Genomic DNA, 144,179 nt, shown 5'->3' with positions numbered 1-144,179 from the left:
TTAAGAGTCTTGAACTCATCTGTTCTAAAGGGGGAAGAGTAGATGGAAAACCCAACCTTGAGAAGGCTGCCATATAGTACATGAAAAGGGAATTAGCATTGAAATAGCATCTATCTCATCCAGCTCTCCTGGGAAACATTTAAGACTATATGTCAAGAGAAGTAAAGAATTAGAAGCAGTTTTATGGATAATTCAAAGATCTTTTGGGGGGTAGGGGGGAGAACCCACCCAATTCTATTATGCATGTACCCTGGAGAAGTTATTGAAAAGGACAAAGGCCCCATATAGACCATAATATTTATAACAATACCTTTTGTGGCAGTGAAGAACTAGAATCAGAGGTGACATCTTTCCATTAGGAAATGGCTAATAAAATTGTGGTTCATGAATATGCTATAAGAAATTGTGAAAGTGACAAATTCAGAGAAGCATGGGATGAATTTCATGAACTAATGAAAAGTAGAGAAAACCATATACACAATGGCTATAACAATTGGAAATGAATATTGCAAAATTTGCAAAAAAAAAACAAGCACAGCCCTAAAAAAAAAGATGTGAGGACAGCTAGATGGTGCCACTGTAGATAGACCACCAGCCCTGAAGTCAGGAGGACATGAGTTCAAATCTCACCTCAGACACTTAACACTTCCTAGCTGTGTGACCCTGGGCAAGTCACTTAACCCCAATTGCCTCAACAACAACAACAACAACAACAACAACAAAAAGATATGAGAAGGTACTTCTTTGCAGAGATGCGGAAACTGACAAGTGTGCAAACTGCATTTGCTGTCAATTTTTGACTGGTTTTGATTTTCCCCCCTCTTTTTCTTTAAGGGAAATTCTGTTATATAAGATGGCTCTCTGGGAGGAGCTGAAAGGTATAGACAAATTGAGATAAATTTAGGTAATATAAAAATAAAAGTCAGCAATAAATATTTATTTTTAAAACATTTCTGCTTGAAATATCCACAAAGCTAAGGGATGGTACTTTCAGTCTTGAAAAGTATCCAGATAACTGGAAAGCTATCTATCTATCTATCTATCTATCTGGATAATTGTATCCAGGAGCCTGTGAAGATATTCCCTGAATATATTAGAAAAGCACTTTCTTATTGAATGTGCAAGGCAGAGGCAACTTTAAAAACTATATAGTCCAAGGCCTAATTTTAATATGAGCAAACTTGCTTCCCAGAGAGTTAGTAACTTACCTACATCACATGGCTAGCTAGAGGCAGAATCAGAACTCAAATTCAGATTTCTTGGGTCCCTCATCAGCAAACTCTTATCATTTTAAGGTTTTACCATATCCCTTTCTCCCCAAGGTTGGAAGCCTAAATGTTATGATCTTTATTTTACAGATTAAGAAACTTGAGATTTAGGGATTTTGTCACTTGCCTGGGATCCTATGATAAGCAAATATATGAGCTGGAATTGAGCCCTTAATTCAAGGTCAAGAACCTTCTCATTGTTATTCCACACTTCTAATATTATTCCTTTCTTAATAAGCATCAATCAGCTAGTCTCCTGATAGTCAATCCTACTCTCTTAAATGACTGTTGATCAGAGAGGTGGTCTAGGGAATTCTGTGGCTTTAAGAATTAGGAATTAAATTTTGTGGGTTCTCCACCACACAAGCATCTACAAACCAGGTCAGTTGCTGACTGTGAAGATAGGATCGACCGGCTTCCTGAAGCAGCTCTGTTATGTCAGCAGATTCATGAAAACCACGGGACTGGCAAGACCACCACCTTCAACTAGGACAGATGGCCAGTCTGACAAGGTTGTCCCGGCTGCCTGATCTCGTGGAGGTTGTTGCCGAGCCAGCTGGAGCTTGGAGAGGAAATGGAACCAGCAATGGCAGAGTGGGAGAGCTGGGCCCTCCCAGTGGCAGGCAGCTCAGTCTTTTGTGCCACCAAAAGCTCAATCCAAATTTAAATCTGCCACACAGGTGGAGTAGGCGGACACCTGTGATTTGATGGGCTCTGCACAGCTCTGTCTGCCTAAAAATATCTCTTCTGCCAGCCTGCTGGGGCCACCCTCCCCACTTACCTGACCTGAAATTCCCACTATTTTACAGTCACTAAGGATTTAGATAAAAATGATGGGGACACCGATCTCATGAAGGCCACTGTTCAGAAGTATCTTCAAAGTGACAATGACACTTTGCTACCCCTCCTTTTAGCATAGATTAGCAACTTGATGTAGAATCCGTAGAGAAAAGTAGTTTGGGTCCACTTTGCAATTATACCTGTCTCTTAGCCACATTTACCTTTCCACCATCTCTCCTCCACATGCCCAGAATCTGGAGGAAATCCAACAGAGGGTTTTAAAAGAAATTAGACATTTTGTACAAACAAAACTAATGCAGACAAGATTAGAAGGGAAGCAATAAACTGGGAAAATATTTTTACAGTCAAAGGTTCTGATAAAGGCCTCATTTCCAAAATATATAGAGAATTAACTCTAATTTATAAAAAATCAAGCCATTCTCTAATTGAAAAATGGTCAAAGGATATGAACAGACAATTCTCAGATGAAGAAATTGAAACTATTTCTAGTCATATGAAAAGATGCTTCAAGTCATTATTAATCAGAGAAATGCAAATTAAGACAACTCTAAGATACCACTACACACCTGTCAGATTGGCTAAGATGACAGGAAAAATAATGATGATTGTTGGAGGGGATGTGGGAAAACTGGGACATTGATGCATTGTTGGTGGAGTTGTGAACGAATCCAACCATTTTGGAGAGTAGTTTGGAACTATGCTCAAAAAGTTATCAAACTGTGCATACCCTTTGATCCAGCAGTGTTACTACTGGGATTATATCCCAAAGAGATTATAAAGAAGGAAAGGGACCTGTATGTGCACGAATGTTTGTGGCAGCCCTTTTTGTAGTGGCTAGAAACTGGAAACTGAATGGATGTCCATCAGTTGGAGAATGGCTGAATAAATTGTGGTATATGAAAATTATGGAATATTACTGTTCTGTAAGAAATGACCAACAGGATGATTTCAGAAAGGCCTGGAGAGACTTACACGAACTGATGCTGAGTGAAATGAGCAGGACCAGGAGATCATTATATACTTCAACAACAATACTAGATGATGACCAGTTCTGATGGATCAGGCCATCCTCAGCAACGAGATCAACCAAATCATTTCTAATGGAGCAGTAATGAACTGAACTAGCTATACCCAGAAAAAGAACTCTGGGAGATGACTAAAACCATTACATTGAATTCTAATCCCTATATTTATGCACACCTGCATCTTTGATTTCCTTCACAAGCTAATTGTACAATAATTCAGAGTCTGATTCTTTTTGTACAGCAAAATAATGTTTTGGTCATGTATACTTATTGTTTATCTAAGTTATATTTTAATATATTTAACATCTACTGGTCATCCTGCCATTTAGGGGAGGGGGGGGGGGTAAGAGGTGAAAAATTGGAACAAGAGGTTTGGCAATTGTTAATGCTGTAAAGTTACCCATATATATATATATCCTGTAAATAAAAGGCTATTAAATTAAAAAAAAGAAAAAGAAAAAGAAAAAGAAATTAGACAGCCCTTCTGGAAGAAAAAAAAAAATGATCTGCCTCTCAGTTCTATTCCATGCACATCAGTTTTTCTGTATTCCACAAGTAGGTATTAAGCACCTATTATACATTAAATGCCTGGCTTGGCAAAGAAAGGCCAAACAAAAAACAGTTCCTGCTGTTAAGGAGCTCACAGTCTAATGGCAGAGACAACATACAAACAGCTATGTACAAACAAACTACATGCAAGACAAATTGGGATGATCTTGGAAAGAAGGCACTTGCATTTAGGGGGATTGGTAAAATTTTCTTGCAGAAAATGGGATTTTAGTTTAGATTTGAAAGAAGATGGGGGATAGCAATGAAGAGGGAGAGAATTTTAGGCATGGAGAACAGTCTGGAAAAGTAACTAATTAGGATATCAAGACTAAAATGGGATGGAGTGGTTGCATCCCATCCTTGCCTATGTAATTATATATTTTAATTATGCATTTAATTATGTAATTATACATTTGGGGCCAAAGAAACATTAGGGTTATTAGGAGGTGGAGTGGGTGGTGGGTCAAACAGCAAGAAGGCCAGTGTTGTTGGGAGTAGAGTATAAGGAGAATGGCAAGATAGAAGGGGCCAGATTGTGAAGGACTTTAAAAGCCAAACATCAGATCTTGTGTTTTATCCTGGAGGTAATAGAGAACCACTGGAGTTTATTGAATTGGAAGGGTGGAGTATGCCATGGTTAGAACTGCAATTTAAGATCAGTTTGCCAGCTGAGTGGAGAATAGACTGAAATGGGGATAGACTTAAGGGAGATCAGGATGAGGATGAAGGAGTTATTAGGATTATTGTTATGAGGAGGGGTCTACAGGCTTCACCAGTATGACAAAGGTATCGATGATACCAAAAAAAGTTAAGAATTTCTTTAACTTATTTCTGTTCTCTTCCCTGGGCTGGAGGGAATAAAAGACAAGCAGAAAAGGCAAAGCTAAAGACAAAGTGATAAAAAGAAAGGGAAGGATATCAGACAATAACCAGAGAAAAATAACAGTAGTAGTGTGGAAATTTTGCTAAGGAATCTTGAACTAGATTATAAAGATTATAAAGATGGGATCTATTCAAATAGTTAAGCAATATTTTCCTTATGTTTAACGCAGAGTGAGTTCTTTGGGTTTGGATCAAGTTTTTTCTTTCTTTTTGTTTTATTGATGTCTTGAATTTTTGCATCAAATTGACTTCCTAATATACACCCTTCCCACCCCTACTCCATTACCTAGTGTGGCTTCTATGGTAACAAAGATTTTTTTAAAAAGAAGAAAAACCAAGTCACACACAAAATATAGATTAACAGTATGTACAATATTCCACACCTATAGTGCTTGTTTCTGACTGTGATTTTCTTAGGGCTTATGCCTATTATTGAAATCTCTGAGAAATATGGACATTTTCTTTACTTTTTAAAAGTGAAATTCCAATTGCTGATCAGAATAATCAGGCCAATTCATATCTCTAACAGAGAATAAATATGCCTATGTTCCTGAAATCCCTCTGAACACTATTTCTACTTTTGTCATCTTTGCCAATTTGGTGAGGTAAAATCTCCAAGTTGTTCCAACTTGCATTTCTCTTATTAATGATTTGGAGTCATCTTTCATGGTTGTTAATAGTTTTCAGATCTTCTTTTGAAAACTGCTTGAAGATGATTAAATGTCCATCCTATTTGCTCTAGGGATTCTATTCCTAGGCAAACAGTCCAAGGATGTCAATGACAAAAAAAGAAAGGATCCACATGTAACAAAATGTTTATAACTGTATTTTTTTAATGTAGCAAAGAACTGGAAACTAAGTAGATGCTCTTTGATTGGGTAATGGCTAAACAAATCTATGGTATATGAATGAGATGAAAATAATATTATACTATAAGAATAACTATAACAATTACTTAATACAAAGAAATATAACAAAGGTACAGTTCATATAAGGTGAAATAAGTGAAACCAGGAAAACTATACACACAAGAACCATAACAATGCAAACAGAAAGAGCAGCAACCAAACAAATGAAACCAAATGCTATAAAATAACAATGACTACACTTGGCCCCAGAGAAGGCACTTCTTTTTTTGCTAATATAGGGGACTACAGGTATGGAATAATTGAAGATAATGGAAGATAATGTCAGAATTTTTCACTGTGTTGGTTAATTTTGTTGAACTGTACTTCCCCTTTAAAATTCCTTTTTATAAACAGTCAAGATATGACATTTTCTTTTTTGGAATACTTTTTAATTTTTTTTTGGTTTTTTTACACCTGCATTTCCTCTTGAGAAGAAATATATATATATATATATATATATATATGATTTTTTTATATCATGTGAATACAAATGATGTAAAAACAAAAGACATCAATAAAAATGTATTTTTAAAAAGAAAATTGTTCAAATCCTTTGACCACTTATTTACTAAGTAATATATATTTTGATCTTGTATATTTGTGTTAATTCCACATACATTTGAATATCAGAACCTTATTAAAGATATTTGATGCAAAGACATTTTCCGTAATCAACAGCTTTCCTTCTTAATCTATATGATACTCATTCAACAGCTGAAATTCTGCTTTTCATAGTCCATAGAGACTTATAGTTAGATGACACCTTTAAATATGATTTAATTCCTTCATTTTTCAGAGGAGGCAATTGAGGCACAGACAGGGGAATGGCTTAACATCTAGACTTTGAACTAAAACCCTAGTCTCCTAAGTCCCAGTTCAATGTTCTTTTCCATTATACTGGCTACAAAATCCCTCCCAAGTTGTCTGCAAAAAAACAATCATTCTTGAGACGAAAATGACTCAGTCTCTCTGTTTTGGCAGATGCAGTGATAAGTAGCTGGGGATATTCATGTCAATCTTTGCACCAGAAGTAACAGTTTTGGCTGGGTGGTTCAATCTTTGCTTGACACCAGCGGTTTAGTTCTCAGAGAATTACCATCAAACAATGAAGGCCATTTTTTGTGTGTGAGGAGTCAGACTTGAAAGGGTAACTTGTTTAGAGCAGAGGTGTCAACTCAGTCTATAACACTCTTGAGTGGAGCCAAGATTACATTAAAATGTAATTGAGAAAACACACACACACACACACACACACACACACACACGTATATATTCTCATATATATGTATATATACATATAGATAATAAAACATAGATAACATTATATATATATATTTAGTAAAGCTTTTTATTTACAAAACATATGCATGGGTAATTTTTCAACATTGACCCTTACAAAACTTTCTGTTCCAAATTTTTCCCTCTTTCCCCCTCAGCCCCTCCCCTAGATGGCAGGTAGTCCAATACATGTTAAATATGTTAAAATATATTGATAACATTATATTTTAAAACTAATTCAAACTTTAGCCTATAGGGATCTTAAGTCTGGAAAAATGACCCCCTTTCCCCCCTTATATTAATGGTTTAGAGGAACTCCATTACTGGTACATACCACTTTTTTCCTCCTTCAGAAAACCCATGTCAAAATAGCATCTTGCTCATTTTAATGTATTTATCAACAGCTAATTAAAATATTCATATTGAAGCCTTATTTCAGCTTTCTCCTTCCAGTTTACTTGGACCTAAAAGAGAAATCTTGGAGCAGAATAGGATATGTAGTTGGGGCTGAGAGGGGCTTTCTGTCTGAGGCAACAGCTTTTCCTCTCCATCACTTTCCACACAATTCATCCTCTGCTTGACAGTGCTAACGAGGACAAGAACACTCAGTGTTCACAGTTCTTTGGAAGTGTCCATGGCCTGTCAGCTCTCTGTTAAGAATGGCTTACCTTACTCTGTTCTGTACAAATATGCTACTGAGTTTCATTCATTCAAGTATTTGTTAAGAACCTACCAACTATAAGAAGAGCTTAGAAATACATAGAAACATAAAAGGAATGTCTCATGCTCTCAACAGCTAAAATCGAGAGGGAAGATAAGGTACATTTACACTGTTCACTACACTTATGGTGCCAGCAACTATGAAAACACAGCTAAGAATGTCAACAACATCTGTTAATTTCCCAGGTGTAATAAATAATCCTTTAAATACCTGAAAATCATTTTTCTGTCCTGTTCCCTTCTCTTACATGTGCCCTTCCTGTTCCCTTCTTTTCTCCAGGCCAAAGCATACTAGTTCCTTCCCCTTTAATGGATCCCTTATTTCACTGGTATGGGAATTTCCTTCAATGGCACAGAATCCAACATATCAATGTCTTCTCATCCTGGGTGATTCTATGCCCTTCCATCAAATCCTCTAGAAGAGATCTAATCAATATGCTAGATATTTTCCTTTAAGTCTTTGAATATTTCTTGTGTACCAGCAGAGTATTTGGATTGCCTATTTATTATGCCTTTATCTTGTTACACACCCAGCCCATCTCCTTCTTTGGGCATACATTTCCAGGACATACATTTTAGGATACTTCCTGATTACAATTTATCACTGGCAAAACCACATTTCCAGAAAACCAATGATAAAGTATCCTAACCCATCACTTTTTTAAACTTTGTCAGTAACCTGACAAAGAAGTAAAGAACACAAGATACTGAAAGAGGCACATATTATTTAGATTTGTTCAATACAGGATTTTGTGGTAATTGTTGACTGTGTTTTGATGATAAGGATTTTCTTTTTCTTTTTTTCAATGAGGGTGTGTGTGTGAGGACAAGTAAATCAATTTTTGTTCACTGAAAAAATTAATTAAAAAAAGAAAAGAACACTAATATCTTGTAGCAATCCATTAATAAAAAAAAAAGAAATTACAAGGCAAAATGTTCTTTCTTACTGCCAATATGCTGCAATTGACTTAGGCTTATCATACAGCTTTATGTTGCCCTTCAGGACACACAATTTAAATTCTTTGAAAATAGTATTCCATGAATTACAATCATGTAGCATCATTATATGGATAATATTATTTAAAAGATGTGTGTAAATAGTCATTTCCCAAATGAAATAAAGCCTACTCTTTTCCTCCCCTTCAATTGTGAGCACAGTTCACTGCTAATTGTAGTGCTAGGCCAGCATATATGTCCAGATAGACTAATTCAATGAACTGTTCATCCAACAGCATGATGGATACAGCTGTTCATCCTATCTGGACTTTCATCCACTTGGTTTTTACTTTGTAAATTATCAAGCCTGTATCTTGAGTGGACACAGCTGCAATTGGAGATGTTTGGCAGTTGACTGGGATTTGGTACATAAGCATGATTTCATCCACATTCAAGAGTATCAGGCAGACTTTACTCTCTATGTGGAATCCCTTATCATTTGGATTCCCCATTGGATTCATTATGACAGGATTGGATACTTTTAATGAACATATGTCTCTACTAGATATTTATAATCAGAGGGTCACTGAACAAAGTCATCTCTGGGACTGTATTTATGAAAGGATTTTGAACCACCTTAATATGTGCAGATGATACTATATTGAAACAGACATGGTATTTAAAGCTTGGGTTTGATAAGGGAGAAAGTAGCAATGAGGTAAGGCTTTTCTGAGCATCATTGCTGTTATAGAAAGAAACAGAGGAAACACCATTCTGAATCATCATGGAATGCACTGTGGGAGAAGCAACATGATATAGTGGACAGGACACTGGACCTGCTGGAGTCAGAAAGACCAGGCATAAAATTCTGCCTTAGATATTTACTATCTATGTGACCTTGGGCAAAAACCTTCTCTGTGCCTCCACTTCATCTATAAAATGAGAAGATTGCATTCAATGATATCTACAGACTCTCCTATCCTAAATCTACAATCTTATGATCACAGGATCAAGATCAAGGTTAAGAAATTAGTGAAATGACAGCTCTAAATCTTTGTTTTGTCTTTCTAGAGATGAAATTCCCAACCCATATAGATATGGTGTCCAGCCAGGGAGGTTCTATGACAGGTAATTATATAGTTCAATCCTCTTGCCCCTAGAAAGGACTGTCCTCTAAGTCAGATTGAATGGATACAAGTCTCCTCTCTCCCCTCCCATGCTCTTTTTAATCTTATGCTGACTTGGATGAGGAATGGAGCTGGAAGGATCAGTGACCAGATGGTAGGGTTATAAATGACTTGGATTTAACAATTTGCTGCTCTCCTCTTAATTAAAAGACTAAATGACTTCCTGATCAGAAAGCAAAGATCACAAGTTGGGAGAGGACTAGAAAGTGAGGGAAATCTAGGTCTGTGAGGGAGGGTAATGATGCCGGATGGAAATGAAGGAAGACAAAGAAATGCCAGATGAGCTAAGGATGTTTACAGACTTGGAAGGACTCAATCTTTGGGCTTGGGCCTCCCTCACTCCCTCTTCAATTTAAAAGAACCCTGCTGATATTAAGATCTTAAGGCAATGGTTCTGAACCTTCATGAGTGTTTTTAACTTGTACCAATCTTCTCATGATAGTAGTTGTACTATTAGAATCCCTTGATAACATCTGATGACCAAAAACAACTACTCAGAATTCAATAAATCTTTTAAATTAATTTGCATTTTATTAACCATAAGATCATCTCTCTCTCTCTCTCTCTCTCTCTCTCTCTCTATATATATATATATATATATATATCTGAAAAAGAGTGAGACTTAAATGTGAGACATAATCAGTATATGGAACATATATATGCTTATTTATGGATTTATATATGGATTCAGGGTCTTTCTGCAAAAATGTTGCAGTTCCTATGGGAGGAGAGACACTGATACACTGTGGGTGATGCTATGAATTGGTCCTGGGAAACAATTTGCAGTTATTTGTGAAAATGACAAAAAATATTTATAACCTTTGACTCTGTGATCCCATGATCCAACTACTGTGCACACATATAAAACACATGTATATGTATATGCATATATATGTGTATGTGTGTATGTAAACACACATAAGTAGCTCGATGATGTAATAAATCAAGTCAGAAAGATATAAGTTCAAATTTAGCTTTAGCCACTTATTATTTGTATAATCCTGGGGAAGTCACTTCTCCTGGTTGCCTCAGTTTTTCTTATCTCTAAAATAATAATAATAGCTTCTATCTCCCAGGATTGAAGTCAAAAATAGAAGGGAAAAAAAGCCCCATCTATACCAAAATATTTGCAGTGGCACTTTTTTATGGTAGCAAAGAATTGAAATACAAGGAGGTGCCTATCAGTTGGGAACATTTGAACAAGTTGTGAGATATGATTGTGATGGAAAACTATTATACTATAAAAAATGATGAGCAGAATAGGTTTGGAAAAAACATATAAACAAATATAAAGTGATTTCAGGGGTCAATATACACTGTGTGATGTCTTCTGACTTAATTTGCAAGTTGTCAGCCTCATTCTTTCTTTCAGAGTCATTTAAGTTAACTGAAGACCACTTGCAAGAACGACTGGTGATGGCCCAGAATGCAGTGCATGATCTTGGAGTCATTGGTGTCTGACTAAGCTCTAAGAACTCCACAGCATGTGCTTCTGCTACCTTCGTGGCTCGTGAAACTAAATTTTTATTTTGTTGCCTATTCCACAGAAGCCTTGTGTGCATGAATTGATGCAAATTGAAGTTCATAATCAATAACAAAAGCAACAAAAAGCATAATGACTACAAGCATGTAAATGAAGAGCAATAGTAATGACTGATTTGGGTTCTCTAGAAGAGATGATGAAATTTACCTCCTGTCTTCTTAGCAGAAAGGTGAAAGAATATGGTGATGAGGAGCCACCATAGTGCACGGGGTGGTGGGCCTGGAGTCAGGGAGATCTGAGTTAAAGGCAGGCTTCAGCTACTTACCAGCTGTGTGACTCTAAGCAAGGTCTCAATTTCTGTTTGTTTTAGTTTCCTCAACTTAAAAATGGGGCTGATAATAATATCACCTATCTCTCAAGATTTTTGTGGGGATGAAATGAGATATTTGTGAAATGCTTTGCAAAACTTAAAGCTCTATGAAGAACTTTAAGTATTAGAGTATTGTATATACTGCCAGAACTGATCTCTTCATTGATTGTTTTTGCTTAACTTGTACTTCAGGTTCAAGAGAAGTTTTAGTATAGGATATAGAGGTGAGGGAAGGAAGAGGAAGAGATATTTAGAAATGACCATAACTTTTTTTTTTTAAAGGAACAACACTTAAAAGAGGAAAAACTTAATTTTTAAAGAAAATCCATCATGACTGGCTCTTCTCAACAATGAGATAATTCAAGCCAATTCCAATGATCTTATGATGATGAAAGCCATCTACACCCAGAAAAAGGACTATGGGAGCTCAATGTGGATCACAACATAGCATTTTCACTTCTTTTATTGTTGGCTGCTTGAATTTTACTTTCTTTCTCATTTTTTTAATCTGATTTTTCTTGTGCAGCAAGATAACAGGATAAATATGTATGTCTATTGGATTTACATATACTTTTACCATGTTTAACATATAGATTACTTGCCATCTAGGGAAGAGGGTAGGGGATGGGGGGGAATTGGAACACAAGGTTTTGAAAGGATCAATGGTGAAAAATTATCCCTGCATATGTTTTGAAAATAAAAAGCTTTAATAAATTTTAAAAAAAACCATCACTATATGGAGAAAAGATTTGTCTTGCCAAGGAGAGGAGCCACCTCTTTGTGAAAGACATAGACTGTAAGCTTCTCAAAGGTGGAAACTTTTGCACTTTTCACTTTGAATTTCCAGTGCCTGGCACAGTGCCTCCAGATGCTTAATAAATGTTTGCTGATTGATTAATTTTTAAAATCCACTACTTAGGCCATTGCCTTGGTGGGGGGGGAGCTGTTGTGCCTTGAAGGCTATTTTGGCCTTTGGCCTTATTAGCTCCTGGAAACAGGCACATGACATTCCATCTACCAAGGAAGCTTCTATCCAGTTTCCCAAAAGCTATCTTGAAACATAGGGGATCATAAGAATTATTACTCGCTGGTTTTGATTTACAATAATTGATATTAAGAGCCAAAATGTTTCACAAATCTTAAAAACCAAAATAACTGCCAGCTATTACTATTGTCAGTGTTATTTCTACTAATAAAGACAATGTCCCACACATCTCCCCATTTCATATTGTCTTTTAGCCAGGTTCTCGTGGTCCCTACAGCTAGAGCTAAATGATCCTGTTCCACCAGCCATCCGTTTTCCCTGCACAAAGTTCCAGTGACTCAAATTGGCTTCTACAGCAATTATCACATTTAGGCATGTTTCATAGCTCCCCCACGCAATTAGATGATGTTATTGACAAGTCCTTGGCGAAATGCATAGGGCTTAAGCTTATCGTGTTTGTGTTATTCTTGCTACTCTCTAACTGCAGCTGGATCTGAGCTATCTCAGACTCAATGAAAACCTGCGTCACATTTCCACACTGAGGGCTTTCTAGGACTCATTTATTCATTAAGACTTGTCCAAAGAACCCCGAAGAGCATTTCATGCCAGGAAACATGTGTTCCTGTCAAATCTATACTTTTGCACAAAACCAAACCAAAAAAAAATCCCCCAAAACAAGCAGAAATCCCTGCTCTGTTCTTTAACCTTCTTTCATTTAATTAATTAATCAAAATCTCCTTGCATTTCAGGCTCTCGTCTCTTATTATTCTTATTATGACCATTACCATCCAGTTCCTATAGCACTGTACCACATTAATGTGAGTTGCATAGGAAAGGTCCCTGTCTACTAGGATCTTATAGTCTAATGTTCTTAACCCCCACAAAGACATGAAAAGTCAGTGGCACAAGTGAATAAACATCCCCAAAGTATCTGAATTCATTAAAAAGATCGCTAATGTTTAATTATACTTTCAAACAGAGAAAGAAGTCTATGAGATAGTGGTGGAAGGAGGGAGCGACGGGGAGTCGAGGGATCACCACCTTTAGATGGAAGAGACAGCAGGGGTAGAGGGAGCTTGCTACCCAAATTGAAAGACCAGATGTTTGTGCCTTAAGCCTAAAAGACTTAAGTATGTTGATGCTGTGCTGCTTGCTGCACAAATCAAATTGAGATATCGTCTCTGCCCTTTAGAGAGCTCATAACAGAAAAATAAAAAATGCAAATGCAAGTGTGATTCAACCAACTGTTGTAAGGAGGGAACTGACTTCCTGGAGACAAAAGCTGAGGACCAAGACAAAATGTGGCTGGGAGGCCAATTCTCTTTTGCAAAATGATCTGATGGAAAGCTCAACTCACAGTTGTGTATTATTATGCCAATGATTAGGAAGTCCTTACTGTATATTACCTAAAAAGCATCCTCTTAATTGCTCTATTAGGATAATTTACTCTCATGATGAATGAGGCAGTTCCTTCCTCCTGATTTAGCCTGATGGTGACATCTGCCTGGTATTGATGGAGACAATTCAAGTAACTACAGAAAGCCAACCTTACCAACGTAATGATGGCCATTGTCTGCCTCCAACAAAGCAGATGATCTCAAGGTTTCTTTTGCCATAAAAGCCTGACCAAAATGGTAGAGGAGGTCTCTTGAGTTTTCCTATGAATAAAATAAGCTTGCAAAAGAAGGGCCTTGGGATAAGACACACAAAAAAGAATAATCTGAAGATATTAGAAAATGTTATAGGAATTGAATTTTTTTCCCTAGAGCGCTTCAAGATTTTCTGAGGATATGGAGGCGAGGATTGAACCAGACCACCTATTGAGTGTCCTTCTACCCTTAGAATCCCACAATTAAGCTTTTTTGTTTTTCTTTTTAATATTCTAGGACAGAAATGAGACATTGTTCAAAGGGCTTTGACCTATGCAGGGGGAAAAAAAATTAATAGATGGCCACATAAGTGAAAAGCAAATTGGCTTCTTTTTAAAAATAGGAATTTAAAATGTTCTAATTATCCACTTTTAAAATTAATAACAGGATGCTTCAAGCTCTATTCAATGAATACAATACATAGTCAAAACCAAGCTTCTTTTTATCTGGTGGCTGAGTTCTTTAATTGAGAGAGATGAGCATGCAGAATGGTTAGGTCGAGAATGTAAAAACAGACAGAACATAGATTTAGAACTTGAAGGGACCTTAAAGTTCACCAACTTCAATGCTTTCATTTTGCAGCTGAGAAAACAGATTCAGAAATGTTAAGTGATTTCATCAAAGTTATATAGGTGATAAACAGCAGAAGTGAGATTGGAACTTGTGACCCCCGATTCCAAAGCGAGTGCTCCCCTCATTTCGTGTTGCCTATCCAATACAAAATGAGACAGAGAAGGAGACAGAACAAGAAAGACAGAGCTACAATGGGAGAGAGAGATACCCAGAGATACTATCCATGAGAGAGAAAAAAATGACATACACATAGAATAACCCAAAGAGACACAGATATAGGAAGTTCTCAGAATAAGATCATCTAAATTGTGTAATAGAATATTACAAAAAAGACTTTAAAATCTTGAGTTGTGTTTTTATAACTACAGGAAATGGCACCTCTTAGTACTTCACTATAATCTAGATTGAAATGAAAGCAATCTCTGATCAAGGCAATGATCCAAGATAATTCCAAAGGACACATAAAGAAAAAATCTATCCATTTCCAAAGAATGCATAGGCTCTGAGTACAGAATAAAGCATACTTTTAAATTTTTATTTATTTAGTTAGTTGGTTGAGGCAATTGGGATTAAGTGACTTGCCCAGGTCATACAGCCAGGAAATGTTACATGTCTGAGGCCAAATTTGAACTCAGGTCCTCCTGACTTCAGGGCTGGTGCTCTATCCACTATACCAACTAGCTGCCCCATGAAGCATACTTTTTAAACTTACTTTTTTCTTGGGATTTGTTTTTTGTTTTTGTTTTTGTTTTGGTCTCATTTTCTTTTGCAACATGGCTAATATGGAAATGTGTTTTGCATGACTTCACATGCAGGATTGATAATGAAATTGCTTGTCTTTTCAAGAAAGGGGGAAGGATCAGGAGGGAAAGAAAATTTGGAACTCAAAACTTTAAAAGGCAATTGTCTGTAAAATGTACAAAAACATATCTTAGAAAAGAAGGAAGGAAGGGAGGGAGGGAGGGAAGGAGGAAGAAAGGGAAGGAAAGAAGAAAGAAAGAGAGAGAGAGAAAGGAAGGAAGGAAGAGGAAGAAAGAGAGGAAGGAAGGAAGGAAGGAAGGAAGGAAGGAAGGAAGGAAGGAAGGAAGGAAGGAAGGAAGGAAGGAAGAAAAAGAAAGAAAGAAAGAAAGAAAACAAAAACTCATACAAAAAAGTTGTTCTGAGTACCTTAGGTGTGGTAGGAATTGGGAATTAGAAAATCTGAGTCTTACTATTGTGTGACAATGAATCAAACATTTAGACAAATCTTAGACTCCATTAAGATAGATAAAGTATCTAGGAGCAGGGGATCCTATTATATTCTGCCCTGGTTAGATCACACCTGAAGAACTGTGCTACATTCTGTTTGCTATATTTTATGAAGGATATTGCTAAGTAGGGGAATTTCATAGTAGACCAACAATGATAACGATCATAATAACTAACATTTGTATTCTTATTTTGTGCCAGACATGTTGCAAATATTATTTCACTTGAAACTCACAGAAAAGTAACCACATTATTATCCTTATTTTATCCTTATTATTATTATTAATTATTTTATTATTATTTTTTAAATGGCGAAAATGAGGTCAAAGGAGGTTAATTGACTTACCCACAGCTAGTAAGTGTCTGAGGTTGGATTTGAACTCAGGTCTTCCTGACTCTACACCAGGTGCTCTATTCACTACACCACTTAATTCTTATTGATACCATTGATGGTGAAGTGCCTCAGGACCATGCTATATGAAGACTGTTTAAAATAAGGGGTTCTTGAACCTGGAAAAGATGCAGTGAGGACATGATAGCTGTCTTCATATTCTTGAAGGATTAGCATATGGAGGAGGGATTAATCTCATTCTGCTTTGCACCAGAATAATGGGTATTAGATGCACAAAAAGCTGCCTCAGTAAATCATGTGTTCCCCATCACAGGAAGTCTTCAAACAAAAGCTAGATAATCTCTTGGGATATTGTAAAGGGACCCAGGTTGGACTGAGATCCCTTTGAACACTTCAATCATTCCCTCATAACTCCATTTCTTTTTCTTACTGTTTTGACCTCAAATTACTCAGTCCATTCCTGCTACATATCATTATTCTCAACATTCAGAATGTGATCTCCTTAACCTTTTTTTTTTTTTTTGGTTTCAATTTTGCATCCCCAACATCTAGTGGATTAGCTTGCACATTTTGCACATAGCTCAATAAATACATGTTAAATTAGACTGGATGTATGGTATAAAGATTTCAATGAACCCAAGATGATCAATCAGAATGAGAGCTCAACCTACTCTCTGTCTACTTCCTAATTCACTTTTGTTTGGTTCCTATGGTTCTTAGTATCTGGAGGTAGGCCAGGGAGAGGAAGGGAGGAAATGAGGGAATTAGGACTCTGAGTATATTTGTTGGAAACAAACAATTATAATCCCTCTGCCTAGTGAGATGGGTATTAATAGGAGGTCATGCTATTGTGGGGGTAGGGAATAATAAAATCAGACAGTATGAGAATCTAAAAGATTAGTGGGGGTGATTTTTGAAAATAAAGTTATCTGGATAGTGTTAATTTTTTTTTTAATGTTCACCATTCCTTTTCCTCTGCTTTAGGAAAGAAATGACATGACCAAAGGCAAGAGGAGGCAGGGATGTTGAAATGATCACAGAAAGCTCATGCAGAATCAAAGAATGTACAATAGAAAACATACAAGAGAGTCAGTTCTTTTTTGGGTTTCTTTTGGGAGAGGGGATAGACACGGTGGTGAGAAACAGAGTTGTTTGATTCTAGGCAATTAGGGAGATTGTAGCACTATGGAAAGGGGATTTCTTGGCTTATCAACCTCCGTGCCTCAGATATTTAAGTGCCTTTGCAGGCAGCAGAATCAAAGGCTCACAGGCAGAATCACAGGACTGGAGCAGTCGAAGGGACCTTAGCAGCCATCTAACACAATCCACACATGAAAAGAGTCTCCACTATAGCCGACAAGTGTTTGTGCAGTCTGCTTGAAGACCTCCGAGGAAGCAGAACATGGCACCTCTCAAGGCAGCCCTGCCCACAGCTGGAGAGCTCAAACTGTTAGGAATCTTTTTCTGACATCAGAAGCAAAATTGGCCTCTGTTCCTTCCACCTGTTGGTCCTGATTCTGCCCTCTGAAGTCAAACAGAGAAAATTTAATTCTTCCTTTAAAGGACAGCCCTTCAAATACCTGAAGACAGTAATTTTGTCTGAGCCTTCTCTGAGATAAATATCTCTAATTCTGTCCTTCAGTCCTCATGTTGACAATTACTAAAAGTCCTTTGCCATCTTGGATGCTCTTCCCTATTTGGTTTATCAGTCCTTCTGAGATGTTAGCACCCCCAACTGAACACAATCCTCCAGATGAGGTCTGATGACAGCAGAGTACAATACTCCCTATTTTTGGAAGCTTCTCTTCTATTAACATAGCCAAAGACTATATTAGCTTTTTTTTTTTTTTTTTTTTTTTTTTTTTTTTTTTTTTTTTTTTTACCAGCTACATCCTGCTACTGAGCTAGCAGTCCACTAAGAGTCCAAGATCTTTTTCAGCATAATTCCTGTGGAACAGTGGTTCCTGGGCCTGGAGTCAGAAAGACTCATTTTTCTGAATTCAAATATGGCCTTGGACACCTATCAACTGGTTTTGACTGTAGGCAGTTCAGTCAATCCTGTTTGCTCAGTTTCCTCATCTGTAAAATGAACTGGAAGAGGAAACAGCCAACCAGTGTCTTTGCCAAGAAAGCCCCAAATGGGGCCACAAAGAGTCAGAAATTATTGAAAATGCCTAAACACATCCACTACTACCACCATCACTACCACTAGTACCTCCCCTATCTTGTAGGACTGATGTTTTTCTATCCAATCATAAGACTTTACATTTATCTCCATTTAGTTTCATCTCATTGGATTCTGCACAAAACTCTAACTTTATCTAGATCCTTCTGGATCCAAACTGTGATCCAGAGTGTTAGCTGTCCCTTCCAATTTGAGGTCTTCAAAAATGATGAGCATGTCATCTATACCTTTATCTAAACCACTAATAAAAAAAGATAAAAGAGCAAAGGTCAAACCCACACTGCTGGAGTTCTCTGTTAGGGATGACCCAGGACACTGAACCCAAGAGCCTTGGAAATAGCAGTACCTTCCAGACCACTGGTCCTGCTTCAAGCCCAGTTCTCAAAGCCATCATCTGGAGAATCTACTTCTATAGAAGTAGAATAAGCTGGCCTAATCCTAATGTCTTCCATCTCCTCTAAAGAAAAGTGCCTAGAAACTCAAGAGCCCGAGGAGTAAAAATGTTCTCATCCCAGTATCCTCAGATGTCATCCTGGGAAGCAGCCCCTGTGGAGATGACTTCTGGCAACTGCTCCTATATGTGCTGAAGATCCAAAAAAGAAAGTCCTTGTTATCAGTCACTGGTGCACTCAAGAGATTCAACATCAGAAACTGATGTGATTTTATAAGTGGAAATGACATTAAAGAAGAAACCTCATCTTTAATGTCATTTCCACTGATTTCAGCACCCTACTTAGACTGCAGGACCTTTCCATCTATCTCACAACTGAAACCTGTGTGATTTGTCTCTTCCATTAGAATATGAGTTCCTCCAGAGCTTTCTATTTCTATCCCTGGTGCTTAGCACAGTGCTAGTAACATAATAAAAACATTTTCATCCCACCATCCATCCATCCACAACTGCTCTTCAAATGCAACCATCAGCTAATTGTGGTCCTATGGATCTGATTGATCCATATTTCTCCTCCACAATCAGATGAGATGCTTCACCAAAAGGTTATCTGGGTGAGCTATGGCACAACATACCCTCATTTACTAGTTTCAGAATCCTGTCAACCAGACAGAAGCTGGCCTGGTCGAAGCCATGATGACTCTCTGCAATCACTATCTCTCTTCCCAGAAGAGACACTTTATTAACCATCTCATTGACGATGTGTTCTAGCATTTCCCCAGGAGTCCAAGTCAAGCTCACTGATGGAGACTTTGCAATCTGCTCCACTCTCATGGCTCTTCTGACTGATCCTTCTTTGTCTTGATCATCATGGGTATTCCCACCCTGCCTCCTCTGCTCTCTCTAATTTCTCCTGGTGATCTCATTATTAGCTCCCACTGATTCAACCCTCATCTTCATGCAAATGACTCCCAAATCTAGGTTTCCAGCTCTCACTCTTTCCTGACTTCTGACTCCTTTTTCTCCAACTGCCTGCTTGCCATCTCTGCCCCGATGTCCCCAAGGCAACTCAAATTCACTATGTTCCAAATTGAACTGATTGTCTGTCCCTTTACATGATTCACTGTAATCCCTCCCCCTTTTTTTCTTGAGGGTGTAACCGATCTTTCAGTTATCAAGTTCATCACTAAGGAGTCATCCTCTCTTTTCTTCAGGCCCACTTCATTTCTCTCCACAGCTAATCAATTGCCAAATCACATTGATTTTCCCTCCCCAGTGTTTTACATCCATCCCTTTCTCTCCATTCACTTTACAGCCATCCTTGTTCAAACCCTGATCACTTCTAACTCGAGTTATCACACAAGCCTTCTAATTGATCTCCCTGCCTGTGGTCCTTCCAGTTTATCCACACACACCGAGCTACAAAATTGATATTCCTAAAGCACAGGTTTGACTTGTCGCTACCCTTCTTGAACAGCTTCAGTAACTCCCTGTTGTATTGTCTTTAGGATAAACTACAAACTCCTCTGTTTGGCATTTAAAGCCCTTTACAATCTGGCTCCAATGTCTCTTTTTGGGCTGATTACACATTCCCTCCCTTATAGGCCATAAGATCCAACCAAACTGGCTCACTTGTTGCTCCTTGTAGCATCTCCAGCCTCCATATCTTTACAGTTTAAAACTTTCTCATCTAACCTGAGGAATCCCCAGGCTCTTGCAAGGCTCGGCTTAAATGCTATCTCCTTTATGAGTCTCTGCTGATTCTCCAGGTTGCTAGTGCCCCCAGCCCAAATAGCATATTTATTTTGCATGAACATGTTTCATGGCTTACATACAGTAGGATATAAGCTCCTTGAAGGAGATGTTTCATTTTGCTTTATAATCTTAGTGAGGAGTCAACCCAGTTGTGATGGTGTAAATTAATGTAAATTCCTTGAAGGCAGGACATTTAAAAAAATCTTTGTATCCCTCTCATCCCCACCCCCACCCCTGGGATACCACCTAGCATGCTGTATTGTACACAGAGCTTTTTTTTTTTTTTTAATTTTATATATATATATATATATATATATATTATTTAATAGTCTTTTATTTACAGGTTATATGTATGGGTAACTTTACAGCATTAACAATTGCCAAACCTCTTGTTCCAATTTTTCACCTCTTACCCCCCACCCCCTCCCTCCAGATGGCAGGATGACCAGTAGATGTTAAATATATTAAAATATAAATTAGATACACAATAAGTATACATGACCAAACCGTTATTTTGCTGTTGTACAGCTTAATGAATGTTAAGTTGAATTGAATTTGGCGTCAAATCAGAAACAATGAAGTCATGCAACTTTAATTATACATCAAAAAACTTTTCACATTCTTTGTAGTTTCACAGTGAACTCTCAATTCTTAACTGAAAGAAAGAACATTAATCTGAGAGTTAGGTCTGGCTTTCTTTCAGTCCTCACTGTGATACTCAACTGTATGACCTTGAGCTAATGCTTAATTTCTTGACTTCCTCATCCATAAAATGAGAGGATCTCAAAGGCCCCTTTCTCTAAAATTCTTCCCAAATGACTATGAATATATTTTCCATTGTTCAGCTGGAGGCCAAGCTACTGATGGTAGAAGAATTAGGGATTTCCAGATCAGGTACATTGCTGGGGAAATGTAGAAATGTGGTTATCAGATTGATTTGAATTCCAAAGCCCAATATAACTTTTTTTTTTTTTTGGCTGAAGCAATTGGGGTTAAGTGACTTGCCCAAGGTCACTAGGAAGTGCTGTGTCTGAGGTTAGATTCGAATTCAAGTCTTCCTGACTTCAGGGCTGGTGCTCTATCCACTGTGCCACCTAGATGCTCCATCCCAATATAGCTTTTTAAAATTGTATATTTATTTTAGGATATATTATTTGTGCTATTTCCCATTAAAGAGGACAATCAATTAAGAGATGATTGTTGGATGACTTTCTGAATCAAGCAGATTATTAGGAGGGAAAAACTTTTTGAGGTCTAAAATATCCAATTACATTACTCAAAAATTCAATCCATTTTGATCTAAATAGACCTTTCCTGAAAATGTCTCTCCTAAAATTGTTACTTAAAAGTAACAAACTCTAATGTCAGCGTTTTCCATCTCCAAATGCCCCAGTTGGCTTTGGACAGGGAATAACTCTGCATTATGAAGGTCAGTTTAGCCAGTATAAGCCAATCACCCTTATTATAAACACATCTGATCCCATGTTTAAGGTACTCTTTCATTTTTTATATACAAAGGTCAGTATGATAATATGATTCTCATTTTCCGTGTCCTTCAGTTTCTATGAGGTGCCACTGTACCCATTTCAGAGATGGGAAAAATGAATCACATAGCAGTGGAAAAAAAATAAATTAGGCAGATCTGAATTGAGTTATAAGATCCAGATGTCCTAATTCCCAGCGTCTTTATAAGTAGGCTAATTTTGTTTTCCTTTTTATTTCTAGTCTGTGAAGGATAATTACATATGGGGACAAAGAAAAACCAATGAAAAACGATTTCCTACACATACTCATGAAATGTCACTTTAGAAACCCAAGAACATTAACAGCCTTTTTATAGACATTTTTAAAAGTTAAAAATATGATGATGAAAGGGCTTTCTTATTTAAAAAAGCTATTACTGGTTACAGTGGATGGAAATTGTCGATGCTGAAGGGGCAGAGGTAGAGAAGGGATGGAAGTGAGAGGGTTGGTAACTCCAGCAGATCCATAAAGATCTGGGAACATGAGGGACCTAGGAATGGGTGGCCCAAGTCAGCCATGGTGGAAGTTCTCTTTTGAAGATTTTTAATGAAGCAGAGTGGTTTGATGGATCTAGAATGAGAAGATTCTGCTTCCTATCTCTACCCTACTACTTCTACCTTCACCACCTTGGGGAAATCACTTAAATTCTCAGGACTCAGTTTTCCCCATCTGTAAAATAAGGGGGTATGATTGGTAGCTTAACAGTTACGGAATAAGAGGATTCTGCTTCCTATTCTAGCTCCCTCGTCCCTACATGATCTTGGAGAAATCACTTAAATTCTCAGGACTCAGTTTCCCCATCTGTAAAATAAGGGGGTCTGATTGGTGGCTTAACAGTTACAGAATAAGAGGATTCTGCTTCCTATTCTAGCTCCCTCGTCCCTACATGATCTTGGAGAAATCACTTAAATTCTCAGGACTCAGTTTCCCCATCTGTAAAATAAGGGGGTCTGATTGGTGGCTTAACAGTTACAGAATAAGAGGATTCTGCTTCCTATTCTAGCTCCCTCGTCCCTACCTGATCTTGGGGAAATCACTTAATTTCTCAGGACTCAGTTTCCCCATCTGTAAAACAAGGGGGTCTGATTGGTGGCTTAACAGTTACAGAATAAGAGGATTCTGCTTCCTATTCTAGCTCCCTCGTCCCTACCTGATCTTGGGGAAATCACTTAATTTCTCAGGACTCAGTTTTCCCCATCTGTAAAATAAGGGGGTATGATTGGTAGCTTAACAGTTACGGAATAAGAGGATTCTGCTTCCTATTCTAGCTCCCTCGTCCCTACATGATCTTGGAGAAATCACTTAAATTCTCAGGACTCAGTTTCCCCATCTGTAAAATAAGGGGGTCTGATTGGTGGCTTAACAGTTACAGAATAAGAGGATTCTGCTTCCTATTCTAGCTCCCTCGTCCCTACATGATCTTGGAGAAATCACTTAAATTCTCAGGACTCAGTTTCCCCATCTGTAAAATAAGGGGGGTCTGATTGGTGGCTTAACAGTTACAGAATAAGAGGATTCTGCTTCCTATTCTAGCTCCCTCGTCCCTACCTGATCTTGGGGAAATCACTTAATTTCTCAGGACTCAGTTTCCCCATCTGTAAAATAAGGGGGTCTGATTGGTGGCTTAATGGAGCTAGAATAAAAGGATTCCGCTTCCTATCTTAGCTCTACCCTACTACCTGCACCTGCATGACTTTGGGGGAAATCACTCCAATTCTCAGGACTCAGTTTCCCCATCTGTAAAATGGGTGGCTTCTAGGACCCCTTCCAAGTCCAAATTTACGGTCCTGCGAACCCCCAAAGCCCGCCTTACACAGATGACTACCGATGTAGAACCGGAAGGGACTTCGGACGTCAGTGTCCAATCTCTTACTTTACAAATGGGGAAACTGAGGACCGAGAGTTTAAATTAAATTAAATTAAATTTTGCACTACGGTCGGATCTGCCTCCAATCTCAAACTAACGCACTCCTCGACAAACCCGGCTGTGACCGACGGTGGGCGTACTGGCGACAAAGTCAAGGTTTCTACTTTGAAGTAGTTACGAGCTCCCAAGCTGCACGGACTATAACTCCCGACATGCAACACTGCGCCGTCCCCCCCGATCGGGACGCTACGCCTCTCTCCTGCCCAGTCGTGCCAGAACTCCAAATCCCAGAATTCCTTGCCCGTTTTCGCGGCGTCTCGCTCCCACAGTTAGCCTGCGCTCCGGACCGCGCTGGCTCCTGGGAGGTGTAGTTCTTCAGTACTCTGCGCCAGACGGGCAGGCGGATGGGGTTGAGGCTCTGGGCAGGGTCGGGGCAAATAAACCGGGGAAGTTGGGCATCTGCGGTGATGAAGTAACGAAACTGGGCGCCTTGCGGTAATGGAGCGGCGGAGCTGAGCATCAGGTACCGGGCAGCTGAAGGCCGGGCCTAGGGGGTCACGGAGGACTCCAGGCAACGAGCGAGGAGCGGGGTCAGACACCGGATATAATATCATTCTGGACCCACCCAAGAGAGGAGGGGGTGGGAAGTGGAGAGTGGAGCAGACCAACTGCGGGGGGAGGGGGGGAGGTTGCATCCCAAGGAGGGCGGGGCGGGAGGCTGGAAAAGTCCCCAGGGCGTTAGCAGAGTCGGGGCTCCCGGTCTCCTGGCGGCCAGCGAGGCTGCCGCGGGTCTCCGGGCAGGTTTCCCGCGGGGTCGTTAGGGTTAGAGGCTAGAGGTCAAACCCTCGCGATGCGCTGGAATAACTGGGCAAGAAATAACTGGGGCTCGCAGTCTCCTTGTAGGGCCGAGGCGGGGCCTCCCAGTAGGAAGCAGCCCCCAGGTCCGCGCTTGTGCCCCAAGGGTTGGGGCTCCTTTTTCGGAGGGGGCGAATAATGGGCTCCCGCGGAGGGCCGCGCCCCTTTTAGCCCTCCCGCGGGGAACAGACTGGCTCGTAGAATTATCTTGTGCTAACAGAGCTGTCCCGATGCCTACCGTTACTTTGTATGGTTGGCGACTGCAGAGTTTCTCTTGCATAAAAACAGGCCCGTCGGCTCACTTACTGGCGGCCTAGGTAGCAGATTTTATCCTGGGCCCACTCCCCTAAGGGTCCTACCTCTCCCTTTGTTACTTGCGAGCTCCGCTGGGGAATTTAATCGCCCAGGCCTAGAATAAAGCCTCACCTCTTAACCGGAAGAGGATTTGAGCCTGTGAATTCTTTTTTTTATAGTAACTTTTTATTGACAGAACCCATGCCTGGGTAATTTTTTACAACATTATCCCTTGCACTCACTTCTGTTCCAATTTTCCCCTCCCTCCCTCCACCTCCTCCCCTAGATGGCAAGCAGTCCTATACATGTTAAATAAATTACAGTATATCCTAGATACAATGTATGTGTGCAGAACCAAACAGTTCTCTTGTTGCACAGGGAGAATTGGATTCAGAAGGTAAAAATAACCCGGGAGGAAAAACAAAACTGCAAACAGTTTACATTCATTTCCCAGTGCTCTTTCTTTGGGTGTGGCTGCTTCTGTCCATCCTTGAGCAATTGAAACTGACTTAGGTTTCTTTGTCAAAGAAATCCACTTCCATCAAATTACATCCTCATACAGTATCGTTGTTGACATATATAATGATCTCCTGGTCCTGCTCATTTCACTCAGCGTCAGTTCATATAAGTCTCTCCAGGCCTCTCTGTATTCATCCTGCTGGTCATTTCTTACAGAACAATAATATTCCATAATATTCATATACCACAATTTATTCAGCCATTCTCCAACTGATGGGCAGCCACTCAGTTTCCAGTTTCTGGCCACTACAAAGAGGGCAGCCACAAACATTCATGCACATACAGGTCCCTTTCCCTTCTTTAGTATCTCCATGGGGTATAAGCCCAGTAGTAGCAGTGCTGGGTCAAAGAGTATGCACAGTTTGATAACTTTTTGGGCATAATTCCAGATTGCTCTCCAGAATGGTTGGATTTGTTCACAGCTCCACCAACAATGTATCAGTGTCCCAGTTTTCCCGCATCCCCTCCAACAATCATCATTATTTTTTCCTGTCATCTTAGCCAATCTGACAGAACCTATGAATTCTTAATCTGTGACCCCCCCATCCCACCCCCACCTTCATGACTTTTTGTACCTCGTCAGTAGAAAGAGGGGTTGGGACTCCTTCCATTTAGAAATAGATGAGACTGGTCTCCCTTGAGCCTTTCAGGGGCCTAGTCCCTGGTTTCACACCCTCAAACCTCATTCCCACAGGTAGGGGCAGAGACAATAACTCTACCACAGAGTCAATGGATCAACAACATTAGGAGGAAGAGAGAAGAGACTTTCAAGTTATTAGGTTTCTAGATTTAAAGCTGAAAAGGATCTTTGTAGCCAATATCTTGTCCCAGCAACACACACACATGTTATACAGGTGTAGAAACTTGAATTTGAGCCAAGGACCTTTATTCCAATCTGATTCTTTTGTTCCTGTACCATACTAATCCATCTATCTAATACTCTCCCCATGCCAACCCTTTTCCCATTTTACAGATGGAGAAACTAAGGCTCACAGAGAGGAACCTAGTTAATAATAGACAAGTCACGTGACCTTATAGAATTATAAGATTTAGAGTTGTAAGGACCTTAGAGTCACATATTCCAGCCCTCTCATTTTATAAATAAGGAACTGAGGCCCCGAAGTTAAGTGGCTGGCCCAGATAGTGATTATAGAATTTGTCTGAGACATAGTACCTGTCCTTAAAGAATTTACAACGTGGAAAAATGCTTTAGATAATTGTATATCTGGGGGAGGAGGTGGGAGAAAGAGGGGAAAAATTGGAATAAGAGGTTTGGCAATTGTCAGTGCTGTAAAGTTACCCATACATATAACCTGCAAATAAAAGGCTATTAAATAAAATAAAAGAAAAAGAAAAGAAAAGATAATTGTATAAATATGTATACATATATTGGATTTAACATATATTTTAACTATATTGGTTTACCTGCCACCTAGGGGAATGAGTGGGGGGAAAGGAGGGAAAATTTGGAATGAAAGGTTTTGCAAGGGTCAGTGTTGAAAAATTACCCATGCATATGTTTTGTAACTAAAAAGCTTTAATAAAAAAAAAAGAAAGAAAGAAATGCTTCATCCAAGGTGATAGATTATTAAGTCCCCTTCCCTAGATTTGTGAGCATAAGTGGAGGACATGAATCTATGCCTCTTGACTCCAAGACCAAGGCACATTGTATGTATGCTAAGAAGGATGAGGTTTTGTTGTTTTTAAAATTGTTTTCCTGTTTGACATCAGAAAGTGATACCATGATTTGCAAATGAATTGGATTTAACTGAGGGAAGGTTGTACAAGTCACCTGCCTCATTTTCGTCTCCAGAGCCATCTGGGTCCATTAACAAGGTGATGATCAGGACCACTAAAGATGGCCCTGGATGCAGTGGGAGGAGATTAAAGCTAAATAATGAAGTGAGGGATCATGATTAGAGGAAGGGTAGCTAGAACTAGAGTCCAGGAGCTGGAATTGGCTATCCTTTGGAAACTTGTATGAAACAAAAGTACCTTGCTTTGCATATAAGAAGCGTACTTCCTCTTTTTCTCACTCTTCTTTGGCTTCCTAGAGGTAGAAGATGCCAAGTAAGGACTTATAAAACCCATTTCACTTCCCTTTTTTAAATGCAGATGTGTGCCTCTGGCCAAGGGAGCCGTTTTGGACAGAAGGGTTGTGGTCTCTCCCCCCAAGGTAATTTCTTTGACCAGAGATACTGAATGAGGAGAAACCAGGTCCTTAAAGAAGAGGAGAGGCTAAATACAATGGTTTGATTCTTGAAATGCCTTCAGAACTTTGCTGCTGTGGTATCTCTGAGGGCTGCACTGGGCCATTGACGCTGGTACCCACGTCTCAGCAGAACTCTGTGGGTGTGTGTTTTGCTTGCCTGGAATGATGTCCAAGTAGTTTTATATATTGACCAGCCCGGTGCCACATACAGAGATTTGATTTATTTAGCGATGCCTGATGTTGAAAGGATTGAATGAGGATGTGTTAATTTTGTCTGTAATTGATCTAGATGCTCATTTATTTTTGGCTCCTCTAGGTTGGAAACAGGCTTTTTCAGCAGATGTTAGGCCGGGGTGTGTTGTCTTTTCACTACTTCAGTCTAATCTCTTATCCTTTTCAGCTTAAAATGCCTTCTCTCTCCTTATCTGGTGATTCTCCATTATGTAGCCCAACTTCTCCAGTGCCTCTAGTGGATTAAGTGAATGCAGTTCATCCAGCCTTTATTAAGCATCTGCTGTGTGCTAGTCATTGGTTTTGGAAAGCCAAGAGGAAATTGTAGCTGTTTTAGTGGATCCTACTTGCTACTGAAAAGATGTAACATGAATGAGCTGAAAGAGTGCATGAATGAGAAAGAATCTTTTTAGCACTTTGTGTCAGATGTAGTGATAAGTTTGGGAGTCCCAAAACAAAAAGACAGTATTTGTCTTCTGGGATCTTTTATTCCTGGGGAGGTGGGATCTCTAGGGAGTGGTGGCTTGGAGCTGGTGTTTTGGCCTGGGAAGTCACTGGGGAAGGAAAGGGGAGAGGGGAGTTCTTTGAAGTCTTTGTAGTTGAATTGATTTGATTACTGCTATGGGCTGGGTCCACCATGGGAGAGGCTTCCTGTAGGAGTTGGTGCTTGCGCTGATTTTTGAAGGCTTTCACTAGCAAGAGGGGGGTGCATTGCATATGTAGGTGACCATGAATGCAAAGACACAAAGATGGGAAACAGAAAATAGAATGTCATGTTATGCCCCATATGGAGAACAGCTAGCAGGCCGATTTATATGGAATAGAATTGTAAAGATGAATGAGAGCCAGATTACTGACTTTGGAAGAATTTTACTAGCTGACATTTACATAGAGCTTTTAAAGTTTGCAAAGGATTTTACATAAATTATCTCATTGGAGTCTCACAACAACTGAGGGGGTCTTTGGTTCAGCAAACATTAGATGCAGAGCTGGGGAAGTGTAATATTTAGATTAGTTCCTTCCCTGTCTTCATGGAGCTTACAGTCTCCTGAGGAAGCAGTGAAAGACCAACACAGATGACCAGAAAACACCGTGCACTGTGTGGGGATTAAAGTATCCAGCCCACAGTAAGAGATGGAGGCAGAGCTCTGAGCCAGTAGCACTGTAGGGGACTCCGGATCTTCCTTTCTACCTGAGATTCCTCCAGCATCTTATTTTTATAAAGCTTGAAGTTGAACATTCAAAAGAGACTAGAAAATAGAGAATCCCATTGGTGATAAGCAAAAGCTATCACCAATTTATCGGGCCAAGAAGCAGTGCATCTACTAGAAGTGGTATGTCGGCCTCAGGCTGGGCAAAGCATGGAGCGTCTCCACTGATTAAGGGGTCATAAGAGGATCATAAGCTTGTTTTGGATAAGAGAGTGGTCCAGAGGTACAAAAATGAGTTGGAGGATTTTCCATATAATTGAGTCATCTCAGCCACGCTGACCTTGGTCACCGTGACAAGGAAAACAAGGATGCTAGTTCACTTCCAGTGATTAAGCAAGTGAATTTACAATCTGCAGCTCAAGTTCTAGAGCCTGATGCTCAGAACTTATAATCACTACTTCTATGGAATCTTATTAAATTGATTAATACCAATTGGAATAGAGTAGGGTTCCAAATGAATTGCTTCTTGCAACTGAAAAATAATCTAGCATATATACACACATTAGGATCTGTAACCCTGTGTTATATACATACATCATTAGAATTCCAAAAGAAATATATATATCAGTTTACATGTATACTAGATTGCTTGCCATCCTGGGGAGCGGGAAGGGAAAAAAAATACGGAAATCAAAGTCTTATGAAAGTAAATGTTGAAAAACTATCTTTACATGTAATTGGGAAAAAATACTATTAAGTGGGAAATAAAAAAGGAATGTATGTCCATTCCTTCTCATTTTAAGATTCCCTCAGACAAGAGACCATGGGTCTAGCAGATGGACAAGGTTTAATGCTTATTTTTGAACCCTTTTTCCTCCAACAGGTTTTTCATCATTTTCCCATCATCACATCACATTCACACATCACGTTAAGATGTCCCCAGGCCTCACTGAAGAACAGAAGAAAAAGATAGAAGAAAATAGACAGAAAGCTCTTGCTCGAAGAGCTGAGAAATTAGCCCAGCAAAGTAAAAACACAGCCTCAGGCCCCTCTGTCCCTGGGACAGTCCACCAGTCCAATCACAGACATTCGGGTGGCCCAAAGACCTTACCAGGAGAGACTTCTCATTCAGGCCGCCTTGCTATTAGTTCCAGTCCACAGAATCCCTGTGTCTCAGGCACTGAAGTTCACCCAAATGCGCTGGAGCCAAGGATAGTAACACGAGGGAAGCTAGAGGTCAGTTCAGCTGGTCCGGTTCACATTTCAAATCCAAAGAATGTCCATAAGATCTCTCATCCTCTAGCACAGAACTCTCTAAAGAACAAGCAGAATGCTGGTAAACTAGCTCAGGGTCCTTTGTGCGTCTTTCACAAGTCCAAGCCTACATCACCCACTTCTGATCATGGACCTTTGGGTGAACCAGGGCCCTCACAGGACTTTCAGGCTGCTGCTACTTTTGATCAGGTGAATGACCGTGGAAGACAGTTGCTCAGCATCACTGGGAGCCCCTCCACCTCTCATCCTGAATGTCAGGAAATAATTGCACACTCCAGTTCTTTCTCTAACAACTCTTCGGACTCACAGAGATATCTCGAGAAGAAGAATGGAAAACTTCAACAAGCTCTCCAGGCTTCTCCTCGGAAAGCATTCAACTCTCAGAGAGGAAAATGCACAAAGAAGGGAGAAGACCGTTTCCAGGTGGAGATTGGATATAATTCAGAGCTCCTTGCTGTGTTTAAGAGTCTGCCCAGCAGAAAGTATGGTAAATGACATGCTGACCTTTTTTACAGATGGGTTTTCTTCCATTTATCTGCCATTTTGGCTGTTCATTGCATCTCTCAAGGGTCAGTTTTTGTAACTGCTCTGCAATCCACTCTTGACCCCCTACTTTTGCATCCTTGGCATGTGCCTTATAGGCTACTTCCTTAATGAGCTTTTAAATCTGTGAACTACGAAACAGCCTTATGGAGGTGACTTTGCCCTCAGAATTGGAAGGTCTGGGTTCTAGGCCCATTTCTACCACCCTACACAAAGCTTGTCATCTTCCTGGTCCTGTTTCTTCATCCTAAATATGGAATAAAAAATTGTCCCTCTACATATTTGCAATTCACTTCTTAGGAAGTGTGAGTCACCAAGAGAGCTCCTTGGTAAAACATTTTGAACTCTGGCTGAAAGGCTATTTGTAAGTACAAATGATTGTAATGACAGTAATTATCCTCATCATGGTCCTATTAAGTGGTTTCTGCTTCATTTCAGATCCTGCTACTAAAATGTGGGATTTCAGCCTAAAAGACTACAAGCCTCTGAGTAAGTAAACAGGTCACCCTCCTTGGTTATTAGAGAGTCGTTGCCATATTTGCTTGTCATCTTTCATTGTTTCTCCTTCCCTTTCCCCATGGCAGGGTCCTCGGGGGACTGCTGATTTGTATGGAGACCCCATGTGGGGTTATTGTGGGTAGAGATACAGGGCCACTTGGGTCAAACCTGGCTGCTAGGGCAAGGGGTCAGCTGAGTGCAGAATAATGACAGAACAATTAGTGTGGCTGTAATGAAAAACTATGTATTCCAGGTTCTAAACCTGCTCTTGTGGCTTATCAGTTATCAACGTCCTTGAATCTCACTTTCCTTGTCAGAAAGTGATGGGATTCAATCACTTCAAGAGGCAGTCTGGGGAAATGGAGAGTGTGCTTAGATGGAGGCTGCCTAGGGAGCGAAATAGCGCACTCTGACTTTAGTCAGAGGAGCTGGGTTTGGATCTCAGCTCTGACCTTTCCTTCCTGTGTGACTGGGTAAATCACTTATCCTTTCTGAAACATTTCTTCATCTGTAAAAGGGCAGCATGGTGTTCCATGGACATCTCATTGTGGACCACCAATTAACATCAGTGACATTATGTGATTTTATTTATTTATTTGTTAAATGTTTCCCAGTTACATTTTTAATGTGGTTCTGTCCCACTGGGGAGACACTGAGTTTGACACCTCTGGATTACATGTTCTCTGATTATAAAATGCTATATGTCAATCTGGCAGCACCCTGAGTATATTTTGGCTATACAACTAAACTGCAATGTTGGATTACTGGATCCCATAGAGATAAGGTTTGGGTGGTAACTGGAAGGCAATATGTAGAGTAATAATATAAACAAATATATATTATTTACATTTGGAATCAAAAGATCCAGAATACTGGGCCTTTCACTTATTTACCTGGGTGAACTTGGAGAGTCATTCATTTCTCCCTAAATTCTAGGATTCCTATGATAGGAACAGATCCAATGGTGACCAAATAGAATGTCTCAAGATCAGTCCATTTCTGTCCTGGAGCCTTCCTTCTCTTCCCCAGGTGTAGGCTATGCTCAGGCAGCAACACCATTACTTTCCCCCTTCGGAACCCATCTGTTACTGTCTAGTGGCGGGAAGAGCAGCCCCTCCAGGGTCCCTCCTCCCTAAACTACCCCCTTGCTAGGGCTACTACAATTCATGGAGTTAGAATGAGCTTGAAATCAACAACTCCACTCCTGATGAGCTGGAGCACCATCTAGCCTGACCATCAGTCCTAAGTCTTACTCTCTTCTCTGCCTTTCTCCCCAGGTACTCTCATCTTAGCCACTTAAATAATGTGCATAGGGAGGTGAGGGGGATCCCTGAGTCCCCCAAACAAAAGGACTGCCTCATTGTGGAGATGCTAAGTACAGGGCCAGGCTCAGATTCATCTTTTTGGATCTTTTTTTTTTTTTTTTTTTTTTTGCAGCATGACAAATGTGGAAATATGTTTAGAAGAATTGCATAAGTTTAATCTATATCAAATTACTTGCTGTCTAGGGGAAGAAGGAAAGGGGAGGGAGAAACATTTGGAACACAAGGTTTTATAGAGGTGAATGTTGAAAACTATCTTGGCATATATTTTGAAAATAAATGATAGGAATTTATGGCTCATAGAGCCTCTAACATCCTTAGGGTTTCTGGACCTTTCCATCCACCCAAAAGCTGCACATTTAGAATATAAACTTCTTTATAAAGAGTTTTTTTAATAATAGCTTTTTATTTTCAAAATATATGCCAAGATAGTTTTCAACATTCACCTCTATAAAACCTTGTGTTCCAAATGTTTCTCCCTCCCCTTTCCTTCTTCCCCTAGACAGCAAGTAATTTGATATAAATTAAACTTATGCAATTCTTCTAAACATATTTCCACATTTGTCATGCTGCAAAAAAAAAAAAAAAAAAAGATCCAAAAAAGAAAAAATGAGAAAAAAACATGCAAACAAAGAACAATAAAGAAGGTGAAAATACTATGTTGTGATCCACATTCAGTCCCCATAGTTCTCTCTCTGTGTGCAGATGGCTCTTTACATCATAAATCCTTTGGAATTGGCCTGAATCATCTCATTGTGGAAAAGAGTCACGTCCATCAGAATTGATCATTGTATAATCTTTTTGTTGCTGTGTATAATGTTCTCTTGGTTCTACTCACTTCACTTAGCATCAGTTCATGTAAGTTTCTCCAGGCCTTTCTGAAATCATCCTGCTGATCATTTCTTATAGAACAATAATACTCTATTACAAAATGTAAACTTCTTGAAAATTAAGACAGTCTAGCTTTTTCTATTTGTATCTCTAGTTTAGCACTTGGCACATAGCAAATGCCCTTTTTGATCAGTTCCTTTTTTTGCCCGTGTAGTTAAACACATCTGACAGCTGCTTCCTGTTTCATCTTCCCCTCTCCTCCCTTTTTCTTCTAAATACACTTATTTAGTCTATATGTATAAATATATAGACTATATATAAATATATACATATATTATATGTAAATATATACAAATATACATATATTATGTATGTGTATATATATACATATCTATTAATTTATATATATGTGTGTATATATATACACACATATACATATACATATACATATACATATACAGCCTCCTTTTGCTATTCAAGAGTTGGCTACAGCACTGTTTCTTTCCTTGCAGTGAAAGCTGTCCAGGACCTTCATACAATCACCTTGCAACCCCTGGAAGGATCTGATACCACTGCTTCTGCAGGGTCCGGGCTCACCGGTGAAGTGCCTTTACAGCAGCTCCAACCCCCCGGCAAGGTCCCTGCCAGTATGAAAGGCCGATGTGTGCTCGTCTCCCGAACTCGCTTTGAGGCAGACATTGGCTTTGATGAAGATCTGATTGCAGTATTTAAGCGGATGGATTCCAGGAATTATGGCAAGTTTGCAGATTTAACTAGGTGACGTGGAGGCAGCAGAGTGGGCCCCCTCTGTTAAGTTTGACCTTCCCTCTCGTTGAATGTCCTAATGGTACCAGGCTGCTAGAACCTGCTGCCTCTCCTCCTTTTACCTCTGGAAGCCTTGCTCAGATCCCTCCAGACGGACAGGATGTAGGGCAGCTTACAGCAGGCTTTGGAACTCCCATCAAATAAGCCCCAGAACCTCCCTCAGGCCCTGGGCTGCATCTCCCAACTCATTATCGAGCTCTCACCTAAATCCCCCCAGCTTTCCATTCAGTCCGGCCTCCCTGATCGAGGCCCAGTGGGACCAGGGAACAGCTGGTTACAGTCTCCTGTAATCCTTCAGGGACTTGAAGATAATTAATTCTTCCTGCAGCTCATTCCATAGGTTAAATAATATCAGTTGTACTTGATTTTTCACAGCCAGCTTTTAGTCTTGCAGGTGAAAAACAGCACATCAGAATCCTGGGTTTCTAGGCTGACATCTCAGCTCAGACCCATTGGCTTTTAAAAATCACTTAGATCTCCCAGGCCTTTGTTTCCTTCCCTCTTTGAGAAAAAAAGGGTTAGAGTCCCTTATTCAGCAAACAGACAAACCACAAAAGCAAGCAGCATATCTAACCCAGTGCTTTATTATTGCTTTGAGCGAATGAGGGGAGAATTCCATAGAAATTGGAAGATTGGCTGGATTCGTGATCAGCTTTCATACAATATCTCAAATGAGGGTTTGAGGGCATCTCCAATAAGAGCCTTCATTCTTTTCTGAGAGCTCGGATGCATTCATTTTTAATTCAGCAGTTCCAGCTCAGTCGTGGGTTTTGTTTTGGTTTTTGTTTATCTTTGAAAGGCGAATATGAATCATCTTCCCGTGTCATTGTCTTTGTGTTTGAAATGATGCTGCTTACACACTGATTGCTATTTTTTGAAATTGCTGAAAATAGACAGCATGGCACCTCACACCTTGCCTTGAGTGTGATAGGAACTCAGTAAATCTCTGTTGAAATTAATACTCCTTCCTGTATTTCATATTTACAAAGACTGTCTCTGGACTTTGGCACCTAGCAGCCGGCATTCATTAAATATTTGTCACATCACATCAAGTATCTGTGCCATCACTTTCCTTCTTGACATTTATTTGCAGCAGTCCAAAGCTCATCATTTTTTGTTTGTTTGTTTTAAGGAAGCTGTGCTTTTCTTTTGGCACAGATCTTCCAATCATCTTCCTTTGTTTCACCATTATTTGGGTATGTGACCAAGATCAATTAGTTTTAGCTTAGATTTGTGGGCCCAAGATCCTTTGGGTGTCTCTCTCTGGGATGTCAGCCACTAAGGGTTTGGACCGTTGTTGGCTCTCTGAGGAGCATCCTGGTCTGGTGGGGAGAGCTTTGAAGGATATGTTAAAGAGGCTTTGACTTTGGTTTGTTTTTTCTTTTGCAGATATGAAGACCCGGAACTGGAATTTTCATTTGAAAGATCACACAAGACTAAGTGAGATGCCCAAGTGGCTGACTTAATATTGTTAATTCATTTGAAAGTTGTTGGTTTTTTGTTGTTTAATTTATCTCACCTTTGACACCCTTGGTGGAGGACAGGAGGGGCTGCACAAGTGAAATTGGGGCACCTTTCTTTCTCCCAAGTATTTGTCTTAGGTTCATAGATTTAAATCTAGAAGGGACCCCAGGATCCTCTAGTCCCATCCCATTATTTATAGATAAGGAAGCAGACTTAAATGTCAAGGTCACATTGGTTGGAAGTAGCCAAACTGGGGCTTCAATCCTAGCCTCATTTATAGCCGTGACTAGGAAAGAGACATCCCTTTTTTCTCTGTAACCATCAGGAAGCAGTTGTAAGATTTTGGCAATCCAGACTTGGTTGCCAAAGAACTTTCAGCACTTTCACCAAATGCATCAGTGGTTGGACTTGGGGGGTGTTTACCTTGTTGATGACCAAGGACATTATGAGGATGTTACCTTAACTTGCATGTGAACTGGATTTAAGTGAGACCCAGCTGCCTACAGCTGTGGGAGGAAAGGCGTTGCATTTGGAGTTCAAGAGCCTGAGTTAGAATTCTAGCTCTGGTCCTTGCTAGCTGTGTGACCATAGACACATTGCTTTTACTCTCTCTGAGACTCATCCTGAGGATAAAAATCTTTGTACTACCTCATAGGGTGTTTTTGTTTTTTAAAGAAAATGTAAATCTTAGAAACTCAAATAACTATTAGTCACTTTTCTTACATGTGTGAGCTTTGAGTGAGTTTTTTGTTTTTCTTGGGTCTCCATTTCTTCATTTGCAAAATGAAGGGTTTGGACTTTCACTAAAGTCTCTAATAGTTCTAAATCTATGGATTTTCTTACACCCTATTATCAGCTGACTAAGGAAGATTGTGGTTTTTCTTTTTTTGTGAAAGGCTTTCTCAAGCAAACGATTGGAGGCTCTTTCGGAATTTAGATTCTGAGATTGTGCACAATATGCTGAGCCCTGCATCAGATGGAGAATCTGCACCCAGGGACCTTGGCCATCTTGGTAGACAGAAATGGAATCAATCAGGCAAGGGAGGGTACAATGGTGTTGCTTTCATGCAAAGGTCACTAACTTTAAGGAGAACAAGTAATTGACAGTTGATCATTATTTTTATATTTTGCCCCATCTGGCTATAGGAATGAAAGCTAATTTCACCTGTAAGAGGGAAAGTTGGCTAAACTTTATCCTTTCCTTGGGAATCTATTCCAAAGCTTGTTATTTCTTCTCACCAAGAAGAAAAAAGGTGGGACCAGTCCTGGATTCAGAATCAGCAAACTTGGTTCTAGTCTCATCTCTGCCCTTTGTTTAGCTGTGTGACCATGAACAAGTTCTTGACCCCCTCTGACCCTCCTTTTTAAATCTGTAAAATGGGATTATTAATCCGTGTACCAGCTGCCTTCTTCACCTGTCATTACAAGGGATAGTAGAAGTGATAGATGTAAAAGTGTCTTGTAACCCTACAAGACTCTGTGTCATCTTATAATTGTTTCTGTTAGTCATTTTAATCATTTATCTTTATCTCCAAGTCCCAAATAATTAAGATTCTACTGTGGTTTGTTCTACTGACAGCATTGGTTATGCTTGGAGTGAATCCTGTCACTTCCCCAGGCCAATGGGAGGACTCATGTATTAGCAGCAAGTTTGTCCGTGGACATAACTCAGACAAGAGATCTGGAGCTTGAGATGTGGACACCTAGTTTTACCTAGTTTACTTAGGCCATAGCACAAACCTATATTTTCTTGCAGCCATTCTTCTTATGCTACCTAAGCGGCCAAGTAATCAATGGGGGAGTCCTCTGGACCTCCCTTTTCCTCTCTTTAAGTGGAAAGGTCCCTTGTCTCTACCTAATCTCATAGGGATGTCAATAAAGTGTCAGTGAAATACATTTAGCCTCTTCGTAGAAAGGATCCCTCTAAATAGCAAGATCAAATTGTATTATAAAATATTTAGTGTCCATAGGCAGACTGAAACCAAAAGGTGACCTGATGGCCATAGCAGTGTTACTGTCCTCTGACCACAGGCACTTGAGACTTCTGTGGAATCCTGAGCCAAGGACAGATTTAAATGTCAGATGAATGGCTTCTCTTTGATGGGATATAGCCAGCCATTGAGTTCTTCTGTCTAGCTCTTTGGCTATTTTTAAAGAAGTGGAAGCAATTTTTTATAGATGAGCTCAGCTACGTCCTAGGATAAAGATGATTGATTCTTCCTGGGGTTCCAAGAAGGGAAGAGCTTGTTCAAAGCCCTTCAGCAAGTTAAAGGCAGAGCTGAGGGTAGAACCCCTCCCCAACTAGAACTCGGGGTCTTACCTGGCACTTGGTAAAAGAAGGTGTAAGCCAGAGAAGGTTGAAAATTGGTCTTGATGGTGAGGAGAGAAAATGCCGAGCCATCCTTGCTGGCTTCTGACATGCCTGGAATCCTCAAGTCATTAAATTTCTACCTCTGGATCTCACTCACCTTTTCTATAAAATAAGATGATTGCTTTAGGAAATCATTGTGTTCAAGGACTCCTGGGGCAAACTAACGTCTATTAGTCCTTTACATGTAATGATTCATTAGAACATGGGAGTATGTTGAAAACAATTCTGGATTCATTGATGTCAGGAAACTGGGTTCAAATTCCAGCTCTGCCATTTTACAATCTTCATGACTTTGGGGAAATTATTTCACTTCTATAGTCCTCATTTTCAATTAGAGCAATAATGTCAAATTCAAAAAGAAATGGATCTCTGCAGGCTGCACGTTGATTAGAAAACCATAGGTTAACATTAGGTTAATTTATAGATTAATTTTTATTTATTTTGGTAACACTTCCCATATATATTTTAATTTAACTCAGTAGTACTGGGAAGTTTGGGGGTTGCAACCCCTAAACAAGAGGGCCTTTCAGGTCCTTCCTGTAGAACAGACTGGCAAAAGAAGATTGCCCAAAGCTGGTTTTTTGTATGGCTTTTATGATTTAAAAAAAAAAAAAGTTTTATTGTGTTAAACAATGTAAGAAAAACTATTCTTAGCTTGCTGGCCATACAGAAATATGCAACAGACTGTAGTTGGTCCCCCCCAGGCCATAGTTTGCTGTCCTTTGCTCTTACTGATGAGGATATCAATGAACTCTGTGACAGATTGCTTTTAGAGGAAACATTTCTCTTTTATGACTTTTAAGGGACTTGAAATGAGGATTGCACTGTGGATTTTGCTCTAGTATGGAGCAGGACCATCCCTTTCAGGTATTGATTTCCTTTTGTCAGATACTGTTTGGAAACATTTGGCTCAACCAAAAACCTCTTTCACAAAAATGACCATCAAATAGTTCCCATTTATCAGAAAGCTCACTATCATCATTTTCCCAGAGAAAAGACAGTGGAGATAAGTCAACAAGCCAGAAATAGACATTTTCCTCAATGGTACATTAAAGTAGTTGGGAGCTTTTATTATGGAGAGGATGGTTGAAGAGATCTGGGTGCCAAAATATTATGCTTATGAAGCACCATCCTTCTAGCCAGACAGATCATCAATCCTGCCTTGATTTTTCCACCTGCTATTTGAGTCTGAGGATCACCAGGATTAAAATGAAAATTGTTTCCGAAGGCACATAGAGTGCCGAGTCTTTTGAAGTATATAGAAACCAGCATACTTAGATTTAATTTGGAGGTGTAAAGTGCATTTCTGCATCAAGATGGATGTACTCTTACATTAATGCCTTCAGCCTTGCCCAATTTCACATCACAGTGAATTTGGTATGTGAATACTGCTTCCAGGAATAACTGTTGCTTGTGTTTTGTTGAGAACAGAAATGTGTTTTGATTTCTCTATAAAAAAGCTTAAGTAAATTGGAAACACAAACCAATTTAAGGTGGCAATAGATGGGTCAGCCTTCCACATTCACATTAATATTTATAATAGATATCTATTTGCTATTTGATGTGAAGGAATTTTTTCTTCTCTGACTCGTTCTAAGGCCTTGTGGAAAAAGAGCATTGTAAACAATGGTGAGCCAACCTAGAAAATCCAAAACTGCAAAGTCAAGACTGATTCCATTTCCCGGGAACATGGGGAAGGCATCTGTCTTGATTTAACAGTAGTGATGATGATGATGATGATAGCTGACATTTATATAAGATTATAAAGAGAAATACTTTTATCTTATACATTCCTCACAGCAACCTTATGAAATAGGTACTATAAATATTATTCCCATTTTACAGATGAAAAAGCTAAGGTTCAGGGAGATTAAATAAATTGCCCAAGGCCACATATAGGGATGGAGGTGATATTTGAACCAAGTTATCTTTTGCCCCTAAGTCCAGCACTCTTTCCAATACTCTCTATCTCATTTGGGTATTATTGCTCCTACCACTTGAAATCCAAAGGATGAACTTGACCTTTTTCTCTTTCTCACCTTCCCCTTCTTCTTCCAAGCTCACTATTGTCATTATTCTTAGGAAATCCTGAAAGTTTTTAAGGATAAAGAGCAATTCAAGACTTGTGAACAGTAGTTTACCAGCTGATTAGCATTCCCAAATGTAATGATCAGTTGGTGATTCTAGGAATCCCGCAACTGAAGAGCTGAAAGTGGGAATTCAGTAGGAAAAGAAAGAAGTAAGGGAGATCTGAAGAGGCAGAGAGGAAACTTGATTTTTGTCATGGGGCCAAAGAGTAGAAAAATGTCATTGAGCAGCCAAACGACAACAAATTTGGAGTTTTCTGGAGAGGCGAGTGCTGAGGGCTTTAAGCATAATGTAGGTACTCATGCTTCAAGGAGTGATAAAATGACTTGTGAGAAATCATCCAACAAGAGTCAGAGGAAGAAGAAAAAAACTGGATGGTGGGTAACTTGCTGCCAAAGGATCCAGAGCAGCCCCGCTAACTTTGTTAAGAACAGTAGAAATATCTGTTTCTTTCTTGGGGCTGGTATCCTAGACATGACAGAGAACCTTGTTAAAGTCAGTGTCCCCCTTCTCACAATTCATGTGGTCACATATGATCCCCTCAAAAGAAACACGCATAACAGGGAAAAGGTTTGGGAGTCTTTGGCCAGAAGCTGAGCACCTAGAGGCTCCTGCAGTTACTGTTAAAGAGATTCACAAGAAAAGGGCAGATTTGGGGCTTTTAAGAAGTGGCAATAGAAAATAGGATCTGGAATTCTCAGATAAAATTGAGAATAGAGGAATAATAAGGATAGTGATTCTGGTTAGTGATAGGATGCCCTTAACAGCTAAGAATATGTTTGTTCAGAGTCTGCCTATCTCATCAAAAGGACTCTAAGCTGAAAAGTAAGTGGAAGAAAGCTAGTGTTTATGTAGTAACTGCAGTGTGGAAAGAAAAGTGTCCTCTGGAAATTCACACAAATCCAAGAATGTTCCTGTAATAATGCTCCTGACCTCCCATAAAATACAGGATATCTCAGGCAGGAGGCAGTAAGCCTTTCTGTAGCACCTATTATGTGCTGAAGCACTGATTAAAATATATATATCTCCTTTGATGCTCACAGCAACCCTGGGAGGTAGCTTCTATCATTATCCCCAATTTACTGTTAGGGAAACGAGACAGAGTTAAGTGTCTCTTGAGGCCAAATTGGAGCTCTGGGACTTCCTGACTCCAGGCCTATCCCTCTATGGGTTACTGCATGGGACACAAGTACAAGCGTGATGGAGTAGGAAGAAGAGTGATTTTGAAGTTAGAGGATATAAGTTCTTTTGGTGTGCCATGGGAAACTTGAAGCCTGGAGAATCATGTTCTTAAATGCATAAAATGAAATTCCCAGGATTACAAAGAAAACCAATTCCCCTGAAGTATAGCTATCAAAATACTGAAAAAATGGTTTCATATGCCCAAAGGGCTATTAAACTGTTCATACTCTTTGACCCGGCAGTGCCATTAATGAGTCTGTATCCCAAGGAAATCATAAAGGAGGGAAAAGGACTCATGTGCAAAAAAGGTTTGTAGCAGCTCTTTTTGTGGTAGCAAAGAATTGGAGAATTAGTAGATACCCATCAATTGGAAAATGACTGAACAAGCTGTGGTATATGAAGGTAATGGAATATTATATTGTTCTATAAAAAATGATGAACAAGCTGATTTTAGAAAGGCCTGGAACGATTTACATGAACTGATGCTGAATGAAACAAACAGAACCAGGAATACATTGTATACAATAACAGCAAGAATGTACGATAATCAACTATGAAAGATTTAGTTGTTCTCAGCGGTTCAGTGATCCAAGGCAATCCCAACAAACTTTGAATAGAAAACCCCATCTGCACCCAAAGGAAGAACTATGGAGACTGAATGAAAATCGACACTCTTCTCATGGTTTTTCCCTTTTGTTCAGATTTTTCTCTCCCTACATGATTCATAAAGAAATATGTATTTTAAAAAAATTAATGTACATATATCACCAAAAAAAAAAGGAAAACAAAAATAAGTTCAGAGGCAGCAAGATGATACAGTGGGTAAAGGACCAGCCCTGGAGTTAAAAAGACCTGGTTTCAAATATGGCCTCAGATACTTGCTAACTGTATGATCCTAGACAAGTTGCTTAACTCAGATTGCCTTTCCCCCTGCCCTCCAAAATGTAAAGAGTCCAAGGACCTGAGGGTCTATCACAAGGAAGTCTTCCTAGTTATCACCAAGGCTTGGTAGTATGAATCCCATGACTGAAGTTTGTATCTGAACAGTTGGATATGTTTATCTTATTCTATAGAAAGAGTATGCATGTGGCAGGGGTGGAGGGAAGGGGTGAGGATTCAGGGTAGCAAATATTTGGAAAATATGATTATGTGAAAAAATAGAACCAGAGGGAAAAATCTTTGGGGTGATAATCGATGGAGGGTGAAGCAGCAGCAATCTTAACAGAGGTGATTTTCGTCTTAGGAGTGTACCACAGACCACCGGGACAGAAGTAGGAACTAGATGAGGCATTCAGGAAAGAAAATTACAAGCCTAGCTCTGAGGTATGATATAGTAATCATGCAAGCATTCAATTATCTGAACATTTAATGGAGATTTTTCTCTCATGAAAGCAGAGCAGTTGATTATTTCTTGTCTTAATGAAAGTCTCATGTTCCAAAATTGGAGGAACTGACAAAGAGAAATGTTGTTCTATTTTTAAAATATATACTTACTGTTATAGTTTTTAAAATCAACTTTATTTCTTTAACATAAATCTTTCCCTTCCCTTTAATTCTTTATTATGAGCCATTTCATAAGAAAAAAAGAAAGGGAATAAAAAATTGCAATCCCAACTCATCCTTCTCGTTAGAGATAGCAAAAAAGTAATGAACTGCCTTTGGTTTCAGGTTATTTGCTGTACCTTGGATTCTGAACAAATCACTGTAAATGAGCTTTGGAAGATGGTGGGAAAAAGGACTAGAGAAGGGAAGACTTTCAAAGTTGGAAGGGTATAGACTATACGAACTCTAGGCCAGTGAGGTTGATTTAAATTTTTGGTAAACTTCTAGGCTATAATTCTTAAGGAAATGGTTAGTGATTATCTAAGAAAGGAAAAATGGATGCTATAGAGCTGGCATTCATCCAGAATGTGTTATGACACTGTTCATTTTCTTGTTTGAAATTTTATCCAGTTGTTAGATCAGGGAAATGCTATGTTGTTTGGGGTTTTTTTAATCTATATTTTAGTAAAACATTTGCAGAATTTTCTTTTTTTTTTTTTTTTCTTCATTTTTTCAGGAAAAGATAGAACAATGAGAACTAAGTACTTAGATTGAGAATTGGTTGAATGGATAGATCCCAAAGATTCATCAATAATGGTCAATATCATCTTGAATGGAGAATTTCAGTGGAATGGCCAAAAGATTTATGCTTGTCTTTGACCTGTCATTTAAAAAAAAATGTTTTCATGATATCTTATCTTTTTACATTCTTATAGTTTTTCCAGTGTTCCTCTCGTTTTTTCTCTGAGAGATATTCTGTAGAACAAATAGTATTTTTAAGATTAAGAAAAGTAAAAGGAAGAAAATGAGCACAACGGATCAATTAATTGAAAAAGTCTGAAAATATTCCTAATGCGCAATTCCTGTGGACTTCTCACCTTTAATGAAGAAGTGAATTAGGAGTGTCTTTTCATTCTTCATTCAAGTCATGCTTGATATATATAATTTTGCAACATTCACTTTTGTTTTATGTGTGTGTGTGTAGTCATATATATTCTATTTTGGCTCTGCTTACTTCATTCTGCATCAGTTCATATCTTTTTGTGCTTCTCTATGTTTATTACATACATCATTTCTTATTATGATATTCCAATATATTTATGTATTATAGTCTAGCCATTCCCCAATTGATGGATATCAGCTTTGTTTATAATTTTTTGCTATTGCAAAAAATGCTGTTATAAGAATTTTGGTGTACAAAGTGACTGTCTTCTTATTGATGATTTCCTTGTAATATAAACCCAATAATTTATAAAAATATATAAATATATATTTATTATTTATATATCATATATATAATAAATGTCATTATTTATTATAAAAATATAGAAGATATAGAACCAAAATTTCTGATTAAAGGAGCATGACCATTTTAGTCTCACTTTTTGCATAATTCTAAACTGATTTCCAAAATGATTGGACCATTTCATAGCTTCAGCAACAAGGTATTAGTGTATCCATCACTCTCCAACCCCTCTAACATTGACTATTACCGTTTGTTGTCATATTTGACTATTTACAGTGAGCATCTTTCATGTGTTTGTGAATTCTTTGCAGTTCGTCTCTTAAGAACTATTTGTTCCTTTCATTTAACCATATATCTTTTGGGGAATGGCTGTTAACTTTGCACGGTGTTAACATTATTGTCAATGATTTCATGGCTTGCTTCTCAAATTTGCAAATGGCATAAAGCTGGAAAGGACAGCAGGCACCCTAGATGATAGAATCAAGAACTAAAAAGATCTTGATGGGCTAGATACAGGGGTCCTCAAACTATGGCCCACGGGCCAAATGCGGCAGCTGAGGACGTTTATTCCCTTCACCCAGGGCTATGAAGTTTCTTTATTTAAAGGCCTACAAAACAAAGTTTTTGTTTTTACTATAGTCCGGCCCTCCAACAGTCTGAGGGACAGTGAACTGGCCCCTATTTAAAAAGTTTGAGGATCCCTGGTAGAATATGGAGCCAAATCTGATAGGATGAAACTCAGTAGGGAACAATATAATGGCTTATGCATGGGTGAGAGAGTGGATTTCAAAAGCACCAGATGGGGGAAACATGGTTAGCAGTAGTTTGCCTGAAAACAATCTGGGAGCTTTAAGGTTCAGCGTCTTATGGTAACCAGGAAAAACTCATATCTCCTGGGATTATATTAAGAGAAGCTGAGGTTCCAGGTGTAAGAAGGTGGGAGACAGATTTGTGCTCAGGTGAGGGTGTCACAGCAGGGTTGGATTTTAAGAAGGATGTTGGAGGTGTTCTGGAGAGTGTATCAGGTCAAGGAAAGACCTCAAGTTCCTATCATATAAGCATCAGTTAAAAGGAAGTGAGAACAGGGTATGGGATAGCTCTGAAGGCTTGCCTGGATAGTAACAATGTGTTGAAGCCATAAAAGGGCACATTTAGGTAATTTTTTTTTCTGATAGAAGGAAAAACTTCCCAGTTAGAGCTACCTAAAGTGGAATGGGTTGTCTTGTGAGGTCACTGAAGGTCTTCAAGGAAAAGCTGAGTGAGGGTTTGTGAGACATATCATGGAGAGATGGGAATGAACTTCTGATTTCACTGGACTGAATACCTTACTGGGGAGAAAACTCTTTCATATAAACTATTAGGGAGTTGCCTAGAGCTTTGAGAGGCTGGTTCTGAATTCAGAATGCTACACTGCCTCTGTTGTACAAGTAAGTGGGCCCCAAGTGGGCTCCCCTCTGAGATTTTGGGGTGCTAGATACCTTACCAGAAGCCTGTTTTCTGTCCCTGCCCCATCCCCTCTCACTTCTTTACCATTGTGATGATTTGGGGGGGGGGGGTGTAAAAAATCATTCTCACAATTTCTGTTAAAAATAAAACAAAACATTTTAATCAGGTAACATTGAAAGTAAAATAAACATGACATGGAATCAGGGACATGCAGGAAATCTCTGAAATAGTTACAGGACATAGAAAAATGTAGGAGGGAGATCCTGCTCCCTCTGGAACTTTCAATTCATGTCTCTGGCTGCCTGTGCTAATTATCAGCTTGCTGTGGTTTTAATTAGTTGTCACATCATTTCTGACTCGTCTGGTGGATTTAGAGTCAGAGGTCCTCAGGTCAAATCCTGGGTCCAGCAATCAGTAGACTGGACAGGACATTCATTCCCTTTTCTAGGCCTCCATTTTTCTCTTCTGGAAAATGAATAATTTGAATTAGGAGGCCCTTGAGGTCCCTTTTAGTCCTCAAGCTAAGGTCCTGTGATGCTATAATAATGCAGAATGACCATTAAATCAACCACTGACAGTGGATATGAACCGTGTGAAGGCCTTTGGATCTGCCTTCTTGTCTTTCCCTTCCCCTGATGCTCTTATCATCAGTGCCTACTGATGCTATGGAATTAATAGTAGGGAATCCATTGACCATATCTTAACAACAGCATGTCCTTGTTTCCTTGCCATTGCTTAGAAGGGATCTGCCTCAGGTGTAGACATGCCCTAGTGAGGCTGTGCCCCCTAATGCTCCAGGAGGATTCCATTACCACATGGAAACTGTGACTGTTTCTTAGCCTTTTTTTCCTTGTCTTCTCTTTCCCCTTCTATTTCTTTTTCTTCCTTATTTTTCTTCTTTTTCTTTCATAATATGATATTGAAATATGTTTTTAAATGTTTATCATGTTTATTGAACAAAATGTTATATTCCCTCCTATTAAGGGAATCATGGGAGAGTAACCTCTCAACAAACCTCAGAAAATTTTCACTTCCACGTGGGTCTCCATAAGCTTTTTTTTTCCTGCTATAGGTCAGTAACTCTAATTGTTGAGATCAGGAACCAAATGTTGAGGTGTAGACCACATGTTGAGGTCTAGATTTGGGGTACCTAAATGAAATTAGGGTTTAGTTAAGGTCTAGTGGCAGGTTTGGGGTACAGGGAGTCAAATAGAGTTCCCCTGCAACCCCCTTGGATTTGGCGCAAGGATACGGCAGTATATGAGGTCTAGTAGCGGCACAGATTCCCAATAAAAGCATTTATTGGCCCAGAGAGCTAGATTAATAAAAGAGGTTTATTACTGAGTTTAGAAGTAGGAGATAGGTGAAGGTAGAGATAAGGAGGGCACTGGACAGAGGGTCCAGTGGACAGAGGGTCCTCACATGGCGACCATGTTTGGAATCTCTGCAAAGAGGGGTTCCCAGTGTGGTCCTTTTAAGTCGGGAGACTTAGCTCGAGGGGCTTTGGGGTGTAGCCCCAGAGTTGGCTCAGATCCGGGTGGGGCTGGGACAGGTCCTGACCTTCTATTGGAATTCAAAGGGACCAGGATTTGTGAGTCAAAGGGTAATTTACATTAGCTAGGGGGGTTGGGAATCAAAGATTGGAATCTTTCCCCGCATCATTATCATCTTCCCATCCTCAGTCTACAGAGTTAAGACCATATCTCTAAGAGGAAAAGCATAATCAAAAGCCAAAACTCTTGAGTGATTCACTGGTGAAGCAGGAAAGAAAATGATGGTTCTTCTAATAATAGCTTTAGGTGATGAACTAGTCATGCTTTTTCTTCCAGCCTCCAAGTATGTTTATTTTCATGCTTCTTAACCATAGGGATGATGACTGGAAAGGAACAACAGTGACATCTTTTTTTAAGAGAAGATAGGAAGATAGCCTCTATGTCAATCAGGCTTCTTAGTCTTGTATGTTCTCTCTCTCTCTCTCTCTCTCTCTCTCTCTCTCTCTCTCTCTCTCCTACACATAAACATATATATGAACATATATATACATACACATATAGAAAGACATACATATGTGTGTGTGTATATATATATAAAATTATAAAAGTTTAAAATTTTTGAAATAATGTACATTTACTTTTTTAAATTTTAAAAATATTTTTCCTTTTAAAACAATAATTTTTTATTTTTTCAATTACATGTAAAGATAATTTTTAATATTCATTAAAAAAACAATTTGAGTTTCTATTTTTCTCTTTTCCTTCTTCCCCCCTTCTTGAGGCATTAAACAATTTGATATATACATATTATTTTTTTGTCCCAGAACCTTCCTTTCCCCCTTCCTTATGTATATTTTAAACTGACCTTAGTGAGTTCCCTCTTTTCTAGTTTTAATCTTACCAAACCAAATATATTACCTTAACCTGCTTGCTTATCCTACTTATCTGTGACTATAAACTTGTCCACGAACCCGTACATCTCAAAGAAGTCGGCCTTCTCATTCAGATTTTTAAAGACGGACTGTTTAGTTTTTTTCACTCATTCTGGTGTCCTTTTTACTGTAGCTTATATATGTGTACCTCTCCTGTTGTTGTAATCTTTGGGTCTGTAAGTCCTTGAAAACAGGGCTCTATCATATCTGAATTGTATTTTCATTACCTTTATAAGCTTTTTGTCTACATTCTGTAGTTAAGGAAACTGAAGAATAGAGAATTAATGAAAAAGCATTTTCTTAAATACTTGTTACTATGAATGGAAAAGCAGTTTCTTAAGTACTTATTATGAACAAAAAAGCATTTTCTTAAGTGATTAGAAAAGCATTTTCTTAAGTACTTATGAATGAAAGCATTTTCTTAGGTACTTATTACTATGAATAGAAAAGCATTTTCTCAAGTACTTATTACTATGAATGAAAAAACATTTTCTTAAATGCATATTGCTATGTAGCACCCTGCTGGTGTTGAGGATTAAAATACAACAGCAGACATTCCCTACTTAGAGAAGTAAGGTGAGCTTAAATTTTAATGGAGGAGAATGCACCCTCCCTGGAATAGATTGACACACCTCTTCAAGGAACAAAGTAGAGTTGATTTGATCCGATTCCAGAACTGGAGTGAATGGGAAAGGTATCCCACTGGTCCCCACTGTTTAGAAGAGGACCAGGACAGGGGGTGAAGTGGGACATGGTTGAGCCCTGCTTGGACTGTTGGGCTAGGCGAGGGATGGGGGCCATCAGAGCAAAAGTTCTGAGATGAATGGATTAAAACCTCCCTGGCACTGCGTTTTGTCCAGATGTCAAGGCTATTAGGAGCAGCATGATGGTTGGAAGGACAGTTCTCACTTTACGTAAATGGGCATTCCATAGACTTCTGTGTAAAGCAGTTTTTATGTAATGCAAATTTGTCTGTGCCCCAGAAAAGGGAGAAAAGGAGGGAGTAAGAAAGGGGGCCCTGTGCCAGTGGAGGGCGGGGCCTGGCACACAGTCCAAGGCCAGGTGGGGACAGAAAAGGAAGAGCAGGAGGAGGAATATATCTGGGTCTTGGCCAGCTACATGGTAGCTGGGCTGGAACTAAGAGGAAGACAAAGGGGGCAGACACAGATGGGAGAGAACTGGCTGACATGTGGGGGCTGGGGATAGACGAGCAGTACTGAGTGTGGATGGGTAGGAGACAGAGAGGGTGGACATGTGGGCAGAACAGACTAAAGGTCTCCAGAGGCTTCCATCTAAGCCCCTGACCCACCTGTAGTGGCAGAATGGGAGGCTGTGGACACAGAGCTGAGCCAAGGGGCAGGAGCAGAGAGAGAGAGAGCACAGAACTAACTGTCCAGTGTAGTTTACGTAGCTTTTTTTTTTTTTTTTTTGAATGTGGATTTCTTTCAGAATTGTATAAAGTCAGATTTGCATGATAAGAATTTTAATAAAGTATGAAAACTGTCTGTACAGCTTTAGACCCCTCCGAGAACTATCTAACTCTTTTAAGCTAAACTGGAGCAGATAACTCCCCATTAAAAATTATATCTTGATGCCCTTTGGATCGTGCCATGATCCATTCCTTCCCTCCCTTTATCTACACATTCTCTAGCTAACATGCCTTTTTCCTCTCCTCAGTGCAAGAGGTTCGCCAGCTTCCAGGCATCCAGCTGGATCCTTTGCCCAAGGTGGTGCTCCAGGCTTTTGCTGCCCACCTTGAGAAGAAGTCTCTTCACCCAGAGGAAGTACCTGAGGCCGACCTCTCCACTGTGGATTCAAAACTTGTGTCTGGTCTGATGCCCTTTCAGAGAACTGGAGTCAAGTAGGTGCCTCTTTCTTGGGTCACACAGATCACTGTCATGCCTTTAGTCTGTAAGATGGGTGCTGCCCCAGTCACCTATAATAAAAGTTTATCTCCTATTAGCTTCTTTTGAAAACATTTAATTATTGATTAATGTGATTATCTGTGGTCTTAGAGTGAGTCCGTAATTTACAGATAATACTTCGGTATCTTTTTTAGCCATTAATTTTAACCTCCTTTGCATGGCCTTTTTCTCCTACTTGAATGAATTTTTTAAAAAATTAAGTGCCATATATTAGATTATTTGCCATCTAGGAGAGGGGGTGGGAGGAAAGGAGGGAAAAATATTTGCAACACAGAGTTTTGCAAGGGTGAATGTTGAAAATTATCCATGCATATTTTTTGAAAATAAAAAGCTTTAATTTAAAAAAAAAATTAATACCTGGGATAAAGATTAAAAAAAAAATTCAAGATAGTCCTGCTATTAAGGACTCACTTTGACACAATACATATGAGAGAGATGATGGCAAGACTGTTTGTATTATATCTTTTTAAATGTCATATCCATTCAGACACTGAACCATGTGACTGTAACCAGGACTTTGGGGGAGAAATATTCTTTTCTCAATAGCTGAGACTGCTGAGGGGTTTGGGATGAATGATCTATAAAGAGATTGTTAGAACTGGTTGTGATCAGTGAGTTTGGAAGCAGGTGGATGCCCTAGGGATTAATGTTATTCAAGGTTTCTTTCAGGGCCCAAGCTCCTTCACCAGGATCTGATGGGAGCTTCTGGGAGATGTTGGCAGTGCTTTGATCCTCCTGGAATCTTAACAACAACAAAATTCATTGGTTTGAGTTAAATCATCCTTTCTCACCTAAAGGCAGGTGAGAGCTCAGAAAAGGAGAGCCCCAGAACAATAAAGTTGCCTTTAATAGGCAATAACTACATTGCCTATTATTTCTGGAGAGACAACTGATGGTCTCGAGTGCAGATTGAAGCAAATTTATACTTAAAAAAAAATTTTTTTTTTGCAATGTGACTCATAAGGGAATAATTTGCATGACTTCATATATATAATGGATATCATATTGCCTGCCTTCTCAGTGGGTAGGGGAAAAGGTGGTAAGAGGGAAAGAATTTGAAAAAGAAACTTGAAAAGGGGGAAAAAAAGTTTTTCTGTTTAACTGAGAAATGGAAAGAAGTAGCACCTGAATCCTTGACTATTTGGAAATAGTCTATCAACTCCTAACAAGAACCCATATCCATTAAGAAAACATATCATACTTTGGATAGATAGCAGTCAGATATTCTCCTGAATTTGCCCCTTAGAAGGAATCCATCCACATTATATCCCTTTGCTTCCAGCTGTATGTACCATCTATTTCTTTCCCTTTCCTATTTTCTTATCACTACCACAGGATCCACCTCCGCCCCCGCCCAAATAAAACTCCAACAATCCTTATCTCTCCCTGACATTTCTATCCTTTATCTATTTAAGCCCCCCTTTAGGCCTTGTTTTAACCAATTTCTTTCTGTGCTGTTCATTCCTTTAATCTTTTTTCCTATGGTTTTTTCATTAAGCTGATAAAGATTACCCATCCCCTACTGTGCCAAGCTCCCTTCTTCATCAGTTCCATTGGAGCTCCTCAAGCTAGGGCTGTTTATTAACCTCATCTCCATTTGCATTAAACCAATTTCTGAGGGTGCCCGGGGACAAGGTGCATGTCACTCCTGAGTTGGCAAACTGGTAACTTGATCTTTTTGTACTCTTGGAAAGGGCAGGTACTAAAGTCACTGATGATGTTAGTAGCCTTTCTTCCCCACCTTCTGATTCAAATCCTGACTTGAGGGCAGAAATTGGGAGAGGAGTCCGTCCCCCACATTGTTCATTTCTCTGGGCCGCAAGAGATCATGATGGCTATTAGGAGACAGTCATCCAGAATGTTGATGATTCAGGCTTCTTTATTCTCCTTTTCTCTTTCTTTATGACTTTGTCACCTACAAGTGCCTGCATCCTGAGTTAATCAGGGGAAAGGAAAAGAATTAGAACCCATTGTCAGATTTTAAGTGTCCAGAAGGATCTCAGAGATCATCAGGCACAGTAAAGTATTTGTAAAATGGTAGTGAGAGTATTGGCTCTTGGGTCAGAAAACCAAATCTGAGTTAAATCCTGCTTTGGTCATTTAGTAGTGGTGTGGCCCTGAGCAAATAAATCACTATATTGACTTGGGTCTTAGCCTTTATGTGTATGTATGTATGTATTTTTTAGATTAATTTTTTTTAATATTTAAATTCAAATTTTTAATTTTTTTAAATTTTAATTTTATTTTTTAACATACATTGCTTAATGTATGTTAAAGCAAAAGGGAAAACCATGAGAGAGATTTAAAAAAAAAAAAGTGAACATAGCATGGGCTGATTTATATTCAGTCTCCTTAGTTCTCTTTCTGGGTACAGATAGCATTTTCTATCCTAAGTCTATCGGGATTGCTTTGGAGCACTGAATCACTGAGAAGAACCAAGTCTTTCATAGCTGATCATCGCACCATTCTTGCTGTTATTGTGTACAATGTATTCCTGGTTTTGCTTGTTTCACTCAGCATCAGTTGATGTAAATCTTTCCAGACCTTCCTAAAATCAGCTTATTCATCATTTTTTATAGAACAATAATATTCCATTACCTTCATATACCACAACTTGTTCAATCATTTCCCCATGATGGGCATCGACTCATTTTCCAGTTCTTTGCTACCACAAAAAAATGCTGTTACAAACACTAGCCTCTGTATGTAAAAGGAAAGGAGATTGGAACAGATGGCCTCAGAGCATGAGATCTGTTAACCTCTGATCCTTCACTTTACGTATAAAGAAACTGAGGCATCACCAGATGAAGACTGGAAAATGTCAGGAAACAATTCTCATCAGATAGAGCTTTGTGGAATCAGACTGGGCTGCCCCAAGGACAGCTAGAACCAGCTAGAGCCAGAACTAGAATCCACAGTGATCATTATTACGCAGCCAAAACTTAAGAGCAGTGTTATTTGTCAGTGTTGAGATAGAGGAAGCCAGGAGGAAATATTGGTTGAAAGGAAGGAATTTATGAAAGAATTTCACTTTGTGGCCTCTTCTTGCCTTCCTTGGTGACCCTCAGTCTCACTGACTTGTGCATAATACTATTTGATTAATATTGATTGAATTAAATGGAATTAAACTTATCCTTAGATAATTTTTGAAATGTTTTGTTTTGAGGCTATTCAAGAAATAGGATGAAGGAGTTAGACAGAAGTTGGAAGTCCTGAGAGGAGGATCACAGAAGTAGGAGGGTCCTCAGCAACCATTTAGTTCAATTGCTTCCTTTTCCCATCCCACCACGGGCTCGTCCAGCCTTTGGCTTACAGATCTCCAGGGTCTAGGGGAATCCAGCGGTCCTTGGGCCAGTCCATTCTGATTCCACAGAGCTCTGTTTGATGGGAAATATTTCCTGATGTTTTCCAGGTGCTCCCAATTCTGCCAGGAGGAATGAGCCCAATATCCCTTCCCCATGGAAGCTTTGAAGGACTTAGAGTGCCACCATGGTCCTCCTCCCTCCACTCCACTCCTCATCCTGAATCTTCTCCTTTCTACCTTGAAGGTTCCTGTTTCCAGGGAGTCCTCATGGGCTGGTCTCTAGTTTTTTCATCATTCTCGTTGCCCCCTTCTTTATGTTCTCTAGCTCACCATTGTCTTGCCTAAATTATAGTGCCCAGAACCAGACACGGTGTACTCCAGGCGAGGTCTAACTGGAGCAGAGTGCTGAGGGTCTCTCACTTTGTTTCCCCTGGAAGTATGCTTACGTGTACATAAACATATTGTTTTTCTCCATAGAATGTTGGCTCCCTGAGGACAAAAGCTGTTATAAAGGAAACCGATCACAGAAAGTACAGCTCATGCCAGATGAACCTTATTTCTTTTTCTGAAAAGGTTATTGAACTAGGGAGTGGCGAAATGCTGTTAATCTGGTTTATGAAAACCTTTGGTAAAGTCTCTCTTGTAAACTCTTAAGGAAGCTCATGCCTACATGAACACTGTTTAACTGTGATGGGAATACTGTTAAATGATGTTAAACTTGAAGACCACCATGACCCTCAAATCTTTTTCAGACAAATAGCTTTCTACAATGCCTTTTCCATTTTATATTTGTGAAGTCAGTTGTTTGAATCCAGAAGGAAGACTTTATATTTATTCATATTAAACTTCACCTTATTAGATTTAGTTTACTAAAGAATTGCCAAGATTGTTTTAATTCCTGACTACCATGGAGCATCAGCCATCCCTCCTGGCTTTTGTGACATGTGATAAGAATGCCATCATCTGTACCTTCATCCTGCAAGTAACTGGAAAAAAAAATTGTTTAAAGGTATGGGGCCAAGAAAAATCCCTCAGAGCCTCTCCTGGAGGCCTTCCAGAAAACAAGTTAGTAAAGATCCTTTTGGATCCAGCTATTCAACTGGCTTCCATTCCTTCTAATTCATCTGCCATCTAGTCCAAATTCCCCCTTATTTTTTGTAAGAGATTTTACCAATGACTTTATTAAAATGTGGATAAATCATCCATATCAGCTTTCTGTTTAGAATACTTCTTGTTCTCAGGGAGTTTGCATTCTATAGGGAGAAACAATCTGTATATGTACATGTAAATTCATTCAAAATATGTAAAAAGTGAATGTAAAAAAGGTACTGTTCAGTACCAGCAGTTAGAAGTGCAAATGAAGAAAGGCCTTTTCAAAGAATCAGTGATTGATCTGGGTTTATTTGGAAGAAATCAGAGATTCTGAATAGAGGAGGTGAGAAGGTAACACATTCCTAGCCAGCTAGGTGATGCACTGGGTGCCCTGAAGGCCTGGAATTGAGTCAGGGAGGCCCGAGTTCAAATCTGGCTTTGTGCATTTTGTAAGCCCAAACATGTCACATCCATCTGCTTTAGTTTCTTGATATATGAGAAGAATAGAATTACAGAATCTACTTCTCAGGGTTGTTAAGGGAATAAAACCATATTTGCAAAACCCTTTGCAAGGCTTAATGGTCTCTCTAAGGGCCAGCGGTGATGGTTCTACTTATGAGGGACAACCTTTGCCATCCAAGAAATGGCAGATGAGTAAATACTACTTTATCACACACACCAAAGATTGAAAATTACGCAAAAAGGACTTGATTCTGTGCCATTTATAGAACTCATGCTTAGTGTCTTTTCACATTCACAGTGATCACTCTTTTTTAACTCTTCCTGGGCCAAACTTTTGCTGTGCATTGTCAACTTTAAAGCATTGCTTTTGACTATTGGTCATGCTTTTCATGGTCAAGGATCCTAAAGCAAAGGCAAATGGCCTTCATGGATATTAAAACTAGAACTAATGTCACTGACATTATGTCCTAATTTAGCCAGCCTACTCCACTGAATGTTCACTAACTGTGCCTTTAATAATATACGTTCTGGCATGTGGCTAGGGATGGAATCAAAGCCAAGTTTACCAGCCTACTGCTTGCCACTGCCACAGTCTTCCCTCTGTTGGCAGCCAGAACAATATTCGCCCTTCTCTCATCCTGTTTACCACAGTCATTCATTTGTCACTGAGAATAATTAAGCAATCCCATTCACCAGCCCTTTAAGATCAGCTGAACTGAACTTTTAATGCAGCCTTGGTCTTCTCTTTTTTATTCCCTTATTATTTAACTTTGGTGTCATCCCTCTCTTAGCCATTCTTGTTCTTTCCCATCCACCCATTCTTCTTGGCAGGAAAAAAAATAGAAGCAAAATAATGTTTGAGCATCTCTGGCTTCCTTCTATTGTTAGTTACTAACATGATTCCACTTTGATGGGGTAGGGAGTTCCCAGGGAGTGCTAGGAAGAAAGTTGTCTCTTCTTCCTGGGCTGTGATCAGTTGTTATCGTTGCTGAGAATACAAAGGGGAATAGAACAGCATGAAAGACCTGTTCTGTTTGCCTTTGAGAGGTAGTAAAAGTAGTGGCAGGCATTTATCTGTATCCAAAGAACTTAAAAATACTATCTCGCTAAATGTAAATCAACCCATGCTATGTTCCCTTTTTTCTTCTTCCTGTGTTTTTTTTCCTCTGTGGTTTTCCCTTTTGTTCTGTTTTCTCTCCCAACATGATTCATAAGGAAATTGTGTAAAAAAAAAAAAAAATGAATGTACATGTATAACCAGAAAAATAAATGTTTTTATATGTAAGTGAGGAAAATGAAAAAATATCTATCTCATTGGATCCTCACAACAAATCTAGGATGTAGGTGCTATTATTATCCCTATTTTATAAAGGTGGGCAATTAGGGGAGCAGTGCATAGAGTGCCAGGCCTGGAATCAGGAGGGCCTGAGTTCAAATCCAGCTTCAAACACTTTGGTCCTGGGCAAGTCCCTTAGCTCTCTTTGCCTCTCAGTTTCCTCATCTGTAAATTATCTGGAGAAGGAAAGGGCAAGCCCAAGCCATTCCACTATCTTTGCCAAGAAAGCCCCAATGGGGTCATGAAGAGTTGGACATGACTAAATGACTAAACAACTTTACAGATAAGGAAACTGAGTCAGATGCAGATTTAAGTGACCTGCGCAGCATCATACAGCTCATAAGAGTCTGAACTCAAATTTGAACTCAGATTTTCCAGATTCCAAGTCTGGCACTCTATCCATGGTGTTACCTCTTTAGCTGTTGGGCATCTGTCAGCACTTTTTTTAATGGAATATGCTGATAGACATACTTCTCAGCATTCTCCCGTTTTGCTTTGGGTATCATGTCATTTTGGGGAAGGCACACAGGAAGTTAATTGCAGATTGTTGTTATGTTATGTTCTTATGCCGAAACAAGAGGATTGATTTATGTGAGTTAGGGCTGGGATTTCAAGGAACATAAAGTATCCCACTAAACTAATCAGACTATAGGACTTAAGAGATAGTACACAAATCGTTTTAGTGAATAGATTCACTTCTGCAAGAAGGGTGCAGGACCTTGTCCTAGCATCTCACTAGCCTCCTAGTTGCCTGCGTTGGTGTGATTGTAGGAATTAAGGTCTCATAAAATAGAAACTCAGGCATCTACCCTGATTCAGGCCACCATTTGCAGACATTAGTGTATTTTTAAAAATACTTAAATTTTTAAAAAAATATGTATTACTAATAAATATATATTAGCAATAAAATAAATGAAAATAATAAATATGTTTTATTAAATATATTTAATTACATATCGACATTTATCATATTGCACAAGAAAAATCAGATCAAAAAGGGAAAAAATGACAAAGAAAAAAGAAGCAAGCAAACAACAACAAAAAGGTGAAAATGCTATGTTGTGATCCACATCTTCTACTGTGAATTTTTATATTGAGAAGCACAAAGGGAGTTAAATGCTTCAATCTAGGATGAACAAAAAAGCAAATCATACATATGCCAGGCAGGAGTGGCTCTACTAATGTTAAACACACAATTTGGTAGAATTCTTTGGGAGTTGGGCCACGCTCAAAGATGTTCATCAATCTTTCTAGCTGCTTCTAGCCTAGCTGTTAACCTTTATGGGTATCATGGCCTCCTGGCAGACTGGTAAAACCTTTAGATCCCTTCTCAGAAGGATATTTTAAAAAGCATAATAAAATACATGACATAACAAAGGAAACCCATGGGATTAAAATATAGTTATCAAAACATTAAAAAAATAAGATAGACAGTATCACAAAAGAAGGCAGTTTCATTGAAATAGGTGCCAAAATATATTTTTTTAAAAGTTCATGGATTCCAGGTTAAGGACTAATGCCCTAGTTGCATGTCCCTCTCTTTCTGGGGAATAAGTAGTTTGTTCTAATTGACCTGCATCATTAGCCTAAAACCATTTTGCCTAAAGCATTTCATCTCATAGTTTCACTTTAGTATGTTTTGGTTTTGTCCTTTTGTGAGAGTTAAATAGGACTCCCCAAGACTCTCTTCCCTTCTTGAGATGGGGTTATACAAGCAACTTAATTTTAGGTGAATTGATTTAAGCTTGACATTAACTTAAATTAAAAGCTCCTGTAGACCGGATACCATGCATATTTATTTGTAAAGTAGATAGACCTGAGTTTAAATCTAACTTCAAACACTTACTAGTTGTGTAATCCTAGCCAAGTTCCTTAACCTCTGTCTGCCTTATTTTCTTCAGCTGTAAAATGGTAATGATAATAATAGCAGGGTTTGTCGAGAAGATAAAATAAAATGCTATTTGTAAAGCATTTTGAAATCTTAAAATGCTATGTAAATGCTAGTTCTTCTTGGCATTATTATTATTATTATGCAAAATGGCTCTTGTTAAATTATATTTGATGATTAATTACATAATAAAAGTCATTGGAAAGTTGACACTGTTCTAATCCTTTGTCTTTTTGTAGTTTTGCCATATCCCATGGAGGCCGTTTGCTTCTTGCAGATGACATGGGCTTGGGGAAGACGATTCAGGCCATCTGTATTGCTGCCTATTATCGGAAAGAATGGCCTCTATTAGTTGTTACTCCTTCATCAGTGCGGTTCACCTGGGAACAGGTTAATTCTTTGTGTGTGTGTGTGGGTGTGTGTGTGTGTGTGTGTGTGTGTAAGGAAGACATTCTAGCTGGAGGGAGTGGGTGACAGTGACTTGTGTAACAAAATGAGATTGTATAATCCCTTCCCTGAAGGCTTTTAAGGAAAGAATAAAGTCCTCTTCTGACTGGTTTAGGGAATAGTCTTATCTAGATTATAGATTTTAAGTTTATCACTCTTTATTCTGTCTATATCAGTTTAGGAAATTGGGTTCTGAAAATCCACTTTACTTATATTATTCATACCATATTTATAGCATTTATATTAATTTTTTATTATTAAGAAGCTGGGAAAACTTACTTTTTGTCCTTCATGGTTTTCCTTTTTGATTTCTTGATATATAGCTCTGGAAAAACAGATTTTTCAAAAGCCTGTGTTTTAAATGGAACTGCTTGACTCCACCTTAAAACCCAAATCACTCTGGCTTTCCTTGAATGACCTATAACAGATCCAACCAAAGTTTATCTTACTCCTATGATGCCTTATGATGAGTGGAAATAGTAATTGTTTTCTGTTCTGGTTAGAAATTGAGAATCTTCCTCAATTCCAAATTGTTATCTTTATGATGGTAAATTGAGCCATAATTTGTCTCATTGTCGATCATTGAATGGTCATGATCTCAAACAATCTGACCTTAACTTAGAAAGGCCAAGGTTACCCACTGCATCCTGGGCCACAGCCAGTCATCTTGACCTTGGTCTTGCCACTGGGCTGCTATCACTGAAGGAGTGATTGAGGCTGATGACTTAGACTCCAAGTGCAACTCTACCCCACTCATATCTAATTCATGTTCAAGTCAAGACATCACCCTCACAATATCACTGGTCCTCTCCTGAGAACAAAGGAGGAACAAAACAGGAAACTGGTATCGTCAGTTAATCATCAGGGATTTCCCAAGATACAAACTGGAGTAAAACAGCCTTTCAGAGGCTTACATTCAAATGGCTGTGCTCATTTCTTGTCACTGAGACAAAATTAATAATCCATTAAAAAAAAATCTAGACTTTTCCAAGGATTTAAGTCTTCTGCCAGACTTCTCCATGGCCCAGCAAGGAAGAACTGAACTACTTCATTAACACACTTCAGTGTAAGGAAAAAGAAAGTATGGATTCAAACCCTGAGCCTTTGGTCAGCCCTTTGATAATTATTTTGGCTTCCCAACAGTTTGATTCTTTGTCAAGTCCTCTATGATCAATATCTAACCATTGGATCCAGATGGCTCTGGAGGGGAAAGTGAGACAGGTGACCTTGCACACCCTCCCTCACTTAAATCCAATTCACTTGCATGTTATGGATCACCTGCCTGATGTCATGGTCCTTTTCGAGAAGGAAGGAAGAACATCCCTGATCAAGATATCAGTGTTGTCCAGGATAGACTGATGTCTACACAAGCACCCACCTATGTTTTTCTCTGATAGGGAAGCAGAGCTTTCCAGTATATATCCAGATAACCAGTCATTCTGTCTTTCTCTCTGTCAAATGAATCAGTGCTTCTGGTGACTACGCATTTCATATTTGTTTAGTTTGTGTTGCTTGTTAGATTGCCATATGTAGTACCAGTCCTCTGAAAGAGTCAGGGTGCTTTTCAGAGGAAGAGCTGAAAACATTTCAGACCCTCACAAGTTCTTTGGCAAGGGTCCTGAACCACCTTTGTCCCTGGACCCTTTGGGTTCAGCTGACGCTGACTCGGGACTTCTCAGATGTTTTCAAATGTGTAATTTAACTAGGATTATAAAGGAAACCAAGGATACTGAAATAATTATGTCTTATTCAAGTTCAACAGACTCCTCTGAAATCTGTTCATGATACCTGCTGGCAGGAGACTTAGAAAGACTTGGGGAGAGATAGGGAGAGAAAGAGGGGATTCAAAGCAAAGCACAGGGATGTTGGCTAGCACCAGGAAGACACGGGGAGCACACATATCCTGCTCCTTGACCCATGAAGGACCCCCCAGATGACTTTCCTTTGGCTCTACATATTGGTTTGACAGGTGATGCAAACAAGAGAGCATGTCTGCTCTAAGCAGATGGCTTCACGTATGGCCCACTTCATGGCTCACAGTTGTTTTAGAGGCAACAGAGATAAAGCAAATATCAATAATAAAGTCAGGGTGCTGATTTTGAGAAATAGAAAAGAGGTGTGCCAGTTTCAGGGAAATTTTTATGGGCTTTCAGACTTGTTTAAAGGGGAAATTTATAGATAAATGGTGGATGGCAGGGAAGAAGTGATAATATTAGTGAGGGGGTGGGGGAATAGAAAAGGGAGATAAGATGACCAGATTGCACTTGCAGGACATTGCACCTCCTAGAAGAGATTGTCTCAATTGGGTTTACCTCTCCTTTCCTATGTAGGCATTCCACCACTGGCTGCCTTCCCTCAGCCCAGATAGCACCAACGTGGTTGAGACTGGGAAAGACAGTTTGACAGCTGGCTTGATCAATATCGTTAGTTTTGACCTTCTCAGCAGGTTGAAAAAACAACTAAAAACTTCTTTTCAAGTAATTATTATTGTAAGTATTCTTGCATCTTTATGATCCCTTTCTTTTCCTGAACTCAAATCTCCTTGAACCATCCTAATTGTCTATGGGAGAATCCAGAATTATTTTCTCTGTTCTGACTATGGGTGACTCCTCCCTCTACAGTCTGAATGGAGGCTGTTGTTCCCTTCAGGAGAGGCCACCATAGAAGGGATTCTAGAGTGGCCAGAGGCTTCAGCAGCCTGCCCTAGAACTGTTTCGTATGTCTCCTCAGTCCTGGGTGTCAGGATAGTGTCTGCTCAAGCTATCCCTATTTTCTGTTAGATTTGATTTGCTTAATTTCCTTTTTAAAAAAAAATTTATTTCTCCCATTACATGTAAAAATATTTTTAACATTGTTTCTTTTTTTTTTTTTTTTAAGTTTTAAGTTCCAAATTCTATTCTTCCCTCTCACCTTCTATTTCATATCCCTACACAGCAAACAATCTAATATATGTTATACATGTATAGTTATATAAAACATTTCCATATTAGTCATTTTGTGCAAGAAGACTTGAAAAAGAAAGGAAGAGAGAGAAGAAAAAGAAAATATGCTTCAATCTGTGTTCAGACACCATCAGTTCTTTCTCTGGACGCAGATGCCATTTTTCATCATGAATTCTTTGGGATTATCTTGGATTACCGTATTGCTGAGAAAAACCAAATCCTTCATGGTTCTTCATCTTACGATATTTCTACAATATACCTGTTATCATCTACAATGTTCTCCTGATTCTCCACATTTCTCTTTGTATAATTTTATATAATTCTTTCTAGGTTTTTAAAAAAGCATACTGCTAAATCATTTCTTAGAGCATGATAGTATTTCATCACAAACATATACCATAGTTTGGTTCAGCCATTCCCCAATTGATGGACGTTCCCTTGATTTACAATTCTTAGCCTCCACTTAAAAAAAAAACCAAAAAAAAAAAACAATTTTATTTCTACCAATAGATTTTTTTCCTTTTTAAAAAAATATTTTATTTTTTCCAATTACATATAAAAACATTTTAACCTTCATTTTTATAAAATTTTGAGTGTTAAATTTTTCTTCTCTCTAATATAGTAAGCAATTTGATATAGGTTATAATGTACAGTCATGTAAAACATATTTCCATATAAGTCATGTTGTGAAAGAAGAAACAGAAGAAAACAATTATGAAAAAAAACAAAATGAAAACAGACTCCTCTGAGGTGGACAATGTTTTCTAGCATGAGACTTTTGGAATTGACTTGGATCATTGTATTGTTGAGGAAAGCTAAGTCAATCATAATTTATCATCATACAGTTTTTCTATTAATGGGTACACTGTTCTCCTGGTTCTGCTCACTTCACTCAGATCAGTTTATGTAAGTTTTTCTGTGAGCATCCTGTGCATTCTGTGAGCACAATGGTATTCCATTATATCCATATACCACAATTTGTTTAATCATTTGCCAATTAATTGGCATCCTCTCAATTTCTGATTCTTTGCTGCCACAGAAAATAGCTAAAATATTTTCATTCAGATAGGATTATTCCTTCTTTTTGTGATCTGATTTCTTTGGGATACAGATCTAGCATTGATATTGCTAGACTAAAGAGTATGCACTGAACAGTTGGATTGCCCTTTGGTCATAGTTCCAAATTACTCTGTAGAATAGCTGGATCAGTTCACAACTTCACCAACAATTCATTAGGGTTCCACTTTTTCCATATCCCCTCCCATAAAAAGCATAATCTTATGATAAATTTGCATAACCAAGCGGAAACAAAATCCCATGTTGGCCATGTCCAAGACTGTCTCATTCTGTAATTTTAGTTCATCACCTTTCTGGCAGTAGGTGGATGATATGTCCTCTGGATTTATGGTTTATCATTGCATTGATCAGAGTTCTAAAGTCTTTCAAAGTTATTTTCCTTCATAATGATATTTTATAAATTCTTCTCCTGAATTTGCTCAGTTCATTCTGCATCAGTTCATAAATATCTTCCCACTTTCCTCTGGAGCTGTCCTTTTTTGTGACACAATATATTGCAACCCATTCTAATGCCACAATTTGTCTAGCTATTCCTCAGTGGAGTCAGCTCCATCATTTCATGAATGAACATCATGATATGTAGGTTCCTACTGTTCGATAACAAAAGTTGTAAAATTGAACAAAGCCATTTCTTCTTGACTCTGCCGTCTTAATGACATTGGATGCCCATAATTTGCATTCCCAATATCATTTGACAAATCTTTACACAAAACCCAAAATATATTAGTAAGATTTTTTTAACTTTTATTTTGGGGATATTGATAAAAATTTATCCTTCATGTGGTTGCACAAATTGTACATTGATTGCTCTTCCTGTTCACTGAGAATTGTGCTAAACATGTTGGGAAGACTACAGAAGAGAGTACTGAGGTCTCCTTTAGTTTAAAATTTTATTTTGTGCACGAGTATCAGGTCACACATGGAATCTATCTATCTTTGCAAAAGCAAGCATAAGATTCTTATGATTTTCCAAAGCTAGACAAGTAATTCATTAGTGTTTAGCCTTTTGAACAGTTCCCAATTTGATACACATTCATTTTTTATTTTGAATTAAAGAAAATTTTTTTCCATTTAGTTTAAGCAGATAGATGACTTGGTTTAAGAGTCTAAAGCATGGTGGAGATACTTTTGGATAGAAACTGAAAGACTCCTCTCTCTTTTAGTTGCTAGTGGTTCAGCCACTGATCTACATGTGAGATTTCAGGCAGGCCTTTGTCTTTGTTTTTGTCTCATTTTCCAATTAAACAAAACAACTTCTGTCCTCTTTTAATTTCACAGAAATATTATATCCAAGAGTAAGGTGATGTTTATATGGTATGTTGAAGATTTTTTAAGAAAAGATTTTTCATTTTGTGATTGAAGATGTTCTTGATGATTAGATATAAAGAATACTGTAATGTGGATCTCAAACTGCTTAAGTTCTGAGAGATCATTTACTATATCACAGCTCTTTTTGTGGTGGCAAAGAATTGGAAATTTACAGGATGCCCATCAATTGGGAATGACTGAACAAATTGTGGCATATGATTGTGCTAGAATACTATTGTGCTATAAGAAATGACAAGCAAAATGCTTTCAAAAAAGCCTGGAAAGACGTATATGAACTGATATAAAGTGAAATGAAAAGAACCAGTAGAACATTGTACACAATGGAAATATTGTAACATGGTCGACAGTGAATAATTTAACTCTTGTCAGCAATGCAATGATCCAAGACAATTCTGAAGAACTTAGGATGAAAAATACTATCCAGCTCCAGAGGAAAAACTGATGAAGCCTGAATGCAAATTGGAGCATACTTTTTTTTAACTTTGTCTTTGCCTTTTCTCAACATGATTAATATGGAGATATATTTTACAGGACTACACATGTATTCCCTATGACAAATTGCAGGCTTTCTCAGTGATGGGAGATGGAACAGAGGGAGAAAATTTGGAATTCAAAATGTTTAGAAATGAATGTTAAAAATTGTTCTTACAAATAATTGGGGAAAATAAAATACCAAATAAATAATTTTTTAAAGAAATTTTAAATTATAAAATAAAATTAGGGAGCAGAAAGTCAGAGACATAAAGTTAAATAAACAACCCACTCAAAGTCATAGCAGAAATTGGATTTGAATGCTAGTCCTCCTGATTACAGCTACTATGTTCTTCCTACTTCAGTCTACTTTCCCAGCTAATATGGGCATTTTTATCCAAAGGGACTTCTTTGACCATCGGCAGGATCCATCATCATCAGGACAGCTGTCTCCTCCTTAGATTGTCAGGGTTTGGGTTTTTCTTTTCTTCTTTAATCAGCACATTTATGAAAGGAGGTGACAGCTGTGTCTGGTTTTTATTTGCTGTTTGTTTTGGGCCTGGGATCTGCTTGTTTTCCCTCCTTTAAAGGAAAGCCACATTTTCTTGCACTCAAAATATATAGCCATGAGATAAACTGTATTCCATGGATAAAACTGCACCTGGCTATCTTGTCTTTTTAAGGCATTTCTGCTGATATCAGCTCTCTCTCCTGGGCTCTCCAGAAGCAGAAGGAAGGGAAATAGAGCTAACATTAAATAGAATCAGATCTTGCATTAGATAACAGTGAAGCCTAGTAGAAAAGGGAGGAATTAAACCTCAGAACGTTCACTTACGGTCCTCTAAGCCTGGCCCAAGCCTTTCCTTTGTATGAATAAAGTAACTTTTATGCAGGTCCCCATATTTACCCGCCCATTCTCTCTTCTACTTAATAGTAGACACTGAGTCAAATAACTGAAAAGATTTTTTACTAGCTTTAGTTTCTGATTACTAGTTTTTTTCTTTTTCTTTTTTTTTTTTTTTTTAATTAATTTTATTTATTTATTTTTGGTTACATTTTACATTTCTAACCATCTCCCATCCTCCCTCCTTACCGCACACTGGAGAGGTCACCATTTGGTATAGAAGGGTGTGTGTGTGTGTGTGTGTCTGTGTGTGTGTATGTGTGTGCAAAACCATACTGTCTATACTTCTGATTATCAGTCCTTTCTTTGGAAGTGGATGGCATTTTCCTTCATGAGTCCTTTGTAGTTGATTTGGATATGATAAAATAACTTAGTAATTCACAGTTATTCTTTGAACAATATTGCTGTTACCATATACAATACTCTCTTATTTCACTCTATTATTTCATGCAAGTTCCAAAGTCAACTTGCTCATCATTTCAGCTGTATTCCATCATAATCATATACCACAGCTTGTTTATCTGTTCCCTCATTTATGGGTGTCCCCTCAATTTCCAGTTCTTTATCACTACAAAGAGAAGTGCTATAAATATTTTGGAATGTATAGGTTCTTTCCCTTTTTCCCTTATTATCTTGGGGAACAAACCCAATGGTGATATTGCTGGGTAAAAAACATAGTTTTTTAACTCTTGGAGCATAATTCTCGATTGTTCTCCAAAATAGTTGGATCAGTTCACAATTCCTTGAACAGTATATTAATATTCTAGTTTTTCCATCTCTTTTCCAGCATTTGTTATTTTCCCCTTCTATCATCTAAGCCAATCTGATAGATGTGGGATGATATTTCAAAGTTGTTTTAATATGCTTTTCTCTAATCAGTAAGGATTTAGAGCATTTTTTTTCATATTTCTACATAGAGCTTTTATATTTTCATCAAAAAACTGCTTGTTCATATCCCTTGCCCATTTATCAAATGCAGAATGCCTCTTGTGTTTGTAAATTTGACAAAGTTCTCTATATATTTGATGTATGAGACCTTTATCCAAGAAACTGTTGATAAAGCTTTTCCCCAATTTTTAGCTTTCCTTCTAATCTTGGCTACACTGATTTTATTTGTACAAAATCTTTTTACTTTAATGTAATCAAAATGATATTTTACAACTTATAATGCTCTCTATCTCTTGTTTATTCATAAATTATTTTCCTATCCATAAGTCTGATAGGTAATATGTTTCATATTCTTTTAATTTACTTATCTCCCTTTATATCTATCTAGGTTACATCTCCACCTGGATCTTATTTTGGTAAATGGTGAAAGATATTGGTTTATACCCAATTTCTGCCAGACTGTCTCCAAACATTTTTACCAAATAGTACATTTTTATCCTTAAAGCTTAAATCTTTGCTTGCCAAACACAAACTGGCTATAATCATTTACTGCTTATCAGTCTTTTGGAAGTGATGATTTACCAACTTCATCTAATGATTAGTTTCTCAGTTCATTAGGTAAAGAATGGTGAATGTTGTTTACTTCTCTGACCCGGACAATTATTACTTATTTGTCCAAGATGATTTGAGTAAAACTTCCTTTGGGCTACCCAACTTCTAATTAGTCAGTTTTTTCTTGTGTCCAGCACTCTAAGTGATAATTTGAAGAATACTACATCTTTACCCTCAAGGAGACTACTGTCTGCTTTGGGTTAGAAGTCTTTTACTTAAAAAAAAATCACCAATAATATATGATTATGACATTATTACTCTTTAAAAACAAACAAAAAAATGGACTAGCATTTTGAATTTTCAGCTTCAAAGTAGTCAGTGGACTGCTATTTCTCAGACTTTTAGAACTGTGTGAGAAAGCCTTCAGAGTTGGTTGACCAACCCTACAGTTATGGGGTACATTGTACTCTGCTCCCCTTTTAAAATTTGAATTAGCTGATCTCTTCAGCTCTCTTAGTCATTATTCTTGACTTTGAATAGCTTGTAGCTATTGTGACCAACAATTAATTAAATCCACTCCCCCAAAGAGTCACCATCATTGAGGGAAAGACTGTGCTGTGGACTCCGGAAGTCATTCCAGAGAAGAGTTCCAACAGCATAGTCAGTTAGCCAGTAAACCTTTATTTGCTGTTGCTGTTGTGGTAACCGTGAGCTGATCATTAAATATTTATGAAGTGCCTGCTGTGTGCCAGGCCCAGTACTGAGAGCAGCAGTATTATGGAAAGCAGCCTGAACCCTCCAGACTGCTAACTCTGGTCAAATTGTGTCCCTTATTCAAGGGATGAAGAGAATAGCCTTCACTGGCTTTCTAAGTTCAAGTAGTAGGTCTTTTTTTTGAGAGATAATTTTACATATAGATGTGTGTGTGTATAATGTATGTGTAAATATATATTATATGTAATAGAATGTAATATTATATAATACACATAATACATATTTAATGTTACATATGATTTTATACAACATACAAATAATATATGCATAATATATTTCTATATAACATATATAATGTAATATATGCAGCACATATATGTGTATGGCATATATCTAATTTTATAGATATAACATATGCATAATGTAATATGCATGCAATATATAATTATATATAACATACATGATGCAATATGTGTATCATGTTTAATAATTATTAATAAAGAATATTACATTATAGCTGTTATATATAATTACATATATATAATTACATGTATAACATAATAATATGTATACTATATGACACATGATTACATATGTAATGTATATGTATATGTATAATGTATCATAATGTTATATATTTTTATATTATACCTATATACAAATATATAATTATATGTGATATAATTACATAATAATTATGTTACATAATATATAATTAATATATAATTTTATATAGAACATATTATGTATAACACATATATATTTATAGATATAATATGTAAAATTAATACTATGGGAAGGCAGTATAGTATTATGGAAAGAGCACTAGCCTGGTGTCAGAGGACCTGCCACTGGTCTTTATGACCCGTGACCTTGGACTCTGTCTCAGTTTCCTCCTCTGTAAGTTGGGGATAGTCACAGTTCTAATCTCATGGTGCAAGGATCTGATGGAGGAAAGTGTATAAAGGTACTTTGTACCCTTTCAAGCACTCTGGATGCTGCTCCTGTAAACTCTCACCCGGGGGCAGTGCCAGGAAAGCGCCCCTGCTGTGGGAGGGATGTGACCCTGGGCTGAGCCCCGGCTCTTGTGCTGTCTGCAAGGGCGATCCGGAGGGGGGCCCCTGACCTTGCTGAATGAGCCTTGTCTTCCTTGGGCTTGAGCAGAGGGTTCGGGGTGCTAGAGCCCACCCACTCCCCCACCTTCCAGGGTGGTTGTGAGATCAGACAAGGGGATGTTTGTGTGCAAACTGGGGAATTCTGCTTGCTGCTTTCAGGATGAGTCCCATTTCCTGAAGAACGTGAAGACGGCCCGCTGCCAAGCCGCCCTGCCTCTGCTCAAAGTGAGTACGTGCCCCCAGCCCCGCAGTGGGGTGGGTCATCCCTGAGACGCCCAGGAGGGAGCCGGCTCTCAGGCCTGACTTGGCCCCTTGTGTGTGTTTGGCCCCTTGGTTCTCTTGCTGCCTCTCCCCTCACAGGTAAGTGAAGGGAGCGGGCCAGATGCTCCCACCTCCCGGTTACAGCAGGTTCTCCAGACCGGCTCCGTGTGACATGTTGCAGGGCTCGGCCGTTGGGGAAACAGTCCCTCCTTCCTTCCTTACCCAACTAGCAGCACATGGCTGATCGGGCCCCCCATCAATGGCGGGAGATATAGAGTCACAAATTAACAAATAGCTACCCTTGGCATTACAAAGCGGCTCGTTTTCCTTTTCCTCTGAGTCTCACAGTGGCCCTATGAGGGACTTCCTGTAAGTCTTATTCCCATTTTACAAGCGAGGTCATTGAGGCTCGGAGAAAAGAAGGTACTTGCTTGTGGTCATCCAGCCAGGGATTATCAGAGACCGGATTTCACCCTCGGCCTTTCCTAGTCTGAATCTCTGCTTCTCCTAAAGCTCGATAGTAATCATTATGTCTATTATCCCTGTTGTTGTTATGGCTAACAGAAATTACAACAATAATTACAGTGATTATCATTGTCATTGTTATCATGACACAACACAATGATGATAATAGCTGGCGTTAATATAGCACTTAAGCTTTGCAAGGTGCTTTTCTTATGTCTCATTTCTCATGTGGGCAAATTTTACCAAATTAGAATTCAGCTTTGCCTGCTCCTCTCTGGGGGAAGGGATAGAGTTAGTGGGTTATGTCCCCCCAGAAGAGACAGCAGTCTCCAGGCTGGCCCTTAGTGTGACAGAGTATACCTTGCCCCAAGCCTGAGTGTTCCAGGGAAGACCGTCATCTCTGTTTCCATCTATTCTAGTCTAAATTTGTTTCCCGAGCGACTTGTCTGTGGAGCCACGGTCTAGAGAGCTGTCCTCCAAACAAGGAGGATAATCGGTGATGTGCCAGTGCAATGATGCACCCAAGAAATAATATAGGTTTGCCTCCCTTGGAATGGACCGAAGGTCCCAGAGTCTTTTGGGGGTGAATTTTTTTAATTTCACGTTTGTAACAAAATAAACTCAGGTTGTGTGATGAGTTCTTTACTTCCCATCCATAATGTTTCCAAACATGTTTATGTTGTAAATTGTACCCACAACTGAGTTCTATTTTGTTAAGGCAGATTTCATTTTACAACTACTTTTGGGGGGTAAAAATTCAGTTTTTGCTGCTTGAGAGAAGGTTACATTTTGTGTAAAACAAAAATTGGGAAGCCAGATGACACCCTAAATATTGGTTAAACTGATTTAAATTTTTCCCCTTAAAGTGCTTTTTAAAAGCTGTCCTCTGGAATAGAAAGTTACATCATCCATCTTACAAGGCTAGATTATTTTTTGTGCTGTAAATTAAAAAATAAAAATAAAAAAAGTCTTCAATGAAAAAAACGTTGATTCCCACTTCTTATTTCTTATAAATATTTATATGTCCATAACCATTATGGGCATGTTTAAATGAAGCATTTTTCCCAGGGTGATGATCCTTCTTTGGAGAGCACTTAATATGCCTTTTTAGAAAAATCTAGCTGGAACAGGGTACTGTGGTTCTAATATTACAGCTATAACTAAAATTAAATTTGCCTGGTTTGATTGTTTAGACAAAAGAAACGGCATAATAGATAAATTACATCATTAAAGTTATAATATGAAACCTTCTTCGCATTGCCCTTATTAATGGTGACATCTCCTTGTTAGCCTAAACGGTGCTGCATATTGCTTTCTCCAGAATATACAGTTGTGATCCCTACCCTTTAAAGTACCATTTGAATTTTTAATATCTGGTAGTAGTTCAATGTTTTTCAGAGCGACACTGTTACAACTAATCTCTTAACTGCTAATTCATATATATGGTTCTGGTTTGGGTATGGGACACTGATAGATGAGTACTTTTAAATAGGATCCACGAATACGTCCTGTGAATTATGCTGCTGCCAGTTATGAGGGTTTCTCAAAATCAATCTCTCTCGTACCTTCACCTTTGCTTTCAAACACACTTTTCTGGGTTGTAGCTTGGGTTATCTTTCTCCTCTTGGCTAGACTCATCTTTTGTGCTTTTTTCGGTCTTGATGTTCTTGAGAGTCGTCTGGATATTCTTGGATTGAGAAGGCAAGGGAGAAGGACACCCTAATCAAGTATAGCTCTAAGTTCCCCCTAAAAACCCATCCTAATGCTATGTGATTAGCTGTCTGATTTTGTCATGGTACTGGATACTCAAATTCAGGATCAGCTGCTGCATGGTGAAAGGGTGTAAATTTAAGTCACACCCGAGAGAGATTAGGTCAGGGTCATGAGTGATGACCATCTCCATAGAAAATGTCAGAGTCCTAAAGGATAGATTATATTAGCTATATTTCACTAGAACCTGTGAATAATTTCAGTTCCCAAAATCCTTTTCTCTTGAATTAGATAAGTATGGTGATCTTATATACAATGTTGATCAGGCCATAAAATATACTAGTCTATTTTATGTCAAAATTTTGCTCACTTCTTTTTAAAAATTAAATCTTATTTTTTTCATTCAACAAAAATCACTTCCCTCTTTACGGCCCACCCTCACATTGAAAAAGAAGAATAAAATAAAATCCTTGTAACAAAAATGCATATTCAAGTAAAAAATTTTCATATTGGCCACTTAAAAAAAAATCTGCACTTTTGAGTCAATGACTTCTATCTTACTCACCTACCTCTATAAGATCTTTAGAATCATGATCAGTCATTGCATTGATCAGAGTTCCTAAATTTTTCAGAATTGTTTGTCTTTACAATATTGTTGTTGTTATATATTTTTCACCTTTTTATGCTCATGTCATTTAGTGTCAGTTTATACAAATCTTCTCAGGTTCTCCTGAAACTTTCCCCTTCGTTTCCTAAAGCACACAGCAAAATAGAATTTCATTACATTCCTATGTCAACTTGTTAAGCCATTTTCAACTACACAATTTCTTTATTAATTATGTATCACAAAGCCATAGGTTTCTGGGTGCTATGAGTATTTCCATTTCCTCTTCCATAAAATGGAGTAATAGTAGCACCCACTTTGAAGGATGGTTAGGAAGGTGAAATTGGATACTATATGTGAAGTGCTTTCCAGACCTTAATGAGCTATAGAAATGTTACCTATTGGCTATTGTGGAGACTACATTCAATTATATTTCCATCTACTTCAAATCTCTGCCCCAGTGTATTATTCCCCATGTTATTTGGGATATATACATTCAGAATTGGCATGTTTTTCTTTTTGCCTTTCTGAAGCATCTCTTAGTGTTTTTGCTGTGAAATCTACTTTGTCTGATGCTGTGATAACCCCATCCTCTGCTTTTCTTATATTTGCATGGGCATGGTAAACCACAGACCATCCCTTAACATTAGTCTGTTTGTATTTTATAGTCATTTGCTGGGTTTTATTTTTTAATCGTCAATAACTTTTCTTTTTATTAGGGGAAGTCAGAGCTTTTGAAATAAATGTTATTGATACATCTGCGTAGGCCCCCATTGCTCTGTTTCTCTGTCCTTAAGTGTTAATTGTTCTTTGCTTTCTCTCTTCATTTATGTGATTTCTAGTGTGAAGTTGACATTTTATAGTTCTTTTTAGAGTACATTGGAAGGACTTGGAGTGCAGAGATTAAGGCATATATTTTTTGGACACAGCCAATGTGGGAATTTGTCTTGCTTGACTGTGCATATTTGTCATAAAGTTCTATTTTTCCCCAGTTGATGCTAGGAGATGTGGGAGAAAAAAGAATTTTTGTTACTTAAAAAAAATTAATTTTAAAAAAATTAACAAGATTTGGAGGTAGCATAACATGTAAATTTTCTATAACTTTTTAACATCAACTTAACTATTACCATTTTCCTACTATGTTATAATAATAAACAATAATAAAAAAATAACAAACTTTGAATTACCTTTTCAAAGTGACATATCTTGCTTTTTAGGTTGCCTTCTTCTTATCTGCCCACATTTTGGTCAATGCTAGACTTGGATTAAGGGGGAAACTGGGCTTGAGACCTCCTTGACTTAGAGCTTTGTGACCCTAGACAAGTCATTACCCTGTCTGAGCTTCAGTTTTGCCATTTGTAAAATGGGCACCATCCCCCTATAAAGGCTTCTTTCTTGATGATCATAGATTTGGAATTGGAGAGCCCCAATCTCATTTTACAAATAAGGGCAACTGAATCCTAGGAAGATTAAATAACCTGACCCAAAGTCACATAGCTACAAATTTAAAGCCAGACCTTCTGACTCCAAGTCCATCACACTTCACAGGGTACCATCCTGTCTCTGAAATAAGAGATGTGTGTAGAACAATTTGTACCCTTACTGCCCAGTGGAGAGGTCAACTACTTGAGGGAGTGGGATGCTATTTTCAGTATTACATCTCAACAACTGATGTTTGTTGAACTTATAAAATCCCACATATACCTTACAGTTAGTTTGCAGCTATTTTGTCTAATCTACAAATTGATTTTATTCTGTATCATGTGAATTTCTCCAATAACCTCCTTGTTGGGCTCCCTGCTTCCAATTTCTTTTCCACACAGTGACCATATTAATATTCCTAAAACACCAATCTGATGTGGTCTCTTCCTTTAGTAGCTGTCTGCTGTCCCCAGGCTAAAAGATAGAATCTCTAACGTGACCTTTAAGTCTCCATAGTCTGACTCCCACCTATCTCTCAGCGAGTTTCATGGTGTCCCCATTCATGTTTTTGTGTAAGCCAGACTAGCCACATACCTGTGTCCCAAAGTCACTATTGCATCACTTGTCTCACCTCTTTCTCTTCTGGTCCTTACCTTTGCTTGAGGGTCAGCTCAGGTACACCTGAGCTCAGGCTGACCTGAGTCCCCAAGCTTTTTCTGACCCTCTGTATCGACTTACCTGACTACATCTATAATCCTTAGCCCTAGCAGGACAGAAGCTTCTTGCAGGTTTTGACTTCTCTTTGGATTTTGACTTCATTTCCTCACCATCACTGCACCTCACCTTATCAGGCACTTAATAATGTCTTTTGAATTGAATTGACCTTCTGAGTCTCAGTTGCTCTCAGAATGATGTTCATGATTTTTGCTGACCCTTGTAAGGTTTTGAAGATAAATCTAAGTTTAGCCTCATACTTAGTCATAAGCCCATTTCTCTGAGCTTTGGTTAGTTGGCCCTTTCTTGATCAGAATCCCAGGAGCCAGGTTATCCTTAAACTTATCCTTGCATCTTTATTCTCCAGTTTTTTCTAGAAGCATATAAAAGCCTATATTTGTCTTTACAAACTTGACAAGTAGGTATGTGTGAGGATGGGAAGTAGGAACTTTTTAGGACTATACCAGAATAAGATTTTTTTTAATACCTCCTTTATATCCATGATGAGATTTTCCTCCCATTCATACACAGTTTTCCCTCTTCCTCCCCGCCTCGCCCCATTTTTCCCTGATTCCATATTTTAGGATATGACCTTATCCAGTTCTTCCTATAAGGTGAATCTTCTTTGTCTGCTTTCTTGGTTTCTTGAGTTTCTCTTGCATTATTAGCATGCATGTGCTCAGGTTTGCTATGCTTGTTATAGCTTCATTATTAATAGTTCTTTGATCTCCTGCATCAGTTCTTGTCCACCAACCTCCATCACTGTGGTTAGTTCCTGTGAAATATTTACAAACTTAGGGTTGTCTTTCAGGTCTTACATCCTTTCTTTGCAGCCATCATTTTTCTCTGTATCCCCTGTAAAGTAGATAGTATTAATTTATATTTGTCTCAGACTGGGAGAGTTTCTACATTCTAGGCTCTGGGTCTTTAGACTCTTTTCATCTTTCTCTTTCCCATTGAAGAAGCACTTTGGAATGGAACTTGAAATGTTTAACTTTTGAACATTTTAAGAGTTCTCAAAGAATTGATGAATTCTGAATAAAGCTGTTGCTAAATTGCTATCTTGTTTATGTTAGTACAGAGCAATTTGTATTGCACCACACTTTTAATTTTATTTTTTTTATTTTCTTTTGTTTGTGTTTTCCTTGTATCCTAACTAATTTAGAAGTATGTTTGGCATGACCTCACATGTCTAATAGAAGTCAAAATGCTTGTTTTCTCAGGGAGTGGGGAGGAGCAGGAGGGAAGGAGAGAATGTTGAACTCAAAAGTTTAAAAAATGATGGTTACAAATTTTTTACATGTAATTTTAAAATATTTAACAAAATAAAAATAATTTTAAAAACAAAAATAAAGGTTTTCATAAAGATCACTGATAGGATGGGCTAGAAAAATCCATATTTGAATATTAATCAGGAAATTACTGGGGATAATATCTCTGAGATAGCAGAGCAAAGAGAGGTTGAGAAGTTGATTTTTGGGAGAGGTAGGATCTCTTCCATTACATTTTATATCACAGTACTTCACTTGAAATATGTTTTTTATATCATGTAACTACATCTGGCTTTTTGATTATTTGATTGTAGGTTATTCACTCTAGATAGCTCTAGTAAAATTTTAAGTTTCAAGCTGTGTTCTTTTTTATTATGTATGTTACTTCCATCCTACCTTCCCTACATTCCTCTGCCATTTAATTGATATATGTGCCCAAGAAGGGAAATTTGTTTTGGGTTTTGTTTTTTAAATAAAAACTGTCTGTCCCCCTATCTCTACCATGCTAGAAATGTGCAAGAACTACTGGTGGTTCCAATCCTACTACTGATTGACTTGAAACTTAAAATCCATTCTACTTCTCACCCAGGGTTATTTGTTCCTTGGACAATTTGATGCATGTACCCCATTTTCCTCCTCCTAGGAGCTAACCAGATTGATGTTGGAATTGATTTAGATACCTTATCATCTTAGTCCATTGTGACTCAGAACTACTGAGCTTAAGAGATCCACTAGGCCACAGCCTCTCTGGTAGCAGGTATTACAGGCTTTTGCCACATGCCTGGAAGTATACGTTTTAATATTAGCCTAATCTAATAAGAAAGGGAAATCCATGGACTTTTGTTTCATTTATTTGCATCATATATTCCAAAGCAAAATAATTACAAATTATTTTTAGATGGTGAATGTTGATGAATTACTTATACTACTATTTCCCTCCATTAAAATAATGAAGTTGACCCTATTATAATTAATTAAATTATCAATTTAATGTCTGTTGGTGGTATCCACAAAATCCTCTGATGCTACATAATAGTGTTGAGGTGACCCCTGGGTTCTTTAGGCTATGTCATTGGAGTGCTAGCAAGCTCTGATTTTGTAATGAATTTTGTAAAAATTTGAAAAAAAAAATTTAATGTAAAGAATTTTGACTATATGGTCTTAGAAAGACACTGGTAGCTTTTTGAGACCAGATCAAATTAGTGCTCATCAACAACAGGCCAACTAAATTGGTGCTGTATCCTTTGGCAATGGCCATCCTTGAAGCAAAAACAAAGAAATCCAAAATGGTGGCTCTCTTAACTTTGCAGCCCTTTTCCAGTGAGAGTGACAGGGTAGCAGAAAAGGGAACAGAGGAAAATAACAATCACAGTCTTTAGATTTCCTTAGCTGATTAAATGTGAAGTCCTTGTTTAGTGACCATAAGTGGGCCTGTTGGTAGAGGGACCTAGTTGTCTCCAGCTGGAATTTTCTCCATACAAAGGAAGCCAAAAGCCAGAAGGAAATTGCAGCTAAATGTAAGGATGGCCCACATGTTCTTTTTTAGAGAGACAGACAAAGAACTTGGCAGGATTCCATAGATCTGCAATTTCCTCTATAATCCTCTTTTTCTGTCTTACTGTATTTATCTATTTATTTGGGGCTCATTAAATTCAAAACAAAATAAATTAATAAAAATAAATTATAAAAAAAGTCATTGCCAGAGTTGGTTTTATGGGTGTCCAGGTACAACAAGAAATATCATTTTCTGGCACATTTGGTCATCTCATTGCAGGAGAGGTGGGGAATCCCCATCCACAGTGAGACTTCCCACACTGAAAGTTCTTAACACTCATGAAATCCCCTCTCCCTTGTCTTTCTTTGTCATTTAAATATTGGTATTCCCCTAAATTGGAAGCTTTTGGAGGTCAGGGAATATACATAAATTGCTTTGTATAGCACCACACTCAGATGGCAGTTTAGCAACAGCTTTTAGATGATGGTGTCAGGGACGTAAACCACATGCTGAGATCTCTCTGCCTTCAGCCCGCTGGGGGCTCAAGCTTTTCTTCAGAACTATCCATTGCAGGCTTTTTTTTTTTTTCTTTTAAAGTAATGTAGCTTCTGCTCTCTCCCCCTTCCAAATATTTTCTAACCTTTCTAGCAGCTAAGGATCCCATCCCATTCCAGCCTGAGTAGCCAAAGGGAAGACTGGCTCAGTCTTAGCAGGGACCTATAAATATCTGACAGCAAGGCCTGCCATTAATCCCCATCACCTGACGATGCAGGACCCAGAAGCCAGCTGGAACATGAATAGGTCCTGGGTGATAGGCAGATTTTCTCCCACTGATAACAGACTTTTCCAGCTTTCCCCTTTTCATTGAAATAGGTAGAAAGCCAGGCAAGCAGCCACTACAGATGTCATTGAAGAAGCTCATTGTTATGTTAATGAGGCTGCCTTAAACCATGCAGGAAATTACCAGGCCTGGATAATTTAACTATGGGAAATTATAGCTGGAGAAATTCATAGCTCTCCTGTCATAATGGAATTAGGTTTTAGCAGTTCCCAAGAGGACAAAAGTGCATTTTTTCAGATTCAGGTATTTATAAAGGCCCCCTTTTGTCTCCCTTCTCTCTCTGTGTTTCAGGCTTATTTGTTTAGTTTATGGAAGCATCTTTTTCATTTGAAGCCTCCCATTCTTTCCCCTTTCTGGTGATTTGTTGTGTGTGATTTTCTTACTGTACTGATATTTATTCAAGGTCTTAAGTGGTTAATAAACTGTCACCAAAGCTACCAAGATGTACCGTTAGATCTTTTCCCTGGAGCTATTATTCTCTAGACCTCTTTTAGTAGAAAGTTTCTTCTTTTTTTGAGTCCCTGTTGGTAGCAGGTGGAGTATCTGGGTCTGATTTCCTTGAGTGAATTTGATTTCCCAAGTTGTGAGGATTATTTAGCAGCAGCTTTTATTTTTTAATTGTTTTCAATTAACAAGCATTTTGGTTTTTTCCCCCTCCATCTCAACTTCCCATATACTTTTAAAAAAAATTAGGAAAAAACCCCAAAATTCCTATGTTATCCAGGTCTCCCAACATGTGGCTCATTCTACATATAACAGCTTTTAAAAGATGGTGTTGGTAATGTAAGATTAATGCTGAGGTGTACATAAAGATCATAGGGCAATTCTCCTGCCCTATGACTGTACCGAGCATAATACTGTCCTAACTACCGGAGACCCGGACCAAGTAGTAATTAGAATAGATCAGGCTCTGCCAGCTCTAGACCTTTTGTGTCCTGTTTTTGAGGTCATAGTACCTCTTTGCTCTTCTCACAGTTGTTGGATATATAGAAAAGTTACAAAAATTTTGTTTCTCTAGACAGGAGAAATGTCTGTCAGCATCCCTCTTCTGAAAGGGAAAATTGCTTTTTCTCTATCTTTGTGCGATCAATTTGTTGACCCATTCCAAGAGAAACTTGGTGATTCAGTTGATGGAGTTTTTTTTTCCTTCATACCCTGGATCTTTGGAATTGAGTTTACTATAGTATACTGCCAAACAGAACTGCTTTGTTGATGAGTTTTGTGGAACTGGTTTTCTTTGTACAAAGGAGGGTTTGTTGTGGAGAAGGAGTCAATCTGAAAATTACTGTCACATATTTTGAAAGAATCAATAGAAAAAGGAAACACTTGATTGTTAAATTCTCCATTCCCAGTGATTTTGGAATCACTGATTCTCAAAGGATTTTCTTTACCCCCATTCTAAATTTCTGTAACATTTTGTAGTAAAAGATAATTTTATAATTAGTATCTCAATTATCCAAAACTTGTAAAATAGAAGAAACCTTGATCAGTTATTGAACTAAGTCTCTAGGGGGACGGCAGTAGCTAGTGGAGTAATGGATAGAGTACCAAGCCTGGAGTCAGGAAGTTCAGATCGGGCTTCAGACACTTAGGTATGTGATCCTTGGCAAGTTACTTAACTCTGCTTGCCTCAGTTTCCTCATCTGTAAAATGAGCTGGAGAAAGAAATGGCAAACCACTTCAGTATCTTTGCTGAGAAAACCCCAAAAGGGAGTTGTGAAGAGTTGACTGAAAAACAACTAAAAAAGAGGGGCTAGCAAGAGGTAGTGGGTTGGGATAGTTAATATCTTTGTTCCTCCAAGCAAATCACTTGAATCTCCGTTTGCCTCAATTTCATTTGTAAAATAGGTATAATAAAAACACCAGCCTTCCCAGGTGATAGTGAAGCTCAAATGAGATAATATTTGTCAATGCTTTGTAAATTTTAAAATGCTACATAAATGCTAGCTGTCATTATTATTCAAATAATAATTATTATAAGTTATATATATTAATAATAATAATAATAAAAGATTATTTAAGCCATCTCTATAAGCTTCAAAGACTTCAGGCTCAGCAGTCAACCAACCCTGTAATGTATTTTCAAGCCTTTCAGAGGAGATTGTTCATCTTTCCTTATATATCCACTATTGTTCCCAGATTTGGATAATACCTCTATCCCCATTTTATAGAAATCATGCAACTGGTTAATATAAGGACTTATTTGAAATCCCCTAAAACTGTTTCCACTATTGGACACATTTTAGCAAGCTAATGTAAAGAAGCTGTGACAGAGGATTCTACCTTAAAGGGACTGCACTGTCACTCAGAATTTATGTCCCTCAAATTGAGGAGTACGGTAGGACTATCTTGTATGTTCCTTTCTGAGTCTCTTCATTTCTGAGACAAATTTTCATCTCTGAGCTTGCTAGATTTCTTGAACGAGCAGGTTTTCAGCTTGACATCCTTCACCAAAATTCTTCCCTGGCTCTGGTATAAGGATCAGAAGGTTGTGGGTCCATCAGGTGGAAATTCTTGCTTCATCTTAGGCTAATTTTTCCTAATTTGTCCAATTAAAGCCCATCTGTAGTCTCCCAATCATATACTCATCCATCTCTGTGCTATGTTTTCCAGGCCGCCAAGAGAGTGATCTTATTGTCCGGGACCCCAGCCATGTCACGGCCCGCAGAACTCTACACCCAGATTGTTGCTGTCAAGCCACACTTCTTTCCTCAGTTCCATGACTTTGGGTTACGCTACTGTGATGCCAAAAAGGTACTTCTTCCTTCTCCCATTATTCCATGTCGAACACTGCTCTCCTTGCCAGTCTTGTACCTTGCCTTGGCGTTGCCCACAGGGGCCAGCGAGTCCATTCTCTAGCATAAACCAGAAGAATATGGGTGGGGAGGGAGCTGACCAAGGAAGAAAATTAATAGGAAAATTCAGAGAACTTAGGATCTGTCAAGTAAATGAGAACAAGGGTAAAACCCTGTGGAAATGTACTAAAATCAAATTAATGTAAACAAGATGCTTACTTAAAAGAAGGAGGCGGTAAAAATCAATTCATAATAAATAAATGGAGAAAAATGCAAGCTTGGTAATTATTGCATTAATTGTGAATGGATTCAACAGCCAAATAACATGAAAAAGAATGGAAAAATGAGAAAACAAAACTTAATCAGCTATATACCAAAAATACATCTGAAAATAAATACACAAATAGAATGAAAAATGAAAGGTTGGAACAAAATTTACTATGTATTGGGCAATTCCAGAGCAACAGGAATTATAATTATGCTCTCAGAGAAGGCAAAAATGAAAATTCGGAAAGTCAGGAGAGAGACATAGGGAAATTATGCTTGAAAGCACCATAGACAGTAGAACAATTAGCATAATTAATCATATTAAAAACAAAGAAAGCAAAAAATCATGTGATTATAGCAATAGAGCCTTTGAGAAAATATAATACATGCTAAAATCTCTAGTTAAATAAGGGTTGGGTTGTTTTGTTTTTTTTTTCCTTGAGGCAGTTGGGGTTAAGTGACTTGCCCAGGGTCACACAGCTAGGAAGTGTTAAGTGTCTAAGGCCAGATTTGAACTCTGGCCCTCCTGACTTCAGGGCTGGTGCTCTATCCACTGGGCCATGTAATTGCCCCAGGTTTTGGATTTTTTTAATATGATAAAAAATACATATCTAAAAATCAAAAACTAGCATCATTTGTAATGAAAAGATACTAGAAGCTTGTCCTATATGAATAAAAATCAAGAATTACCCTAGTTTCACTATTTGACTTCTAGAAGTGCCAGTAATAGCAATAAAATGAGAAATAAATTAAAGTTATGAACACTAGCAAAGAAGAGACAAGGTTACTTGTAGATATTTGTAGATAACATGATGACTTAGAAAATCATCCAAATAATTTACTGGCATAATTAGTGAGTAACTTCAGCAAAGTTGCAGAATTTTTATATATTCATGTATACACACACATAAAACATATGCATTATGAAGGATAACATTTATATGTAACAATAACAAAAGCCAAGAGAAAAGAACAGAGTGAAATTCCATTCAAAGTAACTAAAAATTTCATTAAGTATTATCATAAAATATATGCTCAAGATTTTTATAATTATGAGGCAAAACACTTGTTACAGAAATAAAGTTGATTTAGGAAGGATTGTCATTACTTATCATTTGTTGTCCTTGCTATGTTGATTCAGCTGTCACTTTGTTTCTTTAGAAAATTAGACAAAATAAAATTCACCTGGAGAATCAAAAGGTCTGGAATCTCAAGGGAAATGTTGGATGGCTGAATACATGAAAAATAGTACTTTTAAACCTCAAAACTATAGAATGGAGTTGTGATAATCAACATTTTTTGGTGCTAGTTAAAAAACAGAACTGTGAAACAGATTAAACATGTGGTTTCCAGAAACAAACTTAATAGTCCAGAATTTGATAAACCCAAATACATCAATAATAATTCTTCCTCCTTGTCTTTCTCTTCCTCCTCATTGTCTTCCTCACAAGGAAACTATCATTTGGAAAAATAGTTTCCTTTAAGTATCTTTAATAAACATCTGATATTCATATTTAAGGAACGAACATAAATATATAGTTTTCCAAAACCATTCTACGGTATTTTAATGATCCAAGTATATGAATGAATTTTTTTTTAAAGAAATAAAGACTATCAATCACCATGTGAAAGTTTGCTCCAAATCTCTAATAAGTTAAATGAAAATTGCCTGAAATCCTAAGGTTTTAGTTCAAGACCAGCAAATTGTCAAAGAAAATAAAGAATGGAATTAGTTTATATTGGAAAGGCTATTGGAAGCTAAGACATTCATATACTAGTGTTGGACTTATGAGGTGGTCCTATTGGACCACCAATTCTGGAAGATGATTTGGAATTCCTTTTTTTTAAAAAAAATGTGACTATAATATAATGCTTTGTTTAACCTCTTGATCCCTGGAAAGAATCCCAAGGGAGGTCAGAAACAGAAATGGAGACCTCAGCTATATCAGCAAAATATATAGCAGCAAAAAATCTGGAAACAAAGGCGATGCCTTTCAGTGTAGCTAAACAAATTGTGTTGTGTGAAAGTAATTGAGTATTATGATCTGATAAAGCTAATTTGGTATGTGTGTGCACAGGAGCATTCATATTTGAAGTTTTTATGTTAAAAATTAAAATGTTTTTTGAAAAATACAGTAAAGAGCAAAAAGTTGAGATTTCTAAAAAGATCTTGGAGGAGGGACTCTCTAGTCCCCTGGAATTGCTTATTTCAAAATTTCATGTTCCTCACAGTCATGTTGCTATATGAAATGGACATCAATATTCTTAATTCTGACCATTTACCTCCTGGAGGGATTGATACATCTCCAAGTACAAAATATCAAGGTGTCTTTGGCAGGTGTAGTCAGAACACACACAAAATAAAGTACTTTCTGGCTGTGGGTCAATTCTTGTCTCTTCAGTATCCAAAACAACCTACGACCTGTGCCCCTATTTTGTGTGTGCTTTTTCCTTGGCTTTTCATTAGGGAGCTGTTTTTCAGGATTATTGACAGAAAGTACTAAAAAGCTCATTGACGAAAAGAAATAATTCATCAGCCAGGATGAACCAAAGAGCCTGGACTTGGGAGATTTTTGTTAACAGCATAAAGTCTTTCCTAGCTCCCCAGGGCCATTAAAACCAATTTAGGCAGGAGGCTCAATCTGCTGTGTTGGGACCTTGGGAGGATGTTAATGGACATCAGGTGTGTTGTCTGGCAGAGAAAGTATCTCTTCACCTTTGCTTCATTTTCAGTAGAAAAAAAAGTAGAATATCTGGTTTTGCTAATGATGCTAATAAGCTTCTTGAGCTCAGTGAAAAACACCAAGTGAGCAGGTTTCTGTTTCTTTCTGTCAGCTTTTTAGGACAGCCCCATAAGGCCTCTTCAGTTATCCCTTGATGTGAGGACAAAGGGCAGTTTTTCCTCTTTCAATCAGAAGTTAAGTTTTTTAAAAAATTTTTTGTTACTCTGCCCTTTCTCTTCTTCCCTTCTTCGTTGAACAAATTTAGAAAAGAAAGAATAAGACCTCAGTACATCTTTGCATAGCCTAGCAAAACAAATGCCCATATTCACTACTTCTGAAAATATCCTGACAATTTTAGTATCACCTCCTCCCTGTCAGGAGGCGAATGGTTGTTTTACCTCATTCTTTTGGACCTGGGGCTCATCAACATGTGGACCCATGTACTAAAGTCTTTCAAAATTATTTTCTCTATAACATTATCTTTGTATAAATTGTTCTCTTCTCCTCACTCAGCATCAGTTCATAAAGATCCTCCCAGCTTCCTCTGAGATTATTCAGTTCATCATTTCTGATGGTGTAATAATACTCCATTACATTCTTGTACCATACTTTGTTTATTCATTTTCCAGTAGGAGAATACCCCTTAATTTCTAATTTTTTTATTACAGCTTTTTATTTTCAAAACATATTTATGAATAATTTTTCAACATTGATCCTTGCAAAACCTTGTGTTCCAAATTTTCCCCTTCCTTCCTCAACCCTCTCTCCTAGAAGGCAAGTAATCTAATATATATGTTAAACATGTTAAAAATATATATATGTTAAATCCAATGTATGTGTACATTTAATTTCTAATTTTTGATTCTCATGAAAAGAGATGCTATATTTGGAGGTGACATTAGGTTCTTGAAAGCATTTTGTGGATAATTCTGATAACAATGAAAATCTCTCTCTCACACACAACCCCTGTCATCATATTCCTACATAACTGATTTCTTTTCCTAGGTCTCTGTTTTGAAATTTTTCCATTCTACACAGTTTGGAGATAATGAATACTTGGTAGATCCACATATTGATCCTTTCTTATAAAAGGCACCTGATGGCATGGAGGATAGAGCATTGGACCTAAAAAGATCTGAATTCAAATGTAGCTTCAGATAGTAACTAGCCATGTATCCAGTCCCGCTGCTGACCCAGTGCAGGAGGGCCCCTTGTACTATCACAGCATTCCAGCTTTGGCCCAGTTGGCAAGGACAGGGAGCCCTGTTGGAAGAAATCTTCATTTCGAAATGAAATCAGCCTCCCTAGAACTCCCACCCCGAGGTTGTAGTTTTGTCCTCTGGAGTCATAGACTACCTAGTTCTTCCATGTGGCCAGTTCTGAACTCTCCTGAGGACAGCTATTACAATCCAATATTTCTCATTTTCCACATAAAACTTAAGGTCCTGCTGATAGGGTTGATCCAGGAACATGTAAGGGTTGAACATGGAAAGTGTGTCCATTATGAAACCAAACAAAACATTAATAATAATAATAATAAATAAGATTAAAAAAACAACACTAATAGTAATAGTAATAAAACAATTGAATCAAAAGATTCTTATTCGGTGGCATCCATCTAAACCCAATCAGTAATATGTCAACAAAGAAACATTGAACAACTGGCTGAATCATTTGGAGGAGTTTATAGTGACAATTCAGAATCAGATCATTGCTATCAGAAATTACGAACATTGTCTTTAAGAAGTAAGAAGCTATAAATCACTACAGATTGTACAAAAATAGTTTGGAACTGTGTTATCAATCTGTATATACCCTTTGATCCATCAGTGTTTCTATTGGGCTTATATCCTTATAAAGGGACCACATGTGCAAAAATGTTTATGGCAGCCCTTTTCACAGTGGCAAGGAACTGGAAACTGAGTGGATGCCCATCAGCTGGAAAATGGCTGAATAAATTGTGGTATGTGAATGTTATGGAATATTATTGTTCTGTAAGAAATGACCAACAGGATGATTTCAGAGGGGCTTGGAGAGACTTACATGAACTGATACTGAGGGAAGTGAGCAGAACCAGGAGATCATTGTACACTGAGACAACAAGACTATACGATGATCAATTCTGATAAACGTGACTCTCTTCAACAATGAGGTGATTCAGGCCAGTTTCAATGATCTTGGAGAAAGCCATCTACACCCAGAGAGAGAACTATGGGAATTGAAATGTTCACAACATAGCATATTTACTCCCTTTGTTGTTGCTTGCTTGCATTTTATTTTGCTTCTTTTTTTTCTGGTTTGATCTGATTTTTCTTGTGCGACTCAATAATTGTATAAATATGTATGCATATATTGGATTTAACATCTATTTCTACCATGTTTAACATGTATTGGACTACTTGCCATCTAGGGGAGGGCGTGGGGGAAGAGAGGGAAAATTGGAACATGAGGTTTTGCAAGGGCTAATGTTGAAGAATTATCCATGCACATGTTTTGAAAAATAAAAAGCTTTAATAATAATAATAAGAAGAACCCTGTGTCACCTCCAAGCCACACTGACGCATCAGAAGAGGACTTTGAGCCTTCTTTCCCTTTTTTTATTATTATCTCTCCATCCCCAGTAAACTAGTGCTACTCTTATGGCCAACACTGTGTGTGTCTGACATCAGAAGGGAGAAGAGATTCTGCCAAAAATGAATCCAAAGGGACTTTCATTTGGTTTTTAGGATAGTGTTTCTGATCCTTAAGAATAATTTGGTCTAACCATGATTCCAGACAAAATGTGCTGCTGATCTGACAGAGAGGGAGGTGAGGGACTCTGGCTACCAAGTGAGATATGTTTTTGAGACATTGCCAACATGGGAATTTATTTTTCCTGACCCTTTTAATTGTAACAAGCGTTTTATTTTTCTTTCTTTTTCAGCAGGATTGGGGCAGAAAGGGAAAGAAAATGAATTTTGCTTATTTGGGATTTAAACTTCCTTTTCTCTGCCTTGATTCTCCACAGTTGCCCTGGGGATGGGATTACTCTGGCTCTTCCAATCTTGGAGAACTCAGGATTCTCCTCGAGGAGACTGTCATGCTTCGAAGGCTCAAGTCCAGCGTCCTTTCCCAGCTCCCGGCTAAGCAACGCAAGATGGTGGTGGTCGCCCCGGGGCAGATGGACGCCAAGAGCAGGGCTGTCTTGGCTGCAGCAGCAAAGGAAATGACCACGGAAAAAAAGAGCGTGAGTTGATGGTTGAGGGTACAGTTCAGCCGCCAGAAGTTTCCAGTGGGAAGAAAGTATATCTGAGCGTGGTTTAAAAGCATGAGCTGGTCCAAGCCAGTCTTGGTTCCTTCAGGAGAGTGCTGACCGGGACTCAGTGACTCTCTTGAAGCCTTCCCTGTTGGGTCCTGCTTTATGATCAGGAATTATCAAATAAATGTAAAAGCATCCTCGGTGTAGTTGTCCTGTGTGGGATGCCGGCTGGTAGCCTAATTCTTTAAGCCTTTCTCAGCCTTGGGCATGGTATTTCTGTTCCCACCGCAGAAGGCCCCACTCCCGCGGCCTGATAAATGACAGGAATTTGCTTTAGTGAAATAACAGCCTTAACTTGACCATCATCTCTGTTTCACCAAAAACCATTCATTCAGTGCTTAACTGGGCTTGACACAGTGTACAGCGTAGCTCAGACCTAGAGGGACGCGGCCTTCTGGCTGATTACAAGACAAATGGGCCGGGCACCGACTGCCGCAGATCCCTTTTTGTCATTTTTCTCCGTAGTCCTCTGGCAGGCAGAATGGGCCGGGAAGAAATGGAAAGTGTCCCGGCGACGCTTCGAGCCTGCTTTCCACATGCTGGCCTAGGGAACTGTTCTGTGAGTAATTAGGAGTCATGCAGACAGATGAGGCAATGGCCCAGGGGGAGTGCACTGACTTGTCCAGAGTCACCCAGGCAGCAAGAAGCAGTCAGGGACTCAGAATCCAAACTCAGTGCTCACCTGGCCACGACCCAGAACAAACAGGGTTTTGTCATATGGAATATATAGCCTAATTCTAGCAATATGGATATAAAGATAACGGGGGGTGGGGAGGGGGATCCCAAGATACCAGAAATTAATAAGAACTAAGCCATAAACAAGTATTTATTAATAGGAAGGAAGAAAACATGCATTTAGTAAGTACCTACTGTATGCCAGGCACTATGCTAATTGCTTTACAATTATCTCATTTGATCTTCATGATCTTTGATCACCATGTTCTTCACGTTATTATTATATATCATATTATTGTTATTTTTAAATTATTTAATATATTATAATTTTTATTATTGTATTATAATGTATGTTATTATTGTTATATATATTAGCATTTATTATTATTATATATTATGTCTTTATGGAAATTATTTTTATATATATAAAACACACATATAATATATATTAGCATCTCTTATATTATTATTATATAATAAATCCCTGATATATAGATGAAGAAACTGAAACAGACAGATTAAGTGACTCACCCAGAGTCACACAGCCAAGAAGTATCCAAGACTGGCTTCAGGCATTTTATATACCAATCTCTGCCGTCTCTCTCAACGTGTCTGCTACTCAGGCCACAAAAGAAAAATTGAAACAGACCCTGCCCTTAAAGAACTTACATTTTCAAGAGGAGGAGACAGTATATATAAAACAAAGTTCACGTCATGCAGAAAGATAACCCCAGTCCATCAACTAATATCTATTAAGTGCTAATATTAATTGATCATTCTAGAATTTATTAAGCAATGTTTCCCACTTCCTAAGAGTCTTATAAAAGTTTAATAATTATCAGTCCCCAGAGAGTGGGGACTGTGTTGATTAAAGTCCTCCATCTCCAGGATATAGAACAGTGGACTCCAGAAAATTTGAACAACTGGAATGTTGCTTCTTAGCGACGGTAATAAAAAAACTTTGAGATCCTGGATTGAAAGGGTTAGAAATGAAGGGACCCATGGTTTCTGGCCTAATAAGAAACCATTATGAATCTAGCAAAGACTGTTCCCATCCCACCTCACCCCACACCACCTCCTATTTTACAGTAGCTTTTTAAAGTCCAAAAATCTCCCTGCAATTTTGCTCATCACATTTGTTCCAGCAGAGCCTGGCAAACCTGTCAAGAATCCATTTTTTCTTTGTTGTCTCATGCTCTTCCATCTGGGAAGAAGACATTTTTTAAAAAGCTCTAAATCCCAGAAGCCAAGGTGAAGCAGCCAATTTATAAAATATCATGTATAATGAAAGGCTTTTTTATATCTCTGCTGAAATAATAGGTATCGCTTCACAGGCTAGAGCAAAGCTAAATATAATCAACTTTTGTCTAAAGCCATTTTTTGATCAGCAAGACCAATGGCTGAAATCTGGAACCTGGCCATACATCCCTTCTCAGTGGCAATTATACCATAGTAACCTCTCAGCCTCTTGGCAATTGATTCAAATTTCTGGTATTTAAATTTTTTTCTATGCCTTGAATGAATCTTATTGAATTCCTAAGGGAACAGTGGATTTAGACTTAGAATACTTGGATTTAAGCCACACCCACCATTTAAGTGCCTTCATCTTTCTGAGACCCAATTTTTCTATCTACAAAATGGGACTAATACATGCTATATCTTCTTCACAGAGTTATTGTGAAGGCCAAATGAGATAATGTGCATTTCTAAAAGTAAAAACCATTATACTAAGTTAAGTAAGTGGTCATCTTAAAAAAATATATAGATAAGCAAAAGTTAGTCAAGCTACCTGTTGAGAAAAGGCTGGGGTAGTTGGGGGAAAAGGAATTGGCCAAAAAGTAAAATTAATAAAAGTGAGATTGGAGAATTAATATTCTCCAATGTGATGCAAGTCTAAAGATTTCTGATGCCTTTTTATAGAATCTGCATATCATATTCTTTCACTCTTAGCTATATTTTTCTAGGGAAAGAGAATATGGTATCATTGCTAGTATATGAGACTTGATTAAGGATGCAATGGCAAAAAATGCCAGAGGTTTCCTTTGACCTCAAAAAGTTTATGTTCTACTGAGCTGGAATAGAGAGGAACATGACAACCTCCAAAGGAAGGAGTGGAAATTTTAGTCTACAATGACTAGAAAATTGACTGCTTAGTCAGTGTAGGAAGAAGCACATTACAGGTGAGTAAGATGCATCCCACTGTGTAGGGCCCTATTCTAGGCCTTGTGACAACAGCCATTCTCTCTTCTCATTTGGTAAATTACTTCATAAATTCTTTAAGGGCAGGAATGACACATGTGTTTGCCTGGAGCACAGGATGAACTGGAGAATAGCAGACAGTGATGGTAGTTAGTAACAATGATAATTTGCATGTCCTGCGTCTCAAAACTCTTCCATATTATTCATCATATATGGTCATTCAAGCCACCCTCTTTAAGAGCAAGGTGGAATCGTTGGTATCCTCATTTTGTGGAAAAGAAAATTACTGTCCAGAGATTCAGTAATTCTCTCATCATTGTCAGATCCAATGCTAAATCCTAAGTCAAAGCACCAACCATTTATTAAACACCTACTATGTATTGGGTAGTAAGTGCTGGGAATACAAAAAAGGGGAAAAAAAACAGGCTCCATAATTAACAGTCTACTGGAGAAGACAGCATACAAACACGGTTTCATCTATGTGTGTGTGTGTGTGTGTGAATTATATATGTTGCATACACCCACATGGGAAAAACTGGAGGTGATCAAAAAATTAGAATTGAGGTTTAAGCTAAGATTTTAGTCAGGACTGAAGAAATATGAGATTCTGAACTCCTTGAGAACAGGGACTTACCCTTTGCCTTTCTCTGTTTCCTCCGCACTTAGCCCAACATGTAGTAGGTGTTTAATACTTATTGGTTGATGTGAATGATATCAGGGACACCAGGAGACAGAGATGAGGAAGGAGAGAATTCTAGGTGTGGGGCCCAGCCAGTGAAAATGCCAAGAGCAGGGAGAATGCCGGGGTTTCACTGGATCTCGAATGGGGAGTAAGTTGTAAGACTAGACAACCAGGAAGGGGCCGGCTTATGAAAGGCTTTGAATGTGAAACAAGATTTTATGTTTGATCTTAGAAGTGACAAGGAGTTGGTGGAATTTATCAAAGGGAGAGAGGCAGTGAGATTTAAATTATGCTCAGGTTTGCTGGAATCGGCTCCAACCATCTTGTACATTTACACCTCAGAAATGGGCAATTGCTATAAATCAGTGCTTTTAGTCTACAATGACTAGAAAATTGACTTTTTTTATTGATTGTTTTATTGATTGTTCTAGACTTAAGTTGATGAAGAAAAAAATGTTAATGCAGATTAAAAGTGTACACAGACACGGGTACATTTCCCTCCTGTTAGCACCCCTGCTCACGCCTGCAGGCGTGCACTTTAAGATCATTTTGACAGCTGAGGGGGAGTCAGACTTGAGTGGGGAGAAACTTGAGTGGGGAAGACCAGCCAGCAGGCTATCCTCATGGTGCAGAAATGAGGCGATAAGGGGGCAGCCGAGTCTCTGTGTCTTAGCTGGTCACTGGTAGCACACACAACAGATTTATCCCAGAAGAAGGAAGGTAGGCAGATGTTCAGTTCTGGATCTTTGTGTCCCTAGAAGCGGCAGCAGAAGGAAGCCCTGATCCTTTTCTTCAACAGAACAGCAGAAGCGAAAGTCCAGCCTGCCACGTAAGTGCTCAGCAGGATTGGGTTGTCCAGTTCGTATTCCTGCCCACTAGAGACTATTCCATCTTCCTGTGAAAACTAGTGTTAGGTGACCATGCCCTCCTCCGCCAGCCGTGTAACTGGGTGATTGCCAGTGGCTAGAGTTCCACTGTAGCTAGTTTGGGGATGCAGTCCTGTGGCTACCAACTCCTGCTTCCAGGAAGTCTTGTTCTCTCTGGGAATGAGATGGATGCTGCTGCCGGGGTTCTTGTTTGCAGTCCCTGGAGAAGGGTATAGTAGAGTACCCTAGCCAGAACAGAACACCTGCATGAGAGGGGCAGTGCGGGGAACAGGTGGATGCTATTTTGTACCATCACTTCCAAAGACCATTTGACAGCACTCATCCTGGAAAACTGTTTAGTGCAGTCCTATACCTGGCTCGATGTCTTTTCCTACCCTTTTTCTGCTAATACTTTTTTGTTCATAATTCTCCTTTGCTATCTCCATCAAGCAAGCAGTCAACATTTATTGAATACCTACTAGGAGCCAGGGACTGTGCTAAGTGCTGGGGAAGCAAAAAGAGGCAAAAGACACTCCCTGAACCACCTTTGCTCTATTACCTGCCCCATAACCTTTCTTTCCCTTTCTCCATACCTGCCCAGTTTAGCGTAGAAATTAAAAGAAAAAACCAGTCTGATACTTTTCTGGGCACTCTTTTTTTTATTGATGCTTCATCTCTCTGGAGTATATGACTTTATCAAACTCAAAAAGGCATCCCAACCAGACAAATTATTGACGCAAATTGTAAATTACCATTTAAAGGCAGCCGTCCTCATGAGCCACAAGTAATACAAATTTTATCCTGGAATTATTCACCTGTCTTTGGCGTGCTCTTCTAAATCCTCCCCCACTTTCTGCTCTTAAGAGAGGAGGAAACCCACACTCTTTCACTCTCAGTATGATGAAAACTTGGGGGTGTTCTGTCGACATGCAATTTGGCTGGTTTTTTATTGTTTAGAAATCACACAGAATTATGGGACCATAATGGTCTAAATGATGAAATTGTGAATTTAGTGTGGGTGAGTAGTGCTGACAGAGTGACAGATGGGAGGCCTGATGTCTATGAATAAATGGAGGAACCCCCAGTGGCGGCAGCCCCTCTCACCACCCAGGACCCATTTGTCTTGGCCCCTTTGACCTTTCCCTCTGTCTCTTCAGGGGGAGAAGAGAGTTCTCTGTGTTATTGGTACCTGTGGCTTCCCATAAAGGGCCAGTGAGTTTTAGCCAGTTCTCCTTCACCCTCTACACAATGCCCTTTTCATTTATGATACCATCAGGATACTAATGAACTCCAGATGTGGTTTTTATAGTGTGGGAACTTATTCACTAAAAACTGATTGGAATTGCCCCCACCGTCCCATTTCTCATAGACTACTGAACAACACAGATGGTAAGGATGTGAGCTCTCTCCTTTCCGAGCTAATGACCTACAAACCTTGGTATCATGTTGGTATCTTCCTCCCCAGGCCCTGGGCCCAGAGCCACCTCATTCCCTTAGAAGTTTTTAATTCAGCCATTTGCCTCAAGTCATAAATAACTTGGCATGTGTAAGATAGTTACCATTCTTAGGAATGAAATTGCGAAAATATGGGTGACCTAAATACTCTCAGCCTAATGCAAAGTGGGCAGTGAACTTCAAAAAATGTCATTTTTTTTCCTGCCTCTCCTCCTTTCTGCCTTTAGTTTCATGGTCTGCAGGACCAGGCATGAGACTAGGACTACTGGGATATCCAGGAGACAGGCAGATGGAATAGGGGAGAGAAACTCCTGTCTGTATTTTGGGGTAAGCCTAGAATCTAGAGGGCTCTGTGACTTCTTTGTAGCACTTTCTGAAGTAGTAGATAAAAGGAAAAGCCTTTCCTTTGGGAGCTGATTGGATGGTCCGCTGTCCTTATTAAAGAAAGCTGGGAAGGAAACCGGCAATCTAACTGAAGAAACTTAGGGCTACAAAGTTGAGACATTTGCCGCCCCCCTCATCTCCACTTCAGTGCTCAAATGAACCAACCACTGCTCAGTTTTACTCTGGGGCATTTGTTCAGCAAACATTGAGCACCTGTTGTGTACAGGGCACAGTTAGATACTGAAGACAGACATTTATCGGACACGGAATCAGTTCTGAAAGAGTTTACAATTTAATTAAGGGGAACCAGGGATAAGAAAAGAGAAGAATAGAAAGAATGAGGGATTGTCTACCAATAGTTTTATTTTTGTTCTCAAACTAGCTAACTAAAGGGCTTAGATAACTAACAAAATGACTTCAGGAACCTCGGTATCTCAATACTCTTTGTATATCTTTATTGTCACAGCTTTCTGAATTGGCGAGCAAACCTTTAAGAAAGTTTCTATCACTGATACGGCTACGCAAGGAAAGCAAGCACCTCATGTGCCTTTCTCATTTTTGTTCTTATGTGTTATTAAACTACTCCTTCTTGCTCTCTGCTTTTCTGCTTTCAGTGACAAGGTGTTAGCTTAGGCATATGGTTTCAAACAAGGTATCATCACTACAGATGGTGATGTCAGGGAGAGCCAAGAGCCCAAGGCAGGGTCCAAAGCCTAATTCTGAGTCTTTAGCCTTGTACTGTATCAATGACCAATCCTCAACAGATGAATAGTTCCATGACAAGATTTTGTTGTTGTAAATTGCAGTGAATACATCATGGACTTATTGGAAAGTGGGAGAGAGAAGCTCCTGGTATTTGCACACCACAAGCTAGTCCTGGATGCAATTTGCTGTAACCTAGAGAAAAAGGTAACTGAACAGTAAAATCTGACCTAGTTCTTGCTACTCAGGTGACCCTAGACCTATATGGAGGTCTGTATTAGTTCTTTAAAAAATAATAATAATAACTTAATTTATTTCATTTTCGGCTTCACATTCTCCTCTTTCCATTTGTTTCTATCTCAACTGAAAAAGCAAGAAAAACAAAACCCATTACAAATAATGTATAATCAAATCAAACAAAATCCCACATTAGCTGTGGCATGTATACCCACATACTCATATACATATACACATATGACACATCTACCTATACAAGTATACGTGTATATATATATATATTCACCTTCACCACACATATCATATATATATATACACATACACACCCACTCATCTCTATCAGAAAGTGGGTAACACGCTTCATCCTGAGTCCTTTGGAGTTGAAGTTGGTTATTGGGTTGATTAGAGTCTTCAACATTTCCAAGTTTTGTCTTTATGATCTTGTTGTTATTATATAATTGTTTTACTGATTCTGCTCACTTCATTTTACATAAGTTCATATAAATTTTCCTAATTTTTTTCTCTGAAATCATGTAATAATGGTTCTTATAAAGTGTTCTTTTTTTGTTCTGCATTTAATGATCACCAAAAAGAGGAGAGGGAGGAGAGAAGAGACTATTTATCCTTATGCAAAGTAGAATGGAAAATATACAGGAAACCATGAATCTTTATGAATCTGTATGTACAACTTTTAAAAAAATTATAAAATACATTCAACATATTATTTTCAAAGCTGTCTAGGATATCTATGTTTCTCTCTGAACCTCCCTTCAGTACCTTTTCAGAGATGCATTAAATGACTTTATAAAAAGTGTTCTTAGAAAGGTTTCTAGGAGTCAAATCTCAGATTTTGCTTTTAGAAGTTACTGGCTCAAGGTCTCTTGCTAGCCACAACATTTAAAGGTCTTGAAGGTTTTCCTCTATGGGTTATTGTGAGATGACCCCAAAGTTATGCGTTAGAACAGGGATTCTCAACCTTTTTTTTGTAAAGCCTAAAAACTTCTCAGGATCAAGTTTTTAGGTGCATAAAATAAAACAATAGTTGTAATCCTATTATTTTGTAATAATTACAAAAACTCAGTTATATTGTTTTATTTTTATTCATTTAAATTGATTATAAAGAAAATCAATTAGATTGCTTTGTTATATTATTATTTATATTGATTACAAAGCTTTATACTGTTATATACCATATATGCTTATTGTAATGATAACATTACACATATTGTAATGATATATCACTTTTTATTATATATTATATTACATTTATTATATTATTGTAATCATGTTATGCTAATAATAAAAGTTTTTTAAAACAAATTCATAGACACAGGCTAAGAATGGCTGCCTTAGAAGATCCCCCAAGAGGATTCTTCATTCTTTTTTTTCTTGACTAAATTAATTCTTTATTCTTTTTCTTTCTAACTAAATTATTGCAACATTAGAGACGAGATTAAGGAGAAAAGTGCCCTTAACTTGTAACATGGAAAGAAAGTATTTAAATCATTATTTTATATGTTTTTCTTTCTTTTCTAGGCTCCTTCTCCTTCTCCTTCTTATCAAAGTTTTTTAATTAAACACATTTCTCCAGGGCACTGAGATAGGCTCTGTAGAGAGCAGGAAATGACAGCCCTCTAGCAGCTTCCAGTTCGTTGCTCTTAATTGCTACTAATTGAAATGGAGAGGCAATGTGGGGACCTGTGAAAGATCTCTCCCCTGGATCTAATAGCACCCCACTTTGAATCCCAATTCTTTCATATGCTCCCTTGACCAAATCCCTTTCCTTCTCCTCCCTGTACCTCAGTTTTCTCATCTATAAAATGAGAAAATTAGCCTACGTGACCCTCAAGGTCTCTTCCAGCTCTAGAACTATAATCCTATGAAAGGTTCTGGGCAAAGTGCCATTTAAACTGAATCTCCACCTCTCTTTATCCTTTGCATCTTTTTAAGTTCTAGAGACATCATTTCCCTTAAAAAATAATAAGAGGAAGATGATTTAATGGAAACCCAAAGTGCCTGAGTTTCAGAACTCCCTGTAAAGGATTCCTTTTTCTCCCTAATGTGATCATTAGTTCTGACAAAGAAGATAGGCAGTGAAAATTCAAATAATGAGACCACACCCTGCTCTATCTCTAGACAAAGGTTTTCTGCACCCCTGGGTTTTCATGGTGTCCATCAATATATTTCATGTCCAAAAAGTGTTCTGTGATCAGAATCATTGGAGATCTCTGGTAAGAATGTTTAAGCTACATCCTTTTGTGGAAGACAGCATACCCTCACAGAGCACTGGATTTTGATTTGTAGTTAGTTAGTTCTACTTCTATGTTTGCTACTCATTACCTGTGAGACTATAGATAACCCGTTTTTTCCTCCATGAGCCTCAGTTTCATCATTTTTTTTTTTAATGAAAAAGTGGATCTAGAAGTCTGCTAGAAATCTTTGCCAGCCTTACATCTGCAGTCCTGTGGCTTTCAAAAACTTTGCCGCTGGTGGAGCATATTTGAAACTTTAAAAAAGAAAAAAAAAAAAAGAAAAAGAAGAAGACATCTGTTCACATTGATACTGAGTCTGTATCCCAAAGAAATCATAAAAGAAAGCAAAAGACCCACATGTGCGAAAATGGTTGAAGCAGCTCTTTTTGTGGTGGCAAAGCCCATCAATTGGGGAATGGCTGAATATGAAAGTAATGGAATATTATTGTTCTATAAAAAATGGTAGATAGGCTCATTTTAGAAAGGTCTAAAAAGATTTACATGAACCGATGCTGAATGAAACAAGCAGAACCAAGAAAATATTATACATAGCTATAAGATTGTGCGATGATAAACTGTGATAGACTTGATTCTTCTTAGTGGTTCAGTAATCCAAGGAAATCCCAGTAAAATTGGGACTCAAATCCAGAGGGAGAATCATAGAGACTGAATATAAATCAATATATTCTATGTTCACTTTTTTCTTTGTTTTTTTTTAATCATTTTTTTCTTTTGTTCTGATTTTTCCCTTTCAGTGTGATTCATATGGAAATATGTTTTTAAAAAATGAATGTATATGTATAATCAAAAAATAGTGTTTTATATGTAATTGGGGAAAATAAAAGTTTAAAAAAAATGAAAATAAATTTTAAAAAAGCCTGTGCTCTTACAAAATTAAGTTCATATGAAGGAGGATATTCCCAAATCTAGAAGAGTAGAAACAAAATAACTGAAAAACTTTGACCATATCTGAAGCACTATTAAATTTCAAGCAAGAATTTGAATTGAAACGGGCTTGCTGTGAGAAGGGTGACCATCCATTTCTCTCCTTATCTCTAGCACATCAACTACATCCGCATTGATGGGGCCACGTCCTCAGCCGACCGCCAGGCCTTGTGTCAGCTGTTCCAGCTGTCTGAGAAGTACCCTGTGGCTGTCCTCTCCATCACAGCAGCCAACATGGGGCTAACCTTTTCTGCTGCCGATTTGGTGGTGTTTGCAGAGCTCTTCTGGAACCCAGGGGTAAGCATGACAAAGACCCAAGCTCTCTATACGTTGGGGAAGGAGCAAAGGAAGAAGTCCTTTTGAGAAGGGGCGGCTGAATTTCTTTGATCTTCTCTGGGATAGTACATGTTCCTCTGTAGACTGTCAGAATGTAAGAATAATGATAGAGCTTTATGTTGGAATTTGCTTTAACCTCCCCAAACACTTCAATATCTGATGTCTCATTGTATCTTCACAATAGCCTAGTGAAGCAGAAAAAATAGGAATTATCCTCCATTTCACAGATGGGGAAAACTCAAAAACATACAGACTAGTTGAGAAATTTAGAATCATAGATATTTCAGAGAGCTACAAGGAAACCACTAAGACCAGCTCTCATTTTATAGATGAATAAAATATGTGCACTTGTATATATAGTACATGTGTGTGTATGTGTATGTATATATGTATATATGTATGTATAGTACATGTACACTTTACAAACCTAGAAGAAGCTGAGACCCAATAAGGGAAATTGACTTGTTCAAGGTCAGCTATCTAGGACTGTCCAGCTGATTAATTGGACACAGAGCAAGGATTAGGCCCTGAGTCTCTGACTCAGCCTTATGCTTTTTCTCTTGGACCTCGCTGTGGCTTGCTATAATCCTTCTAGCCAATAAAAGATGCAGAGTTTTTTGGTAGTTTGGGGTTATTGGTTTGTTTTTGTTTTTGTTTTTTTTAACTTTGAGCACTGTTATTACTCTTGATGGCTTCATCCCTGGCTTTGAAGGCTCTCTATCACTTTTGTAATGAGGAATATTTTCAGCCTCATTAAATTTCTCCCTGAACTTCTCTGTATTCCCACATAACATTTATGAAACCCTATTATAATGGTTTAATTAAGATTGACATTTATAAATTAGTGACAAGTGACTCTCTAGGTCATGAAAGAACACAATTCTGAGTTGTTTAAAAAAAAAAGTGGGGACTCTACAGGCAAGCTAGTTTTCCCAAAAGGTCATTATATTTTCTTCTTGGGCACATATTTAGCTATTACTTCCAAGAGAGAAAGCTTCCATTGCCCTGGGGATTACAGAGGAGATAGAGAGGGCTGGAGTTATTTTTCTCCCATTCACATATCCATGACTACAACAATTCTATTAAATAACAAATGCAGTAGAAAGAACCTTAAGAGAAAAGGCAGAAGTCCTAGTCCCCATGCTACTGTTTACTAACTGTGTGACCTTGAACAAATAATTTGACCTTTATGAACCACAGGTTCTTTATCTGTAAAATGGACATAATGATACCTGTCCTTTTGACCTTAAGGATTTATCAGGATTGAGCAATGTCATCCATGATTCCAAATCACTTCAGTACTATATTGATGCAGTGCAGTGGCCAAGAAAATTATGCTTTATTGTATAGGAGTAAAAGTTCTTGGAGAAAAATGGGAGTGAGGAGAAGTAATTAAAAACATATATATATATACACACACATATAAATATAAGTGTGTGTGTGTCAATCACATTCTACAATTGATTTGTGTGCTTTTTTTCTTTGGGAAACCTAGATATTGATCCAAGCTGAAGACCGTGTGCATCGTATTGGGCAGTCCAATTCAGTGAGCATTCACTACCTGGTAGCAAAAGGCACAGCAGATGATTACCTTTGGTATGGATCGACCAGCCCAGGGAATTGAGCCCATCTGGTTTGGGTCAGGGACTGACATGGGTGGATTATGTTGTTGATTTCCCCAAGGGCTTTCTCCTTTGCTAGAAGACTCTTGAGACTTCTTATAAGGAGTTCACTTCTCACTGCTGCCTCTCTTCAGCCCTGGTACCATTCATGTTCACTAACTTTTAGCAAAGGCCTACAGGATTAAGTCCAAGTCCCTTATCCTAAGCACTACAGAAGAGCGAAAAAAAAATGTGGTCCCTATCAAGTTGTTAATAATCCAAAGGAATGACAGTATAACAAAAATATATATTGGATTTTGTTTGTAATTTGCTTTAGAATTCTTTAAAGCCCTGAGCGTAGTATCCAAAGCAGAATATATTCTGTAATGAATATTAGGTGACTCCGCAGAGTGCTAATAAGCAAGATCAATTAACATTATTATCTATAAGGAAGTGACTCACACTAGAATAGGCTGTAGATCTCATCAATCTTAGCAGGTGATAGTGAAGATTCTTTTGGTATATTTGTTGAACTAGATTGCCAGTGAGGTCCTTTCTAAGCGGGAAGTTCTGTGAGGGTATGTCATAGATCTACCTCAGCCTTCCTGTCCTATCTGTTTCTTGTATGTATTCTTCCATAGATCCTCCATAAACATCATGGACATTTGAGGGAGTAAGAAATGCAGGGGGCAACAGCAAAACAGTCTCTGAGTTTGGTCTGTTGTTTAATCAAAAGTTCCCAAACTATTGTCATCTAATTTTTTTTTCATTATTACAAAATTTTGTGAAAATGTTGACATCTTTTAATGGTTCCTAACCTTTGTTCATTCTTCGAGAGACTGATACCCTTAGTTTCTTTGTTTTATAAGTATATATAGGCTGATTCTATTGAGGTTGGAAAGGAGAACCCCAAAAGTTTGGGGTCCCAGACCATTGTCGTGAGGTGTCTCAAAAGAATTTGCAGGCTTGAACCCATCTCCAAGTTAAGGGGAAAAGTTTTATTGCAATGGTAACACCATTTATCAAGCTTTCAATCACAGATATGCTACTTCTATGGCTCATAGGGAGGAAAGAGTGGTCTCTGGAATTTGGTTCTCTTGACTAGATTATCAATCAACAATGAATTGGAGAATGGTCTTATTCACTATTATCTCTGGAGTTTGATTTGTGGGAGTTTCCTGAAGCCAGAAGCTATCTGACTAAAGAGTAGTTTAGACATTGGGTATGGAGGTTTCCTGAGGCAGATTCCAAAGCTTAGAAGATTTAGGACTACTGATGTGCTGTTAGAACAGAAGTCCTCCCAAGGAAGGGGACCCCCAAGCCACTGCTATCTTTCCCTAGAAGCTATACCATATCGATTCCATTTCCCTTTAATACTGAACCAGTTGGCCTAGTTCTCCTTACCTATTAGTACTCACTCATGATCCCTCCCTTTTGTAATATTTCTAAGTTAATATGGTCCCCCAAATCATCCTTAACTTAGAGCAGAACTTCTTAAAATGGGGTTCATAAATTGGGTTTTGTTTTTTTTAATGTATTTTGATAACTACGTTTCAATATAGTTAATTTCCTCTATAAGTCTATTTTATATGCATATATAAATGCATATAAGTATTTTATGCATTTAAAAATGATTATTTTGAGGAGTCCATAGGTTTTACAAGACTATTACAAGAGTCCATGACACAATAAAATATTACGAATCCCTCCTTTAGAGAGTTAGTTTGCTGTCTCACCCATACACATTCTCCATGTCTTTAATCCCACTATGGCATAATCTGTAGAATTCCTTGACCCCAAATAATAAGGATCATTATTGCTTAGATTGTCCAGTTTGCTTTTGGCCAAACATTGACTGAAGAGTTACATACTGGCCATCCAGAAATGTGACAGCTCTGAATAGCTCTTCTATCCATAGTTGCTAGGCTTTGAGGCAGGACATTTCAATGCATAGCAGGTCCCAGAATACACACCAATAAAAAAATAAGAGCCAGTGACTTTAAAGGCCCAGCTCTATCTAGAAAAAAATCTGCTCTCTCTTTTTTTAATTTCCTTTACTGTAATGTGACAGTTTTTCTTAGGCATCCCAATTGGAAAGAATTTGAGTCTAATTATTTTAGAGTTACACAGAGTAGTCAAATTGAGAGGGGCAACTATGTTCAAGGTCACCTTCCTGCCTCAACATTTTTAAAACAAATTATCTAGTAGCCACATGGGGATGAGGGTGGGATTGGCAGCTCCAATTTCAAATGACCAATAGTTTTTTTTCAGGTTATGATCACATATTGCCTTTCATTTTTTCCCTGCAGGCCCCTGATTCAAGAGAAGATTAAAGTCTTAGGTCAAGCTGGGCTTTCAGACACCAATTTTTCAGATATGACCGAAGCTACTGATTATTTCCACAAGGTAACGCTCCCTCCATGAAAAGCCAGGACAAAGAGTTTGGGGCTGTTGTGTTAAGAGTAGGATAGTATGAGCCGCTGTTCTTGGAGATGGTGCTGATAGGTGTGCTCATTTCAGTCTGTATGGACGTCTGTTTTGGGAGACGTAGTGGACTTTATCAATATCTGTGGTGGTCACAAATTAGGGATACCTAAATCCCTGCCTATCTCACCAGCTACTAAAGCTGGCAGAAATTTTCTCCTGAGAGCTCTTGAATCTTTTTCAATCTCTATTGAGAAGGAAGAGACAAGGATCATCCTCACAGCAGTGACCGAAGCAAGCAGCAACAAGTGGGAGGACTATTCATATGTTGCATTTCTGAGGTCTCTTCATCTCTCTTGCTTCACTCAATTGCTACAGTATTGTTGATCTGAGCAATGGGTTGTACCCATTTTACAAATGGTTAAGTTGTTTCCAGAGTAGCTAAGTATCTTACCTAAAGTCGCAGTGAAACTCAAATTAGCCTATTGACTTGTAGCCCAGTTTCCTTTCTTCTTCCTGAGAGCCAGAGAGCTGTCAACATTCCCAAATGGGAGTTCTCACTGTTCTTTAGCCAGTATCATTCCTGGGAGAGCAGTATTAAAAAGGCTGAAGAATAAGTTTATTCCCTGCATAGGGTAGCATTCTGCTTTGATTATCAACCTCAGATTCAGACACCTACTTGGACAAATGCTTCCTACTCTATCTATTTTTTTCATCTTCAAAAAATTTTAATTTTTTTCCTTTTAACTAAATGCTGTTTACTCACTTCCATGGAATTAGTGAGTCAGAAGACTCAAGGGCATCATCCAAGTGGGTGACTGGAAGTTAGAAATGACAGTTATTACTTAATGATGGATTTCTGTTTCTCTCTTCCTTTTTGCCCATCTTTTAGATTTTTTCGTGAGATTGCTTTGGAAGGTATCTTTTGGGATCAAAAGATGATTTTTATCAACCCTTCTAGAAAGCATGGGGGAGGGGAAAACAGGCCTTCTCTTCTTCTCATGGCCTCTAAAGGCAAGTTCTTTCATATTTGGAAAGATGAATTGGAGCATCAGAATATCACATTATTGCAGGTGGGATGGGGAGTGTGTCTTTCATTTCCTATTGCAATTAAAGCCTGTAATTAAAAGCTTGGGCTATAGTTTATTACACCTGCTTGCTAAGTTCTTTTTTAAAAGTAAAAATTAACTATGTAAGAAAGACTAGAGGGTGAATACCTAAGCTATCTTCCATCCCCAGGATCACAAAGACTGGCATTCAAATCCCATTTTTAATAAATAAATAAGTGAGCTAGGCAAGTCACTTAAACTCAGTTTTCTCCAAGATGGCAAATTATACACACATTGCCTATCTTTATTTGTAAAGTGATTATCTTCCCTATGAAATCATAGTTCCAGACTCCAGTATTATGTTAATTAACAAATAATCTCATTTTTTAAAAGGTCTCTTTGGTCTTGTGGATATATGAACTTGGTTATCCAAATTTAATTTATTTCAGTCAATCAATAAACATTTACTTAGCACCTGCTATGTGTGCCAGAACTTTGCTAAATGCTTGATATAAAATTGCTAAGTACAAATACATGTACTTGAAAAATAAAACTGCCTTTGTCTTTGAAAAGTAGTTCATAACTCAGACATTTTATGAATTTAGTTTGCCCTTCCCCCAGTTAGTCTAAATTAAGTTTTACCATGGAAAGTATCAAAGCCTTAACCATGAAATCCTTTAGAAATGGCATCTTATCCACCTGCATCTCAACAGATAGAAAACTTCATTAATTTTCTTTTTTAATTAAAGTAAGATGGTGCTAGTAGATCTCTCATTATTAAAAAAAAATATATTAATGAATAGAAAGCAACCTTTTCTGTTTAGGAGACAGATTTTTTTAAAGGAGTTATTCTACTTAGATAATAATCCTAATAAATGAGACTGAATTAAAAGACTGATTTGGAAAACTTTTCTATTAACTGATATTGGTAAAACTCATATAATCAGCTCATCTTAATCTTTCTTGTGAGATAAGTATGGGCAGTAAAATTTGATTTAGACAGAAGGAGAAAATATAGGATTTAAATTACATGAATGACTATTCTAGCTAAATCAGAATTAGCTTTATATGTCATCCACATACTATAGAAAACAGTTACTGTTCACATTACATACGTTTTGCAAAAGAATGTTAATACCACTCAAAGGAATTAAGGAGTTAGCAAGGGGAGGGAGCCAGTTTGGGAAATAGGGGGTGGCTCTAGTTTTATACATTCTTGAGTTTGACATGACAGTGAAGTTTCAGTTACACAAATGCTGATTAAGTGCCTACTGTATTTAGGCCCCTAGGATACAAAAATAAAATAATTCTGCTTTGGTGGAGCTAATGGACTTGGAGAGAGGAGGCATAGGGAAATGATTTGTAAAGGGAGAAAACACTAACACTTGAGGAATCAGTAAAGTTTGAGGGGCCTCCTGGACTGAGCCTTGAAAGAGGGTAGGGATTTGAAGGAATGGAAATGAGGAAACAGGGCATTCTAGAAACACCAAAGCAAAGGTGTGGACGTGGAATGTCAGGTTTGTAAAACAACTAATAGACCAATTTGCCTGGAACATAGAGTGTATAAAGAGAAATAATTGAACTATGTCTGAAAACTGCAGATTGGAGCCAATCCATTGGACATGAATAAGTGGCTAGGAGAAGACCCTTCATTTCCCCTTATCTCATTCTTTGTTTTTATTTTTCCTAAGACTATCAGCATCTTTGTTTTTTGTTTTTGTTTTTTTAAATCAATGTTGAGGTGAGAAAGGGAGCAATGGTGTGAATGAAAGTCAGATAGTAGGTAGGTGCTTTGGTGAGACTTTAAATGCCAGGTTGAAGAATTTGTATTTTATTCTAAAGGTGATAGAAAGCTACTAGAGAGTTTGAGCAGAAGAGTGCCATAGTAAGACTTTTGATTTAGTAAATTAAGTTGACAAGTTTTGTGGAAGACAGATTGAAAAGAGGAGAGAAGGGCCAGAAGGCAAAAAATGAGGAGGGTCTGAATGATGGTCATGGATGTATTAGCAGAAGAAAAGGGCACCAGGATAAGAGATGTTATGGAGGCAGAATTGGTAAACTTCATCAATTGATCAAATCTGGGAGGGGAGACAGAAGGAAGAGTCAAGGATGTCTCCAACATTGTAAACCTAAAGGACAAGAGGGATTCTGCTGCCCTATAATTAGGAAAATAAGAGGAAAAGTTGGAAGTGTAGTAGAAAAGATAGGAATCCTTTTAAGGAATATCAAATTTGAGATGCCTACAGGACAGCTATTTGGAGATACACAACAGGCAGTTGATTTTAAAAAGAACTAGAGTTTAGGAGAGAGATTAGGATTAAGTATATAGAATTTGGAGATATTTGCTTAGAAACGATTGGAGCCAATGAGATCTCCACTGAAAGTGTATAGAGAGAAAATAATTAAGCACAGAACAAAGTCCTAGTTTCTCTGAATCTTGGGACTGATTAGCAAGTGATGATCTAGCAAAAGATCCTAAGGCAGGGAGAAAGCCAGGGGAATCAGGAATATTGAGAAGAGAGAGGTTGTTAGTATCAGAAGCAACAAATGAGAATTGAGAAGAGATTTAGTAGTTAAGAAAGCATTAGTAACTTTGGAGAGCAGTTTCTGTCAAGTAGTAGAATCAGAAGACAGATTGTTAAGAATTTGAGAAGTGAGTGGGAGATGAGGAAATAGAGACAACAATGTTGACAATCTCTAGGATTTTGGCGGTGAAAAGAACAGATGGAGGACCATAACTTGACAGCAAGGCTAAGTGAAGGATTATTAAAGATGAGAAAGACTGAGCATGTTTGTAGGCACATGAAAAGTTCTGGAAGAAAAGGAGAAATTGAAGATGAGTAGGCTTAGGAAGAATGGGACAAGAAAGTTAGTATAGGCTGTTATCAGAAAAGGAAATTTCAAAGTTCATTATTAGAGAAGTAGCATAATGATATGTGATGATCTGATTGGGTATGTTATAGTAAGGACTCTTTTGAGTTGGACTGATTGGCCTCTGATGCCTTTTAAATTTTAGTCTACTATGATATAACCATCCCTTTGGGAAGCTAAGAAAAAATTAAAATATAGGTCTTGGGAGTTAAGGAAATTGATGTACTTGGAGGCTAGAATGTACAATGGGATATCAGCATGTATAGCAAAGTCCACAATATGAAAATAGCATTTGAGGTGGAGAAGAACACTATAAACCAGAAATTGGAACACCTTAAGAAAGTAGAGAGAGGGTTAGTAAGGCTGATGACTTTGTACTACTTCTGTCGATTTAAATCCAATTCATGAACAATTGATGAACAATCATCATCCTTCTGATATCATTAATCCTCCTTGAGAATAAATAAAAGACAACAGAGAGAAGATAACCTGGATACGCATAGTTGCCTGAGTCAGGGATCTGTACTTCGGTGAAAAGACTCATGGAGTGAACAGCAAAGATGATATAATTTCATACTTTGTATTTGTCCATAGTAGGCTTTAGTAAATACTTATTGATCACTTGATTGCTGAGCACTTTTAGCAAAGAGATGGTCTAAAAATGACACTGAGGAACAAATGTATTTCTACTCCTCTTCCTGTCACAGTGTGTTAGGGTTTGAGAGAACGAGCATCTAGTCCTGCAGAGGGTCTCCATTAGGGGAGATATACTTCAGGCACTTGGAAATACAAAGCTGGGGGTGTTTGTGTAGAAACTGGGGGGACAGCTGAAGCCATGGGAGTGGATGGGCTCCAGTGATCGAGCATATAGAGAAAAGAATAGAGAGCTGGTGTGGATCCCCAGGAAAGAGCCACTGAAGAAGGCTCAGAAAAGTAATAAGAAAATGAGGAAATAGGCCATGTCTAAAATAATCTATAAATGATTTCATGTTTTCTATGGCCAGGGATGCACAGAGGGCATTAAGTGGTAAAGAATGAGATACAGTATCATCAGAACCCTGGATAATTACATAGGAACCTTACACCTTAACCATAATTGGGGAAGGCTATGTGAAATTTTAACCCGTTGAAGGTTGCCTGAGACCTAGTGAGCCTAAAGGTGGGAAAATCCATTGGACATGAATAAGTGGCTAGGAGAAGACCCTTCATTTCTCCTTTTCTCATTCTTTGTTTTTATTTTTCCTAAGACTATCAGCATCTTTGTTTTTTTGGGGGTTTTTTTGTTGTTGTTGTTTTTTTAAATCAATGTTGAGGTGAGAAAGGGAGCAAAGGTGTGAATGAAAGTCAGATAGTAGGTAGGTGCTTTGGTGAGATTTATTTAGATCTCAATACCAAGACTGAGATCAGATAGACTGATGGACTGAAGGACTTCTTTTATTTTTTTCATTTAAAAAATCTATTTATTTAAAACTCACACAAAATGAGAAAAAAAAAAACAGCTGAAAAAAAAAGAAAAAGGGGGAAAAAACAACAAAACATTGTCATGTACCCAACAGAACATTAGAGAGAATCCAAAATATGTAGCAATAAATTTCCATTTCAAGAAAGCATATATTATTTTTATCATGTTTAACATATATTGGATTACATGCCATATAGGGGAGGGGATGGAGGGAAGAGGAGGAAAAATTAGAACACAAGGTTTTTCAAGGGTCAATGTTGAAAAAATTATACTTGCATATGTTTTGAAAATAAAACACTTCAATAAAAAACAATTATACATACAAAAAAGAAAGCATATATAATAAGGGAAGACATTTCTTACAGATTTTCTTTTGTTCTCTGTTGTGTACTTTTTACTTTATTTTTTTTTTTCCCCTTTCATCTTCCCCACCTCTCCCAAGAAGGCCACAGTTAAGCACAGATATATATTTGTATGTGTATGTGTGTGTATATATATACACACACATACCCACAATCACATGCATATATCTGTATACAGACATACATATATATATATGCATATACAGATACATAGACACACATCTAAAATAATATTAATATAGCTAGTATATAATGTAGATTTCTCTCTTGATTGGATCTCTAAGTTTGACTTAGTCTGAGATCTGTGATTACTTTTTCCAATAAATTCTACTCCTGATAATTGTTATTCTATTTGTGCATTTTCCTATCTCTACTAACTTTTCTACTTTAGTCCTACTCTTTAACTTGCCTTGCTATAATTTAACCTCTCCCCCATCCCATCTTCTCCCTCTACCCTTTCCTCCCTCCTTTATCCCTTTCCCATTAATCTAATGGGACACTTTATCCCACTACCTTAATCTCAACATTGTTTTATACCCCATCTTATCCAAGGCTCTCCTTCCTTATTTCTTTACAGATTTTGGAGGGTTCTATACTTTCTTTGTATGTGTGTATATGTGTGTGATTGTATGTGTGTCTCTATATATATGTATGTATGTATGTATGTATTGTTCCCCCTTTAACCCATTTACAGTGTGAATAGATTTTCAGAGCTATCCACCCTCCTCCCCCATCTGATTCCTCTGTATCCATTCTTCCTCTACATCTATTTGCATAGCTAAATTACTGTTTTTACCTTTATTTAGACAGTTTGTTTTTTAGACACAGATTATACTCAGCTCTGCCCCAATCTTTCTTTTGGACACCCAATTATTAACATCAGTCTTAGACATATGGTTTACATTTCTACACATTAAACAAAATTTGTCCTTATTGAATCCCTTGAAATTAGTCTTTGATGTTGGTTCTTATATGTTAAATTTCCTATTGAGTTCAAGTTTCTTTGCAATAAAATCCTGAAGATCTGACATTGAATGTCCTTTTTTTTAAATTTAATATTATACTTAATTTTGTAGACCTAGTTCTTTTGATTATATATAAAATATTCAGAACCTGCAGCCTTTTATTGTAGTTGCTGATAAATCCTGTACACTTTTAATTGTAGCTACAGAATATTTGAATTGGTTTTGTTTGTTTCTTATAAATTTTCTCTTTGATCTGGGAGTTTCAAAATTTAGAAATAATGTTCCTATATGTTTTCCTTTAAGCTGGTGATTGGTGGTTTTTTTTTTTTTTTTCTACTTCTACTTTCCCCTCTATCACTTCCATCACTTCAGGGCAATTTTCTTTGATTATTTCTTATGTTATTGTGTCAAGGTGCTTTTTGTGGTCACAGCTTTCAGGTAGTCTAATTAATCTTATGTTTTCTCTTGATCTGTTCTCCAAATCTGTTGGATTTTTTTGTATTTCACATTCTGTTCTGGTTTTTGTTTTTGTTTTTTGTTTTTTTGGTTTTGGTTTTTGTTTTTTTCCATTCTTTTCACTGGCTTCCCCTTACCCAATTCTAATTTTCAAAGAATCATTTTCTTCTTTAAGGATCTCCTTTTCTAGTTGATTGAAGGACTTTTTAACGGACAGCCTGGTGTGTGGTCTCACTGATTTGAGAGTCAAAAGGCCTTTGTTGAAAACGCCGGCTGTTTGTGTGACCTTGAACAAACCCTCAGCCTTTCTGGGCTTGTTTTCTCATCTGTAAATGAAAAGGGTGGATTCTGCCTCGTTTTTTTTTTTTTTGGTCCTGAATCCATGATCCTGTGGATTCCAGTCCAGCTCTGCCTTTATAAACTTTATGACTTGGGGCAAGTCTAAATGAGTTTGTTAAGAGAAGGAGGGGAGGGAATGATAATAGATACTATTGTTGTCAATGGTCTAGGCGGAGAATTTGGGATTGCCCACTTCTCCAAGGGCCTAGGAAAATTGTGAGAGAGTCGGAGTATGGTATTTCTTTCCCTTGTGTTTGAATTATCCTAATTTCCCTTTCCCATCAAAGGACCCAAAGCAGAAGAAAATTTATGACCTCTTGAGATCATCCTTAGAGGAAGATGACTATGGAGAAGATATGGATGAGGCACTGTTGGAGGCAGCGGAAATCTATGAGAAAGGAACCTCCTCAGAGATGGCAAGTGATTCCCAAGATGAAGTCAGCTCCTGGGAAGCGAGCTCACCTAAGAAGAGACGGATTACGGACTTTTTCGATCAAAAATGACAGGGAGGACTTGTCATTTGACTTTCAGGGGGAAACAGACCTTAAAAGAAAATCACTGATTTAAAAAAAAATAAAATAAAAATACACCCAATAAAACAAAGCAAGTTGTTTTCTGTTTTTTTTTTTTTTTTTCAACTTAGTTTCATTATTTTCATGGCAATTTCTAAATTTATTCCTGCTGTTTTGACTAGATACCATTGAGTAGATAAAATGTTGCTTTTCACACACTACTTACTATGTGACCCTCGACAAATCATTTATCCCCTTTGTGGCACAAGCAACTGATGTGATTGGAATAGCAATATCTAGTTCAAAATAAATGTAACAAATTCACAGTGGCCATTCTCTTTGACAGAAGATAGATTTATTTAGGGGAAGAGGGTACAAACAAAATGGAGGGATACAATAGACACCAGGAATGGAAGATAATGAAATTATGAAATAATGAAAAGTTGGGAGAACATAGAAAGGGGCTTTCCTGAAGGGGACATAGCACCCCCAAAGAGTTAGCTAGCAATAAGGAGAAGTGGGGTTAGGAAGCAGAGTGGAGTTGAGAAAAATACCAGATAGCATGGGGGAAGGGGAAGGGGAAAGACACTCAAGGCAGAGTGACCTGGGGGACTGACCTAAAGGAAGGCACTATCTATGGGGTGGCCCATAAGTAGATTTAATAGGGAAAATTTAACCTCGGGGACTAGAATAAGGAGGTGGTAAAGTGAGACTGCTGGAGATCCTTATAGAATTGGGTCTCAGAGGTTTGACATAACTTGGATTTCAGACTGGATGACCTCCCCATGGGATCATGGAGCTAAACTGATCTCTATCAGAGCCTTCTCCCTGCCGACATCCGGGATCTAATGATCTCTGCTAACCACACCTAATCCTGAAGTCATCACCATGAGAGAAAGAAAGAGATTGATTACCTCAGAGCCGGCTTAGTCCTGAAGAGATTTTAGCAAATATCTTCATCAAAAGCAGATCTTTTGTAGGGGAAATTTATCCTTGGGGGCTTCTGGGGAAGACTAGATCAGTAAAGGTGGGAAACTCAGAGGAAGAGGTGAAGAGCTAGACCTGCCTGAAGATATGCTAATCAATATCTCAAAAAGTTATTTGAAGATACCCAGAAGTTGGGGGATGGATTATGATGGTTGCTATGGAGCTTCTTACAAGTAGGATAGTCCAGGAAAGTTAAGTTTCCATCAAAGGTTGTGGTGAATATCTTTAAAGATGCTAATTAGATTGGAGACAGGATGGATAAATTAATTGACTTCACATTATTCCATATGAACAGAATCTGAGGTTCTTCCTAACAGGGAAGTCACATCACAACTACTCCCCTAAGGCTGCTCTTCTAAATCATAGATGTATTCCCATACCCCGAACTGAGGAAACCCGTACCATTGTCTTCAGGTATGTGATCATCATGGTCCTCACCTAGTCTCTCAAATCATATATTGAGCATCTACTGTGTTTAGAGTTTTGCACTAAGCTCTGAGAGAGACACAAAATTTTTGTGGAGTTTCACAATCTAGTAAGGTTATGTAACAGATACACAATTCCTTGCACGTGGGGAACACAATTTTTCAATAGTATTTTATTTTTCCAATTACATGTAAAGATAGTTTTAAACATTCATTTTGATAAGATTCTGAGCTTCAAATTTTCTTTTCTCCCTCCCCTCTCCAAGATAGCAACCAATCTGATATAAGTTATATATGGGACATTTAATTTTTGTAAAATTAAACAGTTAACAAGTTTTTATTAAGCACTCAGCATATGCCAATACTGTGTTAATCCCTGAGAATACAAATACAAGCAGAAAGACTGTTCCTGCTCTTTGGGAGTTTATATCCCAATAGGGGAAAAAACATTTCTAAAAGGGAGCTGGACAAAAGTGGAGAGAGGAAAATCCTGGAGAGGAATTAAGATTAGACTGATCTAACGTGACTTCCTTAAAGTGAAGGTAGTGGGAGGAACTAGCCAATGAGAGGGACAGTACTTCTGCATGTGAAATCCAGAGTGAATTTCCAGGGTAAAGTGGTTTCTGGAGCATTGAAGAGAAAGACCAGGTTGGAAGCCTGAAGAGGAAAGAAGAAAATTAATGGGAAGTAAGAGAAACAAAAGGGAGCTAAAATCAATCAATCAATCAATCAATCAATTTGATGAGATCCTGAATAGTTGTGGGACAAAGAGAAATTAAAGAATTGATCACTGAGGCAAGCAGGGAGAAAGTACTAATAGAGATCAGTTTAACTCCTCTGGGGAGATCCTCTGAGACCCACTCTCTGTAGGGGTCTCCAGCAGTCTCACCTTGCCAAACCCTGTCAGAAATCCCAGCCATAACCCCAAGGTTAAAATTTCCCTATAAAACCTACTTATGGGCCTTCCCATGGCTGCCACTCTGCTCTGGGTGAGCCCCCCACAGCATCCTGTCTTGTGCTATATTTTCCCTTCCTCCATCCCAGTGTTCTCTCTCCTAACTCCACTATACTTCCCAACCCCACTTCTCCTCCTTACAGCTAAGACACTCTTTTAGGGTGCTAAGTCTGGGTAATTGTGAGTTCCACTGAGGAACTTGTCTTCCGAATGCTCTCCCAACTCTGTTTCATATTTTCCATTCCTGGTGTCTATGTATCCATTCATTTTGTCTGTAACCTCTTCCCCAAATAAATCTACTTTTTGTGAGAGAATGTAAATTGTAATTGTAAATTCTTGTCATTGTAAATTATAAATTCTTCACATGACCAAACCCCAACTTTTGGTGCTTACCATTATCTGTGTCTACATCATCCACATCAGTTTGGTGATGAACAAACATCAAATTGATGTTCATTAAGTGACTATTATGTGCCAGGCAGGTGCTAAGTGCTGGACCATGGCATGGGGTGGGTATCTTTGTTACTGATTTACCACTTCCCCTATTGAAGAGATATAGATCCTGGGTTTAAAATAACCTTGTATCTGGATGGAGATAATAATGCAGGTATAATGTCATTTACCTAGCACTTTAAGGTTTATAAAGCCCTGATTTACCCTCATAACACTCCTGGGCTTATTATGAGGTGCTCGTATTATTTCCTTTTTGTCTCATCCAGGAAACTGAGACAGAATTTAAGTGACTTGTTCAGAGTCACACATCCAATAAGCTGGATTGGAACTTGCATCTTCCTGATTTCAGGCTCAGTGTTCTACCCACTCTCATACTTTGCTGCAAATATCCTAGAAAGCAAATTAAATGCCTCCTATCAATCACATCCTATTCCAATTTTTTCCAAAACTCTGAGTGAGCCAACTGTCCTTCACTATTAACTGAATGAATGAAGCATTTATTAAATGGATACAAATATAAGAAAGCAAAATAGCTGTTGCCCTCAAGGAACTAACTTTTTATTAAGAGAAGAAGGCACACACAAAAAAGGGGTGACCAGGCTATACTAATAAATGTTTAACAAGCAGCTCTCTGAGAGAAAAAATGTGCCTATGACACACTTTAAAATTTAATCAATTTTACTAACATTTTCTCCATAACTTTCTAGTAAAGACAATATAATAATTCAAAACCTGATAAGTAGCATTTACAATTTCCAAGGTACAGTATACATACTGAAATTTTAACAGTTAGCTCTTGCAAACTGACTTGATCTGATCCAGCATCCCACCTCCACCCCTGTATGGGGGCCATAGTTTGCAAAAGGCCTGGTTTGGGGAAAATGATAATAGAGCCCAGGTAGAGCAGCTAGGTGGTTGGTGGGTAGAGAACTAGGCCTGAAATCAGGAAGACTCATCTTCCTGAATATAAATCCAGCCTCAGATACTTGGAGACAAGGTACCTGGCTTTGGATTCTAGCTCTATTATTTAATATTGAAATAACCTGAGGTAAGTCACTTAACCCTGTTTGCCCCAGTTTCCTCATCTGTAAAATGAGCTGGAGAAGGAAATGGGAAACCATTCCAGCATCTTTGGCAGGAAAACCCTAAATATTGTCACAAAGAGGCAGACATGACTGAACAACAACTTTAGAGCCCATTAATTAACACCAATTACCTCTCCCTTCTCCTAGAACTGGATGCTTGGTACCAACAGGTCATTTCTGCTCTCCTCTCCCCCCCCCCCCCAAAAAAAAAAAAATGATTCCTTTGAATTCATGTTCAAAGCGTGGCTTCCATTTTAGCTTTTGCTTACTTATTTAGTTAAGGACCTGGGGCAAAACTGGGGGTTTTATGAAACTAGGATTTTTATTGCTAAAATCGTTTTTTTTTGTTTGTTTTATTAGGTCTCCTTAAATGGACTTTCTTAGAGCTTAGAAACTGTCAAGTCACCTCACCTGTCCAATGGAGGTCTCTAAAACAAAGTGCCTTCTTGTTCCAAACTTGACCTTGTTCAGCTCTTGCATCCAGAGCTGGGTTCAGGAAGCCTCCTTCAGGTGGCTGCAGGTGATCCAATTAGATTGATGGCCTAGTGCTTGTAGTAGCTGTTTTCACTTCCTTCTTGGCTCTAAATGAGCTTTTTTCTAGGTCACTGTCAAACATTAAACATCAGGAGCCACTTCTGAAATCCTGGTCTCCTGGTGAACTCAGCATCAGAGGCTCCATGTCCTTCAAAATCTTTGTTCCTTGGCTCTGTGAGAATTTGTATTCCCTCAGAGCAAAGGAGCAAATCACAAAATGGTGGAATAAAGAATAAGTTCAACCCTATTTGTTACCTTAGAGTTATGGGATTTAGTGCTATAACCCTTCAAATTTTACTGATGAGGAAACTGAGTCCAAGAAATAGGAAGTGCTTCAAATTATATTGGTATTAAGTAATAGAATTAAAATCCAAAGCCAGGTATCTTGAATCCAAGTATAGTGACCTTGCCACTTGAGAATTCAAATAGGAGCAGAAATGTAATCTTTGCCTTAAAGAAGTTTGCATTCTTTTTTTAAATAGTATTTTTAATATTATTTATATTACATACTATTTTATTAAATAGTATTTTTGTTCAATTATGTGTAAAGAATTTCCAATATTAATTTTTATAAGATTTTAAGTTCCAAATTTTTCTCCCCGAGATGATAGATTATACATGGGTAATATTGTTAAAATATTTAGACATTAATCATGTTGTGAAAGAAAAAATGAAACAGAGGGGAAAATCATGGAAAAAATGAAGAAAGTGAAAATTGTAATCTTCCATCTACATTCAAACTCCATCAATTCATTTTCCATCATCCAGTCTTTTGGAATTGTCCTGGATCATTGTATTGCTGAGATGAGCTAAGTCAGTCAATCATAGTAAAGAAAACCACAATGTTGCTGATACTACATACAATGTTAAAGGAGTTTACATTCTAATGTCTGAAGATAAGACAAAAGGAGGAGAGCCACTATCCCTAGGGAATGGTAGAAAAAGTCTGGAGAGTCTAGAGCCCCACCTGAAAAGGAAGGCATGTCTGGTTTGGACATTCTCCCTAAAATAGAGATTGTGGGGGGAGGGAGGGAACAGCCAATCAGAAAGAGAGAAAGTCCAGAGTCATGAATGCATTCTGGAGAGAAATGAAGTTGTTTAGCTTGGGTGCAATCCTGGGAGTCACCATTCCATCTTACATGCTAGTGCTGAAAGGATCTGCCAGCATACTACAGCTAACTTTCTTAATTCTTTCCTTCTTAGTGAGTTCTTGGATTATTAAGCTAAGAGATGAATCTCTTCTATTAGCCCCAATTGGTTAAAGTCTGCCTACTGGCTGTTGAGACTAATAAGAAAGGAATCTAGGTGGGAGCTGAACTCTGTCCATGGTGGTGTTCTGCAAAATAAAAACTAAGGGCACTGGTCCTTGCTCTTGTATAGAAATTAATTTGTTGGGTTTGGTCACATTCAACCTATGTGAAAGTGCCAGCACTGGAAATATGGGCAAAATGAAAAATTCTCCTTGTCCTCAGAGTCTGCTTTCTTTAAGAGACATATATGATCATTCCATCAAACATCTGTGAAACATTTGCCATGTGTCCAGCATCAGAGACAAAAAAAGAAAAAAAATCTTTATATGTTGTAATGGGAGAGACAGCAATTGCCAAAATTATACACAAAACATGGTGTACATGGAAGGTGAGCTCAGAGAGAAGGCTCTAATGGTAGAGGGCTATGGGTGGGGTGGAAAACTAGGAAGGTGTCCTGCAGAATGTGGGATTTGAGTTCAGTCTTGAAGAAATCCAAGGAAAGTAATAAACAGAGAATAGTCTTTTAGGTTTAGGAGACAACTGATGCAAATGCATGGAGTCAGGAGAATATTAGAATTCAAATCCAGCTGTGACTCTGGGCAAGTCACTTCATCCTGTCTGCCTCAGTTTCCTCATCTGTAAAAGGAGCTAGAGAAGGAAATGGCAAACCACTCCAGTATCTCTAACAAGAAAACCCCAAATAGGGTCAGGAAGAGTTGGACAAGACTGAATAGCAATAACAAAAGAAGGCCAGTATCATTGAGTCATAGTAAATGCTGAAAGATAGTAATTGGAAGAAGATTGAATAAGTAGAAAGGAGAAGGTTGTGAAGACTTTAAAATGGAACAAAGGATTTTATATATGATCCTGGAGGCAATATATATCTTTTTCCCCGCCTTGGTAAGGAGACCTGGGATTTCATTGGTATAGGGAAGGCAGGATGAAGAAAAACTCTCTACCAAAGTAGGTCTGCAAGTGCTCTTCAATTTTATCATCTTAGAAAGTTGTTAAAGCTACTGAAAAATTAAATGATTAGTTCAGGGCCATTGTGTATCAGAGGGAAGTTTTGAACACAGGTCTTTCTGGCTTTAAAACCAGCTATATCATCTACACCAAGATGTCCCTTCCACATGTAAATAGAGAAATATAAATATAATAATAAAATCTGATGAGAAGGGAAGCAATTCTCACTACTAAATAGGGTTCAGAAAGGTTGCCTTTAGAAGGTGACTATTGCCTTCAGCCTTGAAGGAAAAAGGACACCTAGAGATAAGGAAGGAATGCATTCCAGGCATGGAGGCAGGGAGTGTGGTATTCAGATAATGGGAAGTAGGCAACTTTGGCCAGAACAGAGAGAATAAGAAAGGGGATGAGATACAATCAACCAGGGAAATTCGCCCAGATTTTAAATGGCAAGCTGAGTTTTAGTTTATTTTTGAACCATAGACAGCCTCAGATCCAGTCACTGGAACTTGGAGAAAACAAGGAAGGATAGCTCTTGATGAAACTTGACTTTTCTTCTTGACTGTTGAAATTTTTTTTTTCTATTGAATTATGGAGTCTTAAATCTCTGGTTTCCTTTTTTCTGCCAGCTTCATGCATGCATGGGGTTACTTGGAGTTTTAATGAAGCTCAAGAGCTCTTCAAACCAGAAGTGAAGGAAACACAGCAGAGAGAACCTGATTATTAAGGCTGTGACTGTCTGATAGCAACTGCTTCCTGTCTCCAAGCAGAATGTGCATTTGGGATGATAGCGCCAGCTGTGAATACTTTCAAGGGAAAAATATTCTGTATGCTACTGGAGAATTCCTTTGACTCAACAGCTAAAAGAACTTCTCTCTGGGGGCCAGTTTTTAATTAATTTATTTATTTTTATAAAGGGAAAGTGAATTTTGAGTGTTAAGACTCGAGGTGACTCAGCAGAGATTATACCAAGGTTTTTATGGGGACGCATTATAGATAAAGTGTATACCTGACAGCTCTTTAATGGGATTCAAGATTTATCTGTGTGTAGAGAAGATAAATTGAGATTTTATGAGAGGCAGAATTCTCCGAAGACCCTTAGAACTGATTTCATCAAAGTACAATTCCTACTTCCTCCAGTCTGCTGTTTAAAGGGAATTGTTCAACTTTGACAAAATTACTCAGTATGTGGGAGAAAAATGTCTCAAGTATTGAGTGCCTCATTTTCTGCCATTTTAATGCTGAAGTTCAAGAGCTCTTTCATCCTCTCAATTGTGCGCTCTCTCTCTCTTTCTCTCTCTCTCTCTCTCTCTCTCTCTGTCTCTCTGTCTCTCTGTCTGTCTCTGTCTCTCCCTCTTTTTGTCTCTCTCACACATGCTCTTGCTGTATTTCTCTCTCTTCTGTTTCTCTCTCTCTTCTCTTTTTTTTTCTCTCCTCTCTATGCGGCTCTCTTTCTCTTTGATTCTCTCTGTCTCCCTTTTGCATTATCCCTTTCCTCTGTCTCTGAATCTCTTTTTTTCCTTCCTTTCTTCTTTCTTCTTTCTTTCTTCCTTTCTTCCTTTCTCTTTTTTCTTTTTTTCTGTTTTTCTATTTCTCTCCCTTTTTCACTCTCATTCTCTCATTTGTTCTTTCTCAACAGTCTCCCCTAAACTGTTGCTGGGTGCTGACTTAAAGGCAGTGTGGAATAACAGAAAGAGGCAAGCATAAGGGAGTTAATTCAAGTCCTGGGTCTGTCATCTCATGCTTATATTATTTGGGCCAAATCACTTCCTTTGTCCTCAGTGTCCTTATCTATAAAATTGGGATGGGGAGCTCCTTCCATTTCTAAATGAATGATGAAATAAGAGAGTTTCAGGGTATGAAGATCTCTCTGTTGACTGTCTAGGCAGTACTGCTTTGGCTGGTTTCTTGAGAAACTGCAGTATGTTATAGTAGAAAGAGAACTGGTTTTGGAATCAAGAGTGGCAGGGTTCAAATGCTGCATCTGATTGATAATCATTGTCTGTGTAACCTTGGACAAGGAAGCTAGGTGGTTCAGTGGATGGAGCTCTGGGCCTGGAGTAAGGAAGACTGAATTCAAATCTGGTCTCAAACACTTACTGTGTGACTCTGATCAAGTCATTTAACTGTTTTCTCAGTCTTCTCATCTATAAAAATGACTTGGACAAGGAAATGGTAAACCACTCCAGTGTCCTTGCTAGGAAAATCCCACATGGCAAACCCTTTGATCCAGCAGTGTTACTACTGGGCTTATATCCCAAAGAGATCATAAAGAAGGGAAAGGGACCTGTATGTGCACGAATGTTTGTGGCAGCCCTTTTTGTAGTGGCTAGAAACTGGAAACTGAATGGATGCCTATCAGTTGGAGAATGGCTGAATAAATTGTGGTATATGAATATTATGGAATATTATTGTTCTGTAAGAAATGACCAACAGGATGATTTCAGAAAGGCCTGGAGAGACTTACACGAACTGATGCTGAGTGAAATGAGCAGGACCAGGAGATCATTATATACTTCAACAACAATACTATATGATGACCAGTTCTGATGGACCTGGCCATCCTCCGCAATGAGATCAACCAAATCATTTCCAATGGAGCAGTAATGAACTGAACCAGCTACGCCCAGAGAAAGAACTCTGGGAGATGACTAAAAACCATTACATTGAATTCCCAATCCCTATATTCATGCCCACCTGCATTTTTGATTTCCTTCACAAGCTAATTGTACAATATTTCAGAGTCTGATTCTTTTTGTACAGCAAAATAATGGTTTGGTCAGGTATACTTATTGTGTATCTAATTTATATTTTAATATATTTAACATCTACTGGTCATCCTGCCATCTGGGGGAGGGGGTGGGGAGTAAGAGGTAAAAAATTGGAACAAGAGGTTTGGCAATTGTTAATGCTGTAAAGTTACCCATGCATATAACCTGTAAATAAAAGGCTATTAAATAAAAAAAAAAAAAAAAAGGAAAAGAAAATCCCACATGGGGTCACAAAGAATAGATTGCAATTAAATGACTGAATACAATTTCTCTGGGCTCAGTTTCCTTATCTTTAAAATGAGTGGGTTGGGGGGCACTTAGGTGGTTCAGTGGTTAGAGTGTCAGTCTTAGAGTCAAGAGGACCTGAATTTAAATCTGGCCTTAGATTCTTAGTAACTGTGTGACCCTGGGCAAGGAAAGAAAGAAAGAAAGAAAGAAAGAAAGAAAGAAAGAAAGAAAGAAAGAAAGAAAGAAAGAAAGAAAGAAAGAAAGAAAGAAAGAAAGAAAGAAAGAAAGAAAGAAAGAAAGAAAGAGAAAGAAAAAGAAAGAAAGGGAGAGAGAGATGAAGGAGGAAGGAAGGAAGGAAGGAAGGAAGAGATAGAGAGAAGGGACAGAGAAAAAAAGACAGAGACAGTGAGTAAATGAGGGGAAGAAAGAGAGAGAGACAGAGACAGAACAGAAAGAAGAAATACAAAAGAAAGAAAAGAAAAAAGAGAAGGGGGAGAAAGGAAGGAAAGGAAATAAAAGGGGGGAAAAAATTAGTAGGTTGGATTAAATGGCCTCTGAGATCACTTCCAGGTGTAGAACTATGATCTGTGAAATCTTTCTGTCAGTAGGTGAATTGGGGGTGAGCCAGAATCATTCCCATCAAAAGATAGAGATTGAAGGGCTAGAATTAGAAAGTATTTGTCTTCTTGGCTTTTTGTTCTTGCAGAAAGTTATTGATCACATCCAGAATTTATTTTTGTAGGGAAGAATTAAAGCCCCTGTATATCAGGGCTTTCATTTTCCAAATCTTAAAAAAAAAATCTCTAAGGAAAGAGAATTTTCTATCTTGCTCTTGTCCCCAAAGGAGCAGGGATCCTATTGCCCCATCCATTTCTCTAATCCTTCCATCCTGCTTAGAGCAGAGACTGCCTAAATCTCATGGTGTGTAAAGTAGGCAATGGCAAATAGGATAAACACAATGGCGGTCTCATCTCATGCATCCTTCCTGGAAACAAGTCGCAAACAACAAAGGATCCTTATATCTATTCATTTGTGCTATTTTCTTAAAGTGAAGGTCTGGCTATGTAAATTCCTACTGTATAAACCCCAATGGTTCCCTATTACCTCCAACATCAAATATAGAAACAAGAACAAAAAAATCCAACAATATGTTGTTTAACGAGACACACTTGAAACAGAAAGATACATTCAGAGTTACAATAAAGTCTAGAGCAGAATCTATTATGCTTGAGCTGAAGTAAAAAAGGCAGGGGTAGCAGCCATGATCTCAGACAAATCAAAGGCAAAAAATAGACCTAATTAAAAGAGATAACTAGGAAAATTGCATTATGCTTAAAGGTAATACAGACAATAAGTTATCCCAAAAAATTTTTTCTGATAAAGTCCTCACTTCTCAGATATATACTTAGTGTAGAACTGATTCAGATTTATAGAAATAAGAGTGATTCTCCAATTGATAAATGGTCAAAGGATATAAGTAGGTTGTTTTTAGAAGTCAAAGTTCTGTATAATCGTATGAAAAATGCTCTAAATCACCATTAATTAGAGAAATGCAAATTAAAACAACTCTGAGGTACTGCCTTCCATCTATCAGAAATGACAAATGCTGGAAGAGATGATGAAAAAAAGGCCTGGGGGCCTTGCACCCAGGGCCATCTCCAGTAATTCTAATCTATATTTGGCTACTGAACTCAAATGTCTCTGAAGGGGAAAGTAAGGCAGGTAACCTTGCCCAGTCCTCCCTCCCTTAAATCCAAATCACTTGTGTGTCACTGATATCATGATCCTCTTCAAGAACAAAGAACAGTTAACAACAACATTAATGAACTGCTGGTGGAATAGTGAACTGGTCCAACCTTTCAGGAGAACAATTTGTAACTATGCCCAAAAGATTATAAAACTGTGCATACCCTTTGACTCATCAATACTACTACTACTAGGTCTGTATCCTAAAGAGATCACAGGAAAATGAAAAGGACTTATAGGTACAATAATATTTACAGAAGTTTTACGAAATGATAGGAATATGGTTTTAAAAGCAAAGCAAAAGATGATATGATGGTATACTTAGAGAACCCCAGAGATTCTACTAAAAAGCTATTAGAAATAATCCACAACTTTAGCAAAGTTGCAGGATACAAAATAAATCCATGTAAATCCTTAGCATTTTTATACATTACCAACAAAATACAACAGCAAGAGATACAAAGAGAAATTCCATTTAAAATAAGTGTCATTAGCATAAAATATTTGGGAATTTATCTGCCAAAGGAAAGTCAGGAACTATATGAGCAAAACTCCAAAGCACTTTCCACACAAATAAAATCAGATTTGAACAATTGGAAAAATATTAAGTGCTCTTGGATAGGCCGAACAAATATAATAAAGATGACAGCACTACCTAAACTAATCTATTTATTTAGTGCTATACCAATCAGACTTCCAAGAAACTATTTTAATGACCTGGAATAAATAACAACAAAATTTATCTGGAAGAACAAAAAGGTCAAGAATTTCAAGGGAACTAATGAAAAAAAAAATCAAAGGAAGGTGGCCTAGCTGTACCTGATCTAAAACTAGATTATAAATCAGCGGTCACCAAAACCATTTGGTATTGGCTAAGAAATAGACTAGTTGATCAGTGGAATAGGTTAGGTTCACAGAACAAAATAGTCAATAACTACGGCAATCCAGTGTTTAACAAACCCAAAGACCCCAATTTTGGGGATAAGAATTCACTATTTGACAAAAACTGCTGGGAAAACTGGAAATTAGTATGGCAGAAACTAGGCATTGACCCATACTTAACACCATATGCCAAGATAAAATCAAAATAGGTCCATGATTTAGGTGTAAAGGAAGAGATTATAAATGAATTAGAGGAATATAGGATAGTTTACCTCTCAGACTTGTGGAGGTGGAAGGAATTTGTGACCAAAGAAGAACTAGAGATCATTATTGATCACAAAATAGAAAATTTTGATTATATCAACTTAAAAAGCTTTTGTATAAACAAAATTAATGCAAACAAGATTAGAAGAGAAGTAATAAACTGGAAAAACATTTTTACAGTTAAAGGTTCTGATAAAGGCCTTATTTCTAAAATATATAGAGAATTGACTCTAATTTGTAAGAAATCAAGCCATTCTTCAATCAATAAATGGTCAAAGGATATTTGACAGTTTTCAGATGATGAAATTGAAACTATTTCTATTCATATGAAAGGATGTTCCAAATCACTATTGAGCAGGGAAATGCAAATTAAGACAACTCTGAGATAACACTACACACCTGTCAGATTGGCTAAGATGACAGGAAAAGACAATGATAGATGTTGAAAGGTTTGTGGGAAAACTGGAACACTGATGTATTTTTGGTGGGAGTTGTGAATGGATCCAGCCATTCTGGAGAGCAATTTGGAACTGTGCTCAAAAAGTTATCAAACTGTGCATACTCTTTGGTCCAGAAGTGTTACTACTGGGCTTATATCTCAAAGAGATACTAAAGAAGGGAAAGGGACCTGTATGTGCAAGAACATTTGTGGCAGCTCTGTTTGTAGTGGCTAGAAAGTGGAAAATGAATGGATGCCCATCAATTGGAGAATGGCTGAATAAATTGTGGTATGTGAATATTATGGAATATTATTGTTCTCTAAGAAATGACCAGCAGGGTGAATACAGAGAGGCTTGGAGAGACTTACATGAACTGATGCTGAGTGAAATGAGCAGATCCAGGAGATCATTATACACTTCAAACAACAATACTATATGAGGATCAAATCTGATGGAAGTGGATTTCTTCGACAATGAGAAGACCCAATTCAGTTCCAATTGATCAATGATGGACAGAATCAGCTACACCCAGAGAAAGAACACTGGGAAATGAATGTGGACTACTTGCATTTTTGTTTTTCTTTCCAGATTTTTTTACCTTCTGAATTCGATTTTTCTTGTGAAATAAGAGAACTGTACGAATGTGTACACATATATTGTATTTAAGATATACTTTAACATATTTAACAAGTATGAGACTGCCTGCCATCTAGAGGAGGGAATGGAGGGAAGGAAGGGAAAAGTTGGAACAGAAGTGAGTGCAAGGGACAATGTTGAAAAATTACCCATGCATATGTTCTGTCAATTAAAAGCTATAATAAAAAAAAAGAAAGAAAGAAGGCTGGGAGTACATATTGAAGGATGCTAAATGACAAAATAATCAAGGTTGACTTTTTTCTATAGGAAATGATGAATCAGTAGATTTATGTTTATTGATTTATCAATAAATTTACTATCAATATAAAAAAGCAAAGCAAAACAAAACAAAACATGGCAAGACATGTCTTATAGTACAAAAATATTTATATAAGTTTTATGAAATGATAGGGATATGATTTTAACAGCAAAACAAAGCAAAACATGGCAAAACCTATATGAACTGATCCAAAGGGAAGTGAGAAGAACCAAGAGATTAATGCTGTAATGACTAACTGTGAAAGACCTGGCTATTTTGATCCAGGATAATCCAAAGGACTCACAATGAAAAAGGGAGAAGCCAGGTGTTGCAGTAGACAAGAATATCAGATCTGACTCCAGAAACAACAAAGTTCAAATCTGACCTTAATAGTTGTATGACTCTGAATAAGTCACTTAACCCCTGCCTTTGTAATACTAGAGAAGGAAATGGCAAACAGTTCCAGCATCTTTAACCAAAAAACTCCAATGGACAGTTAAAATCATGAAGAGTTGGAAATTAGTAAAAACCAACACTATGAAAAAATGCTAGCCACCTCTAGAGAGAGAACTCATAAATTCTGAGTCCAAATCGAAGTATAATTTTCTCATTTTATTTTTCATGTTCTTTAAAAAATATGGCTAATATGGAAATGTTTGGCATGATTTCACATGTATAATTGATATCATATTGCTAGCCTTCTCAGTGGGTGGAGTGGGTGGGAAAGGATTTCAATCTCAAAATTTAAAAAAGAATGTTAAAAATAAATAATAAATTAAAATGTAAAACAATATATCAACAAAACCAAATATAAGCCTCTTTCCCCAAGCTCTTCTCCCTGCCCTCAGATGCCTGTTCCTGTCCTCAAAGGCTACCTTCCATTTTGTCTAGTTAATTGTATGTATCAATTTGGGAATGTGTTCTCTCCCCCATTAGAACAAAAGTTCCTTTAAAGGATTATTTTTGCTTCTTCTTGTATTCTCAGTATTCAGCCCAGTTCCTGGCACATAGTAAGCACTCAATAAAAAATTTGTGGATTGACAGGTTGATTTTCCAGCCTGTTTGAAGGAGCTAGGATAATTTTGGAATAAAGAAAGGACTTCCTATATGCAAGTCGAGACAAAGTACTTAGTATGTACAAAGCCCTGTATTAGATGCTAGGTATACAACATAAAAAAGTAACTTCAGTCCTCAAGGAGTTTATGTCCTACTGAGTAGAATATAGTATGGACGTACACCTATAAACATAATACAACCCAATGGGGAAAGGAGAGGTACAGTCAAAGTTCTTCAAGAAAAGTTGAGGAAGGAGGGAACATTTGAGCTTTTCTCTCTTTCAGAAGTCTTTAGAGATGAGGTGATCTGAGTGAGCCTTGAACGAAAATAAAGCTATGAATACGCTAAAATGAGAAAAGAGCACATTAGCAAAGAACTAAAAACTAAAAGAGGTGTCTATCAGTTGGAGATAGCTTAATGAATTTTGGTCTGCAAATGTAACAGAATGTTATTGTGCCATAAAAATAATGAATATGCCAGACTCAGAGAAGTCTGGGGAGGCTTGTACTGATGAATTGATGTGGGGTGAAAATGAGCAAAACTAGGAGAATGGATTATATTAGAGCTTCTTAATCTTGTTTATGTTCTTTAACTCCTTTGGCCATCTGATGAAGCTTATGGACCTCTTTTCAGAATTATGTTTTTAAATGCATAGAATAAAATAGAATTATAAGGAAAATCGATTTTGCTGAAATGAACATCAAAAACCACTTCACAGACCCCAGGTTAAGAACCCCTGAATTATATCATATCAAAAGATATCAGAATTCTCATAAATTTGGTGTCTACTCATGATTTCAGAAGAGTGACTCTTGGCAGAAAGATGGTAGACTAGAGATACAGAATGAAGCATACATTTTCACATGTGAACAATATATTTTGAACCATGTACAATACCAAAGACTGGTGGTAAGATAATTTTTTTCTGGGTTTTCCATAGCTGTGGCTGCTAAAGAGGTGGTGTTCAATTGCCAGGTTAACCATCCACAAGAATTGCTTTCCTGGATGATGATGTGGGGGGCTAAATTGGTAGAAAGTTTGGTGTTCTAAGTCAGAGATATCAAACATGGTCTGCATATGGCTGACAACATTGCTGGGAAACTTGACCAAATTAGATTAAAATGTAAATGAGAAATATTTAGTTAACTAAATAAAAATACAATAAAACATAATAATATCACATTTAAGGTTACATCAATAGGCAGCATACAGAAATTGTTATGTATGGATTAGTGAACCCCGTTTCTATTTGAATTTAATGCCACTGGTCTAGGGGATACTGCTATTTCCAGGGTTCTTAAGCTTGTCTGCCCAATCGTTGCAGTTGGTCAGTAGTTGCTGTTTGTGGTAACAGGAAATTTAGGATGCTTTTCTACAACTGTTGTTCCCCTATGTGGCACAGTGAATACAGTACCAGGACTAAAGTCATGAAGATTCACTTTTGTGAGTTCAATTCTGATTTGAGACAATTATGAGAATCCTCTTTACAATCTGTGACTGAAGGTCACCCATCCAGAATTTGCTTGAGGACTTCCAAACAGGTATTTGGAATTTACTACTTGCTCCACAGGGCAGATCTAAAAACAATGGTAAATGAGAGCTACATAGAAATGTAATAATAAAGATCAGGACTAGAGTTTAATAAATTAAAAAAGAGGGTCAGTAATCAAAGTTAAAGCTAAATTTCATTTGATTAAAAGAGAAAAATATGGAGACTTCACTCTATACCAGCCAATATTGTTTTAGACTATTTAAAATAACTAGGCAGTATAAGGTTGGAATATTGCCATGGTATAGGAAATAATGAATTGATGAATTTTTCAAAATATGGAATTATTATGAAAGAAGATGTTGTCCACCTTCAGAGAAACAGGACAAACAAGCATAGTGCAGTCTTATATAGATGCATATGAATGTATACATGTATGATTACAGATATCTATGTATGTGAATATCTGCACATTGCCATCTGGGGCGAGGGAGAAGAGGGGAAAAAGTAAAAAATACATAGCAGAGAACAACAGCAACAAAAAGTATAAGGAAGCAAAGAAAACATGAGCAGCTTGCAGTTTTTGGTATATAAGATTTTTGAAATAGAAATTTGTTGCTTTGTAGTTTGAAACCTCTTGTGTTCTGTGTGCACATGACAAGATTTTTTTTTCTTTTCTATTTTGTACTTAACTTTTAAATAATAAAAATTTTAATGGTCAAAGTTTCCATGAGGCAAATTTAAGCTTGACATAAGTCAAATACTCCCGAACAGCAAGATGGAACAGTGAATGTAGCACTGAACCTGCATTTCAGTTATATAAATGTTCAATATTATTATTAATTTTTAATATCTTGAAAATTATTTCAACATAATTTGTTTCTTTTTAATTCTATTTTATTTTATTTTAAAACATATTTTATGTTTTATTTAATTTTATTTTAAAACATCATTGGCTAGACTTCCAAAGGCATCCACAACACACAAAATAAGTCAAAAACTCCTGATCTATATCTGTGATCCTATAATCTATTAAATACAGATGAACTTAGAAATCTCTTCCTACTTTTAAATCTTATTCTGCTTTGAAATCTCTTCTAGATCTAATATTCTGTGGCAGTATGGAATCCTCCACTTTTAAATCCTATATTCCTATGAAATTGTTTCCAGATCTAATATTTTGTTACTGTATAGTCTCTTACTTTTATATATTTTATATATATTCAATATATTTATTAAATATATATATTTATTATATTCCCACGAAATATTTATATATATTTACTATAGTCCCACAAAATATTTGTATATATTTACTATAGTCTCACGAAATATTTGTATATATTTACTATATTCCCATGAAATATTTATATATTTACTACATTCCCATGAAATATTTATATATATTTACTATATTCCCATGAAATATTTGTATATATTTACTATATTCCCACAAAATATTTATATATTTACTATATTCCCATAAAATATTTGTATATATTTACTATATTCTCACAAAATTTTTATATATTTACTATATTCCCATGAAATATTTGTATATATTTACTATATTCTCACAAAATTTTTATATATTTACTATATTCCCACGAAATATTTGCATATATTTACTATATTCCCACGAAATATTTATATATATTTACTATATTCCCATGAAATATTTGTATATATTTACTATATTCTCACAAAATTTTTATATATTTACTATATTCCCATGAAATATTTGTATATATTTACTATATTCTCACGAAATATTTGTATATATTTACTATATTCCCACGAAATATTTATATATTTACTATATTCCCACGAAATATTTATATATATTTACTATATTCCCATGAAATATTTGTATATATTTACTATATTCCCACAAAATATTTATATATTTACTATATTCCCATAAAATATTTGTATATATTTACTATATTCTCACAAAATTTTTATATATTTACTATATTCCCATGAAATATTTGTATATATTTACTATATTCTCACAAAATTTTTATATATTTACTATATTCCCACGAAATATTTGCATATATTTACTATATTCCCACGAAATATTTATATATATTTACTATATTCCCATGAAATATTTGTATATATTTACTATATTCTCACAAAATTTTTATATATTTACTATATTCCCATGAAATATTTGCATATATTTACTATATTCCCACGAAATATTTATATATATTTACTATATTCCCACAAAATATTTATATATATTTACTATATTCCCACAAAATCTCTTCCAGATTTAATATTCTGTGACTGAGTGGCTCCTCCTACTCTTAAATCCTATATTCTTATGAAATCTCTTCCAGATCTAGTATTCTGTGGCTGTATGGTCTCCTATTTTTAAATACGATATTCCGATGAAAATTCTTCTAGATCTAATACTCTGTGACTGTATTTCAAGCACTCGCAGCATCCCGCCCAGAGGAAGGAAGAGCATCTTGGAGGACTCATCCTTAGCTTTTACAGCCTAACCATAGAGTTCTGTTGCTATCTAGCCCCACCTCTACGGCCTTCATTTCCGGCCTGGGCGTAGAAAGCGCGCATGCGCACGAGTTTCTTTCCTCTTCGAGCTCCGGCCCTACGTCCGTCGACATGGTAAGTTTCCCCTCTTCACTTAGGCCTCCCTCCATCCGCCCCAATCCGCCCCACTCCTGGGCCCCTTCTGGTCCAGATACCCCCGTCGTCCTTCTCAGCTCCCTGCCTTACTAGCGCTGCCCCCGCCCGGCCTTCTGCCGCCGCGGTGGCCTTTGCCAGGGTTCGGGCCCAGGGCATTGCGTGCGGCCTGCACTGCCGGCGCGACTGCGCCTGCGGCCCCGGGAGGGAAGGGAAGCGTACTCGGAGGCTGCGGGGCCGCTTCCCCGGCCGGGCTTGGGGGTTGTGGGAGGATGGGAGCCGGCCACGGGCAGCGGGGAGGCCCAGGAGAAGGCTGCGGGTGGGGGGAGGGCGTGCGCGTGGAGGAGGAGGAGGAAGGAAGCCTTGGCGACCTCCCCTCCCCCTCCCCGCTACGACCACGCTAGCCGCCGTGTGCAGCAGCTGGCCTGGAAGCATCCATTAGGCGCCTGCTGTTTGTGGGGAGCTGAGCTTGGGCGTTTAGGAGGACTGAGTCAGCCTCTGTTCCTTCCTCAGTAAAGTGAAAAGGAAATGTTTTTTTTTATGTATAAAGCCCTAATTGGGAACCTGAGTCAGGCACGAGTGAATAAAAAAAAAGGGGGTGATAACGGCACCAACGCCCCCCCTCCCAGTTAGGATCCAATGAGGTATTTGTAAAAAAGTTGGGCAAATATCGGTGCGGGGGAGAAATGGAGGGACGGAATGCCACGAAAAGGGAGAAAATGCCCCTTTTCTAGGAGTTCATGGACTAGATCATGGGCAACCAACGTAAGGGAGAGTGTATAAATTAACTGAGTTGATAACCGATCTCTTAGAAAAAGTCCATTGCTAAATTCCTCGGCGTTTCGGCCGAATTAGTTTCCAGGTTCCTTTTGTAGTCGCTGCTAGTTTAGTGTGTACAAAATACATGCATTGGACCCTCTGTAAGGGGAATGAAATGGCATTTGATTTCATCTGGATTTGTACGTTCCTTGAGGGCAGTTTTGTACCCTAGTCCTTGGATAACAGTAAATATTGATTGATTTCATTACCTCTTCCAGAACAGTTCTTTTTTTTTTTTTTTTTTTTTTTTAAATAGCCTTTTATTTGCAGGATATATGCGTGGGTAACTTTACAGCATTAACAATTGCCAAACCTCTTCCAGAACAGAGTTCTACCTTTGTAACGGTTATCTGGGGTCAATGAGATGGAATTAGGTCTGTCCTGACTGACCTCCATTGTTACTTTATTCTGGTTGCTATTGAAGTAATGCCCAGAATTTATTATAATACTTTAAAGTTTATAAAACTTAGTACAAAATGAAGTATTTGTTTTGTATATAAAAGTTTTATAAACTTAGTACAAATACCTCATTTGATCCTTAGGGCAAGGAGGTGCTATAATCTCCATTATGGTGAAGAGATTGAGGCTGACAGATGAGGTGACCTGCCCAGAGTCTCTTCCATTTAAAGTGCTTGAAGCTGGCTTTGATCTCAGGGCTTCCTGACATCAAATGCATCTTTTTATTTGCTATGACACTTAGAAACCCTTTCCTGGTCAATCTTTGCTACTTGGTTCTCAGCACTAGATTACAAGGAATTGTTGAATTTTCTTGATTTCATTTAGTTATAAACTTCTTGAAGACAGAACTGTTCGTTTTAATAGGTTCAGTGCTTAAATCTTACTACAATTGTACCATCACAGGCTAAACGTACCAAGAAGGTCGGAATTGTTGGTAAATATGGAACACGTTACGGTGCATCCCTCAGAAAAATGGTGAAGAAAATTGAAATTAGCCAGCATGCCAAGTATACCTGCTCCTTCTGTGGCAAGGTAAGGTGTAGGGTTAGGGACTGACCGTAGAACTCACCCATCACCCATAGTATTGTTTTCTGCCCTCTAGCCCCCTCCCGGTTTTTTTTGTTTGTTTGGTTTGTTTTTTCTTTGTTTTAATCATTAAAACTAACCTTTTAAAGTTAAATGCCTTCTTTGTGCCTGTCATTGTACTAAGCCCCATGGATAGAAAAAAAGACTAAACAGTCCTTGTCTTCAAGGGAGTTTGAATTCTAAGTGGAGAAAATAAGAATTTGAGTATCACTGATCACCTGGCTTTTTGATAAAAACCTTGACTAGGAGGGGAAGGGGAAGAGCACATAGGTCTGGGGTTCTTGAGCAAAGGCAATCAAATGGGAGATGAAACATGAAGGGGAAAGAACAAATAGCTACCATTGTTTAGAGCTTTTTTCCTATTATAGAACTGTCTTTTAGTTGTCAGATGTGAAATGTGAGGCAGTTTACAAGTTTGCCCTTCTAAAATTCCAGCTGTCCTTGTCTAATTGTGGCCTTGAGCAGTCTCAAAAAGATGCTACCTGCCTAAAAGTTGTTGAAAGTGATTACATAAATATAACTGTTAGGAATGACGCTAAATTTACAGTTATTAAAGGTTTAAGTGGAAAATGGCAAAAATTTTTGCAGAGAAGTCATAATAAACTTTTTGTTGACTAGAAGTTTTTAATACTTTGGGGAGAGGCATTCTAAAGGAGAGGATGTGATATTGCTCAGACCTGAGCATTACATCTGACAGTTTTTAGATAGCTGAAACAATGAAGCTCCTTGTATTCTATAAGGATGGAAAGTCAGGGTGCCTTTGGGTTAGTTCATGTGGGAAATTTCTTTTTTTATAGACCAAAATGAAGAGACGGGCCGTGGGTATCTGGCATTGTGGATCCTGTATGAAAACAGTAGCTGGTGGTGCATGGACCTACAAGTAAGTCAATTGCGCCAGGGTGGGTGGATCTAGAGAGCAGAACTAAAAAAGTTAGTCCAGTTCTGATGCCTACAATGTTCCATGACAGGTTATGATGCCAGCAGTCAGATAATGTTTTTCTGAGGTGTCACTCAACTAAAAACACATACCTATACATATACAGGTATTGGTCCCTGCATGGGAAGGATGTTGTCTTTGTGAATGTAATGAGATAAATTGTGCAGAGCTATAGATGGAGAAGCTGTAGGACAATTTGCATAGGTCAGAATAGGGGGCTCTGTTGGAAATTGTTGGTATATTAAGCCTTGTACAGGCTGTCTCTCATGTCTGCAGGGCAATTCCTACCCATTTTCACTTGGTACGTGAGACCCTTCCTTAATTTCTGTACTTAGTCTGAAATTACCTTTATTTCCATAGAATATTGTTTGTATATACTTAAACTTGTACATGTTGTATCTCATGGAATATTACCTCAACCCCAATGAGTCAATTCTTATCACATCCAGATTTTGCTGGTAGCTTTGTTAACTTTTAAAACGCTTCTGAAGATTCATAATTGTTCATAATTTAATGATGGAGAAATTTGGAGAGGGGCTCCATTTTTGAATGGAAAGGAAAAGGGGAAAGGTGCTCCCTCTGCTGGTTACATAGCTTGGAAAAGAACACTACTGCAAAATCTTAATTCTGACCATTTTAAAATTGGAAATAATGGAACTTTTGGTGGGTGAAGAATCAGTATGACAAGTATCTTGAATGTGAGTAAATAACGAAGGTGAATTGGAATTGTTTTAAAATATTTTCAGAGTTGCAGCTAGAGTAGTGGATAGAGTACCAGCCTTGAAGTGAAGAGCACCCGAGTTCAAATCTTGCTTCAGTCACTTAGCACTTCCTAGCTGTGTGACCCTGGGCAAGTCACTTAACCCCAATTGTCTCAGTGGAAAAACTATTCAGAAACAGTCGACATATTTTTGGTTTTATTCCAGATTAATGTTGAAGCTTTCTAAGCTGTCAGCTGAGCCACAGTAAGACTGATAGTATATAGGAAATAGGAAGTCTTCCTTATTAAAGTGTTCAAAATTTTAAAAAAATTTGTAAACAAAAAAGTGATTGCTAATCCCAAAAATAACAACTCTTGCTTCTTCCTCTTCTGTATGCAGACCTGTTTCTTAAGCTCTCTTCATTCCAATTTGCCATACTCTATTCTGGGCTGATAAATCAAGATGCCCAAGATTTTTTAAATTGTGCAGAAATTAGCAAGGTTTGAGTTGTGAATGTGAAAGCTTTTTGTGACTGCTAAACATTAGAAATTTTTTTAAGCTCTGGGAATGGACCTGTCCCACTTCTGTACAATTTCTCAGCATTCATATATATTCAACATAAGAAGATGTTTAGCCCTGGTCACAATAGGGATCAAAATATAAATGAGTTGCACTTAACTGGGTGCTCTTAAAGTCAAAATTGGAACAATAAAATGTTAAAGGTAGTCTCTATCAGTGCCATTGTTATCTCATAAAATTGATATCTCACTTTTTATTTTCTACTTTTCTAGCTACTCACTTTTGCTTTTCTTTTTTTTCCTGCTGATATGCCTCCCAGAATTGATTATGAATGTAATTTTGCATGTCCCATTTGAAAATCCCACAAGAAATTTTAACATTAAGATGAAACTTGGGAAAGACAGAATTTCTTGCATTTGAAGAAATTTTTTGGTTGGGATTTCATAATCTTTCTTGTGTTAAACAAGGAAAGTTGGAAAATCTTACTTTGTTGCTTTTCTTTCCAGTACCACCTCTGCAGTCACAGTCAAATCTGCCATCAGAAGATTGAAGGAATTGAAAGACCAGTAAAATCTTTATCAAATATCTGTAGCCCATAGTCCAACAATAAATGGGTTAATTTATGGAATAACATTTGGTTTCTTTGGTTCATAATTGGCTTGCAAACAGTTGGTCATACAAGATGTGTGTTTAAAAACTGGACTAGAAGATGGTGGGAATGAATGGTTCTGCTTTCTCTTGGAATGAAGAGGAAATGGAAGAAAAAGAAAAGTGTATAGAGAGAACCATAATAATTAACATGCATTAGAAAGTTGGGTACTACAAAAACTACAATGATAATGTTTGTAAAATGCTGTATAAATCTTAAGAGCTCCATTAACAGTTAGGATCTCATTTGTAAACCCAATATTGGCATTCAACACCTAGTTTGTCAGAATTCTTTTGTAAGACGTGAAGGGAAACATTTTTTCTTCAACAAATGAAAATACAGGCTTGTATCTTGGTCTTGCATATTCAAGGGGTCTTGATGAACTTGATTGTAAAATTACATCTTCATTTCAATATTTGGTTTCCTTTATATAGTATGTATTTTATACCTTGAAAACAAAAACCACTCCAAGGCTTCACCCGAGTTGCCCCAAGTGGTTAAGAGGTAGTCTATGACAAAAGATTAAGAACCCCCGTTTTAGAGTATAGAAAAACAAATGACTTTCAATGTCATTAAGAAAATAATGAAACAAGTTTCCTGCTTTTTAGACTGTCACTTTCTAGGTGTGCAAATAACAGTACATTTGTAATTTTGTTTTAAATATAATTTGTGAAGATTACTGCTGAATAGTTTTATATTCATTTGGGAAAATTAGGTAGAGGAAAAATAACTGGGGACATACAAATAAGATATCTAGTCTCTGATGTGCCTGCTGAATTTTCACTTTGAAAAACAAGACTGCCATGGTATTGCAGCTGGGTGAATTCACTTAAAAGAATGTATTCTTCAAACTCGGTTGATGTTCATTTTAATTCTGGGTAAAAGCGAAATCATTTATTCATAGGGATGCTTTGATAGCCTTTAGGAAGGGAATTGTGAACATTAACAGGCACTAGCATGGATTTATCAAAAAACTGGTTAGGCCACTAGACTGGCCTGATTTAACATTCTACCTTTGGAAAGTTATAGTACACACCTAGATTAAAGAAAGGCTTTTGACAAAGCCATGAAGAAGATAGAGATGGAGCCAGATTTTCTTATTTGGACCTAGTAGGTAGTGATTGCTATGCATCAACTTGGCTAGAACTTCTTAGGAGTATTTCGTCTCCAGGATCTGTCTGCGTTTGGCCTTTTTGTGTTCAACATTTTCATTAGTGCCTTGGGTCAAGTCCTGAATTTATAAAATATAGGGCTGGTAGTTTGTCGATGATCAGTAAATATTGAGTATCTTCAGTGCAAGGTACAAATCAAACCAGCTCTTCCAAATCGCAAATGAAGCAGGTCCAGATATACTTCCCTAAGCACCATTTATGCTGATGCTCCTCCCCTACTCCCTTAACAAGAACTTTGCCTCCTTAACTGGAAAAAAACAGACCATCAAAGTGAACTCCCTGAGACTTACCCAATTTCCACAATAAAACCAGTGTTCCACACTCCCCACTCTGGTCCATTTTTTTGCCACTATCAACCAATCCCTTTAATCCCAGATTGTGTTCCTTCCCTTTTGGGAGCTTGCTTTTCAAGTGCCTTCACATTCAGTCTCAATTACTGATGCCTACTTGATTAGGACCCCTCCTTTGATTAGCTGTCTCACTGAACTAAAAAGAAATCTCATTGCCTCCTATTCACCCCTTAAAATCTGGATTCTAGGTATAAACCCAATGTCCTCACCCTTCAAAATAAGCAACTGATAAAGCTAATGGCCTTTTCTCAGACATTCAACAGGAGCTTTTGATGTCAACCCCTGCTGTCCCTACTCTTGTACCCTATCTTCCTGGTTTCTCTTTGGTTTCTGTGATATTGTAGCACAATGCAAGAGCGTCTAAGTTTGAATACTATTAACTTTGATGCTCACAGCCTTTGTGATCTTGGGCAGGTCATTGCTTGGCATTAGTTCTTGCAATTGAAAGAGATAAATTCTGAAGTCCTTCCAAGCTCTAAATCTATGAGCTTATAAATGCTTTTATCTGTATCCTAGCTGCTCACCTACTCCTCCATCTCTTGTGACTTATTACCCATATCACTTGTCATTGGCTTTCTACCTGTACACTTTTGGTACCTTAGTTCTCATGGGTTTAACTTACCCTTCATATGATTCTTATATATAAATCCCTTATAATGCACAGATTACTCAAATATACCATCGTCTATTGTATGTTTTAAACAATCTTATGGAGATATCTTTAGTTTGACAAATTCAAAACTGACCGACCTTTCTCTCTGACCTTCCTCTCTTCCAAATTCTCTATTATAGAAAGCGCCATCATATAGTCTTCCATTTTGTAATTTTAGATTTTCTTCACCATCCTTCCTCCCACATGCCAAAAAATTGCCAAATTTTGTTATTTCTACCTTCACGTCTCTTGAATCCAATCCCTCATTCACATAGCTCTCACCTTAGTTCAGGCCCTCATTTCCATTCTGGATTATTCCAATTATTTCCTAATTACTTTCCATGTCGCAAGTCTCAGTCAAATTATCAACAAATATTAAGTGCTTACTACAAACCCAGGCCCTCCTAATTCTTGAGGATACAAATATAAACAAATATCCCTGCCCTCTGAGAACTAACATAATGACTCAAGGCATCATATAAAAAAAAAGATGGGAAGCTACATTCCCAGAGGTATGGTTGAAAAAGCCTAGAGAATCCAGAGTGCAGCCGGAAAAGGAAGCTATATGTAGCTGGGGCATTTTCCCTAAAATGGAATTGTGGGGGGAAAGCCAACTTTCATCAGCCATGTCCCGTTCATATACATGGGAATGTTCCCCAGGCTCCTTTCCTCTCTACACTTCCTCCCTTGGTAATCTCATTATCTTCATGGACTCGGCTATCATCTCAATAAGGATGACTTCCACATTCACAAATTCACCTCCGACCTCCCATGGGCATCTCAAACTCCCTATGTAGTAATAGTTGGCATTTTATGTAATTTTCAAGTTTGTAAAATACAGAAAAACCTTTCGAGGTAGGTAGCGCTACTCTACATCAATACTGCGCCACCTAGCTGCATGAATCCAAAACAATTCATTACCTTTCTTACTAAGTGCATTCCTCTTCCGGACTTCCTTATTTCTAAGGTCCTATCATTCTTCCAGTGTCATAACTAAAGAATCTTCTCTTCCTTCTACCTCATAGGTGCAAAATATAGTTGGTTGTGTTTCCCAATATCTGTTATCTGTCCCTCCCTCTACTTACATTACAGCCATCCCAGTTTAGGTTCTCCTCCATTCTTATCTGGACTACTGTGAGCTCCAGCAACCTCCCTATTGGTCTTCCTTCATCTTTGTCTACTCCTGCTCCATACGCATGCTGAATTGTTATTCCTAAAACACAATTCTGACTATCACTTAGCTGCTCAAGAAGCATCGGTGGTTCCCTATTTGCAAAGAAGCACACATAGAGGAGTCTTGTTTGAAATTCAATCTGGTCCAGGACGTGCTTAGTTGCCAAGTTTTTTCTGTACCCTGAGTCAAATATCAGGTATATTCTCCACATTGGCGTGGTGCTCCCCAGGTAGAAAAGCTGTGATGGCTCCTGGCCTTCCACAACGCATGAGAAACAGTGGTCTTTGACCTGTCTGTCTGATAGCCTTCATATCTACAACATGTCACCTACTTTCACAATTATTGGTGCTGCATAAATATTAACAAATAAACATTTCTAATGATATAATAAAAATATAACCAATAAGTTATTGAAATTAATTTAAAATAATATATATGACACAAATATGTCATCTTTAAAGTTCAAGAATTGTGTATGTCTTAGTTTAGGTCAAGCAATATGAGTTGAACATGACTGATAAAGCATGAACTCTGATAATGCTGTCTTGTGTACGTCATCGGTAGCTGCTATACCTTAGTAATTTTCCTCTTTTGAAAGTGCTGTGCTAGGTGCTGGGAATAGAAAGGCAAAAGGTAATTCCTGCTCTCTCAGTCTAATGGAAGGAGAAAACAGGCAAGAATCTATGTATAAACAAAAATGAACAGGATAAAGTGGAAATAACAGAGAAAAGGCACAAGAATAAAGGGGGAATCAGGTGAGTAAATTACTGGGTCTTGAAGGAAATTGGGATTGTTAAGAGGTAGAGATGAGGAGGGAGGACATTTTAGGCATAGAGGATAGTCAGTGAAAAGCCCAGAGTGAGGATGTGGAATTTCTTGTTGAAAGAATACCAAGGAGGTCAGTATTACTGGATGGGGGAGTAAATGAGGTGGGATTAGGGGGAAAATGAGGTACAAAAAAGAGAGGCGGGGAGGTGGATAGAAAATAAAGGACTATGAAGACCAAAGGATTGGAGGTTTAATAAAATGTGTGTATGTGAAGGTGGGGAGGGAGTAACACAATCAGACCTGCAAAGTGGAAGACCACTTTGATAGCTGAATGGAGAAGGTTAGGAAAGACTTGGGCATTTATTTTAATAGTCCATATGTGCCTCGAAATTGCTTGAGATCTCTCTAGTTTCCCTTAGAAAAAAACAAAATCAAGCCCCTGAGTAGAGTCTGGAACTACAGAGCCCACAAAGAGATGGAATAAAACAATTTTCCAGCTTAAGATAGCTTGAAAAGACCTCAGGAAAGGTCAGTCTCACTGAGGTACAAGGTGGAACACAGCCCAGCTCAAATGATGTCTAGGCAAGCCAGTGGAAGAATCTTAGCAATAGTGCAGATCAGCAACTGAAAAACCCTTAGTCCTAGCTCTGTTGAACAGAACCTGAGCAGATCACTAGTGGAGTTTCCATCCTAGGAAACCAGGCAACCACAGCCAGGATTAGTATGGGATGTTCCAGCATTGTGATCAAGTCACCAAAGACAAGGGGCCCCTGTGCTCAGAACCAAAGCTCAAAGCAGCACAAGAATCTTGGAACAATGCCTCCCATGCCCCAGTGCTCCCCGGTGGAGCTAGACTAAAAGTAATGAAATTAGGGAGGAGTGGGAGAGAAAGGAGCAAGAAACCAAAAAGAAAGAACCTTGACCATAGAAAGCTACTATGGTGACAGAGAAGACCAAAACACCGATTCAGAAGATGAAAAAAAGGCCTACATGTGATTTTACTTTCCTGTATAGAAAGGCTTCAATAAGGATAGCATAGGATTACAAAGAATGGAGAGGCCATGAACTGTAGTGATGGAGAAAATATCTAAATGACAATTTAAATTAATTATTTAATTAATTAATAAAATGACTGGGTCTTCTCTACAAAATACAAGCTAACATTTAAACGATACCTCCTATGTGCCAGCACTTTACAAATATTATCTCATTTAATCCTCACAACATTCTTGAGGCAAACAGGGCTTAAAAAGCTATAAGTGTCTGAGACTGGAATTGAATTCACTTTTCCCTGATTCCAGTGTCCAGGGCGCCATTCCCTTACTCCACCCACATAGACCACAATCCCTATGCTTTAGTAGATGGTTTTTGAAGAACTAAAATATTAAATTAAAAATTAAATAAAAGTCAAAATACTAAGAAGAGTAGAAATATTGATTCTTCATGGTCAATGGTGAGCCTCTCAGAGCTTAACTAGGCTGATCTGGATGCAAAAGACACACAGTTCATTGCTAGGTTTACATGAAAACCTTTTCTAGCTTTAAAGGACATGCCAGTGGATATATTCTGTTGTTATAGTTTTATCCATGTGCCATGTTGCTTCCAAGTAAGATTTTAATGCAGAATAAGCATATCTAAGGTATTCAAGAGAGGGTTAGATACGAAAGACATGAAGCCAGTCTTCATCATGTCATCACAGTGGGAAATATGTTGGGCAAGTATCCATCTTGCTGGCTTTGGCCTCCCCTATTGTTGTGTTGGAGGAGATCCAGTGCAAAGTCCAGGACTCCCTGTAGTTAGACATGTCCTCCCGATACTCCTGTTTATACCTGACATTGTTAAAATTGCATCGAGCCTCAAGATATTAGATTGCATTAAGCCTTAAGATATTGCAGAGCCTCCTTCAAAGGAACTTGTCCTGTCCTTCAATATAGGGAAGATAAAGTGTATGAAGGATGTCTATTGCTGGATTTCAATAAACAATCTAAATAGACATCCCACAGAGCTTGTCCAACAGTGTGTCTGTCTGGAACAGACAATACATACAAACAGTGAACTGGGTCCAGAGTTGGACAGGAAGAGTAGAGTGAGATGGACTACTTTCAGGAAATTGTAGAGCTCTTTTATTGACCCATGCTTCCCATGAAAGCAAAGACTCATCTTTTCAACACTAACATTTTGTTGCTATTGCTATATGACAGCAAGAAATAAAATATCACTACCTTCAATTAAATAACAATGAATATCATACAGAAAGCGTAGAGAGGCGTATGGTAGGTAGGAACAAGCTACAGCCTATAATCAAGGACAAAACACAGGAATAGAGGAATCATCAAGGAATTGTATGGCAGGAAGATAAGATCAGCTGGTCAAAAAAAAAAGACTTGATATCGAAGTATGATATGTGAACTGCCAGAGTATTACTACTGGTACTCCCGAAATATTGTTAGAAAGCAAAGAGGGCATCAGGCACATTAGGTGGATCCCTTATGGCAAATTTTTGGAAGACTATGGATGAAAGTTTCAAACATAAATCAATTGCAATCTGCATGAATAGAGAATTTCTAAAATTATGAGATCACAGATCTAATTACCTGCTTAAATATAGAGTACAATTATCATTGTTATTGTGGCAGAAATAATATGACATACAATAACAACACAGAGGCGAGCCAAAAGTTCTATGCCCCTAAACTGCCTATAGAATGCAGAACACTGTGACGGGGACATGCCTAAAGAGGGCACCTACCTTCAAGCACCTTATAGTCTAATAAGTAGCTAAATTAGTCAAAATTAAGCAACTACTATATTCTAGTCACTGTGATAAACACTGGGGATTTTAAAAGATACCATTCCAGGAGCTCTTCATTTAGTGGGGAAGGCAACAAGCAAATACACATATATAAATAAACTATTTTCCTTGTGAATAAGAAATAATTGAGAGGGAAGAATAAATAAGAGTTGTTTGAGAAAGGCTCACTGTAGAAGGTGGGAATTTGACTGAGACTTAAAAGAAGGCATGAAAGTAAGCAGGCTGGAATGAAGAAAGAGGGAATTCTAGGCACTGAGGAGCCCCAGAAATGCCCAGAGCTGAGATAGAGTGTCTTGTTTATGAAACAACCAGGAGACTAATGTCACTGGATCAAAGAGTATGTGTGGAGGAAGAAGCTATGAAAAATTTGGAAATGTAGGAGGGGGCTATAAGTGCATTAGAGTTACAGATCAAAATACTATAGTGAAGGCTGAGGGGGAAAAGTCATCAATGAACTTGGGGATCTGGGGGGGGGGGGGGTTGATCCTTCAGAGAAGAGATAGCATTTGAGTTGAGTCTTAAAGAAAGCTTTTTCATAAGGAAAGGTAGGGAGAGTAATCCCAAAATACAAAGTAGCATAGAGGCACTGAAATGGGTCAGTGTTCTCATCATTGCTTTACTATCTCAAAACATGTCTGCCGAATGAATGATTTAGAATAAATGAACTTCCTAAGGAGATGTGGAAACAGAAGCAAACGATTTTAAAGATCATTTATTGAAAGCTCCTATGTGTAGGATATTGTATTGAACACTAGAGGGTGATGCAAAACAGGATAAAGAAAGAAACATGACTCCGTGAATCTGGTATACCGCGGCGGAGCTTAGTTTTAGGAAGTGACCAAAAATGCTCGCGTTGGTTTGACAAGGCCTGACGGTTAATGTTCTGATTTAATAGATGCGTACTGTATTTCTCTTATTTGATATCCATTTAATAAAGGTTGTTGAGGCAAGAAAGGGCATAGTTCTGAACCGGGGGACGAAGATAATGTTTCTGGAAAGGGGTCCAAAAAAGGGCAGAATAAAAGACAAGAGCGGGACATCAATTGGAAGGGGCGGCCAGTTAAAATATTGAACTCTGGGGTAATGCATGACTTCTGGTCACCTTAAGTCAATAATGTCATAAACAGAACCTGAGGGACCAATCCACTTTGCTAACAGAGCACGGCCCCCTGGGGATGTGGGTGAGACGACTAATCGATTTTGGCGGGGTGCTATCGCAATGGCGCCATCCCAACCACGCTATCACTAAAAGGAGCCAATGAGAAAGAAGTTGTCATCTCAGGTGAGTAGGTGGGTAAACTTTGGATTAGTCAGTTATTTATGTATAGGGGCCCCCCAAACTACAAAGTCTCTGTTAAGCCCCTAGAGATAAAGGCATGAGATCAAAGGTCATCAGTATTTCGTTTAGTATGATAGGGAGAGACCTTTCACTCAATTCTAGCGGCTCTGTTAGATCATTATTAAGTTAGCAAGTGGACTTAGAAATAATATTCAGGTCTAACTGGCATGCAGATATCAGATCCAATATAATTGTGCAGATATCTTTCACATTTTGAGAACCTTTCCAATGAAAACAATGGCTGTATATGACAGCTTTCTTTTGTAATCTCTTTGCAAATCTCTCTGCAAAGAGCTATGACTAAACTGGTAATCAAGGGACGATTGATTTAGGTTTGCAAAATGCCTTGAAGTTCTATCACCCCATCATTTAAGGAAACTGAGACGCCTACGTGACTTTTTCAAAATCACGTAGGGAATGCAGAGTCAAAGTTCCCGTGCTCTTTCTGCTTCATTACATTAATTTGGGGTCTGAGGCCTCACAGCAGTTCTTTGTAGCTATAAAACTCGGGAAAAATCTTTTACTGTCTCTGACCCTCAATTTCTTTATCTTTAAAACAGAAGTGATAATGTTTGTACTATCTACTGCACTGGATTGTTTCAAAGAAAGCACTTTTTAAATTGCAAAGTTTAGGTCAAGGGGAGCTCATTATTATTACAGCTTATTAATATCGATACAAACTGTTTCCATTTTTTAGTGTGTTTCATGTTCTGTATTTTCTAATATGTTGATTTTGTGGAAATCAAGAACAAATACACAATAAGCTTAAGAGAGAGATGGGAATAAAATATGATTTGTGCCTTTTCAATTTAGAGATTCGCGACTATCATAGAATTGAAGGTATTTATAATGAATTTGGAAGAAAACTAAAAAGTTAATTTATGGCTTAGTGAATTAACAGATTTCTGTAACTTGGAAGTTGCTAATATTTCTAGATGGATTGAATTAAAGATATTTGAAAGTTGCAGAATGGAGATTCAAAATAATTAAAATTGTCATGTGTTAATTAAAACAAAACTTGTTTTGTTTTTCTGGGTTTGTACTAAAAGAAACTTTTTTTTGAAAATACAATACGATTCAGTGGATTGGAAGCTTTTAACTCAACAAACAAATATTAAGTATTTCCAACATTTTAGATGTAACACTAAGCTCTGGCGATACAAATTCAAGAATGCCCTCGGGAAGCTTCTTTCTAATTCAAGAGACAATTTTTTTTTCACTCTTTCAACTCCTACATCTGTTTTTGCTAAGTGTTGTTGATTCTACCTTTTCAGCATATCTCCTATAGAAAAGAGTTAGGAATAGAGTACTAGAGTTGGAGTGAGTGAAACAAGTTCAAATCTTGCATCAGACATTTAATAGGTATGTAATCTAAGTAAATCCCTGACCTCTGACCTCTGTGACTCGATTTCTCTTACCTGTAAGATAATAATAATAATAATCACCTATTTTGCAGGGTTGTTGTGGGGATAATCTAGGGTCATATTTGCAAAGCACTTTGCAAAACTTATAGAAATGCTCGTTGTTCATTTTTGAATCTGACTAATGGGTAAATTGGATTTAAGTGAGGCAGAGTTGCCCAAAATCTTCAGCTTCACTCTTCCAGAATCATCGACGTCCAGCGGGAAGATAAAAGTTAAGACAAACGGCTATGGCCCGGGATGCAATGGATGACCTCGGTGTCTTCAATATCTGACCAAGCTTTAAGTGCTCCACCCTACCTGCCTCAGCTGCCTTCATGGCCATTGGAACAGATTGTTTCCATCTAACCAATTCCACCAGGGAAGTCTTCACATACTTGCGGGAGAGACCCCCCCTTAACCCCACGACGGGTTATCCTCGATCTGGTTTACCTTATCTGGTGCGCCGCCGTTTTTTTAACCGCGGTATACCGCGCTGCGTGGGTTATACCTTCTTGGAGCCATAGGTGAAAGTGGACATCAAAGGGGGAGTGATCAGCTCTGAAAAGGGCTCCACAGGCCTCCAGGGCTATCTAAACATTAGATATTTACTATATCTCAAGGCCATCTCCACTAATCCTGATCTTGAAGTCAAAGGGCCTATGTGCAAGTACTACCACTTATGCGTGGATTTAGAGGAAGGGGGTTAAACATTCTTTTTCATCTTGCACAAGTCATTTCCCCAATGTTGTAAATTCTTCAAAACAATGTTTCAGACAAATTCTTTAATCACTTACTACCTTTCCAGTCTGATATTTCTTTTCACTTAAACTCCATTATTCAGGAATATTGGCTTAGGATATGGCGTTCCTTGAATAAGACTCTCTTGCTGACTGTGCCTGTCTTTTCCTGTTGGTGGCCTGGCCTCCTTCAGGTTTTAGCTAAAATCCCATCTTCCACAAGAAGTCTTTTCCTGACTCCTTTTAAGAGCAGTGCCTTCCTTAGGAGATTAACTCTCATTTGCCTTGTAGATGTCTTTCATATACATAGTTTTGTTTTGTTTTTGTCTTCCCTATTAGAATGTGAATTCCTTGAGGACAAAAGCTGTTGTTTTTTTGTTTTTGCTTTTTCCATTCTTTGTGTCTCTAGCATTTAGCCTAGTGCCTGACACATAATAATTGCTAAGTAAATGTTTGATTTCTTGACTTTTTAACATCTAAATATAACATAGGTTGACTCTGTCTCTACTCTTTGAACTTTAAGAATCAAGTAGGTTATTTCACAGGTCTCTCTTCTCTGGCACCCTTAGGGGTATTGCATAGAACTTTCACTGGCTACCTTCCCATTCGATTTTAGAAATCCAGTGATTAGTACCCCAATTCTATTTAACAGTTTAACAATGGATTAGCATTTGCAAAGG

General features: G+C 37.9%; 2 protein-coding genes across 4 annotated transcripts; both read left to right on the top strand.

Annotated features, from left to right (window-relative positions):
* Positions 1-24,253: 24,253 nt before the first annotated feature.
* Positions 24,254-109,424, top strand: SMARCAL1 (SWI/SNF related, matrix associated, actin dependent regulator of chromatin, subfamily a like 1). Of its 3 annotated transcripts, none has more exons than XM_031958082.1 (17): positions 24,254-24,459; positions 30,082-30,960; positions 31,455-31,505; positions 34,180-34,422; positions 35,882-35,932; positions 49,934-50,117; positions 58,503-58,653; positions 61,041-61,199; positions 68,862-68,927; positions 80,099-80,239; positions 86,278-86,496; positions 90,883-90,953; positions 93,636-93,738; positions 97,080-97,262; positions 98,797-98,897; positions 101,212-101,308; positions 109,118-109,424. In XM_031958082.1, exons 2-17 carry the CDS (start codon positions 30,132-30,134, stop codon positions 109,331-109,333), a joined length of 2,865 nt encoding a protein of 954 aa, XP_031813942.1. In that variant the 5' UTR covers positions 24,254-24,459; positions 30,082-30,131; the 3' UTR covers positions 109,334-109,424. The 3 variants fall into 3 exon arrangements, with proteins under 3 accessions (XP_031813942.1, XP_031813943.1, XP_031813941.1); XM_031958083.1 differs by lacking the exon at positions 24,254-24,459 and adding an exon at positions 24,504-24,526; XM_031958081.1 differs by lacking the exon at positions 24,254-24,459 and adding an exon at positions 27,707-27,780.
* Positions 109,425-128,326: 18,902 nt separating this feature from the next.
* Positions 128,327-133,076, top strand: RPL37A (ribosomal protein L37a). The gene is made up of 4 exons (XM_003765946.4): positions 128,327-128,405; positions 130,104-130,232; positions 131,084-131,166; positions 132,950-133,076. Exons 1-4 carry the CDS (start codon positions 128,403-128,405, stop codon positions 133,011-133,013), a joined length of 279 nt encoding a protein of 92 aa, XP_003765994.1. The 5' UTR covers positions 128,327-128,402; the 3' UTR covers positions 133,014-133,076.
* The last annotated feature ends 11,103 nt before the right edge of the window (positions 133,077-144,179 follow it).

This window comes from Sarcophilus harrisii, chromosome 3 (genome assembly GCF_902635505.1).
Source record: "Sarcophilus harrisii chromosome 3, mSarHar1.11, whole genome shotgun sequence".
NCBI classification, from domain to species: Eukaryota; Metazoa; Chordata; class Mammalia; order Dasyuromorphia; family Dasyuridae; genus Sarcophilus; species Sarcophilus harrisii.
Note: the sequence above shows the minus strand (reverse complement) of the source record. Positions and strands in the feature narration are given on the sequence as shown.

Bases quoted from the DNA above. Each gene is read 5' to 3' on its own strand.
- RPL37A (XM_003765946.4), top strand. The intron at 130,233-131,083 runs GTAAGGTGTAGG...CTTTTTTTATAG, and splicing joins CCTGCTCCTTCTGTGGCAAG to ACCAAAATGAAGAGACGGGC. The intron at 131,167-132,949 runs GTAAGTCAATTG...TTTTCTTTCCAG, and splicing joins GGTGGTGCATGGACCTACAA to TACCACCTCTGCAGTCACAG.
- SMARCAL1 (XM_031958081.1), top strand. From the start codon at position 27,714: ATGCAGATGTGTGCCTCTGGCCAAGGGAGCCGTTTTGGACAGAAGGGT. The intron at 34,423-35,881 runs GCAAGTTTGCAG...TTTCTTTTGCAG, and splicing joins GATGGATTCCAGGAATTATG to ATATGAAGACCCGGAACTGG. The intron at 93,739-97,079 runs GTAACTGAACAG...CCTTATCTCTAG, and splicing joins GCTGTAACCTAGAGAAAAAG to CACATCAACTACATCCGCAT.